The sequence below is a fragment of the Rhinolophus hipposideros genome (genome assembly GCF_964194185.1).
Source record: "Rhinolophus hipposideros genome assembly, chromosome: 17".
Taxonomy (NCBI): Eukaryota; Metazoa; Chordata; class Mammalia; order Chiroptera; family Rhinolophidae; genus Rhinolophus; species Rhinolophus hipposideros.
In genome coordinates, this window is record NC_138063.1 from 387,916 (window position 1) to 509,811 (window position 121,896).

At 56.1% G+C, this 121,896-nt stretch overlaps 1 protein-coding gene across 4 annotated transcripts; it reads right to left on the reverse strand.

Moving 5' to 3' along the window:
• Nucleotides 1-14,275: 14,275 nt before the first annotated feature.
• On the reverse strand, nucleotides 14,276-120,530 carry NFATC1 (nuclear factor of activated T cells 1). Of its 4 annotated transcripts, none has more exons than XM_081078640.1 (10): nucleotides 120,031-120,530; nucleotides 105,349-106,438; nucleotides 92,618-92,777; nucleotides 80,244-80,446; nucleotides 78,480-78,652; nucleotides 77,446-77,586; nucleotides 67,865-67,920; nucleotides 62,714-62,846; nucleotides 46,663-47,352; nucleotides 14,276-16,075 (listed from the first exon to the last, which is right to left on the reverse strand). In XM_081078640.1, the coding sequence occupies exons 1-10, from the start codon at nucleotides 120,155-120,157 to the stop codon at nucleotides 16,026-16,028; spliced, it is 2,823 nt and encodes a 940-aa protein (XP_080934766.1). In that variant the 5' UTR covers nucleotides 120,158-120,530; the 3' UTR covers nucleotides 14,276-16,025. The 4 variants fall into 4 exon arrangements, with proteins under 4 accessions (XP_080934766.1, XP_080934768.1, XP_080934767.1 ...); XM_081078642.1 differs by having other exon boundaries at nucleotides 46,970-47,352; nucleotides 120,031-120,454; XM_081078641.1 differs by lacking the exon at nucleotides 120,031-120,530 and adding an exon at nucleotides 115,882-116,214 and having other exon boundaries at nucleotides 46,970-47,352.
• Nucleotides 120,531-121,896: the final 1,366 nt, after the last annotated feature.

The following is a 121,896-nucleotide window of genomic DNA, read 5'->3' on the forward strand; positions in this document are numbered from 1 at the left end:
CAAGAGCGGCACCATCTGTGAGCCAAGGGGGTGGGAGGTGACATTACCACACGATGGAATTCCAGAAAACAGTTGACAGGAATCAATCTTAAAAACATAGGACGACTGCTGTGAGTGGCTGACCGACAACCGGCGACTGACTGCCTCAGCGGCGGCGTGATACCAGCTCATAACACCCGCATGGGCCGGGGAGCTGTGTCCTACACAACCAGACTGAGAAACAACGGCTTGAACTGGAGTTGGGGGGAGCGGAGGCGGAAGAAGGGGGGAAAAACAACATAGTACGAGCGAAGAACTCCGGTTGCAGTTGAGACATGGAGCTCGGTTTCCTTTCCGTGAATTTAGAGAGCAGAGTGATGCCATCGTTGTCAGCGAGTATGGTCCGGTGTGACGGAGCTGGGGGTGTGGGCAGCAGGGACGGCAGGCTGCTGGCCTTCAGGCAGGACAGGCCCGCAGCGTGTTTTGCTCTCCCTGACCGACTGCTAACCGCGTCTGAGCAAACGCTAGCATTCGCTAAGCCTGGTTGGTCAATATGAGCCATGTCTTCCTACTTATGATGCCGTCTGCAGGTGTGGGACTCGGCTGGGCTGAGCTTCCAGGCTGGCCTCGCGGGTCCCCCACTGTCCTGGGAGGACCACATTGGGTGGCATACAGCCTCCCGCCGCCTTTTGGGAGGTGACCGACGAGGTTGGTCAGGACCAGGCCTGGGGCCTCAGACCGTCTGGTCAAGGGCCGCTTCCGATCCTCACATAGCCCCACTGTGTGGCCCAAAGTGCCCTGATCCTAGGTCCCGGCTTTCTCCACCTGTGGCTTCAGGTAAGTCTGGCGCCAACGCCAGCCCAAATGGACCCAAGGCCTAGCGGGATACTGCATCCCATGTTCAGTCTGCAGTGACGTTGGGTCAGCCCCTCTGACTCCTCCTGCGTCCTCTGGGAGCTGCAGGCCCCGGGCCAGGCCTCCAGGCCCAGCGCAGCGACACTTCCTTACCAAAGCGGGTGGAGGGCATCCTGCAGGGTGAGCAAAACCGGCTTCTCTCCTGGAGCCAAGGTGCTCTCCACACAAACACAGGTGTTTCCAAAGAGAATGCCCTTTGACCCCGGCTGAGGTCTGGGGCGCCAGTCTAAACTCTGGCTTTCCGCTCTGCTGACTGCTTTTCACTGCCCTGCTCACCTCCTGCCGCCACACTTTCTGCCTGGACCCCTCCTGATTGGCGGTGCTCCAGCATCACTTGTCCTGCCAGGCACCGCCCCCGGCCCCCAGCTCAGCCCCCCAGGTGGAGGGCCCAGGGCTCTCGGAAGAACAGGCCCCACCCCCACTAAAGAAACACAGGCCTATCCCATCATAAGCTAGAGAGGTTTGGTTAACAATGAGGAACTAAAGGGTCTGCTTGATGGTCTCCTAGTTAGTGGACTTCAAAGCTCTTTCATTGGAGGTTTTTCTCAAGTGCATGACTAAGCTTAAATGCTGACCGCCATTTTCCTCTCCTAAGTTCTTGAGTCTAACCTGGCCCCGAGGAGGACGTGGGCAGGCATTTCTCAGCCCTGAGACAAAGCTGCATGTTTTATTTCTGTTTTTGTATTTTTTAAAGATTTTATTGGGGAACAGTGTGTACTTCCAAGACTTTTCCAAGTCAAGTTGTTGTCCTTTCAGTCTTAGTTGTGGAGGGCACAGCTCAGCTCCAGGTCCAGTTGCCGTTGTTAAGTTGCAGGGGGCTCAGCCCACCACCCCTGCTGGAGTTGAGGAATTGAACCGGCAACCTTGTGGCCGAGAGCCCACTGGCCCATGTGGGAATCGAACCGGCAGCCTTTGGAGTTAGGAGCACGGAGCTCCCACCGCCTGAGCCACCGGGCCGGCCCAAGGCTGCATGTTTTGTTCTACAGCAGAGCTCAGGGCAGGGGCTCAGTCCTACGGGCTGCAGTTTGTTGGAGAACATCCCATTGATGGTACAAGTTTCCATGCGGGAGGCCGGAGTGTGCTTGGAGAGGGAAGGGTGCGCCTCTTCTCCAAGGCAGGGTTACCTGGGCTGCAGCTGGGGGCTCAGGAAAGGGCAGAACTCCAGCGCTCACAGAGCATCAGGGCCCAGGCAACTGGGGTGCCCTGTTCACCCGCCCTGTTGCACAAGAGAGACACTAGGGAGCAGGGAGATGCGTCTACATGGCCAGAGAGCCAGGGTGTTCACCCGAGGAGTCCTTTCCGCGTTGGTCACTGGGGCCGCCTCTTCTGTCTGCCATATCTGTCTGGATGCAGGGGAGGCGGGTGGCTGACCTCCACTGAGGTCAGCTGGGCTCCACCTGGACTCAGGGACAAGTGAGTCCAGTTACCTGAGTGGCTTGGTGTGGGGACAGAGTCCCGGAGAGCAGTTTCCAGGCTCTCGGCCTCACGTGGAAAGGTGCTGGCTCGGGTAGTAGATGGCCGTTAGCTGTGGCTAGTTGGCCGTCAGCTGTAACCACTTAGCCATTGGCCACTGATATAACTGCTGGAGCTGAGCTAGCAAGCGCGGATTGCAGCTAGCAAGTGGGGTCGGTTGACAGAGAAGCGGACGGCAGATTGTGGATCATGTGGCTCCTGCTCCCTGTGTCTCCAGCCCAGCCGCCAGCGAGACTGCAGTGGTGTGACTCCCCCATCTATGCCTCTGTGGGTGTTCCTTTTTGGCCTCGCCATGTCCTGCGTTCTTATGTGGGGAGCGGGAGCTGAGTCTCTGCATGACACGTGGGAAAGTAATAGAACAAGGTGTGTGGGGCCGGCTCCCGGAGCTGGGAGCTGCCTGTGGCCACTGTGAGGCCGGGTGTGCCCAGCTGGCTCCGGGCAGGGGCTGTGCTGTGTTCAAACCTGAGCTGCAGGCTGCCGTGGTGTCGGGACTGCCCTTGGGTCTGGATTCCTCACCCCCAAGTCAAGGGTAGACCCAGTGACTACTTGTTCACCACCTCCTCGCGGCTCGCCTGGCTGAGGCAGGGGGAGGATGAGAAGGGGACACCACACCCCCACCCACCGCACCGCAATCCTAGCCCTGGGAGGTGACGGGAGAAATCACAGGCCAACGACTCTAGAGAGACGTAAAAGGCACACGGGCAGAGGGTCAGTGCTGAGAACCCTCCCCAGGCCCCTCTAACGTGTCATACCACTGTCTGTCAGCTTTGAGATCCACACACACAGCTTCCAGGTCACTGTGATGTCAGGAGGGTAACACAGACAACTGAGAAAATAATTAAGGTGCCACAGCTGGTATCGCAGGCTAAAATGGCCAAGTGTAGATAACATGGGCTTTGACTTACTCAGTCCCCTTCCTTCTCACTCCCAGCCCCTGCAGTCCAGGTCCCCTGCACAAACAAAGCATGTGTCCTCTGTGTCCAGCTTGATGGAACCACCCAGTGACATGCCGTGTGCCCCTCCGCCCAGGCCCCGCCACCCGCCCACTCTGGTGGCACAGAAGTTCCAGGCAGGGGCGTGAGGCCACGGGACCCACAGGTGCTGCCTCCATTGTCTGCTTTGCTCTGACTCCAACAACAATTAGGAAATCCATGCCAAGGGGAATACCAGGCCATCCATCAGCTCATCCAGGATGGGAGGGGATGGCCTGGCGAGGAGTCCTGATGAAAGGAACATGGCCGAGGGACACGGGGGCAGAAATGGGTCCAGCCTGCGGCTCCCCTCCGTGAGGATTCACATTTGCCAGGAAACTACAACCAACAGATACAAGGAAAGCTGAATCCAGGCCCCACAAGAAGACAGAGGAGGGGACCCTGACCCCGGCAGAGGAGGCCATGGAGCCCAAGAGGCAGTGAGGTGTGTGTGTGGGGGGAGGTGAAGAGCGAACTCTGGGGGCCCTGCAGCCAGGCCAGCCTGTGGGGCCAGGGACAGGTAGGAGGGTTCCTGAGCTAGCCGAGCGCTGACCCTTCATCCTAGGCGGTCCTGGATCTCACTGCTCACACCGGCCCCACGTTCAGCGCTGCCAAAGCCTGGATGGGTCAAATGAATGGAGCTGTCAGGGCAGGCCTGAGCCCTGAGCAGAGCTGCTCTCGGGGCCCCGCCTGCCCAAACCCTGTGCACCGAGGGCTCACTGGGCCACACACTCTGCTGTACAATGGTGGCAGAATCACAGCACCAGCCATGTGGTGAAATGTGAGGGAATGTGTGCAAAACACGCCATCTTACTCGGGAGGATGGGTGGACAGATGATGGATGATGGATGGAGAGGTGGTTGATGGCTGCATTTCTGGGTGGGTGGGTGGATCAGTGAATGGATGTCAGGTTCTCTCTCAGCACGAACACAATGAGGAAACCCTGTAGCCCCACAAGTTAACCCTGAGACACCTGTGCCCCCAAAGACTAGTAATGTCACCTGCAGATCGGGGGTTTCATTTGCCTTGTTGCCCTCACAGGATTGCTTTGAGGACCAAATGAGGTAGAGCACATTTGAAGAACTCTTTGAAAACTGTAGTTGGGCTATGCACGTGAGCTACGTACTGTCCTTATCTGGATCGAGTAGAGCAGAAATTCATGAAAACTTTGGATTAGAGGGTATGCTTTTTAAAAATTGCTTTGTTCCTTTCAAGTATATGTAGTCACAGGACTAATTGCTAATAGTATCTTTTCCTGTTGAAAATATACTTTCCCACTGGGCCTACTTCAATAAGCAGGGAAAAAAATCTCATAAATAGCAGCCTTATTTGCATGCCAGTGATGAATGTTCCTAAGTGCTTAGAACTGTTCCTGCAAGATTAGGGCCACATTCTTGTGTTTGTTTGGCAAACCCCTTTCTCCCTACAAAGTCTAGAAGTTAACTTGAACCAGCCAAATATTAACGTCCAATCATTTCAAATTCCAAGTTAAGGTAGTCAAGTTAAGGTAAGTGATTAGTACGTATTTCCACATACAGTACATGAAACCACAAAAGGCAGAAACAGCCTCGAAATTCAGCTGTCTTCAGTTTTTGGGTACAAAACTAGATGTGCCACAGTCCACTGTTAGTGTCTGGGTCCGTGTCATCTGGGATGAGCTTGAGAGCGGCTGTCTGTGAAGCAGCCTGACCTGTGAGGGGCCATGGCCTGCCTCTCTGAGCCCGTTCCAGATGAGAACAGCTTGGTGGGTCAGCAGGGCAGAAGCCAGTGGACAATGCAGCCAGGAGCTCGGCACACATTTCCTGTCCCAGTGACAACGTGACACGATAGCCATGTGGGGAGGGTTCCCACACCACCTGAACAGACACATTTGTTGCTTCTCTGTTGCTTTAAAATAAAAAATAAAAAATAAATGAAAACCTCTGTCTCTTCCCCAGATTCTTTTGTTCTTCCTCCAGGTAAAAAAAGCATATTTGGCAGCTAAAGCTGTTTTTCAGCCTCTGTTTGACGCTTTCCCTTCCGATTAAAATTATATGGGGCCCCAAGGCATATCTAGTGATCACGAGCCACTCTCTTGGCTAGACATGTGGTTTTTCTGTGAATAGCATTATTGTTACATGATATAAAATGCAGGGAAAATGGAAGATTGACTACTGCTCTGACTAAAATTTGGCCTAGCAATGAAACTTTGAAAAATCTAGCACCAGAACTCCTGCTTTCAGCCAAAATGGACTAACAGGGACCAGATTTACCCTCCCACCAAAACAAGTAAAAAAATGTTAAAAATATATGAAACATGTGTTAGACATTAGACATCAGGCAACAAAGAACAGTGATTCCCCAGGAGGGAAACAAACAAGGTGAGCGCTGTGGCTGCCCCAGCTTCCAGCCTGGAGAGGGTTTCCAGGCCCTGGTACAGAGGGCCAGACCCCAGGCAGGGCCAAGCAGCGTTGAGGAGACGGCTAGGAGAGCAGGGCGACAGAGTCGGCAGGAAGTGTCAGGATCACTACAGATTACCGCAGGAGACAGCCGCCCAGAGGGCTTCTCCTGAGTCTTCTACTGAACAACAATCATCAATGTGTGCATAGGGGGAGTCCCTCAAGGCCAGCAAAGAACCACCAGAAAGGATTAGAAGGTGCAAGGCCCACCCAGAGTGGAAAGCCTCTGAGCTCACAGGCATCGGGAGCTTCCTTGGAAGGGCTGTCCTTAGCGGTGGGACGACGGTCTGAGACCAAGTGCTGCTGAGGTTCTCCCTCAGAAGCTCAAAGGTTGGGAAGACCCAAAGAATCCAACACTTTCCAAGTGAGTTAACTGCACTCCAGAACAATGCCCTAGCACGTATAAGAACACAAAACAAATCCAGCACTCAATGTTTGACATCTGATCAAAAGTTAACAGGCCTCCAAGGAGCAGGAGCACACGCCCCACAGCGATAACAACCAAAATTAAACGTGTGACAGAATAAGAACCATGGGTAGTAACAGTTACTATACTTTCCTTCCACCCATTTAAGAACTCAGAGGAAAGACTGAACAAAAGATTAAAAAAAAAATCCCCCAACCAAACTTCTAGAATTGAAAACTACAGTGTTGGAGCTAACTAGATTAACAGCAGATTATATGTTGCAGAAGAGAAAACTGTAAACTTGAATACACAGCACTAGAAACTACGTAAAATAAAACACAGAAAACCTGACAGGAAAAAACAGCATTAGCTGTCCACGCCGCAGCTTGGTCACTGAAGAAAAGACAGCAACACTGGGAGAGACAATGGCTGAAGTTTTCCACATTTGATGAAAACAGTAAATCCACAGATCCGTGAAGCTCAACAAGCCCCAACCACAAGAGACATGAAGAAAATGACACCAAATTACATAATCAAATTGCTTAAGACAAGTGATAAAGGGGAAGATCTTAAAAGCAGTCAGAAAAAGCACACATTATCTACAGCAGAACAAAGGTAAGGATGACAGCAGGATTCTTATCAAAAGTAATGCAAACCAGAAGATAGTGGAACATCTTTAAAGTACCTAAAAAAATGTGAACTGAGAATTCTATAGCCATGAAAGTATCTTTCAAAAATGAAAGTGAATATAAACCAGCGTATCAACAGGCTGAACAAGAAAAATCCTACCAATTTGTGGAGAAAAGCACTGACAAAACCTCTCACGTGTATATGAGAAAACCTCTCAGCAAAGTAGGACTAGAGGGGAGCTTCCTCAACTTGACAAAGAACAGCTACAGAATCTACAGCTCACATCACATTCACTGGGGACAGACTGAATGCTTTCCCCCTAAGATCGGGAACAAGACAAAGATACCCACACTCACCATTCGTATTCAACATAGTAATGAGGTTCTCACCAGTGCAATAAAGCAAGAAAAAGAAATAAAAGGCAGGCCTGCCCGGTGGCTCAGGTGGCTGGAGCGCCGTGCTCCTAACGCCGAGGTCGCCGGTTCGATTCCCACAGGGGCCAGTGAGCTGCGCCCTCTACAGCTAAGATTGTGAACAACGGCTCTCCCTGGAGCGGGGCTGCCAGGAGCAGCCGGAGGTCGGTGTGAGCTGCTGTGAGCGGCTGACCAATGACCGGCAACGGACTGCCTCAGCCGGGGGAGCGCAAGGCTCATAACACCAGCGTGGGCCAGGGAGCTGGGTCCTACACACTAGACTGAGAAACAACAGCCTGAACCAGAGTATGGGCTGGGGAGGAGGAAGAAAGGGGGAGAAAAAGGAATAAAAGGCAAATGTACTGACAAGGAAGAAGTAAAAACATCCCTATTTACACGGTTATCTACAGAGAAAATCCCAAGGAATCTACAACCAAAGTCCTAGAACTAACAAGTGAGATTGGCAAGGTGACAGGATAAAGGCTGACACACACACAACGGGTCACATCTCTGTGCACCAACAACAAACACACGGAAATCTAGATTACAGCCCAACGGCCTTCCTAATGGGTGCAGAGAACTGAATACTAAGGTATAAACCTAATAAAGCATGCACAGTATCTACAGGCTCACAAAAGTGCAGATGACAGAAATAAAAAAATCTTAATAAGAATTTAAAAAGACCTAAAAGACACACCATGTTTGTGGATTGATTGGAAGATTCAACATAATAAACATGTCAGTTCTCCCCAAATTGATCTACAGTTTCAACAGAATTCCTATAAACAGCCCAGCAAGCCTTCCTGTAGATGTACGCAGTTTATTCTAAATGTACATGGAAAGACACAGGACCTAGAACAGCTACCACAATTTTGGAAAAGATGGACACAGTGGGAGGAACACGAGAGGAGAGTTCCAGATTTCCAGCACAGCAGTGTGGACAGGGTGGACTGGCGGAAGGGCTGCGGCAGAGACCAAGGGATCGGAATGGAGGACCAGACAGAACCCCACCAATGTGTTCAAAAGCAGAAACGTGGCTCTCCAGCAGGCACAACTGGACATGCAAGGTGGGAAATGAAGGTAGACCTAAGTGTCACATCTCATAAAACAATGAAAACAAAATGGATCATGGCTTAAGTGTAAAACACAGAACTATAAAATATTTAGGAAAAACCATGGAAGGAACTCTTCAGGACTAGGGCTAGATAAAAACTTCTTAACCTTGACCCCCAAAGCACAACCTGTCAAAGGAAAAATGGACAAATTGGGCCTCACCAGTTTCTCTTTCCCAAACATCCTCTTAAGAGGAAGAAATATTTGCAAACCACACATCTGACAGAGAACTTCGAGAATATACAAAGAACTCTTGACTGTGAAAAAACAAGACAAAACAGTCCCATTAGAAAATGGGCAAAAGACAGGAGGAGGAAGCATTTCACCAAAGAGGATGAAAGGAGAGCAGACAACCTCATCAGAATGGTCAGCACCATTAGGCAGCGGGGGTGTGACTCCAGCCACTGCACCCCATCAGAGGCTAAAATAAAAGGTAACCACTCCTCCATTGTTAGCAGAAATGTAAAACGGTAGAGCAACTCAGGAAAATAGTTGACTATTTCAGAAAACGAAACATTCATTTGCTGTATGACCCAGCAATGCCTGCTTGGGTCATTATCCCAGACAAAAGGAAACTTGTTCGTCAGAACCCAAAATGCAAACTTATGTATAGCAATATTCACGGCAGCTTTATTTACAGTAGCCCAAAAACTGGGGGACCCCACCGATTCCTTCAGTGGGTGGACGGTAGGTTCCCATGGGGCACTACTGAGCCGTCAGCAGGGTTAGGCTGCGGGGCCCCCAACACCTGGGAGTCTTAAGAGAAACGCACTGCGGGAATGAAGCCCATCTCGGAGGCTGTGTGCCGCGGTTCCATTCATAAGGAACAATGAAACTGTAGGGAACAGATCGTGGCTGTGGGGGCTCCTCGTGATGGAACAGATGTGTCTCTGGATTTTGGTGGTAGTTCCATGAACCTACAATAGAACTACACACACACATGTGCACACGCGCCCACACGTGCATGTGGAGCTTGTAAAACCTGGGTAACACCGATACACCCTACCAATGTCCATTTCCTGTTTGGGGGAAATGTGGTGAAGGTCCACGGGGACTTCCTGCACATTTTGTTTGCAACTTCCTATGAATCTACAATTATTTTAAAACAAAAGGCAAAAAACACCCAGACAAGACAGAGGCTTTTCCATGCACACAGAAGCTGAAATAACTCACCACCACCAGACCCGCATTGCACCGGATGTTAAATAGAGTCGCGCAGGACGCCAGATGGAAATCTCGACCTGCGCACAGTGGGGCCACACAAGGAAGTATGACGTATTTTTAACGTGTTATCATTTAAATCTCTTAGAAGACACTTGCTCTTTAAAGCAAAGTCATGACCATGTGCTGTGGGGCTTGTAACACACTGGAAGGAAGATGTTTGACAGGCGGCCTGGAGGCGGCAGCAGAGGCGGAAGCGTGCCTGCCCTGGGCAGGGCCCGCTGTCACCTGTGATTTCCTGTCGCTGGAGGGCAGGCTCCAGATGTCACCTGTAGGCCCCAAGCGCCCACTAGTGACACAACGGAAACTGTAGCTAACAGGAGAAAAGGGAGATCACAACTAATACTCAATTTCGTTCCAAAGAAGACAGGAGAGGGGTGTGGGGGTAGATGGTCGAATAGAAAACAAATCACAAGACGGTGGATTCAAACCCAACCACACCAGAAATTCCATGAAATGTGATGGTCTGAGACACCCTGGTAAAGAAAGAGGCAGAGATGCCGCACTTGTAAAAAGCAAGCAGACCATACACCGACAAGACACCCAATTTCTATGTGGAGTCACGGCAGAGCTGAAGTTAGAGACTGAACAAATGCGTCCAGCGGATAGCTCACAGAGGTTAGTATCAGACGGGGTGGACTTCAGAGCAAAGGGCATTACAGGGTAAAGAAGGCGATTTCCTCATCAAGGGGCCCATTAATTTGGAGCATGTAGGAGTTCTCGATGACTAAACACATAACGGCTTCAAAATACATGAGGCAAAAGTGATGGAGTAAGCGGAGTGTGGTCTCCCCAGCGCAGCCGGCAGCACCCGGCCCTCCCCGTCACAGTGGCCACCCGCCTCCACCAGCCTGCTCAGCTGGCTGTTCACTTTCCTTGCGAGGAGGTCTCCGCTACTGCACACAAGCTTCTAGAACGCGCCTGGCACAAGGTGCGCCCAGGAAGTGCACGGAGGTTTGCTGACTCCACTGTATGGACCTCAATTTCTACACAGGTGGAAATGGAGGCTGGGAGACGGGGAGGGAGAAACTGCCCCGCAGCCAAGCAGGCACCCGCATCCAAGAGGAGGGCTGAGACTGGGCTGGGCCCGGCGCTCCCAAGGGGCTGCTGTCCACACTGGTCATTCTGGTGACATCAGCGCCCAGAGGCTGGTGAGGGATATGGCCTCGTGGGTCTCAGCTACTGTTTTCAGGGCAGTCCTGGCACCTTTCCTCCCTCAGAGGCTCCGAGCTCCCTCTGTCTCCCCAAAAGCCAGCTTTCAGGAAAACACAGGCATTCCCCTCACAGCAGGGCAGGCAGCCAAGGCCTAAGGGTCCTCGTGGTCATTTTCCTGCTCTGCAGCCCAGGGCATTCACTTTCAAATGCTGGGCAAGGTCACACCCCAGGAATGGGTCTGTGAGTCATTCTTAGCTGGGACCTAGGACTTCATGCAGCACTAAGCTGGGCTCAGGGCCGTGCTGTGCCTCAGGCAGGTCCTGCTTCTAACCTGGGCCTGCAGAGTGAGCAGAGATGCTTCCAGGAGGGAAAGACAACACTCGGCTCAGTGTGTGTGGGAGCACATCTGGAAAACGCAGCATTCCAGAGTGTCTAGCGGAGCAGTAGGGTGACAAGGAAGTGGGGACAGTCCCCATGCCAGGTCAGGCTCCAGAATAGGCCAGGCCAGAAGAGACTGAGGACAGGACAGCTGGACCCAGATACAGTCTCATTAGCATTTCCCTCCTTCTTTTTGGAGAAGGGAGGAGACGACCAGGGAGCTGCAGCCCCTCCTACAGCACTATGGGGGGAGGGGGGCAGGGAACTCGCTGTGCAGAAGTGGCACCACCATTGGGAAACCTGTCTTCCCACACAGGCTGGTCAAGTAAACCTGGCCACCGTCTGAGACTGCAGTGTGACTGCGGCTTCATTTGTAGAAGGGCCAGAGGCCGCAGTCTGCACCCTGAGCAGGGAGCTGTGGACACACGCATCCTGACCTGAGACTAAGAAGTCTGGCTTTCACCCAGTGCCTGCCTGTCACGCATCTACAACAAGGCTCTTTCCTCTGCTACTTGCATTTGTACGTGTGAAGCCAAAGTGTGCCACCTGGGCTCTGTGGCAGCACAGGAGTGAGGCAGGTCCTGGGGTCGAGGCCAGCATCCTGGCAGCAGCCCAGGGCAGGTGCCCCAGCAGGAGCAGGGGGGCGGCCGGCGGTGGGGCGGTGGGGTGGGGGAGGGGGCTTCTGTTTGGGCGAAAGTGAACATGTAGTCATCTCGTAGCTAACTTAATTTTTTTTGGCATAAAGGATTATAATATGATGTACTTCACATATGTGGTTCCAAATTAGGTTAGTGATCCAGTGTCTGTCTTGGGGGAAACTAATTTAAAGACTGAGCCGGGAAAACAGTTCTTCAAAAAGTAAAACACGTAATGGCTGTATCTCCCAGCAACTTCCACCTCAGATGTCACAAAGACTTGTACACAAGTGTTCACAGTAGCCCCAGTCACGAGAGCCGAGAGGGGACACAACGCAGAAGTGGACAAACTGGCCGATAACAGGAGGGGCTGAGCCGTAAGAAGGACTGAAATTCTGAGACATGCTGTCCAGTGGACGAACCTTGAAATCACGGTGCTCAGTGAAAGGAGCCAGTCACAAAGGCCACGTGTTGTAGGATTCCATGCGCACAAAACATGCAGAACAGACAAATCCGCAGACACACAATTAACAGTGGTCAGCAGGGGCGGGGGAGGGGCAGCGGGAGGCACTGCTAACCGTACAGGGTTTCCTTTCGGGGAATGTAAACAGTTTGGAACAAGATAGAGGCGGTGGTTACCCAACACTGTGAATGTCCTAAATGGACTGAATTGTCCACTTGAAAGTGGTTACTTTCATCTTCTGTGAGTTTTACCTCAATTCTAAAACAACCTGAGCAAGGACTCCTCTTCCACAGAGGAGTGTAATCTCAGCTTCAGCCTCTCTCCTCTTTCTTCCTGCAATATCTCCTCTCCAAACACACCAACCAAATGTATTTATTCTAACACGGAACTCACTTCTACAGAAATACTGGATTAGAGCTGCACAGACCCGTCTTTGTGACATCGTTGGCTGGGACACTGCAGGGAATGTCACAGGATTAGCAGAAGCAGCTGCTTATTATGGGGTACCTCCTGGAAGCAGGGTGGGGGCTGGGCGAAGTTGTCCAGCCAGCTGGGGACTTCAATGGCTCAGAAGAGACCCCCTTGAGATGGAGACGGATGCTGAGACTTTTGCTGAGTCCGCACTTGGTTACAAGGGAAAAGCTGGTGTTTATCAGAACGTTTTCATATCCCAAGTCTGTGACTTGTGAAAGGCTGGGATCAGGGGCACCAAGCAGTGAGGGTGGACTGGGATCAGCAGCTCAGACTTTCCCGGGCTCCCTGCTCAGTCTCAGGCAGTTCTGGGGGACAGACCTGTCCGCCAGGTTTCTGCGTGATCACAGGCCATGAGAGGCAAGTGACCCCAACGCTCCAGACATCTTTCTCGGCTTCCTGCCCACCCCCGCCCCCCAACGCAGTCTTAGTTCTGGTCCACATATGTGAGGGCAAACGCATTACCTCATTAGCAGAGCAGCTGGTAATTTGGGGGTACCTCCTGGAAGCAGGGGTGGGAGGCTGTGCAAAGTTGCTAGAAACACATTGCCGGAAACAAGCTCATGGTGTATTTCCTTATTACTCAAAGTCAACCTACAAAAAACAAAAACGAAGTAAACAGGGATATTCACAGAAGCCCAAACTCTTGCAGAAACCACCTACCATTTTGTAATTTATGTTTTATTTCTGGAGTATAAAATTGTATTGGGAATGGGGAAGTGGGTTTATAAAAAAGTCCAGTGTGTTCTTCAGTGACAAGCTTCGTTCTCCCAGCCCCGCCAGCCTGCTCTCAGGAGGGGCGGTGGGGGCTCCAGTCCCTCTGTGTGGGGGACTGTTTGGGGCCCAGCATTCCAAGTCTGTGACAGGCCCAAATGGGGACATCGCTGGGTCCTTTCTTCCACAGCCACCACCACACCGTCCCCTTTGTCCCCTTCATCCCCCTGGGGCTCCTTGTACCTGTGGTGGGATGGACGCTTGCTGGCTTAGGGGATCGGGTCTCCCTAGCACCAGACCACCGTCTGTAAACCGCTTAGCAAATAGGAGTGCTTGCATTTTAAGGGTCCCGAAGGAAAATATTGTTCCTGACAATTCACAATGATAATTACTGAAGTTCCAGGCTTCATACCTGACTCATGAATGACTAGATAACATTTTCCCACCTGAGCTGAAGTGGAAGGTTTGGGGCGGGGAGCAGTTTTCGGGAGCAGGCAGACCGAGATGGGGGGCAGCAGAGATGAGTTTATCCGTCACATCATCTCGCTAAACCGATGGTCAGATTGCGAGTATGAGTGTGGCAGAAGCCGTTTGGCTCGGTCTCCACACAGCCTGGATGAGCTCTGGAGAGCTCGTCTTTCTGTGCGAGCGCTGCCTCCTCACCCTCACGTTCTGGTCACAGCAGCTGGGACTCCATCCTGTCCACTCCCACGGCAGGTAACGTACAAGGAGGAGCGAGAAGAGCCCTCTGGCAAGACGTACCTTCCGGCTTACTGATCGTCTCAGCGCAGCTTTGCCCTCTGAGTGCTTGTCACAGCCGTGTGAGTCCCTGGAGCAGGACACACGCTGGGCAACGCAGCAAGATCCCCACACGTAAGGAATCACCCACAGACGCAGATTGTCCAGCAAAACATATCGCTTTATTGGGTCTGTTTTCTAACTACAAAGCTGACACAAACATCAAACGCTTCCTTTCCGTATGACTGTCTACCAAGAATGTTCCATGCAACGCTACGATGCTAGACGCTAAGGCCTGGGCTGACAGGCAGGAGTGACACCTGCGAGGAGCAGGTCACATACACACGGGGCCGTATCTTCAGTTCTTCACAGTTATGTGCAAATGTTACAAATATGGCTTTCGGACTTTTGTTTCTTTCTGTGAATTAAAAAAATAAGACATAATCGTACAGGAGAACATTTTAAAAATAGTTCTTTCTGTGGGAGAGCTCTCCCCCCACCATCACTTCATGTTTAATGACTTATAAGTTACAACCTGCCCCCGTGGGTTCCATGATGGGGAACCTGTGACTTCCTAAGGCACAATTATTAGGTTAAACATGTTTTAATTAATCCATGCTTTTTTGGTTATGTGAAATGACAGATCATTACTAGTAATAATGTGTAATAAGCCGTTCATTGTACAAAATGCTGTAAAGCTTACGCTAACCTATCCTTTAATAGTAACGCACCTGAAACCTACCATAGTCGCTGCTATTGAAACAGTGTTTTTGGTAATCGGGTTCTTAGATGAAGCAGAGTTATAAGGCTTCTGTGAAATAATAATCTTATAGCTGAACAAATATATTACACTCCCTTTGCAACGTTATTTACAGCTCCTTTCCAAGTTCGCCATTTGGTGACACAGGGTGTTCTGAGCGTACCCCCCCTGGCTGGGAAAGTGCTCTGTGAACTGCATAGCCTGCGGGGGGTGCCGGACCCCAGTGGAAGTAGCTGAGAAGCCAGGTGTGGAGTCAATGATGTCCCCAAATGCATCCGGGTTATTGCTGGTGCAGAAGCCTTTGCTGGACGAAGACTGTCACCACCTGTTGCTTATTATTTCTACACAAATACATGCCTATGAATGTGCACACATGCAAACGCGAGGCCTGCCCTGTGAGGGACGGGCCCCTTTCCTTGTCCAATACCCTACTTGTGCTGTGTTCAAAGCCAGATTAAAAACAAAACCCTAGCATGCTACAATTAACAATCCTATGGTTTTAGTAACACAGGGGAGGGAAGGGTAATACGGAAGAGCTGAGATGACAATTGGAATATTTCTAAAATGTACTGAATAAGGCAACAAAATTGTATATTACAGCCCAGGAAAGTTGAAAAAAAGTAGGAACTTTGTTAGGGTTTTCTCACAACGCCTAGCTTACCAGTATTCTCTTAATTTATACAAAGGATAAAGCCTCATGATGAAATGTTTTTATAGCTTTTCTCCTACAAATACTCTACTGCTAGCTTAATTGTACGATGCCCTGATGCTGTGGTCGGGTTTAAATAAGGCACGTCCAGTCCTGAAATCCAGGGGTGCCCAAGGGGACGGTGGGGTCAGGCTGGCAGAGGGGTCACTCCCACGTGGGTGCCAGCAGTCTGTCTCCTCCACTCGCCCCACCCCACCCCCTTTATTTTCTTCTGGAGATGACTTTTCCTTCAGCAGATGGAGTGGTCTTTCCTTCCTTCCTTCCTTCATTCCTTTGTGCTAAAGAGCTCCATCTTTTAAGAATAACAGATCTTCAGTAAGTTGGAACTTCTGAGTGGTACCAGGTGTGTGTTCAGTTGACTTAGTCAGAGTCTGTATGCTGACCTCCACTGTCACCCGCAAGTTGACACCGTGCAGCTTCTGAGTAAGCTCCGGTGTGGCCAGCTACGAGTGGACGTTGGTGCTGGAGAGGTCGTTTCGTATGATTTCATTTACTGCAAGAAAACAAAAACAGGGAAAGCGTTACGGAGACACTACTGCAAAGAGATGTATGAAAAGAACCAGAACCCCGTCAGCCATGCTTTCAGGACGGCCTGCAAAAGGATTGTGCTGGGGTAAAGGCTTCTTCCCGCCTCCCGCCATATCCTCGTGTCCCGAGCCAGCGCGCAGCCATCCAGAACTTGCAGTAGCTGCTCTAGGCCAGAAACACGGCTGGGAATCGGCTTCTGACACCCACAGAGCGCCAGGTGCACGCCCCGGGGTCCTGCATGCATCTTCTCCAGGCAGGAGACACGGCCAGGGGCGGGGTGGGAGGGGAGGTCATCGGCGTACAGAACCACCCAGTGGCACCCACAGTGCAAACAGCTTTGGGGAGTCCTCACTCAGTGACCAGCCCTGGCCTCATCATCATGTTGGATGGGGGCGATCACTGGGCGGTCCGAGCCCCCTCGGGGGGGTTCTTCCTTCATCTCTGTTTCCTTGTCCACAGCCACTATCAGCCTGTGATTTTTGGCAGCCAGAGAGGAAATGAGCAAAGGCCATTGTGACCGAGCTGCACAACACCCCCCTCCTCCACCCCCCGATGGGTACCCAGATAGGGGAAATGTCACCAGGGAGGCTGTCACCACGGTCACTTTCCTAACAGAATCTGGAGGTTGGGAACATGCGCTCACGTCATGGAACTGCCCGGGTTTCCCTTGGCTGCCCAGATAAACTCCATGTGTTTCTGCAAAGGCCCCGGCCTGTCCGAGGGTGGCTTCCTGAGCAATTAGTTGGCGCACAATTCATCACCCCCACTCCCTTCCCTAAATTCCCTTTCAACATACCCCCACGATTTTTCAGAATAACAATAATAAAACACAGTTGGGGGAACCAGGAATTGTGTCATGGGAACTGATAATGGAACGCCCTGGCAAGAGTTTAGTCAGGAGCCGGGAGAGTAAACCCCAACCCCTGGCGCTTCCCAAAGCGCTGCCTGGCCCTGGGCCCAGGGCAATGGCGTCCACCCTCTGCCTGATCCCACCTGCTGCCTGGGCGAGGCAGGTTCCAGCCAGCCTGCCTGCAGAGGACCCATATGCACATTGCCTGACACATGTGACGTAGGGCTACTTGATAGGCAGCCACGTGTCTCTGAAGATGGCAGAGTGGCTGAGAAACACTGGGGCACAGGGACTCGACCTCACCTAGCAACTCTCCACAGCCACCAAGGGGGCTATCGGGAGGTGCAGGGCTCAGTCTGGCTTGCAGGATGGCACCTGTCCCCTAGTGTGCCAGGCGGTTCTGTAGGCAGCTTTCCTAGGTTCTCCTGGGTACCGCTGAAAGCGGGAAGGCTCTCCTGTCTGTGTGGAGCACAGGTCGCTGTCCCCACCGGCCCCATGCTTTCACCGTCATTCTACCTTGCGTCTGCCCCAGGGACTCCAAGGCCTCCCACCATGCTCTGCTTCCTGGCAGCAGACAGGTGCAGGACATGAGAGGCAATGTCACCCTTCTTCCCATTCCACTGTTTACACACTTTCTTTCTTAAGAGGCACGTGTCTAATTTACATTCTGCAGAACACTGCCACATTAAAGAACACTTGGACAAAGAAAAATCACAAATTCTGAGTTTCTTCAGGGTATTGTCTTGGTAAGGAAAAAGCTTGCTGCAGAGAGGGTGGCTGACACCAAGCAAAGCATGTGGACACATAGAAAGACAGAGCTTGTGTGAAGAAAGCCTGGGTCCCTGGTGAGGTGACAGACACGTCGGAACAGCACCGACACTGCAGAGCACTGTGCCATTTACGTTTCACTCACATCAGTCACCATCTCATTCATTCTTAGAACGGATGGTGGGACGTGGGCACAGCGGGTCTTTCTTTGCCTTGTAATGTCTGAGCTATGGGGCAGCAGGGGCTGTTAAGAAGGTTAAACCAGGGTGCAAAATCAGCCATGTTGCCACCAAAGCAGAGGAGAGTTCTAGATAGGGACAGTTACGAACAGAATCCTACCTGAAGTGATGAAACCTTCAGTTATACTACACTAAGGCATGGGTTTTACTTCTCATTCTATTATAGAGAACAACTGAAGTCCCAGACTAGAAATCTGATCCTAGTAAGATCAGAGACTGGGTGATTGAAGAGTTTGAGAGGGAATAATGACGAAGAGTAAGAGGGAGGCCTGACAGGTAATGTAATGGAAGAGGGAGGTCTGAGGGGGAGTAATGATGGGGACTGAGTGGAGGCCTGAGGGTTTACATGATGGGCAGCGGTTGGGAGAGGCATTAAGCAAAGCAGCTGAGAATCTTCCAGTTCCTCAAGGTTATACAGACCACAGGAAAATAACATCTGTTTGACCAAGATAAAAGGGGAAGAAACTTCAGAAGTGGGCTTCCCCTGCTGCCTACAGGGGCACCTGAACCCTGCGGGAGTGCCTGCAGTGGGTGGGAGTGGGGAAATCACTCAGTGTGTCCTGAGTAATCCAGGGCCATGAGGTCCCACCACGTGGCTCCTTTGCAACTGGTGCCCAACTCTGCTTTCTGACCCCATCGGGGCTGCTGGGCCAGGAGAGCTGGAAGGGGCCACTGAGTGAGCTAAACCCCAGTCCATCATCGTGGTCTGGGATTTCTGATGAACAACTGGCCTTGCTTCTCTTCCAACAATGTGTAGACTAGAACTGCGGGGCCATCAGATTACACTAAGGTCCAAGCCCGGCAACGTCAAGGTGGGGTCACGACGTTTCAGAAATCTTGAGAACTCACTCAAGAACCATCACACATGCACAAACATCCTCTGGCATCTTCCCTAAGTGCTGTGGGATTGAGTGGGTCGGACGGCAGCTGACAGAAAGCCAAGATGTACAACACACAATGCAGAGTGCACAACGTCCCACACACCTGTTTCCACGACTCAGGCTGGACAGCCATAATGCTACACTCTCTTCCATAAACGTAGTCTGTGCTGCAGTCCAGTAATGAAAGCAAAGATTGTTCCCATTTCACAGATGGATGAACACATCACGGAAGGGCTGACTAAGGTCAAGTATTTCTTTAATGGCTTGGCTGAGAGCGAAAGCATCGCACCCTCCTGCCCTGCTCCTCTCCTCGCCACGACTTCCTATCTGTCTTCCATGAGGTCATGGTTCCGGGTCCGTACCAGTCCACAGCCAGTGTGTGTGTGTGTGGGGGGGCTACACGGGTTATTTTGGGGATGGCTTTCTCTCTTTGATACGGTCATGTCGATGACACCTACGCTTTCCCACAATAACTTCTCTGTGCAGATAGTTTCCATTTCTTATTCAGCTTTTCCACCGACACCAAGGTTTTTCTCTTTATAGAAGTATTTTGAACTGCAGGTAACATGTGACCCTCCCGGCTCGTCAGAGACCTGAAAGAGGAACCTTTGCTTTGCTTCACGTCAGATGTCCCTGTAACAGGATGTGGTGGGCTGTTATACCGCAATTTAATTTAATAAGAAGGGTTTTTTCCCTTATATTTAATTTTTCTCTAAAATGCTCCTAAGGTGGAAACTATTGTTTTTTTCTAAAACTCATGTGGCAATTTGAACTCCTGCTCTAATCTGGGACGTGTATCTCATACACACCCCCAAATCCACCTCTATCTACATGTCTGGAATTGAGTGAAAGGGAAATTAGCATTTTTTAAAATACAAAAACTAAAATGTAGCATTTTTTAAAATACAAAAACTAAAATGTACAAAGAACAGGCATAGCTTTCCCGCTGTGCTTACCTCACCTGTAAATATTAACTATATTCTTCCTAACTCAACAGGAAGCTCTCTCGGCTATTCATAAATCGCTGTGCAAATTGAGGTGAAGCATGCTGTTTAAAGTAACATGTTTGGCCTTTCAGATGATGAGCTACTTCTTTGGATCCCTATTTTGAAGACCTGACATTAAAGCCTCGGCCTCCCGCCCCCCTCCTGGGTTCCCTCAGGGGCTGTGTGTGACTGTTTAGGACAGCGCCACCCAGAAAGGCCTTGGGGTCTCAATACTGTGTCACACAGTCGCCCTCTCAGGGCCGGCTTGCAGGCAAAGTCCCGCATTTCTGCGGACACCTAAGGATGTGAGCTCCAGTCCTAAGGGATGGCCGAGCCCCTTATTCTCCCAATGCCCATGCGACCCGCCTGGCGTCTCGGCACTTTCACAGATGGACTTTGCCTCCTGGCGCTGGCCCTGTGAGGAAGGAAAGGCAGGTATCGTCATCCTGATGGTGGAACATGGCGAGGCCTTGGAAGGCTCAGGCAGTGGAAATGCGGGCCTTGGCCCTATGGCGGACAGGTGAGGCCCACAGCACCTCAGCCACCACCTGTGAACTTCCAGATTGCGCCTGCTAGCTGCGCCGGCAGATCCAAGGGACTCGTGCCTTGTTGTGTTCTCGAGCTTACTAGGACGGCCGTGAGGGACCCAGATGCTGAGCTGGGGTCCCCTGGCTGGTGCTGTGATGGTGGGCGGGCGGCCGCAGGCCTTCCGGGCTCATTCCACCACCACTGTCCCTTAGTCTGTTCTCACCGGCACCCCTGCTCAGCACTCAGACGTGGGGTCTCCAAGGTGAGGAAGGCTGAGGGGCATAGCTAGTGCTTCCTTTTCTGACGCAGCTTCTCTCAAAAAACACTAAATATCACACACCCACCTGCCTCCACCACGCACACAAAGTATTCTGTTGGAGCTAAAAAACATTTTTTTAGTCATTCTCCTGCACTAGCTTTTATGTGCTTTATCTTTTGTTAAAAAGAAAAAGAAGGAAGCGACCAAAGGCACCTCACAGGGTCTGTGCTGTCACCTATTTTCCGCTGCACTGTAAGAACGTACACAACGTGTCAGCATTTCCTTTGCTCTGAAACAAACAGCCAAGTGACCGACCTCCTCACAGATCCTTGTGTGGACATCGGTGCCCAGAGACCGCTGACATGCTACCAGAACCTTCATTCAGAAATATCAGCAGCTTGGCTCCCAACTCACACTGTTTCACATGAAACAGGCCTGACGCGGGTCAGGTGGATTTCCACCAGTGTTGGCTCGTTTTTCAGAGTCAACCCCTGACTGGCAGCCGCCTTCCGAGCAGGCCTCTCCGGGCTTGTTGGGATCGCACTACACTCGGCCTCCCGGCAGCTGGCAGCATCTGGATAGGGTTCTGCCAGTGCCATTTATCTCACCAGTTCCGAGGCTTTATTACCCACTCTCTGCCCCGCTTCCTACTCTAGGTGAAGAAGTGAGCATGCATGTGACTTGAATGAAGTGATAACAGTATCGCCTTAAACTACAAGAGGAAAGAACGGCCATGGAGGAAACGCAGTGTCCTGACATTTGTGGGTGTGGCCCGTGGGTCCTCAGGAGCGAAAGATGCTATGTGATCAGAGTCCAAATATAGATAAACCCCGAGGAAAAGCAACCCCTAAAAAGTGACCAAGTACAAAGGGAACACCCAGGCGGTATTTGTCCTTGAAGATGGCCCGACCTTCTCTTGTCCGGGGGTGCCTGGGCCATGTGACGCTGTCTCCAGTGGCGGTGATCCAACTTCGAGAGCAAGCACTTCCAAGGACCTTGGGGCCTTTAGAAGACCTGGCATGAGCTCTATGCGTCCTGAGCTTGTGCTGTCAGAATGGGCTGCCTGCATGGTGGGGGCCGTGGGGTCTCAGCTTTGCAAACAGGAGGCCTGGCTAAGGTCCTTTCTGCTCTATGAATCGGGATTTCTTCGGTCATTGCACACGGAGAAACAGGTGAGAGTTCTGTGTGCCAGGAAATACAAAGCGCAGGTCCCTCGTGGCCTCTTTCCCAGCTCTCTGGGATGGGAGTCTTGTTCGTATTTTGAAGACAGGACCAGAGAGGGTAGGAGATAGCCAGTCTTCCCACAGCAGGTAGTCAGGAGTGGGAGGGGCCTCCTGTTGGTGGAATTCCAGGAATGTGGGCAGAGGAGGGGGCAGCAGGCTCCACCCTCACACAGCACAAAGGCCTCCAGCTTGTTTTCTAAGTGGCACAAATGCTCCAATGCCCCGTCAGAGGCTCTAACCATCTGCTTTGATGAAAGATAGATGTGAGCACGTACTAGCACTTTCTGGTGAACTTTCAGTTTACTGATTGTCAAAAAAAAAAGAAAATTATCGTGCAAGTGAGTGAAAGTCACAGTGATCTGAAGTTAATGCAGTCTGAGTTCAACCACAAGACACATATTCTCGCAAAGACACAAATGGTGAACAAGATGGGGTTCACACTGCCACACTTCCGGTTTCCATATTTCTTACATGCACATGCACCCCTTTCATTGTCAGAACAGTGTAGGTTTTAGGTTAATGCAAACAGGAGCTGTGTCTTCGTTTCTGTCACAGAATCAACAGCACGGTTGGTCCCTCCTTGGCCGCATCTGTGAGTGGCAACCAGGCAAAACCAGGGCCCTACACCCAGCCCTGCGGTGTTGGGAACCCACCTGAGTTGCGGGCCCTGCGTGTGAGCTCTGGAAAAGGGAGAGCTAGGAGAAGCAGGTGTTTGCACAGACAAGGCTCCTCGTTCCTTAGGAATGGGAGTTGGGCTTAGAGAATAAGAAATCCAGTTCAGCAATGTTAACCCAGCCACAGTGTTTAATTCTCACTTTTTTAAAAAAAGGTGAAGAAGGATAAGGACCATACTTTGCGAAATGTATTTGTTGCTCTAGATACAGATTAGCTTAACTACATAAAATATTTTTTAAAGCACGTTCCTCATTTTCAATAGTGATATTAGTTCCAATAAGGAAACCAACTGTACTAGGAAGTTTAAAAAATCAAGAGTGTTTATTATATCTACTGCTACTTAGCAAGCTAACAACTTGCTAAGTGCCCAGAAGGGTCACTGTCATTTTTCCTGTTCTTGGTGTTATAACAGGCTAAAATGTTGCTTTTCATGAAAAGAACTTTTCTTTAAAGCCATCATTGCCCCTTAAACAAAAGCCACGTAGGAAACAAGGATGTGCTTAATCACCCCACTGTGGGGTCCACGCAGGCGTGAGCCTCCTCCCCCCCCAGGCCGGTTCCTACGGTAACAACCCATATGGCATTTACTCCACCAAAGCTCACAATCAAATCAAACACTGCACATAAGTAAACTGAAAGCACAAAAGCAACTGTTACTTCTTACTCCATTTTCCTCCAAGGGTCAGAAAAATGCTAATCTTTGCAGGGGACGAGACACCAAAAAGATTTTTATTTTTAAGGGAAAGCCAAAATAGCTTTCTGAAGAGTTAAACAAAACAGGAAGGACATTCTTTTCCATTCCTATAACTAGAAGATAATTTTGAAAAGCATCCAGTAACTTTCCCAGAAAGTACACTTTAGCTAAAGTTAGGACTGTAACCTAGGAGCATATCATTTAGGTGGACACGAGTAAACCAGAAATATCTCAGGCCGCTGTGTCCTGGAAGCAACAGCTCCTAGGAAGTGTTCAGACGGCTTGCTGTCTCACACTTTACAGCACCTGCCGATTCCTGGACAAGGAAGCCACTTGCTGGCGCTTCACAGCCCACCGAGCGGACAGATTTTCATTGCTGTGACTTTCCCTGCAAGGGGATGTGGGAGCCACGCTCCCCACATGTGTGGTTTCAGTGGGTTCTGAATGCGCAGCACTCCGTTTTCCACTGGCCGTGTACAATAGACATGCTGGTGCTTAGTAAGGAATTACAGTACCTGGAAAGAGCATGACTGAAGCCATGATTTAGAGATGAGAAAGTAGGACGCAGAGAACACGCTTTTGCCCCGCCGTGAGGGCTTATCTGGTCCTGCTAGGACAGGACCTCGGTGGGGCCTGAGGAAAGTCAAGTGCTGTCTCTCTTGTGGGTTTTTAAATTTCTTGAGACAAGGCGACCTCTTAGAAAGTCTGCCATAAATACTCACTCCTTCGCAGGAGGGCACTGGGCCAGTGCCCTCCTACGGACCTGCTGTGCCCACAGCGGCTCCGGGCCTCTGTGAGACTGGGGGGTAGAACCAGGGTCTTCGCCAGGAGACCATCACAGCCACTGCCATTCGGAAAGTGCAGAGTTGCAACATCACTCAACTCCTGTTTTACTTTCGGATTTTTTTCAAAGATGCTTTGTGAAGCAGTGGAAAATAATACAGTTTCTCAAGTTTCATTAAAAAGTAAGTTCTCGTGTTACCTCTGGTGTCCGGGTCCTATTTCAGCCTTCACTTATTTTTATCTTTTTAACCCTAATCAGCCACTGCCACGGGGCCTGCTATTTTTGGAAGGAGAGAATGGGACAGCGGTGGGATTGACTGACAACAAGTCACGGTTTTAATAAAACATGACCCTTCCAATTGGATGTGGGGCTGGCTGATGGACACTGTTGTTACGTGGCACTGCCAGCCATTAAAACAGAATAATTTTCCTACCTTCGTTATTTAGCCTGAATCTCCAAATAATGCAAACGCCCCGTGTGGAAATTCCAGGACCCGTGGGGACCGGCAGCCACGTGACCGGGAGGGTCCACTGGCTCATCCTCCTTGCCTCCTGTTCCTGGATGGCAGGGCGCGCTTTCCACACCACCTGCCCCGGCTCTATCTGTGCCAAACCCTCACTCACTGGGGTCATTAAACTCCAACAAGCACTTGTCCAGGGCTTTCTTTGTGACACTAGAAAACACATTCCCCCCCAATTCCTATTTGAACAGAGGTAACAGAATTGAAAATAATAACAATTTCACAAGCTCCTTTTCATTAAAATAAATAAACAAATGGGCCCAGAGAGTGGCTGCTGCGGGTTTGCTCAGGTTCGCCTCCCCCAGTCACTCTGCTGTGGAAATGCCCAATTCTCTCTCTGGCTGTGTGTGCATGAGACTAGGGGACTCAAAGTCAGAGGAATGAACAAAGCGGGGCAAAATGGGCCTTCTTTGTGGGGCAACAGAGGAGACGGTCCAAGTCTGGGGTGTGAGATGGCCAAAATGGCCCATCAGCCTGAAGCCAGCCTCGGCACTGACCAGGCCGCAGCCTGGCCCCCTGGGAACCACCCACCAGCTGCCAGGTGTTGGTCAGAAGATCCTGCTCGTCGAGGAAGCACAGGAGACGGCTCAAGCCCACCGTTCCTGGGTTCACGGGAAGTGAAACCATACTTTGTAGTCGTTAAACGTGGCTTAGAACAAAATCCTCACTTTACCAAAGAATTACCAGTCATTTTGTTAGGGGTGGTCATCGCACTGTGATCACGGAAGAAAGAGACCGCTTAGGACACGTATGCACACAGGGACACAAGGGACGCAGGATGTCACAGCAGCAACAGCTAAAGCTCAGGCCCCACGTCCGGCCTGCTCTCCGGGCACCCACTGGGAGGGGCGCGGCGGGGATGCCGGGGGCCCACACGCTATGCGGGCCGTGCGGGACCTGGCCCCACGCCACCCCCGTGAGCACACGGGGCCGGCCCCTGTTCCTTCAGCCTCTGGGAACCCGCGGTCGTGTCGCCTGGACTTGGGAAGGACGCAGGTTCTTGGGCCCCACCAGAACCACTGAATGGGAACCTTTTACAAGATCCCAGGACTCCACTCGTCCCCACATGAATGTCTGAGATGCCGGGCGCGGGCGGGAGGGCCCAGGAGATGCAGAGAAGAGAATTTTGGTGCCTCAGGAGAAATCTGCCCTTAAAGATCCTGCTCTAGGGCGGGTCTCCCTCAAAACATCCCAAACCTTTAAGAAGAAATTCTGTGCTAGGTGTTTAAAAACTGAAAAATAACACTACAAGTGACATTTTGCTTGAGCTTTGAGGATCGTCTGAAAGTTCTGAGGAGTGCAGTGGAGGATGACATGGGTACTGGGACAGAAGTGGCACGTGGCTGCGGTGCTCACGGAAAGGCAGGCAGGGAAGTGCCCGCTGAGAGCCTCACTTGGAGAAGCTGGGCCCTCACCTGCACGTCTGGGGCCACCTGCAGCTCTGAGGCCGTCCGCTGGGTCGTTACCTGGTGGCTCTCCTGTGGCAGCTGGCGCAGCAGGGCTGAGACAGGGTGACAGCTACGCCCAGCTGCTCGGAGCCAACGGGCATCTACATGGCAGCCAGGGATTTGGGTTTGAGAAAGGAATTAAGATGATTTGCACAGATTTTCACTTTCATCGTTAAAGAGTTTACAAGTAACACTGTTTTTAAAGTGCTTTTTAAAGTTATTGATGCAACTTCACGCTTGTGATACTGAATTCCTGTGAGGCCACCTCTGTTCCCAGGCGCGGAAACTAAGCAGGGACAGGTTCACGATGCGGGCGGCCCCGTCTGTACCAGCAAGTCCGTTATGTCAGTGGCTGTGTCCTGGTCTGTCCCCTCAGCACACTGGCCTCTATCTCAGCTGCTCCTGTCCCCGTGATGAGGAAGTCAGCAAGCCAGGGGGTGGTTCTCACGTCTGCCCACCACGGCCTCACCCTGCCCCCACTACCACCTGCCGTCACCTGCCGTCACCTGCCACCACCATCCACCGCCTGCCATCACAGAGCTCCAGGTACTGCTGCAGCCACAGCCCAGAGGCAGAGAACACCAGTGTCACTTGTCACAGCAAAGGGCACACAGCAGGATTCTACTCCCGCCAGCTGGTCCTCCAGCCCAACCAGGGGCAGTGCTGCTCTGGACATGCAGCGCCGGTCTGGGGGCTCGCAGACACGCGGCCACCCAGTCCCAGCACCAAGGGCAGTTTTCCTCCTTGGCTGGCCGTTGAGAAAATTCTGGGAGTAAACTGGGAGCTCAGGGCATGGCTGGGACGCGTGTGGGGGTCTGGGCTGGCTCTGTCTCATTCGCGGGTGGTGGGGAACACAGGACTGGCCGCACAGACGTCCTTCTGTCACCTCACAGTAGTGCCTGTCACCCTGTCACCATGGCTTCTTGGGCCGTGCTATTGTCCTGTCACGCCAAGCTCTGGCTTCTTCAGTGTACTGTCACATAGCACTGAGGGTGGCGTCCTCTCGACTCAGTTTCCAGCCGCAGCCCAGTCTTGGGCGGCCTGAGCTGAAGGAGCCAAGCTATGTCACCTCCCCACAGCCCTTAAGTCCTCAGTGCAGGCCTCCCTGCCACAGACTCGGCCACAGCTGCTAAAGCTCAGGCAAGAGTCCCAGCTACACCTTCTCTTGGCTCCACACCCCCAGCCCCAGCACCGACTGCCCGAGGCCGCCTTTCCAACCTCCCACACCAGGGCCCACGTCATGCTGTCCCCATGTGGGTCCTGAATACAGCCACGTCCATCCACGTTTCCCCAGCTGTCACTGGACCACGAAAGCACGCTCTACCATAGACAGAGGGGCATTTCCAAGATGGAAATCAGGCTTTAAGAGATCTGCTGTGCGCCCACAGGAGGCCCATCTCTTCACGCCCCTCCTGGCTGTGTCCCGGTGCACGGCAACCCTCTCCCACGAGCCTGGCCGTGACGCTGCCGCCAGGACACCCATCCTGCTCTCGGCCTCTCCCGGCCACCCTAGCAAAGGCCACCTGGTACCCCCTCTATGTCCAGAGGCGTCTTTGAGGCCCCACTCTTGCAACACGATTCTTCAAATGTCTCGTGTGCTCCCCCCACTAGACTGGGCCCACCTTGAGTGTAAAAACCACACCTATGGGTGTTGAGCCTATTTCTTTATTCTGTAAAGATATGAACAGAAAAATCAGAGAAGGCGTGAAGAAAAATGTGTGCAATAAACACGCTTAAAAATTCCTAATTGGAAAACAGTCGGAAAGAGGGAGAAGCAAAAAGTCCGAAAAACATGGGCAAATGAGACAGGTCCATGATCTTTAGGACATATTGACCCTGGAGTGGAAAAAAACACCCACGATTGGATTTTTGTATTGATTATCCAATTATTAATCTTTCTAGACGCTGCTGTAGCTCTGCACATAATGAGCGATTCATCAAAACATATTAGGTGCCATGGAAGTTGCCGTCAGTACAAAGGGCCATTACGTTTCTTGTAATTGCACATTGCTGGAGCTTTCGCTGTTTTAATCAAATCAGCGGGACCGGCATGCACGCCCTAATTGACTATGTAATAAGGATATGCCCTGCTGGTCACCAAAATGAGCAGCCTCCTCAAGCCTGTGGTCCCCAAGGCCACGTCTCAGCCCGGGTGGAGGAACAGCGTTGCTAAGGCACTGGCGGGAGGCAGAACTCCCCTGCACTCCGCCCTGAGCCCAGGCAACAGGCATGGCCAGGACCCGGCCGGGATGCGCGGGGCACACCTCCCACAGCAAGGTCCGAGGCCTTCTCACAAGTCGCTTTCTGGGGGAATTCTCGCCCAGGGCTCCCAGACGGGACAGCCGTGGAACTCTCACTAGTTACCCACCTGAACAGGGCCACCAGTTCAGGTACAGAGCGGACAGCCCTTAGGCCTTCGCGATCTGTTTTTCTTCTAGCCCCTCCTGACGCCATCTCTGCGCCCTCAGGGTCACTGGAACCATCGCCCTGTAATTCCCTGCACCCACCAGGCACCGTTTGGTGGCACCAGGCTGTCATCATGAATTGTTATCTAAATTACAAACATTGTTTAGTGCCTAAGCTGCTCTGTTTCAAGGGGTCGGTCCTCTGACTACTGTGTCCTCACAGCCCTGCCAGGCCAGAACTAAGTGCAAATACAGGCTGCTTCCTGTCCACCCGAGAAAAGTGAACTGATCCCTTCCATGCGTTTCCAGAAGCCCTGCCTGAGCAGACCCGGGAAGCTGCCTGCAAGGCTGCGGGCTCCCGGTCCTCACTGCGCTGACAGTGCTGGCTCGACAGCGCTGTAACTCGCATAGTGTGTTTGCTGCATTTCTTTCTTTCCACGGGGCTACGAGCTGTCTGCTTGGAAAATTTAGTTTTAATTCCTTCTCTGTTTGTCACTGAAGCAGAGCAGGCCTGACGGGGGTCTCCCCGAACCCCTGGACATGGCTGTGGCCCTCTTCTGTAACAAAGTCACACCACCCCGAGGGCATGGAAGTGGTCCCCAAGCGCAGCTCGGGTTGGGGCTGAAGGACAGCACCGTCCGACACGCCTCCGCAAGCTGTGGGTCATTTGTAATCCCTCCACACACAGAGCACAGGGCACATTTACCACAACACACTGACCACAAACCCTGGTCAAAAGCAGCTCGCTGACCTAATCAAAGTGACCAGAACTGCTTTAAGGAGTCCCCAGTGTCTGTGAAGACCCCAGGGAGAGGGTGCAAGTACGTCGGCACCCAGCACTCCTCTAACAGGCGAGTGACACTGAGGGGTCACCAGATGGTCATGATGTTAGGTCCTCCTCCGCCCACCTTCTTGCCGCTTAGTAAGCACTTGGGATGCCGTCTGCTGCGTGAGGCGCTGTCTGCTGCTTGCACCAGAGCCTGCTCCCCACTGGTCCGGCCACCTGCCTCTCAGCCACTCTCACCACCCCCAGGAGGCCTGTGTGCACCCACGCCCGGCTCTGAAGACTCAGAGACAACATGGGCAGCTCTGGTCCCTTAGGGGCATAGTGGACACCAGCGTGTCATGAAGCCTGTGGCTGGCCTGGCCCTAAACTCAGAGGCCGCAGCACGCAGGAGGACGTGGCAGGCGGGTGAGGCCGGGTGACTCTGGCGAGAGGTTCCGACAGAGCCCAGGTCGAGACAGAGCTCCCGGGGCCTGCCATGCGCGCCTGCCTCCAGAGAGGAGAGCGCGGCCGGTGCACCTGGCACCCACTTTCCACGTTTGCTCCTCAGTGCTTTCTGCTCCGTGATCACAACAGGAAACTGCACGCAGGGTGGAAAGCTGGCATTCATTCAGTCCAGTGGAAACCCCCATTTCCACCTTAGGGAGTGGGAGTGGTTGTGAAGACCACTGAACATCACAGTTACTGTGCCAAGAAGATAAGGTGGAGAATGGGGCAGGGCGGGGTCCCTGGGTGGGGGCGGGGCAGCGTGGGGAGGGGCCAGACTCGGACTTGTCATTCTTGTCATCCGGCAGAGTCACCCAATTAACAGGCAGACTTGGACAAACATTTTGGGAGCTTTTTTCTTAACCTGAGATGCGTAAAAATACCTACACATGGCTCCCCGCCCCCAACACGGCTAGCTGTCCTGTTGCTGCTTTTTCAACTGTGCCGCAGACGCTCCTGCTGAGGCCAGAGCAAACACTCAGGTGACGGAGGGCCAGCTCCCTCCAGCCAGCCCTGCGGCCGCCTCACTCCATCCATCCAGCACCTTCTCTCTCCAGCCATCTGCCAACAGGAAATAACTGTGCTGTGCTGAGAGTCTGGGAATCCCAGAAAATAATCTTAAATCCACAAAAATAATTGAAGTTCGCTCCTACTGAGCTGCTCAGTTCCATTCTGATTTTTATTACAATGTCAACAAGAGTTTAATTTGTTTTAAAGTTTAGGTTCTTAAATCTGAGTGATATACGGTAGTTTACAGCTTGCTGGCAATAGCTACTGTGGAAAAAAAAGGAAAGTGCGTATAAAGGCGATTCTGAGTTTGACACCGTGACAGCGGGGACCTGAGCCAAGAGCAGCAAACAGCAAGGCTTTCCCCACCAGGCCGGCGGCGCCCCGACACGTGACTCTCGGTACATTTCCCTCCCTGACCAATCTCATCTGGGGCCTTAATTAAGAGGAAATGTCCTCAAATGTAATTTCTTGCACTAAACACTCGCAGATGCCAGCAAGGCCACTAATGCAGCAACTGTCATATCTGTGCCCCTTTCTAGAACCAGATCCAAGCAAATGCTCAGCGGGCAGGTCCAGGCGGCAGGCAGCCCCTCGCCTGGGAACAGGGCAGCCCAGAGCACGTCTCCCAGACACACTGAACTGAGCACGAGAGGCGCTGCACGCGTCCTCACAGACCTGCTACAACCTCAGACGCATCTTGATGCAGAACATCAGCCCTGGGTTTCCCGAACGCACTTCTGCTGGGGCAAACAAAGCCCAGCCCATTAACATCACGTGCAGGCACCCACAGGATGAAAGTGCAAACCCACCCTTTATGGGCAGATGCATGGAGGAGGCCGCCAAACGGAGACTAAAGGGTGCGCGCTGACCAGTGTGGGTCCCACCTCAAGCGCAGCAAGGAGGCTGCTGGCTTACACAGCGGTGGTGGTGGTGGTGTGACGGCGAGGCCAGACACTGTCTCTGCTGTGCTCTTTCCCTTCCCCCTTCCACCCGGCTGGACTGCAGCCAGGGCCTCGGGTAAATCACAGCCGCTTGGAGATGTTGCTGAGGGCTGAGCTCCCTGCCCTCCAGGCCCTGCTTCCTGCCATATCTAAAATTCTACAAACAGCAGCTGTGAGGGCCTGATAGGGCCTGTGTCCTGGGCAAGGACAAGCCTTCACTGTTGGGTGGGAGAGAGGATGGGCTGGGGGCTGATAACGCCCCCCAGGCCCCATGACGCATCCTGCACTGTCTGCCCTGTTTGGAACAAAAGAAAAGTAGCCCCTGGGCTCTGGGAGCCAGTGCTGTGCAGGCTGGAGGGAGTGGCCTGGCCCACTTGGCCTATTGTCCCAAGTATCAGGCTTTGATTAGTTGGGGTCCCAGGGCCTGATAAGGGCGGATGTTTTAGAAGGGGACAGGCTGTCTTTGTTCTTTACTATGTATAAGTGTCCACCTTATAATCTGCAAGGAAGGAAGAACCTGATTTCAAAATTCAAACTGAAAAAGGTAAACGGACTCAAAATTCCTTGTGCCCCCCCCTGCTTTAATGTGACAAAGAACCCCCACGGCCACAGTCATGACAGATGGTGCCCTCCCTGCCCGGTGGCAACAGTGGCCACGTTCATCTCCCTGCTGTCCATGCCTTAAAGATGGCCTGAATTTAGCTAAACAAGAAGTAAAGAGGACACAGTTTTTCACTTCCTAAGAGAACGGCTATCACTGGCGCGGTGTTTGTGTCACACAAAAACAGAATTAGAATTTTCTCCTGACACTCACTAAGAATGGACCCCAAGGACCGCAAGCAGAGGACACTGTACATGCCACACAAGGGCCCCCAGCTTTCCAGGTGCCATCTGTCCACTGGCATGGAGCATGTGCACAGGTCATCGAGTGCACAACCCTCGGCACTCCTGAGCGGGATTTCCTCAGCTGCACTGCAGACACAGGCCCAGGCCGTCCTCGGAAATGTCCCCATGCCAGGCCAGTCACTGCCTCTGCAGATTGGCCTTTCCTGGACATTTTCATAGAAATGGAACCATATACTGTGTGGCCTTCTGTGTCTGGCTCTTTTGACTTAGAGAAACGTTTTCAAGGTTTGTCCCTGTTGTAGCAAGACTTAAGAGTGTCACTCCTTCCTGTGACATAAACAGGTCACAGTTTTCCTATCTGATCGCCAGCTGCTGGATGTTAAGGTTGTTTCGAATGTTTGGCTATTGTGAATAACGCTGCTGAGCACATCTGCATGCCAGTTTTCGTGTGGACACGTGTTCATTTCTCTTGGTTAGACACCTAAGAGTGGAACGACGGGTCCTATGGTAAATTTTTGTTCAACTTTTGAGACATTGCCAAAGTGGCTGCACCATTTTACATCCCCACTAGTAATGTGTAAGGGTCCCAATTTCTCCACATCCTCTCCGAAATCTGCTATTGACTTACTCTCATAATCACTATAATGGGTACGGAATGTTATCTCATTTGCATTGGTGTTTCATTTGCATTTCCTATGACTAACAATGTTGAGTATCTTTTCACGTACTTACCTGACATTCATATTTCTTCCTTGGAGAAAGGTCTCCTTAAATCCTTGACCAATTTCTGACTAGGCTGCGCCGTTATTGTTGATCTGTAACATTCTTTGTATATTCTGGATACAAGCCCTTCATCAGATAGGAGTTTTGCAAATACATCCATCTGGTCTCTTGCTTGTCTTTTTGTTTTCTTAATGGTATCTTCTGAAGCATAACAACTTTGAATTTTGATGTGGTCTAACTTACCAATTTTTTAATTTTATGGACTGTGTTTCTGGTGTCCCATCTAAAAAAATCTTTGCCTAATCCAAGGTTTTGAGGATTTTCTCATATATTATCTTCTAACTTTTACTGTTTTAACTCTTACATTTAACTCCATGATCAAATTTCAGTTAATTTTTTTTTGTATGGTGTGAGGTAAGGATCTAAGTTCATTTTTTTTTTTTTTTTTGCACGGGGATATCCAATCGTTCCAGTACCATTTATTAAAAAGGCTATCTGTCCTTTGTCTCAATTAAATGACTTGTCACTTTTGTTAACAATCACTTGACCATAAACATAGGGATTTACCTCTGGGCTCTCCATTCTGTTCCATGGACCTGCGTGTCTTACATCAGTACCACGCTGTCTTATTACTGCAGCTTTGCATAAGTTTCGAAATCGAGAAGTAGGAGTCTCCCAACTTTGTTCTTTGTTTTCAAAATTGTTTTGGCTCTTCTGGATCTTTGAAATTCCACATAAATTTTTGGATCATTTTGTCAGTTTTGGGGAAAAAAAAAATCTGAACTTTCTGGATGTGAAGAATAATTTTGGTAGGGTTTGTGCTGATTCTATAGGTTAATTCCAAATGTGACCAGAATTAATCTTTCGAAATTTATCCAGGCTCATTTCATGGCCTGGCAGGAAGTCTGTCCTGGAGAGCGTCCCATACACACGCAACTTGTGGAGTCTTTTACAGACACCTTTGAAGTCAAGCTGGCTTACGGTGTTGCTGAATTGTTTCATATCCTTGCTGATATTCTGTTAGTTGTCCTAACCATTACTGAGAGTGGGATATTGAAGTCTCCAGCTCTAATTTTTTAATTGTTTTTCAATTTATCACTTTAATTCTGCCAGTTTTTGTTTCATGTATTATGGGGCTTTGTTGTTAGGTGCAAATATATTTATAATTGTTATATCTTCCTGCTCAATTTGTTCTACTCATTATAAAATGTCGTCTGTCTCTAGTAACATTTTTTCAGGGGGTGGGGGATCCTAAAACTATTTTGTCTGATATTAGTATAGCTACCCAGATCTATTTTGGTCACTATTTGCAATGACATATTTTTTCCATCCTTTTACTTTCAACCTATTTGTGTTTTTAAATCTAAAGTATGTCTTTTGTAGACAGCATAGACTTGGATCCTATGGGTTCCTGCCCCCCCAATCTAGTCTCACAAACTCCACCTTTTTATTGGAGTGTTTAGTTCATTTACATTTAATGTAATTTGACTGGTACGATTTACATTTGCCATTTTGCTATTTGTTTTGACTTTGTTGTTGTTGTGGTTGGTCCTATGAACTTTCATTACCACCTTCTTTTGTGTTAAATATATATTTTTCTGGCATTATCATTTAAATGCCTTCTTGGTCTTGTTTTATTTACTATATGTATTCTAGTTATTTTCTTAGTGGTTCCTCTAGAGATTACAATATGCATTTTAACTTAAAATAATTTCAGATTAATACTAACTTATTTCTAATAATATATAGAAACTTTGTTCTGCTATAGCTTTCTTTTGTGCTATTATTGTGCTATTATTGTCATATTATTGTCATACAAATGACATATTTATATATCATAAATATATATCATAAGCCCATCAGCACAGTTTTGTAATTATTGTCTTATATATTTTCTTTTACATCAATTAGAAGAAGAAACATACTTATGCTCTCTTTGTATTTACCTATGTAATTCTTGTTACCAGTGCTTTTTATTTCTTCAGGGGGATCTGAGTTACCATCAGCTTGAAGGACTCTCTTTAGTTCTTATTGGTCAGGTCTGCTGGCAACAAGTTCTCTGCATCTTTGCTTTTCTGGGAATGGTTTTATGTCTCCTTATTCTTAAGGCCAGTTTTGCTACATGTGGACTTCTTGGTCAGCAGTCTTTTTCTTTCAGCACTTTGAAAACATTATCCCACTGCCTTCTGGCCTCCAAGATTGCTCGGAAGTCAGCTGTTAATCTTACTGAGGTATCCATGTACCTGGTGACTTGTTTTTCTCTTGCTGCTTTCAGAACTGTCCCATTTTCTTTGACTTTTGACAGTTCGGTTATGGTGTGTCTAGGGGTGAATCTTTCCTACTTGGAATTTGTTAACTTTTTGGATGTGTAGAATAATGTTTTTCATCTAATTGGGAAGACTTCAGCCATTACTTTTTCAAATATTTTTTTCTGCCCTTTTCTCTCTTTTCTCTTTCTGGATTCCCGTTATATATGTTTGTGTACTTTATGATGCCCCGTGTTCATTTTCCCTTTTCTTTTCCTTTCTACTCTCAGACTGGATAATCTATTGATCTTCCTTCAAGCTATTTATTTTTTTTCCTGTTGATTCTTTTAATTTGTTGCTCACACCCTCTAATGAATTTTTCATTTCAGTTACTGTACTTTTCAACTTTAGAATTTCTACTTGGCTCATTAAAAAAAAATAAATTTCTATCTTATTACTGAAATTCTCTATTTGGTGAGACATAGTTGTCATACTTTCCTTTAATTCTTTGAACATGGTTTCCTTTAGTTCTTTGAAAGTATCTATACTAGCTGATGTGAAGCCTTTGCTACTAAGTCTAATACCTGAGCCCTCTTGGGACATTGTTGCCTGTGGGTTGGTTTTTGTCCTGATGTATGGGGCATATTTTCATGTTTCTCTGCATGTCTGATGATTTTTTGGTTGAAACTGGACATGATAGATAATACATTATAGCAGAATAAGCCCCCTCACCCCATGATTTGCTGTTATTGTGGTCTCTTTTTTTCCTCCCTGTTGCTGCTTATTTGATGAGCGACTTTCCTGGACTAATTTTGAAGATTCTGTATTCTCTGTGGTGTGTGGCCACTAAGTTCTAAGTCTCCCATTAAAATAAATTCATGTTTATATTCTTACGCCTGGCTTCCTAGGGATTGTCCTCAGGTTAGCGTAGTTTACCAGTCAGCCAACTACTAGTTGGGAGGTTTCTTTAAGTGCCTTGAGCCATTAAGTCTTCTACCTTTCGTCAAGGAGACCCGAGTACGCAGGCAATTCACAAACCAGCCTTAGCTCCCCCTTTTGCTCATGCAGGGTCTCAAGGGAGCCAGAGCTGAATGACTGGGACCCTCCCTTTCTACAGGTCTTTCCGGAGCGCATCTTCTAGACCCCCAGGCACATGTCAGTGTGTTTCAAACTCTGCTGTGCTCATCTAGTTGTGTGGTCAGTTTGCTTCAGTGGACACCACAGTGTTGGGCAGCTCCAAAGAGCGTGATCCCAGCATCTGTCATTTTTGATGAAGCCACGGAATGTGGCTTTTCCAGGGAGCTTCATGACCAGTCAAAATTCTGACTGTGCTGTGGGAGGGGGTTTGAACGGAGCCCCAGAGAGGCCCGTCTTTCACTGTCTGTGAAGCTGCTGGCTTTGCACACTATGCTCCATGGATCTGTCGGGGTGAGGGCGGGGGAGGGGAAGCAACAGGATGGGTCCCAGGTTAAAACACCACAGATCCCGCTCTTCTTACCAAGGTCCATTTTTCGTGAATAAATGCTTTTCATTTGTTGCGCCTCTTTGGTTAATTTCCAGATTGTGAAATCATTGATTTGATAGTTTTGTCAGTATCTTTACTACAAGGTTCTCTCGCCAGCATTCTGGAAGTCCTACCTACCTCTAGCCCTTCTTATCAGAAAGTGCCTCAGTTAGTAACCAGACATCCTCTGACAAAGTAAAAGTATATACTACATCCCTCCGGAGATTATAAGGCCACCTCATGCTTGAAAGCTAGACTTGTGAGGAGTCTTTGCTCATCTTGTCTCTAGGGGGGAAAACATTCGAAACAACTGAACCCAGTAGAGCAGACAGACTGTGAAGTCAAGGTCGTGTTCCTGCTCCTGTCGCTCACTAACTGTGATTCTGAGCGAGGCAGGGCACATCGCTCTAAGTCTCAGTTCCTTTTCTGGCGGGTGGGGTTCACACTGGCCGTCTGCCCCACAGCACTGTTCTATGTGAACTGAGAGACTATGTTTGAAAAGTCACCTTGGGAAGAACCGACGGTCACGTATCCAGCACCAACGACTCTTCCTGCCGTCTGCGTTTTCTGTTTGTTGGCAACGATATGTCATGTTGGACGGGGACCTTCTCCATGTCCAGTGGGAGGAGACAGTGTCTGTGCACACAGGTGCTCATGCTCTTCTCTGCGGGACCTGATGGCCTTGGTGGCCCGTCACTCACTGCTCCTCAGGCACCCGTGTGCGCATCCACTCTGTGTGGGGAACCCACTCAGCAGTGTCAGTGCCTGGCTGGCTCTCTGCCCGGAGCTCCGGGGGCACGGAGCCAAGGGCCTGGCTTGAGTTACAGGGCCCTGGCTGCTCTTGTGCAAACACAGTCGTCCGACAGATGTCGACAGAGCCCTCCATGCCCTGGTCACCACTCTCCCCAAAGAGACGCCAAGCCCTGACGGCCTATCAACAGTTGAGCTCTGTGACGGCAGCTATTATGCTTCTAAATACCTGCTCTATGGCTTCACGCTCTGGTGGCACAGCACAGCAGTATGCTGCTTGCTGGCTCACAGACATGAAAGTGTCTGTGAAGAGAAGTCACTCTGGAGTAAGAAAAGTGAAACGAACAAGCGTCAAAGAAAGAAAGAACACGCAGGGCGAGGGCCAGCACTGTGCACTGGTCTCAAACGAGGACAAAGCTGCTCGGAACTCCTGGGACGGCGTTCTCCTCTTTGCAGGAGGAAAGCAGCGCGTCTGCACGGAAAGCCCCGCGTCGCAATCATGAAATGCTCACACACCAGCACCTTCCTGTTCAGAGCTTGCCTGTGACCAGGGATGGCATGTCACAGACATGCCCCACGTTGCCTACACGTGCACTCATATCTGAACATCAGCTCTCACTCCCTCTTGCCTCTCGGTGACAAGTGTTTCTCAGCACTAAGTAGCTCTAACTGGCGCTGGCTGTTCAAGTTCCACAAAACCTCTGGCCCTCCCCTTTTGCTTTCTTTCTGTTCCGCCCCCGTTTCTTTCCTTCAAATGAAGAATGTCAAACAAGTCTCCATCTGAAGAAGGAAATAAATTAAGACACATGATTAAGGGAGAAAGGCAGAAGGTTAATATTCGCTGAAAGCAACACTAGCAAATTCCCTTTCAAGTGCACAGAAAATAATTGTGCTGTAGAACGAGACTTTGATTAGAAACTCAGGGTAATTCAAAGCATTCCTCACTTATAGTTAATGCCCACACCAGGCACCTGAGAAAAGTGCCAGAACCTCACAGATGCCCAAGCTGCAGTGTCCTATGAGCAGAAGCAGCCCCCACCTCAAGGGAGGGACAGGGGATCCTCTCACGTCACAGCATGACAAGCTACAGAGCCCGGCCAGCACCCGCTGGGTCCACCGTGGTGTTGCAGCACCCTATTTACAGAGAAGCCGCCTCAGCGGGCACCCAGAGCCATCCTGCCACCCACCTCCTCCTTCACGCAGGGGCAGATACCCAGCTGCTGCCACCTGGACTTCAGAGGAAAGCACAGGCCGTAGAGACACACAGAAACCTGCTGCCTGTCACTGCCTCCAGCAACTCACAGGACACCGCTCACACTCATCAACTGCCCCAGTGGCTGCCAGCTGACAATCGGGTTCATCAAGACAAAGGCTAAGACATAGAGGCTGATGTCCACACGTCTGTCTGACCCATGGGAGGCACAGAGTCCCCGGAAGCTTGGCTCCGTGTCCGGTGTCGATGCTGGCGTTCCAGTGGGGCACAGCCTGTGGAAAGGCTGCTGCAGCCCCTAGAGGTCCCAGCGCGGGAGGCAGTGGTTAGAGGGCAGCAGCTGCTGGCCTGGCCTGCACCCGCACGAGCTCGCGTCTGCCTCCAGCAGACCCCCGCAGAGTGTGGGACAACCTGCATGTAAACCGCGGGTCCAGACACTCACGCAGTCCCCACGCTGGGTGGCGTGGTGTCATGCCGCGACACCGCCATGCAGATGTCCACGTGCATGGACTATTTCATGGCTGCATTACCCTACGCCTCACGTGGGAGCCTCAGTCCACAGTATTAACGAGGCCGGGTGTTTGAGCGCCGTCATACAGACCCTTTCAATCAGCGCTGGGCTGGGGAAGGCCTCAGACTTGGGCGTGTGCCAGGTTCGTAAAACTTTCCATGAGGAAAGCCTTTTGTTGTCTCCCCAAGCAGCTTAAGCTCAGGAAAAACGGGGAGGGGAGAGGGGGGCTCGGCCCAGACTGGGGCAGACGGGATCCTGGCTGCCTGGTCCACCTGCTTGTTGTTTTAATGACATCTAGAGTTCTGGAAACCCGAGACCTCCTGGAGGGACCTGAAAGGGCCGATTGTGGCGGAGGCCTCAGGGAGGTCGAGGTGACAGGGTGGGGGGAGGCCACAGCGGCAGACAAGCCAAGGCCTTGGGGGCGAGGGCTTCAGCTGCAAGCTCGAAGGAGGCGCTCAGTGTCAGAACAGCTGGGTTGGTGCGGGTCCCCTTCACACTCACTGGAGCACACTTTGTGGGTTCAGCGATACTCCAAACACACTCCCAGCAAATGCGTGTAAGTGGGAGTGCGTCCCCTGACATATAAACAGTTATGCATGTGCGTGGCGGGTAAGCTGCCTACATTTACACATCCTCAGCCAAAGGACAGTCCCCTCCCAGAGAAGTGTGGCCGCACAGACAGCTCTCTACAGGGCAGTTCGCAGAAGGCCTATCAGAGACATGTCTCATGAACAGCCTTTGTGAGTGTTTTATAAAATCTACATTTAAAATAACATGAGCTTCGTAAAACTAATCTTTGAAAAAGGTACTCTTGTGGTGTACCATGACTGAGGTCTAAATCGATGGCCTAAATCTTATGAATATTGTTGAACCAAGAATAGACTATAATTGAAATTTACTTGTGGGCCAAGTATCATTGAAACAAAACCTGAGAAACAACCAAAACACAAAGAAATCCTAAACATGCTGGGATTCCCTTTGGGGCCAGTTCACAGCGGGAAATGTGGAAAGTGCCTTAATCTTTCAGGTCCTGGAGTATCACCCCGCAGGCAGAAACCCCCTTGTTGATCTCTAAATCATGCAGGTAATGATAGTTTATGTCCGCCAAATGCCCCAGATCACTGGCACGTGCCCTAGTATCTGATTATCATCTTCTTAATTCCCCCTTCCTAGAAACGGAAACAAAGTCCAAATACTGTGTTTCCCCGAAAATAAGACCTAATGGAAAATTAGCCCTAGCATGATTTCTCAGGATGACACTCCCTGAACATAAACCCTAATGTGTCTTTTGGAGCAAAACTTAATATAAGATCCGCTCTTATTTTTGGGGAAACACGGTAACACACCGGTTCGCATATGAAATGAGCTTCTTGTAATTCCTCCCTCAGCGTCAGGAGCAGCTGTGAGGACCCCACACGGCGCTGCTGGCTTCCTGGTGGTTGAGAAACACAGTTGGAGGGTCAGGCCAGGGGGACATGACTGGGCTTCCTGACTTATCTGTGGGAAGGGCCCACCCCACACTCAACTGTCTCTGCACTCCCCTAAGTGACATGCGGTTGGGTTCAGTGCTATAAATCGCAGCACTTGGACCGGCTTCTCCCACCTGGAGGACGGTGAGGGCCTGGCCATGGGCATAAGGGAGGGAAACACGCCAGGAGAAGAAAGCAGGGGACACCTGGAGCGCAGACCCCGCCAAAGACAGTCAGGAAGCAGAGATGCCGACCCCGAGATGTGACGGAGGGAACACGACCCCACAGACCCCACTGTCTAACGCGCTCCCCTTGATGAGCCAGTCCAGCTGCCCCATCTCCGTCTGTGAAGCAGTGACGATTCAGTGTCTGTCTCTTAACGCAAGGCCTCCTGCAACGAATGGCATTTAATTGTCTGACTTAGTTTTCTTGCTGTTGTTTCCATTTTCTCTGCCATGCACCTTCCTGGGTTTGTCTGCACATTCCAACTGTCACGCAGGGGACCCTGCTTGCTGCGCCATTTGTCATGCGGGGCGTCCGGCGGGGTGTAAGGTGGGGTCTCTTCTCCCACTCCCCACATAAGAACGCAGGACATGGTGAGGCCAAACAGGAACACCCACGGAGCCATAGGTAGGGGAGTCATATCACTATATTCTCGCTGGCGGCATCCGCCTCTCTGCAATCCACTCTTGCTAGCCCCCATTCTTTCTGCTAGTGTAGCCACGGCCGTTATATTAGTGACCAATGGCTCACTGGTTACAGCTGATGGCCAACTAGCCACAGCTGCTGGCCATCTGATCACAGTTGATGGCCATTTACTACCCGAGCCAGCACCTTTCTATGTGAGGCCGAGAGCCTGGAAACTGCTTTTTGGGGCTTTGTCCCCACACTCCACCCCTACAGAGTCTCGCCTCACAATCTATGTGACAAGCGTCTTCCGTGAGGGTCCCTGTGCGAGGAGCCTGGAGGTGAATGCAATATCCTGGACACAGCCAGGCTCTCTGAGCACAGCCAGGGTTTCTCAGGGCACCACCAGTACTTCTGGGCATAGCCAGACTTCCTGGGCTTCTTAGGGTACCACCAGTTTCCTCGGGCACAGCCCGGGCTCTCAGGGCACTGCCACTCTCTCTGGACACAGCCAGACTTCCTGGACACAGCCAGGGCCTCAGGGCACTGCCACTCTCTCTGGACACAGCCAGACTTCCTGGACACAGCCAGGGCCTCAGGGCACTGCCACTCTCTCTCTGGGCCTCTCGGGGTACTGTGCTGGACCAACAGCGGCTCACATCAAGGTGCTTACATATTATCAATGGTGGCCAGTCAAGACACAAAAGCAAACATCCTCTAGTCCCACTACATGGTGGTATGTTCCCAAACAGTCAAAGCGTCCAATAAATCAGTGATAGAAGGCAATTCCCCATAGTCCATAGTCATTTGCCAGGGCTGTCCTGGGGGTGAGGGACGACCTTGACCTCACCCTCATCTCCCACGGAGGACTCAGAAGTGTTTCTTCCTGGGAAAAGTCCCGCATCCAAGTTGCCTCAGCAAGCAGTTCCCAGCCCACAGGGCAGCAACAACCTCCGCTTTCTCCGCTTTCTCCGGCCTCTGCTGGTTGGGGAACCATCCACGTCTTCCCACCCCTCCACGGGAATCGAGCTCTCCGGCAGCTGCTCCTCCTGGTCTTCCTCAGACTGAGCTTTCATATGCACAAACTGCTCCACTGCCCTTCGGAAAGCTTTGGCCGGCACCGTATCCTGCCGACTATGCCATGTGTCGCGCAGGGGACCCTGCTCTGCGCCATGTGTCGTGCGGGGCGTCCGGCGGGGTGTAAGGTGGGGTCTCTTCTCCCACTCCCCACATAAGAACGCAGAACATGGTGAGGCCAAAAAGGAACACCCACGGAGCCATAATTAGGGGAGTCATACCACTATATTCTCACCGGCGGCATCCACCTCTCTGCAATCCGCTCTTGCTAGCCCCCATTTTTTCTGCTAGCGTAGCCACAGCCGTTATATCAGTGGCCAATGGCTTACAGGTTACAGCTGACGGCCAACTAACCACAGCTGGTGGCCATTTACTACCCGAGCCAGCACCTTTCTATGTGAGGCCGAGAGCCTGGAAACTGCTTTTTGGGGCTTTGTCCCCACACCAACCCAGATACGCATTGGCCTGGAGGCCCTGGAGCGAGTCCTGACCACCACCTCACACCACCAGGGCCCGGGTCCAAACCTGTGACCCTGCAGAGGCCGGGAATTCTGCACTGCCTCGCACTGTGGTAAGAGACACGGTGACATGAAGCAAATGCATACTGAAACAAAACTCCTGTCAGCTCACTTAATTAAAACTAAGCTGGGTGAGGGTGAGGGAAGATGGAATATAACTGGGTTGAGAAATCAGAGCACAGTAAGGTGTTACAACTCCAGAGGTTACGTAAGCACTGTTCTCCCAGGTGCCCACAAGTCCATGGGCAGCAGCTCCAGCAGGAGCTCTGCTTCAGATACCGTCCTGGCAAAGGCGGCCATGCTGTCCGCGTCCCCTCAGCGCCCGAGCTCAGCCCCACCAAGGCAGCTCCCCGCCCGGCCCGGGGCTGAGCTCCAACACACCAGGCACACAGCAGGGGACGGACGTTCTCCACAACCTTCCTCTGCCCACAACAGGGAGTTGTGACGGTGCCCGTCAGACAAATTCCTCTGCAAAACTTCAGTTATGTCGGGTATTGAAACGGGGGCAGCAAAGTGTCAGGTTTCGTGTGCTGACTGGTCCTGCAAGCGTTATGGAAGCATCTGAGTGAGGCCCACACCCACCTAGCTCTCTCCCTCGCTCCCCGCCAAGGAGGCACGGGTGCACAGCTGCCCCTAAACACCCTGGGGACTCGGAATGGAGGCTGGGGGCTCCGTGCTTGGGACGCGGCCTGGATTCTGCACAGCAGTGGGGGTGGGGGTGTGAGCAGCACGGACGTGGCTGCTCTTACGAGAGGGGTTCAGGCTCTGAGGACTCGAGTTGGTACAAAGACCCTTCCTGCACCCGACTCCCGGCGGACGGTTCGCCTGCACTCGCGCAAGACACAGGTGATTTGCCCTCATGCCCACCACACAGCCGTGAGCATCCCGAGACTTCTGGGACAAGCCGGGCCCATCCCATAACCCAAGTGCCTGTGGACTCTGGGAGACATCAGCCTCCAGACAGAGCAATAAACACTCCACGGGCTTTCCTGACAGAGATGGGTGCCCGGACCGGGCAGAACCCACGGCCTCACCGTCGGCAGCTATACCTCTGACAGGTCACAGGCCTGTGTGTGGGGACACGCTCCAGCCCTCTGCCGGGCGCCCAGGTGGGGTCAGCTCTGGAAGGGCCCAGGGGGCAGGTGAGGGTGTGTGTGGGAGGGGCCCGAGTCCATCGCTCGTAAGGAGCTCCAGGCTTTCCCAGTGTAGTTTTAACTGAGGACCAGCAACCAAGTGTCACGTATGGGGGTGGGTGTATGAAAAATGTGCATATTTATACAAATGCACTGAATGCTTTCTAGGGAGGCCTCTGGCACACTTAAATGACCCCCAAAATGAACATCGGTTTGTTCTCATGGTGGAAACTGAATAGCTGTGACCGGCCTGGGTCCGTGGAGACTTAGTGGGAATAAGGCCCCTAAATGTGGCCTAGGACGGAGCCACCTGGGCTGGGCCACAGGACCATGGGTAGAACCTGGACGCAAATGACAGACAGCTGCTGCCAGGGGAGGGCATGTCGAAGCCAGGGCAGGGGGATTAGGACAGAAAGTGATGCAATTACTTCCGTGTTTAGCAGAGAAAACTCTGGTCACAGGGAGGCCGAGGCAGAATATTCTGGGGGAAACATGAAGAAGTGACGTCCTGTCAGAAAGCAACCTTACGATGTAGGTGAGAGACGTGGGGACCCCAAAGTAGAGGACACGGGTGCTTTGAGGTAGGACCTCCAGGACTGGAGTCTGGTGTCGGCTGGGGCGTGACGGGGAGGGGCAGGGCCGTGCACCTGTCGGAGGTGCCAGGAGGGTGTGGGCACCCAGAGGAGCAGGACGGCCGGCACTGCCTCGCAGGGAGATAGTCCAGAGCCTTGGCTCTTCGGGGCGCCCGCCAGGCTGATGGGGCAGGGACGGTCGGCAGAGGCTGCGCCGTGGGGGCTTGGCTATGTGCTCAGCACATGTGACAACCCCCTCCGCCCCCTACACAAGAGGCCTCAGCATGGACCGTCTTACTCAACTTTGACCTGAGTGAACCAAGTCCACAGGGGCCCAGACACTGGCACGGAACCAGGCACTGAGTGTCCCCACAGCCCCACACTGGCACCTCTCGAGGGGCAACAGCAGCACTCGAGTCCACTGGGAGCACACTCCCTGCACACCCTCCACACCCAACAGGCCACACTGAGCACGGGACACACTGCCCACTCGTCCACCCAGCCTGGAAGCAGGGAGGCTTGGGCAGGATGCGGAGGAGGTGTGTGGCCGTCTGTCTCCCAGCCTCCAGCTGGGCTGCACCAGAACGTATGAGACAAGTGAGGGGCAGACAGCAGGAGCGTCCAGCCTCGGCCGGAAGCTGGGACGGAGGCATGGTCCACTGGCTCCACGTGCACCCAGCAGGCGCCCAGAAACATGGCCTCCTCATCCTGACCGTGGCCGAGGACCTAAGGTGAGCTCAGGGGAACAGGTTCGATGAAACGTGACTCTACAGTGGAATGTCCACAGGAACCTGGCACCACCTCCTGGGTCGTGACACCCTCCTCAGGTGCCGAAGGCAGCTGTGGACACAGTGTGGCCCTGAGGGAAGAGGCCCTGAATCCTGGAATTGGCCTTGGGGCCTGTGCTCCGAGGGTGGGAGGAAGGCAAGCCCACAGCCACACTACAGAGGGGCCACCGGCCCGAAGCGCTCAATATCTATGGAGCAGAATTACCTGAAAGCTCAAAGCTGGCACGAGGAATGAGCAGGAGCGTTTGGGGCCGTTCTTGCCCGAGCAGATGGGAATCTGTGAAACCCCGAACCTCGGGACATTTGTCCAGCCTAGGGTGACGCTGGTGTTCAGTGGCTGCGGCTGGGATTTTGGCCCTAAAGGCACCTGTTTCCAGGCTGGCCCCCACCCCCACCTGGAGTGCACAGGGTCATGTCCCCCACTGTGGGACAGCAGCTGCAGAAGTGACTGCTTTCTGAAAGGATCCCTGGGACCAAAAGGAAGGGCCGCTGAGAAACTCACGGACACAAAGGTGGAGAAACCATCACATTTACTAACACACCTGTCGTGGGAGAAAACGGCCTGCGACCTTCGGCTGTTATTTTTGGGGAAAACAGCTAACAGAGGCTCCGAGGCCTCTACCTGGAGGTCCAGGGTCTTGGGCCCCTGAGTCCGGTGGCATCTGCTCCCAGCATGTTTGTTCCTTGGTCTGGGAAACAAGTCACACGTGGGGAAGGCGGTCTGGCTCCCACACCAACAGTCCACACGTGGCCCAGGAAGCGCCCACTGTGAGCAGGTGCCACCGAGTCCAGTGATCCAGGTCCAGGCAGCAGCCAGCTGTCACTCAGGGGAGCCACACCTCGTCCCCAGGGAAAGAGTGACTCGTCACTATAAACACGCTGAGAGTAACAACAGGCGTCTGTGTTCTCATTTTACAGAAAGACCTTGGTATTCAAATCTTTACACCCCTTCGCCTGCGGCTGACAGGTGCCCCTTCCCAATCACACTACACGTGCCATGTCCAGTGACGTCTCTGCACAGAGTGCCCATGTGCTGTGCGGGGAGAAGACACCACACATGGGCTGCAGAAGCCACCCCGTTCCTGTCTTTTCATCGAGTTCCTGACAAGACTGTTACAGCACTTAAGGATGTTCACACAGCTGTACAGGCAAAACGTTCACCACTATCAGCTAAGCCGTTTTATTTAGAATTGTTCACTCAACCAAGGGAGCTCTCAACACGCTGGACTGAAGCCAGGCTCCCAGGCGGCTCGTCTCCTAAGGGGACTTCTCCGCTCGCGCTAGGCCGCGCTTAGTGGGGTCTGGCCCGCACAGCTGGGCATCCTGAGGCCTTAGCCGGTGTGGCCGGGACAATGTTCCCTGAAGGTCTACAGCCACAGGCACCGCTGGGACCGGTGGCCGAGGTGACGGAGCAGAGAGAGCCACGCGGAGTGTGGCTGACACTGCCCACCGTGCAGGGGCCGCCGACAGCAGCAGGTGGCGACCCTGCAGACAGCACAGGGTGCTCTCCTCCGCCTGGCGGGAGCTCGCACACCCCTCCTTCGCGCACTCCACACGGCGCCAGGCTGAGCACACACCTGCGGCCGCGGGCACTTACCGTCGTCCAGGTACAGCTGGTCCAAGTCTTGAGGCTCTCGCTTGACCGACACGGGTGTGGGGGCCAGACTATGATTACTGTCCTCACGCGCCGCGGGCAGCGGCAGAGGCCCGGTGGCTGCAGACTCTTTTTCCGGAACCTTCGGCAGTTGGTGCTGCTGGTGGCCCACCCCGGGTGGGCGGGTTGGGCTGCAGGACTGCAAACAGGTCGGCTCTTGGGTACCGGACGGTCGTGGAGAGGAGGGGCTGTTGGGACAGACTGCTGGCTGGCGACCCGGGGAACAGCTACTGCTCAGCTGTGGACTCACCTGTGGCTGCAGCAGAGCAGGGGGCGGTTGCTGGGGGGAGCCGGGGTGCACGCCCACGGGTCTTGGCGCCTCCTGACCGGCGAGGACCCCTCCGGCTGGCCGCTGAAGTCCGAGGGGACTGAGGCTGGGGCTGGCCATGCCCTTGCTGTGGGGGGCGGAAGAAAGGTTGTGGAGCTTCGGGCTGGCACTGGGTGGCGGCGACATCATGACGCTTCTCTGCGGACAGGGCGGGAAGCCAGCCACGAGGCAGGACCCCGGGTCGGGCGGCATGGTGAGCTGCTGGCCGTAGCATGGCTTGGGGAGCGGGCTCAGGCCCTGGCTCATTGGTCCACAGGTCAGGGCAGGCTCGTAGTCATCAGTGGGCTCTGTTTTTATGATTGGAACTGTGAGAAGGAAAAAAAGTTAAATAAACACAGGCTGCCGATGGGTGCGACGGGCGGGCTGTGGCAGGACACCCTCCGAAAACAAACAGCGTCCTGACTGAGTCCCTGTGTCTCCAGCCTGGTCCTCCCACCCAATTAAAGAAAAGGGCGTGAGTCATGGGCTCCGGAAAACTGCAGCTGGTTCTAATACTGAGAGACTATTTTCCTTGGACTCTCCCCCAGCACTAATGTGCTATAAAAATCCATTTGCAAACTGCAGTGGAAGCTCTGGACCCAAGGGCCCATGGATTTGTAGTAATCAAAGCGAAAATTTTAAGTTGGATGTACCAGTGCATTTCTGCCGCTACTGACACCCGTCTGATAAACGTCTGCACATTCGGGGCGGCTGAACACACAGTAAGATGGCGTTGGGGGGTCGGTAAACCGCCAATGGAAACGTAAGGGGCTGTGCTGCCGGAGAGAACCCTTTCACCACGAAGAACGGAAACCGCTTTCCCGCGGGCGAGATGCCTCCTCCCCGTCCCGCCCCCCGGTTTCCGCTCCCGAAGGAGGAGTTGTGTGGAAGCAGCAGCAGCCAGGGAGCAGGGGGCTCCAGCTTCTGAAACGTCCCGTCTGCCCTCGCGGGGACGGGGACGCTGCCACAGCAGGCGGAGTCGGCCGCTCGGGAGGCCAGGCAGATGGAGAACGCTGCGGTGGGCGCGGGCACTTCCGTGCCTGCAGGGAGCGTGGGGAACACAGCGGCTGTCGGCCTCAGCCGGCTCCATCTCGACCCTGGGCCCACTGGCCCTCGCTCACCTCCTGTGGCCCCGTTTCCTCTCGGGGTTCAGGCCTCGTGCGCCCATCACAGACAAGACCTCTCGGTGGCCACTGCTGAGAGTGACAGGAGCAGCAGCACACTTAAATCCACACAGATGCCCACTCTGCTTCTGGTGAATGCAGCGTGGACGAGCTGTCACCAGGCCCTGCTAATCCTGTCTGCGGCTCCTCCCGCGTGCTGGGGGGCAGGGTGCTGGCGGCGGGGACGCCCCTGCAGTCATGGCCTTCGGGCCTGCATGTGGCCCCCACACAGACACGACACCGCAGCCCAGGCCCAGCCTCCTCCTTAAGTAAACAAAAGCCTGTCTACGTTTGGGGAGAAAACGTTTAAGGAAGGTCTTGAGCAGCATGTGTGCTCGCTGGCTCTCCAGTAAGGCAGGTGTCTGGGTCCCCCAGCGGCTGGGTGAAGACGGCTCTGCGTGGCCACTGCTCTGGGCCGAGTGCCTCGTCTCTCACTTGAAGACGACACCGGGCTCGATGGTGAGAACGGTTCCGGGCGTGTAATTCAGAATCTCCAGCCTGAGCTTTCCGTTGTGGGGATTCCCAGCAGGACTGTGCTCTCTTGGCTTGCTGGTTGCTCCCGGCCAGTACTCTCATGGCTCAGCCCATCTCTGAGGTGTTCTTGTGCACCAAGTAGGGGGTGCGTGTTTCAGGGTGACTGGATCCTGGGAGGTGGTGACCGTGGAAGTAATTACGAGGCCTCCACCCTGACCTGCAGGCAGAACCACGGAGGGTCTGTGAGGTCTTCAGACTGCAAGGAGGACACACGGCTTCTGCCCTGGCGGCCCGGCGGCCCCAGCATTCTGGGACAGCTGAGTCCAGGGCCTCTGACCTGGCAGTGCTGGTGGGGGTGGGCGTGCCCAGGGGAGAGCAGCAAGTAGCGGCAGCCTTCCCACCGGCGGGCCGTGGGGAGCTGGGCAGCTTCTCATCAGCCACACTGACTCCCTGTAGGGCCCTGCTCGCTGCCAAGAGGGGCCGGGCGCCTGGCCTGCCCCGTGCCACAGTCACGCTCGCTGTTGGGGAAGGGCTCTCTCTGTTTCGAGTGAGCATTGCTGGTCAGGGTGCAGGACAAGGGGCTGGAGTCCCGGTGGAATCGTGGTCCAGAGAAAAGTGCCACTGGGGGCAGAAGAGTCACGAGCTGGCTGTTCCCAGGGGTGGATTTTCTGTCCCATGTCGGTCACATGGGGGTCCAGGTCAGCGGTTGTGCTTCCCCGGGAGGAGCACACAGCTCTAGAGGGCACTACTGTGTCTGGCAGAGCCCATGTCCCCCGTGGTGGGTGTGTAGATTCTCCATGTGCTCGTCCCTTGGCACAGAGGCCCAGGACCCTGGGGGTGGCACACACTTGGCTCGGGCACCCAGGACTGCTGCACGTCCCAGGCTGGGCGTGCCCAAGGCTCCGCGTGTCTGTGGGCCCTACGTCTGCGAGCGTATGGAAAAGCACTTGGCTTCGTCAGGTGGCACCTGGGAAAGGCTTCGCCCCAGGATCGTTCCATGAACTTCCGAATAGGCACCCCAGTGACAGGGCCCCTGCCGGGGAGCAGCCCCAGCCGGAATCGCACGCCTGTTCCCAGAACGGTGTAAACCCAGAAATGGCAAATGGCCAAAGTCAGCCCCTGAGACCCTGGGCCTGGGGGGGGGGGGCACAACGGTCACTAAACACAACCCAACGAACAACGGTGGTCCAGGCGAAACAACATCCTCCCCATCCGAAAGACGCCCGTGTAAAATGCAGGCGCCCAGAGCAGCAGAGGTTAAATTCTGAATGAGTTTAGTAATTTTCAGAGATGGTGATTGTCTGGCAGATTAAATTAAGGCCGTGGTGGGTTCTGGCTACGTGCAGTGCTGGATTCTCAGCCAGGCACAAGGGCCAACTCCTCTCTTTCATAACGTGTTCTCTTACGCTGTCTGCTCCTCGCGACACTAAAGGGGCAGCCCAAACAAGCAGCGTTATCTACCTGCCATGCGGCCCTGGCCAGAGCCAGCGGCTCCCAGCGGCTCCCAGAGGCTGGTCAGAGGCCCAGCAGACGCCATCGGTGGGCAAGAAGAGCTGCCGTCAGCCTGCTCGGCCATCGGTGTCTGTCATCGATGGCCTGTCTAAGCCCCTGGCACTGGCATTAGCTCCCACATGAGTCTGCTCCCTAGGGCTCCTTCTGGGAAAGTGTCTGCATAGCCCCACCTGTGCTGGGGGCACCAGGGGTGCACACAGGAAACACGATATCTGACACCTAATGACAGCATCAGGACCCACATTCTCACCATGAGGGGGTGGAGAGTGGACGCAGCCTGAAGCCATCGGGCTGGGCCCTACTCCTGCCAGTCTCTCCTGTGACACAGACATTTGACAGACATAACCCCTTATGTCCGCAGCTGCTCCACACGTAATCCTTCCTAGCAACGTGCTGCCCTTTCTTACAACATGGCTGGGGTCTGCACAGCCCAACACGAAGCCACCCTAACAGGCTCCCTTGGGACATAACACATGTGCACTTAACCGAGGTGAGCCCCCCTGCCGGCGCGGGGTGCTCCGTGCAAGCCCAGGGACACACAGTAGCAGGGAAGTGGCCGGGACAGAGCCGGACCACGTGGCCGCAGGCTCAGAGACAGACATGCGTTCTCTGCCAGCCCGGCCCTGGGGGTGTGCCAGCACGGAAAATAAACGTGACCCTTCAGAGACTGAAGCCACAGTACCTGCTGCTCCCGTTGCACCCACAGAAGTTAAAGGTACCAACACACTGCAACTGTGCTCGCATGTAAACACAGTTCTGGTGTGGGTTTCTACGGAAACAAGCCCCTGTGTAAATCTGAGCCACCCAGGAGCTATCTTCTGTGTCCGCGAGTGAGGGAGGGAAGAGGGTACACGGCACTGGGGCCACCTGGTCGCCACGCTGCAGACAGCAGTTTCCTTCGGGGCTTCACACGCGCTGAGTGTCCAGTTCCCTTCTCTGCGTCCACCACACTGGTCTGGGTGGCAGGGACGCTAACTGCCCAGCGGGGCCGCATTATTGGAGCTGCGTTTACAAGCTGCGCTTGTTACAGCCGGCTGCCGCGTGGAGGGTCGGCTGTGCTGGAGGCGGCTGCGGCCGCCGCGAGTGGCTCCTGCTCGGCATGGAGACAGCCGGCACCGATGAGGCAGGGAAGACACCACCTCAGCTCCTGCCGTGTCTCACTGAGGAGCTTCAGTGTCTGCCCGGGAACTATGACATCAGGGACGTCCTCCAGGCCTGCGGAGGGTCCATCACAGCACTGGGACTCGTGGTTCCACAAGCCAGGCTGTGGCGTCTTCCCGCCCTGGCACATGCAGACGACGGTTTTGGAGTAAACACAGACCATGAGAGTGGCCAGGCTCTCCCCTGCGACCCCCACCCCACCTACAGCCCCTGCAATGGCACTCTGTGGGCCAAAGGGCACTCCGGAACTTTCTTGGCCTCCCTTGGAGAAGCCCCAAGTGTGGCAAAAGGGCTGCTGTCCCCACGTGGCCATGGCAGGTGGGAGGCACCTTCCGCTGTGAGCACAGGCCTGTTTGCTGCCCATGGCCCCTCTGGCTGTGCCGGCCACACTTCTTCTTCGCCCGCTGGACTCCCCTGCCTTGCTCGGGTCGGTGCCTCGTGTGCATGAGCTCTGGCTCCGTCCTGCGGTCCAGACAGGGCTCTGCCACTGAGCCTCACACAGGTGGTCAGCGCTCAGTGTGCTCATGTCGCTGTGGAGGCTCGGCCACCCGTCCCACCCAGCCACACGCCCTTCTGAAACCTCGGAACTTGTCCCTTACGGTGGAGCAGCACATACCCAGACAAGCCTTGGGTCCCCCCGCCCGGATGTCCAGGTCTGCAGGTGAAGAGCTGATTTTCACCCTGCCTGTCGCCCAGGGGTTTGGTGCATTTGCAAATGGCCACCACTGGCTGTTTTAATTGGCGAACAGAACAGAAGCAGCCAGCAAGCTAAGCTGACGCTGGCTGACTCGGCCGAGATCAAAGGTCAATATCAAATTTGGTCGCATTTGGCCTTGAACCCCAGGCTTCCACTTGGATGAACAGACAGTGGGCAGGCCCAGCTCCACGATGGGGGTGGGGGCAACGTGATATGATTCCTGCCAGGCAGTGGCGTTCAGACCATCCCAAGGCTTGTGGGCCATTACAGAGAGCTCATTTGTCTTTCGCTGTCACGTTGAACGCACTGACCACTTCGCTAGGCAGCAGGTGGCACACGCAGGTGACGCCTTCTCAGCCCGTCACACCTGTCCGTCTGGGGCTCGTGCACAGCCTGGGACCCAAACACCGGAAGCAGGAACCAGTGCGCTGTTCTGTCCCCTCGACTCAAAGGCAACCCCAATAATCCAGTTGTGAGACTGAGGCTGGGCCCATCTTCTAACCCAGGGGCAGCCTGAGGCCGAGGTAGGTGACGACAGGTCAGTGTTCTCTCCATTTGTGAGGGGTCGTTTGGGGACTGGGCCCCACTAAGTAACAGCACCTTGTGAATCTAGCTGTTTTATTCAGAAAAGTGCGATGGGACTTTAAGTAAATATGGAATGCCAACCTGCTGTCTGCGTTCTCCGAGTTCAGATTTTCCTGACCTCTGCTGCCCCGTCCCCAGGGCGGCACCTGGTCCCGGTGAACGAAGGAGTGAATGACCCGACCCAACCCTGCATGACACTTCAGCTGTGTGTTTTCTGCAAGCACTCCCTCTGAGCAGCCTCTGCCGTTTCTCTCGCATGCGTGCACTGACTGAGCGTATCCGGGAATGACACACAATGTCCACACCTCGCTCAGAGGCCGACCCAGGATTGGCTGCCCAGGTCTGTGCCCTCAGCTTCCCACTGGACAAGCCTGGGTTGGAGTGAGTCCTACAGTCACCCGCCAGCTGATGGCCTTGGGGCTGGTCATGTCACTCCCTCGGGCCCGAGTTTCCCAGCTGTAACGCAGAGATAACATCTACCAACAAGACGAGAGGGAGACACTGCACCCCAGGAACAAAGCAGCTTGCGCAGAGTCGCCTGCACACCTGTGTCCTACAGCCGCTCTGGCCAGCTCTAGGCGGCAGGGCCAGGACTCGGGGCCTGGGAGCAGCGCTTGGAGCTCGCACAAGCCCCGGACGCTGCTGTGGGCTGATGCATGTCCCTCAACCTCACGGGTTGAGCCCTGACCCCCGATACCGTGGTATCTAGAGACGGGGCCTTTGGAAGGTGGTTGGGGCTTAATGAGGTCACACGGGGCCGCTGAGCCCATGGGGAGTGGCCTCCACAGGAAGAGGGAGATCTCGCTCTGTCCAGTGTGAGTGCACAGTGAGAAGGTGGCATCTGCAACCAGGAGGGCGTCTTTGCCAGGACCTGGCCATGCCGGCACTTCCAGCCTCCAGAACAGAGAGCGGTGAATGTGCTGTGAGGCCCCAGTCTGTGTGACGGGGGCGCGATGCTGTCACAGATTCCTTTCTTCATCTGCAGTAACATCTGGTCACCAGGCAGCAACGGGACCAAGTGACATGACGTATGCTAAAATGACCCAAATGTGGAAGGAACACAGGCAGCGATTCCTCCTTCATGATGTCCCCTCACTGTAGAAGCACGTTTTTAACTGAGCTCAACTGTTTCAGCTGGAATTACTCTACCAGGTACCGTCTAAGTCCTGGACAAAGAGCTTTTGTTCTAAACCCTAAAAAACAAAGATCACATTGTCTTTTGTTTGTTGCAAGACATTAAAGCCCCAGTTTTACCATCAACATAAACACCAGCAATGTTAACTTCAGGGCATGACTTTTTTAAATACCGAGAGCAAAAGCAGTGACTGGAACCACCTGAATTGCCAGCTCCCAGGAACAGGACCCGCCATTTTTCCAGGTCCAGAGCCAACAGTGAGGGCTGGGCAGGCCGGGGACGGATGGATCACTGGGTGCATAGATCACAGGCCCGTGACCGTGTGATGGAGGGCACGGGGTGTTTCAGCTCGAACGCACCGCCTTCCTTCGGGAGCCTGCTCAGTGTCCCCATGCAGCTTACCCAGCCTGGGTGGCCCTAGGTTCCTAGGAAGGCCTGGTCTCAGCCCACGGCGGGGGCCGCCGCTACCTCCTGAGGTCCTCACATCACCCTCGGGGGGACTGGCCTCAGCCCGTTTGTGGCAGTGTAAAGCAGCGGGCACAGAGACGCCGAGAGGCCCAGGCTCACAGGTGGTGAGCACATCACTGGCTGTGGGGCCAGCTCTATGGCTACAGGTGTGCACCAGCCCGTCTTTCTGGGTTCCGTGACGTGGGGACCTGCCTGCTACCCAATTAGGCTGATGGCAGACTATGGTCAAAACAGAGCATACAAGCCAAAAAATACATCGATCGGGTTTCACCCAATAATTGCCAGAACTGCGCTGGAAAGAAGCGTGATTCATCCGCCACGGGCCGCTTCCAAGCAGCTGTGCCGCCAGGGCCGAGATTCTGCTCCGAGGCCCCGGGAGCGGCCCCTGCAGCCGTGCTGTGCGCCCGTGGGAGAGCTGTCCTGGGCGCAGGCCGCCGTCTGGAGCTGTACGGGGCCTCGTCAAGTCTTCCGCACGGTGTCTGTACCCAGCTTAGTGGGTGTCGGCCTGCCTCCTGACTCACTCGTCCCTTTGTTTTTGGTGGCCTGTGGCTCTTGAGTTTCTAAAGCAGACCACCCTCCCTCCTGGATTCTGTGAAGGAGCTGCCCGCAGGTGCCTGGTCCCCAAAGGCCGTCACCGAGTCCCACCCTCTGAGGGAATGGGCCTCCTGACATGCTTCCTGAACAGGCACGTCATGTTCTTCCCGCAGGTTCCGAACCCCGCCTCCCATCCGCCACCTGTCCCGCATCTCCTCAGGCGCAATCCACCCCGACTTCCAGTGTGCTCCCTGTGGTTGGAATGCAGGTCAGAGGGGTCAAGGTGGGTGCTGGTCCCCAAGCTGGGCTGTACGGCCCAGATTAGCCCTCAGGGTACACGCATCTCAAGACTCCTCCAATTGGAGCCCTCTTCTAATATCCAGGGAGCCCCCCCAAATCAGACCACCCGATGGGAGGTCAGCGACGTGCAGGCCAGACCCATGTTCTGGCAGCCAAGCCCACGAAGCCAAGACGCATGGAGGGGTGCGTGAGAAAGCAGCTTCCCGCCACAGGAACGGCCTCCAAGCCCCGCCCACGTTCCTGTCACACCCTGAGCAACTCCGCCACCTCACTCCTCCCGGGGGGCCTGGCGTGGGGGACGCACACCCCTCCCAGGACAGCATCTGGTCCATGGGCTGGGGAGGGCCGGCACCCTGCCACACGTGGGCGGCTGACTCACTGCACCTCCATCACAGCGCGTTTAAAATTCGGAAAGAGAAATTGAAGCACTGGTCCCTCATCCTCTGGCTTGAGTAGCAAGAGAGCCAGTAAAACGGGGTTCCAATAAGAACGGCCGTCCTCGGTTATGTGAGCGCTAATGAGACGGGACATCAAAGGGTGTGCACGGTGCCCATACTCACAGCTGGCCACTGGCCTCACTCCCAACACCACCTCCCTCCCTCGGCCACTGGTCAGTACACAACTGAGCTGACTCAGAAGGTTCCAGAACGTGCTCAGGAGCAGCTATCTACTGAACACAGCGGCCTGCCAGCGGGCGACCCGAGTTCTCAGGGACCCTGCCCCTCTCTGGCGGCCAGATGTGCTCTTCTCCTCCTCGCCCCACGCCCTCCTGCTTCCCATTGTCCCTCCTTGGTTTCATTTGCTGAGAAGGGAGCTCCCAGAACAGACACTGTAGGTTAGAAGCATCCGCATAACCTGCTTTATGTGGAAGCAGGCAGTCTGCTATGGGCACAGGTCCTGGGAGATCCCCGTGGGTGGAGCTGAGGCCCCTTTGCCTGTGTCCCCTGCTCCTGCCAGATGGAGGAGGTGAGAACACTCACCCGCAGGGATGGAGGTCGACGACCATGGGCTGATGGGGCCAGAAATCCCACCCCCGGCAGGTGCTGAGCACACAAGGCAGATGTTTCTGAAAATTGATGGGCCAATTTATTGTGAGAACAGAGCTGCAGCCCTCACACGTCGGGGACTGGGAAGGGACGACGTCGTTTCAAAGACTAGGATGGGCCAGGGCAACCTGGAAGAACAGCCCCCAGCGGTTCTGGAAAAGACGTGTGCTCAGACACCTCTCCCCACTGCAGGCCCGCGGCTCAAGCTCCTGGAGCCTCATTTCTTTGTCTATAAAATGAGACACGGTCAGGCGTGGAGGCCCAGGTGGGGCCCCAGGTGTGGGGCTGCGGGTGGGAGTGCAACGGGAGACCCAAAGGCCAGGTTCACGAAGTCTTACGTCCAACCAGCCATTAAGCCATGCAGCCACCCAATGCCACCATTCAGACGTATACTGATTCCGCAAAGGTAATTTCTCTAGTATTAAATGTTAAAGCAGTGGACTTGGGAAAAGATGAGTCAAAACGCTTGGTGGAGAAGGTGGACCCAGAGCTCGCTGCGAGGATGAGGACGCTGGTGGGTGCAGGCTGCTTTTCCCAGGTTCTGCGGACAGACTCCCGCCACCAGAGGCCTGGGTCCAGCCCAAGGGCATCAGGACCCAGAGCCCTCGGGGCCACGTCTGCAGGGTGTGTGGGGCGGGGCCCTCACGTCAGCAGCCACAGTTCTGGGACCTGAAAAGACCTGAGCGAGTGTGGCCACAGAGCCCCGACTGGCTGGCTGCTGAAGAGGCTTCCTGGCTGACCAGCCCCGCCGGCCACACAGGCCCCCTCCCGGCTCTGCTCCTGCCATTTCCGCCTCTCTCGCACTGTACTGAACCTACTCTTGACAATGCAAATGAGAAAACATAATCTATTTCCCCTTTCTCCCTCTTGAAGTGGAAAGTGTTTCCACTCAGGGCCTCACCCTCCAAGGGTTACCCCGGGGTGTCTCTCGAATGGTGGACAGGAGGAGAGGTCCCCCTCTGGCTGGAGTCCCTTCTCCGTCTTGCTGACGTCTGGCCCACAGACCCTCCTCCCCACCAGGTAGGGCGAGAGCCCGGGCGGGCAGGGGCTGCCACCGGGGGCTCCTTTGTCCTGCTCAGTGGCCCTTCCCAGGGTCCAAGCTGTTTCTCCCACAGTCGTGAGCAAGTTTTGTCGGGGACGTGCCTGAAGCTGAACGGCTGTCACCACATGGCCTCTGGGACTGTACGTGAAGGACAAGCAGGTCCCCAAGCAGGGAGTCCTGGCTGCCCACGGACCCCTGATGAAGGGGGGGTCTGGGCTTTCCTGGTAAAGTGCCGGGACCCTCACCCACACCGCCATGAGTGACGGGGCGGAGGGTCCAGGTGCCATCACAGGCATTTCTAGAAAACCAACTAAAAACATCTCATGAAAAGACACACTCCCCAAGACCCGATAATCTGTCATGATTTTCTCATTTTATGTGATTTTGAGGTCACAACTTGGAATTCTTTTTATCACTGAACTCCCGCCGCTGCTGCCTGTCCCCAGGGTGGGGGCAGCCAATGAGAACATGAGCTGGTGGACCTTCACCTCCCCCCAAACCCCACAGGCCAGGCCCTTTGCTACCTTTAATTTCAACCAACATTTTTGAACTCGCAGAACCGTCACCCCTTCTGGCAACATCTCTCATGATGGGTGCCATGGCCCTTCAGCCCACACAGCACGGCCAGAGAGGGCGGTTTGCTTCTAGAAGACTGTGTTTGTGCCAGTTAAACAAAACAGTGACAGACAAGATACTTGAGAACACCTCTCTGGCTGTGATACGAGCGTGTGCAGCCCTTCCAGCTTCACAGCAAATGCTCTTCCCATCCTGCCCTTGACTGCGTTCCCACGATGGCAGAGGGGTGAGGCAAGGGGTTTCCAATGGGCCGTGCACGCTTTCCACGGCCCTCCGTTCAGTGGGAAGCCTTCCCCCATGCAATACTCAGCCCCCAGTGAGGGGTGAGGGAGACACTGTCCTGGGCCCATGCCGACCAGGAGCCAAAGACAACAGCCTCATCAGAACCAAGAGGCCCGCTTCTGTCTGCCCCGCGACTCCTCCAGTCTGACCACTACTTGGCACATGACCAGGCCGCCTGCAGACGACGGGGTTTGGGGATAGAGGGCCGAGGTGGGTGCTCCCCCCCGGGAGCTGCCGTCTGTGGGTTTATCTGCTGTCCAGTCATCAGAAGGTAACGCTGAGATGGGAAGTGGGGAAGGAGACAAGAGATGACAAAGGTGTAGGCCTCTCCCGAGAAATGAACGCATTTTTCCATCACTTCCGACACCTGAAACCACCTCCCCATCCTGCTCTAGGGCAGTGAGGGTGCCGGCCTGGGTGTGGGCAGTTCTGTGTGAGAGCGCGGCCCTTCCCAAGGGCACCGAGTCACGTTCTGAGAGACGAGGCACCTGCCCCACTGAAAAGCAGGCGCCATGCTATCATCCTGCTCCCCCTAATTTTGAAGGAAAACCTAAACCGAGACATGTGTGCCCATGAAAATGAATTTCACGGGCAGAATTTAAATGGATTTATTTCCATTGTCCTTTACATTTCAACAGCACATTTTATGAGCTTGAAAAGAATCTGCCCGCCTCCATAAGCAAAACAACCATCCGGGCAGGTTTCAGCGGTGACCATGTGGCCACAAGCACGCTGTGAGTGGACACGTACCCAATTCCTAGAGGGCGTTAGCAACCTCACAACTAAGGCCTCAGAAGAAGGAAGCAAACCAAAGTGACTTAAAACTGGCCAGTGTTTCTGATTAACATGTCATGCGCTGCCCGATCCACACAGCCATCGACACGTGTCTCTGGAACTCAGGGCTGGAGTCGTGTCTCGCTGGGGGTGCTGGCCTACGAAGTTGGATGCAGACGCACTAGCCGTCCTCACAGGCGCAATGACCGGCTGTGGGCACACAGGCCCTGGGGCCCTCTCATGCCCGTGTAGTCCCATCAGCAGACGCAGCCCAAAGCCAGGAGGCAGGCACAACCGGCGAGGAAAACACCAAACCGAAACGGCTGCTCGAGCTCTCCAACATTCGTTCATTTATTTAACTTGAAAACCACGTAAGCACAGGCCCACATTCAGGCACGGAGTTGATGCCGGCCGAGGTCCCTGCTCTCAGGGAGCTCACACACTACGGGCATGCTCAGGGATCACAACCCCACAGGGCGTGGGAGATCACCCGGGAGGGCGGGGGGACACGGCCACTCCAGGGTCTGGCAGTTTGGGCGCCTTGGGCTCCATGGACTGGACCAATTTCAAGGACACAAGTGATGAGGGAGACAAGGGCCGGAAAAAGCAGGCCTCACACACCCTGAAACACATGGGAAGTACAGGCCATACTGAGCCTGAGGAGTCAGTGTTCTGATGGGATGGATGAGGGTGAACTCAGGCGCCAGTTAAACAAGAAGGTACAGGTGGGATGTCACATAAAGCATGGTGAGGGAGGACCGAGGCAGACGTGCAAGGTGGTGAGGGAGGACCGGGGCAGACGTGCAAGGTGGTGACGGAGGACCGGGGCAGACGTGCAAGGTGGTGACGGAGGACCCGGGCAGACGTGCAAGGTGGTGAGGGAGGACCCGGGCAGACGTGCAAGGTGGTGAGGGAGGACCGGGGCAGACGCGCAAGGTGGTGAGGGAGGACCCGGGCAGACGTGCAAGTTGGTGAGGGAGGACCCGGGCAGACGTGCAAGGTGGTGAGGGAGGACCCGGGCAGACGTGCAAGGTGGTGAGGGAGGACCGGGGCAGACGTGCAAGGTGGTGAGGGAGGACCCGGGCAGACGTGCAAGGTGGTGAGGGAGGACCGGGGCAGACGTGCAAGGTGGTGACGGAGGACCGGGGCAGACGTGCAAGGTGGTGACGGAGGACCCGGGCAGACGTGCAAGGTGGTGACGGAGGACCCGGGCAGACGTGCAAGGTGGTGAGGGAGGACACGGGCAGACGTGCAAGGTGGTGAGGGAGGACCGGGGCAGACGCGCAAGGTGGTGAGGGAGGACCCGGGCAGACGTGCAAGTTGGTGAGGGAGGACCCGGGCAGACGTGCAAGGTGGTGAGGGAGGACCCGGGCAGATGTGCAAGGTGGTGAGGGAGGACCCGGGCAGATGTGCAAGGTGGTGAGGGAGGACCGGGGCAGACGTGCAAGGTGGTGAGGGAGGACCGGGGCAGACGTGCAAGGTGGTGACGGAGGACCGGGGCAGACGTGCAAGGTGGTGACGGAGGACCCGGGCAGACGTGCAAGGTGGTGAGGGAGGACCCGGGCAGACGCGCAAGGTGGTGAGGGAGGACCGGGGCAGACGCGCAAGGTGGTGAGGGAGGACCGGGGCAGACGCGCAAGGTGGTGACGGAGGACCCGGGCAGACGTGCAAGGTGGTGACGGAGGACCGGGGCAGACGTGCAAGGTGGTGACGGAGGACCCGGGCAGACGTGCAAGGTGGTGAGGGAGGACCCGGGCAGACGTGCAAGTTGGTGAGGGAGGACCCGGGCAGACGTGCAAGGTGGTGAGGGAGGACCCGGGCAGACGTGCAAGGTGGTGAGGGAGGACCCGGGCAGACGTGCAAGGTGGTGAGGGAGGACCCGGGCAGACGTGCAAGGTGGTGAGGGAGGACCCGGGCAGACGTGCAAGGTGGTGAGGGAGGACCGGGGCAGACGTGCAAGGTGGTGAGGGAGGACCTGGGCAGACGTGCAAGGTGGTGAGGGAGGACCCGGGCAGACGTGCAAGGTGGTGCGGGAGGACCCGGGCAGACGTGCAAGGTGGTGAGGGAGGACCGGGGCAGACGTGCAAGGTGGTGAGGGAGGACCCGGGCAGACGTGCAAGGTGGTGAGGGAGGACCGGGGCAGACGTGCAAGGTGGTGAGGGAGGACCCGGGCAGATGTGCAAGGTGGTGAGGGAGGACCTGGGCAGACGTGCAAGGTGGTGAGGGAGGACCCGGGGAAATGTAGGGACAGTGTCGTCCTTGTCCAGCAGCGGGCAGCCCCGATGCCGTGGGAGTGAGACTGACGGGCTGAGTGACTCTGCAGGGAGGGTGACATGGAATGGCACATGGCCACCCTGCAGCAGTCCGTGCCCTGGCATGCCTCGGTCACCCATCCGTATGTGCAGGTGACACACAGGCCCCTTGCCCCTCGGACACTGGTGAGTGTGTTAACACTTGGCGCTCTGAACTTGGGAGAAATCTTGCTGAGACATCAATATTAGGGAAACTTTCTGAACTGTTTTAGGAAGAAATTTGTAAGACCTAAGTTTTCTTCAAAACATTCAATGTCTGGTCAACCACCATGCTTGATGTTTAATTAGGACATAATTAATCATTACATTTTCAAAAAGAGACTCAGTATTTTCTTTTGTACGATACATTGTACCTTCTTCAAGAACCATGAAGTAAGTGCAATACAGATCACAGAAGCCCAGAAGAAGCCTCAGATTACAAACACGTGTGTCCTGGAGCTGCTCAGTGAGCTGGGGACAGGCTCACGCACCGCCGCCACCGCTCCACTCCGTGTACACGCTCACGATGTGGTAATTTGACAACAAAACCTTAGTTTTCAAATCTTCAAAGGTGTAGCTACTATTTGCTTGAAAAACAGTTCATTCTAACTGTTTAATATCAGCACAGATATTCTAGAGCTTTCTATTACCTAGTCTATTGTAAATGACATTTCACATTTACAGAAACATAAAAGCCTTCAAAAACATCTGCATTTCACTAAGGTAACAACATGGCTACTTTTGCAATTGTTTTTAGAGTACGATCTCCCTCTTACATGACAGGAATTTCACGTGTTTAGAACAAAGGCTACAGGACAAAAGGTTGTTGGCCTAGCAGGGCACAGCGAGACAGTTAAGTCTAGGACAACTCCTGCTGTCCTCTGCACACACCCTGGCTGCCAGGAGAGGGCGGGACACGGCAAACTCAGCGGCTGTGAGCTCTCGCTGTGCCAAAACCCTCGGGGTGGGGGCACGGTATTCCGTTCAAGAAAATATCCTAAAAAAATCACAAATGTAAACAGGTTTTTTAAGTGATAAGAAGTCTTCTTTCAAATGTATAGACAATCTGAACCAGAAGACTTCTTGGCTGAGTAACGGTACTTGGGCCTGAAGGCCTCATGGTCACAGGGAGACGCAATTATTCAAGTTAGGACGCCATGTGGGATACGCGCACGAGTGCGAAAACCGATGTCTGTTAACGACCACAACGGCAGGGGCCTTTAGGCTTAGTAGCAAGGGTTTACTTCTAAAGGCACCTGCACAATTATTACAGCTGTTTGCTTGCCGCCTTACGCATCCATAGAAGTGGAACCACACCGAGCGCACTCAGCTTTGAGAACAGCCGCACTTTTTCTCCCCCTGGGTGTCACCTATTTGCAAGCAGCTGGCATCATGATCAGTAATTACCCCAATACACTGCCCCACCCCCCACATTAATGAAGGAAAATACACCCAAAGCTCTGCTTTCTTTTTTTTTTTTAAAGGAACTGATGACACGGTCTTGCTAACAGCATAACAACACAACACAGCTTAAAGACACAATGGAACCGTGCTTTGCAGCGACAGCAGCCCACCGTGTCTGCTTCTTTTAGAAAAAGCTCCCCACTGGTTCATTTGCAACGCTTAAGTTTAGAAAGACAGCGTTACCATTGGCAGGAAGGTAGGTGAAGTGCTGGTACTGGCTTCTCTTCCTCTTCCCGTTGCAGACGTAGAAACTGACTTGGACGGGGCTGGTTATTCTCTGATTGCGAAACGGGGGGATCTCGACCACCAAGGAATTCTGGTGAGAAAGTGCAGACGGGAGGAACAGTTAGTGTGCGGCACATGCAGAGCGCTCTGCACGACGGCAGCCGCCCACAGGCCCCGAGTTCCTGGCGGAGGACAGCTCCCGACTGTCCAGGCTGCACTGAAGCTGCCCAGAGTCTGCACGTGACGTGGTACATGCGTGTGCAGGCCGGGCCTGCCAGTCACGTGTGGGCTAACAGGGAAGAGGGTCCTTGATGTCGTTCACACCCAGAGCTGAGAGGTGGTCTGAGGTTCTGTGTGAGGGGGACGCAGGCGGGGACTTCAGCTAAGATGCCTCCAGCTCAGACAGAAGCCGCGAGTGCACATGGTGGGAGCAGAGCAGCTACTGGGCAGGAGAGGCCTTCGGAAGACCCCAAGCTTCTGTCTACCCTAAAGAAAGCATCAATGTGCTTTGAAAATGAAAAAAAGACCCTCCATTCACTGACTCGTGGATGGTGCAGGGAGCACCTGCTCAGGTAAGTGGTTATGAAGACGCAGGGCAGGTACTTCCTGGAGACATGTGTGGGGACAGAGCCCCAGAGAGCAGTTTCCAGACTCTCAGCCTCATGTGGAGAGGTGCTGGCTCGGGTAGTAGACGGCCATCGCTGTGACTGGTTGGCCATCAGCTGCTACCGGTTAGCCATTGGCCACTGCTATAACTGTTACGGCCAAGCTAGCAAGTGCGGAGTGTGGAGGGGGGACTGCAGCTAGCAAGTGGGGTTGGTTGGCAGACAAGTGGACGTCAGGTTGCGGATCGTGTGGCTCCTGCTTCCTGTGTCTCCAGCCCAGCCGCCAGCGAGACTGTGGTGGTCTGACTCCCCTCTCTATGGCTCCGTGGGTGTGCCTTTTTGGCCTCACCATGTCCTGCGTTCTTGTGCGGGGAGCGGGACCAGAGACCTCGCATGACACCCTGCGTGACAACATGTCTCTGGGGACAGGTTCTGTGACAATGGCCCAAAGCCCAAGTCATGGACTCCCAGATTGGAGAAGCTGGGAGAGCTGGACCCTCAATGGATTCGGGAGGTGACGGGCACCTAGAGCATGAAGCTCGGATAGAACAGGACGGATCACGGATTACGGTAGTCGGGATTACGGTGGTAGTCGCTGTACTTTGCTTTAAAATAAAAACCAGCAACAGTGTTACAACGTCACATTCTTCCAAGTCGGTAAGGAAGCAGTTGCTGTGGGCAACACGGCTTCATGGGAGAAGGAAACAGGGTGGGGTGGGACCCCTGAATCTCAGGGGGCCGCTCAGGGTGCAGCGCTGGGCTGTGTGGACGTCCTCATGTGTCAGTGACACGTCTGCCCTTGAGCCAGGACCTCAGGAGGAGGCAGAGTAGCATTTGATTTGGGGGGGGGGGGGCGAAGGGGGTAGAAGGTTACATCTAAAAGGTTTCTTCAATTTTTCTGTCATGATTTCACTTAAGAAGTAGGGACAATGTATAAGAAAAATCCATTTTATCACTTTTTTTGTTCAAGTAATTGTTACCCAGATTGATAGTAAAATTGATTGGATCATGTTAATAATGAAATCTTAAGAATGTTAAAGCATAAAACTGATGAGCACTTCAGGCCAAACCTCTTCCTTTTACAGGAGAAACTGAGGCACAGCGGGGGCTGCTGAGGGCACACGGATGGCAGGGCCTGAGGGGCTCATCCCCTGCGACCACACGTTTCTTGTTTTAATAACTTCATTTCACTTAGACAAGCAACAAGCACACACATCTCCTGCTGCCTGCACGTTGTCTCCTTATCAAAAATAACCCCGGCGAGAGGGGCGGGTGGGCATGGGAGTGAGCACTCCTCACCCCCCCGCGGTGCCGCGCTCTGCTGGGGGGCTTCCGCTGCAGCGAGGGGGTCACAGGTCTGGGTGTCTCCATGGCTCTGACACTAAGTCTCAGTTTCCCATTTGTACAGGGAAGAGAAAGAGAAAAATGCCACCTCAGGGGTTCACGTAGATGGAAGGAGACACTGCAGGTGACGCTGGGGCCTGGCGCACAGCTGACATGCAATGACAGAAAGCCATTAACTCAATAGTTAAAGAAGTGTCATCTCTACAGAAGAAATGCAGAGCAGGGACAGAAAGGAAGAAGTCTTGCTTAGGCGGAGATCAGAAATAAGAACGGGTTCAGTGAATCAGCACGAGGACGGTGATGGAGCTGCGGGGTCGGCGTCCGTAAGTCCTAAGTGACCGAGGGTCGAGTTGGGGTGTGGGTGCAGCCTGACAGGCTTCAGCTCCCTGAAGAGATACAGCACGTGACACAATACCGGCCCATGAAAGCACTAGTGCTGAACTGCAGCGCCCAGGAGAAGCTAAGACAGAAGACGCGGTTACAGGCACAGGATGACAAGCAATTGTCGAAATTGTTCGTGAAAGTAAATAAACCATACGTACAGAACAGTCTGGTTTTGCTTAAAAAACATATACAACGTAATGCTACCCTCAAGCTGCTTTTTGGGATTTAAGCTGTTTATTAAGAACCAAGACTCAGAAAGAACTTTTGCCCCTGCCCCCCTTTCTGCCGGAGATGCAGGCAGAAACACCTGCTTCAGGCGGGGAGCCTGGGCTTTACCACCTTAAAAATCGTCCGCCCAGCGTTAGCCAGAAGACTGCAGGCCTGCTCGCGAGACGAGACGCCTGTGTCCCACTCTGGGCCGCCAGCAGGAATGTTCCCACCGTGTCCCGTCTGCTCTGCCTCAACTCCCTGTAAACCGCCATCTCACTTCCGAGATCTAAGACCCTGTCCAGCCCTTTCTCTTTTGTCCAGAATGTCACAAACCAATGTCACCTCAGCGGTGGGAACTGTCAAGCCTGTGTGAATACCTCATGTGCACATATTAAAATCTGACTTTCTCCCGCAAACCTGTCTCTGTTAATTTGCTCATTAGCCCAGCTGGAAGCACTTAGAAGGTGGGAGGCAAAGGAGTCATTTTTCAGCCCCCACACCCACACCCGAAAAGACTGGAAGGAAAGGCGCCCACATGTTAACAGCGGTCACAGCTAAGTGGTGAAATTACCCTGGGTGTTTGTTTTCTTTTTTTATACTTTGTTACAGTTTCCAAATGACCACAACAAATGTGACATTCCTTTTATAATGAGGAAAAAATATAAAAGTAAACCTCACTTAAAAGATAAGAATGATGAAGTTATAAACTTGAAGTAGATCAGTATTCACACAACTGTTATGTTTCTTTTAAAACATACAACTGTTACGCTTCCTTTAGAACGTGCAACTATTTGAAGTAAAAAAGAAAACTCAATGACAAAACATAACCTGAATCTGTAAACTTGGCAGGAGTTACTGCAGAAAAAGGCCTCGTTTCTGCAGGCCGCTTGCTCCTGCCCAGGGGTGGTGTCGACGCCGCGGCCACGGCTGAGAGCGGGGAGGCCGGCCTGCCCGGTCCAGGTGCTGGAACCAGGAGTCGGGTGGCCAGTGTGGGAAGGAGCAGGGGGCATGCTGAGGTGAGCGGGGAAATGCTGTCTGCCTGCCAGGACTCGGACGGGGCACGTGCTGGGCGGCCGCCGCCAGGTGCCAGGTGTGTGTATGACGAGCCCTTGCGCTTTGATGCCCCTGCACCTTGTGGAGTGCCCAGGCCGCCACACTCCCGCGGGGCTTCTCAGGGAGTGAGGCCAAGAGGGGATCAGACGGCAATTCCAAGCGGCAGGGGCCTGGGCACCACACCTGAATATGGGGTCACCCAGGCCAGGGACGGCTCTTTTCCATGGGACACCATCTGGAATAGCTTCTGCTAAATGGAGTAGAGCTTAAGTCACAGGCTCTTCCTGACGCCAGCGACAGTTGTCCTCTAAGCATGAAGAGCAGGCCAGGCCTGGGCTGGCAGCCGGGGAGCCCCTGGCATGACACGGGGTCCTACTAGCTACAGGGCAGACAGGGTTCCCCAGGTTGCTGCGGCCAAGCGCATCGCCACGGCGCCCTGCTCCCACGCCCCCAACCATCTGGACCCACGGGACCCCCCGAAACGAGGGGCTTGGCCTGACAGCCGTGTGTCCCTGCACTTCCAGGCATCAGCGGGGTGAGCAATGGGGTGGGGAGAACTGTGGCTGTCTCGCACGCGTATTTCATGTCCCCGTGGCTTTTCCAGGACCAGGCAGACTGCCAGGGGCCTGTGTGAGCACCGGTGGTCTAGTTATGTCAGCTGGACGACACAGACCATCAGAGCGGTGAAGACCTAGCTATTGTGCAAGAAGTCACTTCAGACACAAAGACACGAGTCACAGCGGGGGAGGGTACAGCAGGCTGGCGCTGACTGAAGGGAAGCTGGGTGGCCAGGGGATCTCAGACAAGTGACATTCTCCTTTAACCACCCATCAAAGAAACAGCAATTATTGCTTAGGCACCAAGCCAGCTGGGAGAGCGAGGGGCATACCCGCAGCCCACCTGTGGGACCAGGACGGTGAGAACCCATCGGGGTGGGTGTCCCCAGATGCTGGCCCGACCCGTCCACCAGCTGATTGGCAAACGGAATGAGGGAGCCTGGGAGGCACAGTGACACCTGACCTCACACCTAGTTCATGTTCAAAACAAGAATCTGCTGAGCAATGGGTGTTCTCGGAGAAAGACGGGTAATAAGTCACTGCCAAGGGCGCTGGTGGGGTTGTGCCACCCAGCAGGCTCAGAGCAGCGGTCTTCCTGGGGGGCAGCAGGCTGTGTGGGCACCCTGGTGACAATGACAGCCGGAGGGCAACAGAAAGGCCTTGTGCCACAAGCATGAGTAAGCAGCCACGTCCTGGCCCATGTGGCAGGGGCTTTTCCCGGGTGAGGCCTGCACCCTGCAGCTTGCACCCTGCCGCCCAACGTCTCATCTTCTCTGCCTCCTAAGAGCATAGCTTCCAAAAGTGCTTTCGATCATTTCTATTCTTGACTCTTTCTGTCGTTTTTTTATAAGTCGTTCATCTTAACAAACCAGGAGCCACGTGCCTTTGGCGGGCACCCCACTCTGGCCAGGCGAGCCCGCAGAACAGTCATGGCTGGACGTCTGAGCGACACTTACCGGCTTGCACAGGTCGCGGTCAGTTTTCGCCTCCATCTCCCAGATGTGGTGGCCATCTGGAAGAAAGGCAGCGAGACGGCTGTTACTCATGGGCCTGAGTGTGCACCCCGAAAACACAGCCTGGTGCAGGCAAATGTGCCCCAGCGACAGTTGTCCTCTAAGCAGAGGTGCCACCCCTTGCCGGCTTGGCCATCCTGGCTATTAACTTGTGAGGGCACAAAATCACCACAGTGTTTCTGCCTGGGGAGCAGACGCTGGGCCTGGAGGGGAGGTGTACACAAACTGGGGCTCAGGGACTCTGGCAGAGCCCAAAGACCCCTGGCTCTAGAGACGGCCATGGCAGCGGGCACCCACAGAAACTGTGCTCTGCCCAGCGCCAGCAGCCCCCATCAGCTGGGGAGGGATGCTGTGTGCCCATCCCCACGGGAGCTGAGGCCCAGGAGGAGCACAGGTGACCCCAGGAAGTGTGCCGTCCTCGGCCTGGAAGCAGGCTTCCGTCCTGGCCCTCACGCCCGCCAGCTCCGGCCGCGGGAGCAGTGGACGCACTCACCGCCCGCCTGCCTGGTGGCCGGAGCCCTTTGTGTGTTTGGGCAGAGTTCTCCTAAGGAGTGAGGGCCCGGGAGCGGGTGGGCTGTGCTCAGAGGAGCCGCAGGGCAAGAAGAAAGTCCGTTCTCTGACTCCTGCTCCCACATCAGGACCAGAAATGCAAAGCACAAGGTATTTTTAACCTTACCCCAGTGGCCATTTGCATGTTTAAAAAAAAATAAAAAGGCTCGGAAGGGGCCTATGAAAGGGCTTTTGTCCCTCAAGCAAGGCCCTGGGGAGGGAGGTTGAGGCCCCCTCTCACCCAGCGCCCCGACCCAGAGTCCTGCTGTCTGGACGCCCCACTCCGGAGGACACACCGTTTGGGGACTGACTTGGTAGTAATTCTGTTCACAGACGTCAGCCCCCCCCAGAGGCTCTTTCCTCTGATCTTTTCAGAAGCTGCTCCCCAAATGAACAAATAGATCTAGACAGACTTAGTTCTTGCTTATGCTCTATGTTCACAGAAATGTGTATGCGTTACAAATCCTAAATTATAAATAAATTACACAAACTCTCCTTTTTCTCCCTCAAAGTGCCTGCCGGGCAGGGGTGGAGGGTGGAGACAGAGAGAGGAAATGTGGATGAGTCACGGGGAGGCCACACCAGCCAGCCTCTGGGGCGCCGAAGCCCCCCGGGAAGGAGCAGCCACGTCTCCTCCTGGAAAAAAATGACAGGAAACGGACTACAGGCCTAGGGAGCCTTCGCAGCAGCACACTTTCCAGGGTTCTGCAAGCTCAGGACGCAGGTGTAAGCAGCAGCCTTCACTCCAACGACACATGCTGAGACACGACGGGTCTTCCAAGTGACCACCAGGGGACTCGGAACGCGGGGTCCTCCAGACCTCGGGGCCTGGACTCGCTGTGGGGGCCCCGCCCCACCCACCCTACTTATTTAAGGAAATAAGAATCACTCTTTAGATAACCCAACCGGTCTCCCACACTCTTGGGGCCTTTTAAAAACAACTTTTAAAATTTTCTATGACAAAGCCCAATTTTGCCCCCCAAGAAAATCAGCGTTAGGTCTTATAACCTGAACTGCTGGGGACAAATCTCACTGCTGCTCAGTCTCTGCCCATGCACACAAGGTAACAGTCGCTGTTCGCATCTCACACATGCAGTCGCCCCCAGTTGAAGTGGGCTCTGGAACCCCCAAGACTGTTCAAAGGTCAGGCCCCTGCGCCCGCCTGGGCGGGGACTGAAGCAACGTGTGGCTCTGGCCCTGTTTCCCTAGGTCTCTACACCTGGGCTCAGCCACAGCCCCACGGCAGGTGCTTAGCTCGTCAGCTTCTGCCTGGGATACTCAGCAAGTTTACAAAGGCCAGGGTGTGCACAGTCGGAACAGCTGTGTACAGCCGAGGTGGGACAGAGGCAGCGTAAAGGTGCCTGACGATGGCAGACTCGTGGGAAACTGCAAACACGGCTGGGTTCCCACTTACGCCGGCACCAGCAGGGCACTGACTGCTGCTCCCAGCACACAGCCCCTCTGTGCAGCTTCCGTGCCGTTTCGGGCAGAGCGCGGGTGGAGGCGGCCTGGGTGTTTGCGGGCCTTCGGCCTCCACTGGGAAGGGAAACGGTCGGCTGAATGGGCCTTTGTGTTCCTGCCTTATCAGGGCCTCGCTGGGCTGCTCAGTAGGAAACTGCACAAGCCCAGAAGTGAAAACATTCCCAATCATTAGGGAATTCCCTGCAGCGTGAGTCATCGGAAAGGCTCCTGCCACGCCCGAGGAGAGGAGGCTCCCCCGCACAGGGTCCTGGGACACGGGTGTGATCGGAGTCTCTGAAGCGTCTGGGCGTTGACTCACAGCTGTGCCGGCCACACAGCCCAAGGGCAGAACCAGCAAGGAAATAACGAAGCGCCTGGTCAGAAAGCCCGCAGCTGAAGTGTTACGATGCCTGCCCCTGGGACCAGGTGCTCAGGCCTCCGTCTGCTCGGCCGCAGGAGCAGGCTGTGCACTTCTCAGGCTGGACACCCCACGAGCAGCAAGCCTGCTGGCCGAGAGCAAAACGCCCTGTCATCGGGCTGCTGGCTGTCAGGGAAGGTGGTCAACAGGTGGCCACTTCCACAGAGACACACCAGTCACCTTGTGTGGTCCTGGCCGAGGGGAGGGTCACGGAGCGGAATCCGGATGCTGTCCCCAGTCTTCATTTGCCACCTTTGTCCTGGTAACCCTCCCAGGCTGCACACGGCAGTGGCCCCACAGAGCCACGTGGCACAGCAGAGACTAGAGTGGGAAGGAAGTGACTCCCTGCTGAGGGACGCAGCCTAGCGGGTCAGCACAGGATCCACTCTTAGGTATGTGCCCCGTGGAAGGCCAGTCGTCCCCACAGAGCCCTGGACGCGACGCTCATCGGAGCGTGTGCACACCAGACAGTGAGGGCACAGCCCACAGCCCACCCCCGAGTGGGCAAGCAGCGTGCGGCCCAGCCACACGGTATCACCGCCTCGGAGGGACGGACCTGTGACACAGGTTCCTGCACAGACAAGCCCTGAAGAGGCTGTGTGGAGGGAAAGCACAAACACTACCTGTCCAGCCTCACCCAGGACAGGCTGATCCAGGCCCACAGACGCGGGTTCCAGAGGGCCGGGCCGGGGGAGGGGCACGGGAGGATGGGGTGACGGCCAATGGGTGGTGTCTTCCAGGGGTGACAGAACGTTCTAGAATTAGAGCTGATGGTAGCACAGCTCTAAATACACCCAACCACTGAACTTGCACGGGAGCTGTGCAGTCTGACTTAGTTATACCTCAAAGGTGACATGGAAACACCATCCCGACACAACCACGTGTGGGTCACCGTGTCGTGACAACACAAGGGAGTGGGGAGCCGAAGGTGGGGGTGCTCCCACACCCGTCCCACCAGGCACATGAACAGCGGGATCTGGGCTGGGAGGCCCCAGGGCCCACCTGCTGGCAGCTGCCTTGGGGCGGAGCCTGGAGAGCTGTGTGGGTGTGGACAAATCAGAGCAAGGACTGGCCACTCCGCCCAGGGAGGGCACTTTGGTGCCAGGCGTGTGAGGAAAGGGACAGGGTGTCTGGTCTGGCTCTCAGAACCCTGCGGGCACCTGTGGAGAGGTTTCCTGCCCACACCCGGGCCGGCAGCACAAGCACGCGTGTGCCCTTCCACCACCCGACACCATACCCCACGGGGGAGGCACAGGCCCCATGAAGGGCCCAGAAGGACACAGAGGCACAGCTGACCCCCGCCCCGGCTTCCCGTGCCCTTCGAATGCTGATCTCGGAGGTCAGCCTGGGACCCCACCGGGCAGCACTTGGGGTGAAGCCCCCGACTGCGGCCTCAGAAGCCTGCAGGTCACTTCCCCTGAGACCACTCAGAAGGTTGTGTCATTCAGAACTGGGGGGTCACCTTTCAATCTGAGGTCAAAAAAGAAGTCTTCCTAGGACACAGTGGCCTGGCCCACTGCTTCTCTTCCACTCACTGGACGTCAGTGTGACTTCCAGAACAACGCGTTCTGGGGTGGTCACAGGGCGAAGCCATTTGAGGGGTCAGCTGTTCCTGCTCCAGACACTGCCTCCTGTGAGCCACCCCAAGTCTGCAGGCCGCTGGCGGCAGAGGTCGGCCGACTGCACGGGGTGACGTGGGTGAGCGCGGTGACGATTGCAGTCGAGTGTGGACGAACGTCGTCGTCACACCCCCTCGCCCATGTCAGTGCCAGGAAAATCTGAACAGAGAGGCCTTTTCCTCTGTGCCAAGTCATGACTTCCGGGTGTGTGAGCTGCACCACAAGCCTGTGGTGTCCGATTCTGGGCAATTTCCCGAAATCCCTACAGACCAGCACCACGAGGGCACAAACCAGGGCCCTACAGGGTCACAGCCCAGGGACCAGACCAGGAGAGGAGGTGCAGGCCACTGGCTGGTGCCACCACTGCGTCACTGCGGCGTAAGCGCCAGGTGGATGACCTGGCGAGTGAAATACAACCCACGTGGGACCTGTGCCAGCTGTCCTGTCAGTGCGTGGGGCACCCAGGCCACCAGGTGTCACTGCCCATACACAACACAGCCAGGGTTGCAGGGCTGCTGCCCCTAAGGCAGCGAGGGTGGGGGTCCTCACACACACCTGCTCACGCTCACGACATACACACCTCGTCACATTCACACTGTGACACACACCTGCTCACGCTCACACACCCTGATACACACCTCCTCATGCTCACACCCTGACATACACACCTGCTCACACTCACACCCTGACACACACACCTGCTCACGCTCACACCCTGACACACACACCTGCTCACGCTCACACCCTGACACACACCTGCTCACGCTCACACCGACACACACACCTGCTCACACTCACACCCTGACACACACACCTGTTCACGCTCACACCCTGACACACACACCTGCTCACGCTCACACCCTGACACACACCTGCTCACGCTCACACCGACACACACACCTGCTCACGCTCACACCCTGACACACACACCTGCTCACGCTCACACCGACACACACACCTGCTCACGCTCACACCCTCACACACACACCTGCTCACGCTCACACCCTGACACACACCTGCTCACGCTCACACCGACACACACACCTGCTCACGCTCACACCCTGACACACACCTGCTCACGCTCACACCCTGACACACACCTGTTCACGCTCACACCCTGACACACACACCTGCTCACGCTCACACCCTGACACACACACCTGCTCACGCTCACACCCTGACACACACCTGTTCACGCTCACACCCTGACACACACACCTGCTCACGCTCACACCCTGACACACACACCTGCTCATGCTCACACCGACACACACACCTGCTCACGCTCACACCGACACACACACTTGCTCACGCTCACACCCTGACACACACACCTGCTCACACACCCTGACACACACACACATTCACATACACACACTACACTGGCCCTCAGGGCCTCGCCTGCCTCATAACCACATCCTCCATGGTGGGGACACCACACTTGATGTCTGCGCTGGGAACAAGTTCATACGTAACAAAAAAAAGCGTCTCATTCACCCCTGGGCTTGGTGAGTGCTACGCTGGATTCAGGTCACTTTAGTTTCTTACATTTCAAGGGTTTTGAAAGTGCGCACCCAGCAGCCAGTCACTGTGGGGGCTGCCAGTGGGGCCTGGAAACCCCTGGTAAAGACTGAACCAAAGGACAGCGAGGCCCCGAGGGCCAGGAACCAGGACCACTGCTTCACCCCCTTGCATTTGGGTCAGTCTGGACACCGGCTCTCTGGACGGCGGCGTAGGAAGCCACGTTGGAAGGAAACAACACTGCCTGCCATTTCCAGGGATTTAGGGGACTGTGGATGCACTTTTCTCCCTGTGTGGAGATGCCCTCATGTTTTCACTTTCACGGGAATGACTGCATTCCTTCTCTCATTCACGGAGTGTTTGCCGAGCACTGCCCACGGATGTGTCATGGTCTGAGACAGGTGAGTGCCATCCACACAGGCAAACGCGGTGTGGTGAATACGGGGCCCTGGGGACAGGGTGGGCTGGGGCTGCCTCTGAGGCACAGCATTAGTGAGGGCAAGGAACCCGCCATGCCAGGACACGGGGGAGGGCTGGCAGAAAGGGATGAGCTGTACAGACCCAAAGACAGAGCCAAGGGGAGGGGAGGGCCCCACGGGGGAGACACAGGAAAGGTGGCGTCCGGGTGTGCTGGGCTTGGCATCTGCTTGTGTGAGGTTTGGAGCTGGGGTCTGGCCATGTTGGGGTTGGGACTTTGGTAAGGAGTTTGGGCACCTACTGAAGAGCTTTTGGAAAGGACGTGATCTGGTTTTGTGGTGGGCGGTCACTGGGGCTCTGATGAACTGTGCCCCCATACGTATAGGTCGGTGGCCTCACCCCGAATCTGGCAGGCTGCGACCTGGCTGCTCTCGGGCCTGGTGGGCAGCACTGATTCTGTTCTGGGTGTAAGAAGGTGTGGCAGCACGACGATGGCAAGGAGACCTGAGGGGAGGCCGTGAGCCTGCACTCAGAGAGAAGGCCACTGTCCGGCCCCTAGCTGACCTGCCAGCTTGCGGTGGCCACACAAATGACCACAGGCCGAGACCAGCACACACACAACTGCCAGTGCATGACATGATTGTTGCTTGAACACCTCTCTGTTTTGGTGAAGTTCGTTATGCAGCAAAAGAGGCCAAAACAGGCTTCATTCATTGTGTCCAATAACTGCAACAGAATAGACAGGAGACTTTACAAAAAGGAGCTATTTTTAGCTTGAGCAGCAAGAACTCGATGTTTACTGCTGCTAAACCGGTGAAATCTCTGCCTCATCTTCTCTCTCAGGCCCATCTCTAAAAGAAGAGTGAGTTCACGGTCTGCAGAGGTATCTTCTCGGTGTTTTCAGGTACACTGGCCTTGCGTGTGCCCCCGGGCTATTTCAAATTTTCATGCAAATGTGCAAACATGTCCTTAGTTCACAGATCTGAAAAGACAGCTGTGGTGACCTTCAGTGGCTGGGGGTGGAAGGGGGTTAATATTTTACTTCTCGCAAGTGGACATCTGCGGGGTCTGAGCTGGAGGTCCCAGGATGCTGGGCGTCCTGCACCTGACCCTTTTGGTCTCCACACATGGACTTTCACCCTGGGAAATGTCGTCTGAGTCCATGAAGGAAAGGCTGTTTCCACACTTGGGCCTTTTGCACAACTCAGCAAAAGACCTGAGAAAATCACACAACTCTTCCAGCAGCTGTGACAGCAGCTGTGTCACATGCCGTCTACCCCCTTCGTGACACTTGTCTCGCTCGCGGTCCCTGTGGCCCCTCACTGACCGGGAGGGCCTGGCTGGTGTCCACTGGCGGGCTGTCGAGGACGCCTTGGTCCCATTTGCCAATCACTGCAGTCCTCCACCAGGGCCCGTGTCATCACGGGGAGAGGCACAGCCTTCTCAGAACAACTCCTGAGTGGCCAGGCGCCAGGCAGCCCCGTCACTCCCTGAAGCACAAAAGGCTGAGCCCTGAGGGCTTCCCCACAGGGCGTGGAGGGCGGCCACTCCCACAACAGCTGGAAGAACCCTGCGGCGAGGTCCCACAGCCACATCTGCCTGCTGGCACGCGGCCTGGGTGCCACCAGCAGCACTTACACAGAACTGGAAAGCAGACCCTTGGCCTCACTGGAAGCCCAGAGGCTAATCGTGTTCTTGATCTAAACTGACTCCAGCAGTTTCTCCAAACAGCCAACGGGGGAAAGCCCAGTTTGTCACAGCGCACGTCAGCTTGCAGGAGGAAGGGCGAGCGCCCTCTGCCAAGGAGGCAGCGCCAGGGAAGAGAGCGTGTGGACAGTGCTCCCTCCCGGAAACACACGACGTGCACGCACAGACGAACTAGCTGCCGTACACAAGTGGCACAACCAGCGGTGTCACTGTCGCAGGGGCAGGGTGTGTCTACGTCCCTTATCTGTGTCTCGCCTTCTGTGCACCAGATGCTGAGCTGCTGCAGGACACACTGGGGTGAGGACAGCCTCTCTGAGACCACGAGGGACAGCCTGGCACTCGGCCTGCCTGTGGGCCGGGGAAGACTCCGGGGACCCTGGGAGGACGATGGTGGACACCCCAGACCGAGGGCGGGTGGCCGACCTCCACATGGCGCCCATGAGACCACAAAGCAAAGACGCAGTGACTGAGGGGACAGAGCCGGCTGTGGGGGGCCTTCCCACAGCAGGAGCCTCTCGTGCCCATGAAAGGCTGACGCCCCCCCAGTCCCACCCTGGTGGCAAAACAATGACTGTCAAGGAATCAGTGAGGAAAGCTGCAGGACCCCTCCTTTGTGAAACAGCTCCGGTCAGAGTCTGACCGCGCGGCAAGCGAGCAGAGCCGTGTCCCATGTTCCTCCCTAACACGCACATACACACTCATTTAAAGCTCAAAGCTTCAATTATTTCAAAATTAATGGCCTGCAAAGAAGGGCGTTCCAGTAATGCAAATTCTCCTCCTTATCATTACACTTAGTTGGGTTTTCTCCATAATTTCAGACATATTTTCCAATTATGTGCATGATTACATGGGCAGAACACGTTACACGGGAAGGACCTTTAAGCTCACTCTGATTGAAGCACTTCACTCTCCTGCAAACTGCACAAAATCAAGTCCCATTATGGAGGCTGAATGCCCCCGCGGTTTTCAGTGATTAGCACACGTCCTGCCCTGCGCTCTCAAGAAAATGCCAACTGGAAAATGTGCAGAAAAGCGGTCCAGCGACGGCCCCCGGAAGATGCCCATGGCCCCGTGGCAGGGCACAGGCTGCCCCACGGACCACAGAGCGCCCGGGGGCGCCAGAGAGGCGCCCCCCCCCCTCGGACGCGCCCAGTGGCTTTTCCACCGGCAGAAGCAGTGCCACCCGCCGCACCTGTCCTGCCGCATCCAGGGCTCACTGTCCAGTTCCCCAAACACCAGAGGAAAGAGGCTCTGCACCTTCCCCCCACAGCTCCCTCGCCAAGCCTCCACACAGAGGGCCACACTCACCCCCACAGATGAGGTCTGCACACAGCCACACAGAGGTCTACACTCCCTCACACAGAACGGCTGGAGCCCGAGAGGCTTCCAGTCACGAAAGGAACAGAAACTGTGTGGGCATCAGGGGTGGGCAGCAACACCGAGGACGACAGGGCCTGAAAGTTCTCTGAGCCCGAGTGGGGCCCACTGGCTACTGTGGCCTGGACGCCTGCCTCCGAGAGTGTGAGTCTGAGAAGGGGAAGCCCCCGTCTACACTGAAGGTACCCCGCACAGTGCGGGCAAAAGGCCACCACACGGCCCAGAGGGACAGCGTGCCGGTCCTCGAGGCGGCCCCACTGCAGCCCTGTAACACCAACAGCGACGTAGCCAAGGGAGGGTGCTCGAGGGCTCCAGAAATAAACCTCCTGTCGGCACTCTCATCGCTGTCACAGCCAGCTCCGAGCCCAGGACACGCGAGCGACAGCCTCCAGGAACAACCCCCACCAGCACCCCAGACAGAACACACTGCGACGGGCTGCTTCTAAGGAAAATACCTGGTGCTTTCTCCACGAAAATGACTTTGGAGTCTTGCAGGAAGTTATGGCCAGACAGCACCATCCTCTTCCCGCCAAGGACCGGGCAGCTGGCTGCGCTCTGCTTCTCCACGAGGGGCAGCTCCTGGGCCGACCGCTGGGCTGCGCGGGGTCAGGAAAGCACACATGAGTGAGACGCCCCGCATCGCTCCCAAGAGGGCTCCTCCGGTGGACCAAGTGCACACACGTCACCCAACGCTGGGAGAGGGTGCACTGACCCAGAAGGCAGGAGGGCAGAGAGGATGAGGAGCCCCCATCACTGGTCAACCTCCATTCAGGTAAGAAGCAAAGGAACCAAACAGAGCAGCTTCCACTGAGACAAGTGGGCAGGTGAGGTTCCTGAAACAGCCCCCACACCTGGGGCTCATTCAGAGGGGAGGGGCGGAGGAGGAACTGCTGGGAAGGCATGCAGTGGATAAGGGGCTCTTCTGAGGGGGCCAGTGGGTACGGCCAAGCCGGCCATGCTTCCTCGAGAGACCCTCCCTGGGATCCCGCACAATGCTCCACACAGAGCTTCGTCAGTGACCCAGTTTGGTACCAAAAATTAGCAAAGTCATCGCAAGAGGGAGTGGACCCCCCCACTGTGGCCATCAAGGCCCTGCTGCAGCCAGGGGAAGGAGGTCCACATGGCTGACAAGCAGGCTTGTCCCACCCTGGGGGCCGTGAGGCCAATCGCCACCTTCCCAAGTTTTCTGAAATGGGAGGGGATTGGCGCAGATGTGATCCGCGTGAAGATCTGTGTTCTGGGACAAACTCTGTCCTTGTCATTACCCCACCCCAGGTGCTGGGACTCAGGGCCAGGCCCTGCGCCGAGGCAGCTAACTGAACCTGAGTTCCTCGCAGCCACTGAAAGTGGGGCCGTCCTGCGGAAGGAGCGGCTGCGTTCCAAGGCAAATGTGAGTGTTTCATAGGGAAGCACAGCTCACACGCGACACAAACGAAAAGGAAGGGAAGTGCCCGGCACACGCTGGCTGGCGTCACCGGAGGCCACTTACAGCACTCGATGGGATTGGAGGCGACCTGCAGCGACAGCGTGCGGCCACCGGGCTGCGGAACGTGCACCCGGAAGACCAGCCGCACGCGCGTGTTCTTCCTGCCGATGTCCGTCTCCCCCTTCCGCAGCTCTATGTCCGAATTGCGCAGCTTCAGGATCCCGGCGCAGTCAATGCTGCCCAAAACAAGGCCCACACGTCAGTCCCCGGCGCGGCCCCGCACACCCACTGGGGGCGTGCACCCAGGGCGGCCCCACCACCGTCTGCACGGGAGTGTGAGGTGGGGGCGGGGGCAGCCGCCAGACCACCCGCCCGTGCCTGTGTCCCTCGTCCTCCACCCAGACGCCAGCAGGCGCCAGGGTGGCCTCTGCAAGGCGCGGGCACTGGAGCAGGAAGCCCAGAGCCAGGCCCCGCTGCTCCCCGCTCCCCGCCACCCGGTGCAGTGCCCTGGCCCCCCATTTATTTAAGGTTCTGGCAGCAGCCCCACCACTCAGCTTGAGATCCCAGCTTTTCTACAGCTTATGTGATTTTATCTAACTTCACTTATTTCGTTCGCCACTAGACTCCAGCAAAACAGCCCATGTGGAAGTTGTCGGGTGGAGACCGACACTGTCCTCTCAGGAAGCCGCTGTGATCTGCTGTGCCGCCCCACCCCAATGCTTGCTGGGCCCCTGCTGCTACCTGGCTGCTCTCAGACTCAAGTGTGTTTTGTTGGCGTAAATGCAGCGGTCACTGAAACCGCAGCTGCTCCTGCTGACAAAACCCATGCGTTCTCCCCAACACCTGACTGTCCCAGTCCTTGGAAAATTGTGATTACAGCTCCTGAAGCTAACCCAAGGACTGAGAAAGGATTCTGACGTGCACAGATTCCCCCAAATCCATGGAACACCAACATGGAGAGAAAGCTTTGCCTTTGTTTTCAACTTAAGAGGGTTTAACAGTCACAAAACTTATCAAGATCCCACTTACCCCATCTCCCACCGTTTCTCCCTAAGTCTGGACACCCCAAACTCTCTGCTGCCCCAGGAGCTTCACACCGGTGGCCTCCCTCCACCTCCTCAGGGATGGCCCCCCCGCACACTCAGCTCGCCACCTGCACAGCTCCCCAGAGACACCATCCTGAGCTCCCGTGGTCCCTGAGCACCCTGACACACACCCCTACATTGTCTCCCAGCCCCCAGGGCCCCAGCACAATGTTAATCCCGTGGGACCACCTTGCTCTCCTTCTCTGCAGCCTCCACAGCTTGGGAGTGACGTGCGTGGCACACGACATTCACTCATTAGCAGGATTCAGTAAAGAGGTGGGTGCAGGCCCCATTTGGACATGAGAAGATTAAGACTCAGCTGATTAAGGAGTTCACCTCCAAGCTAATGAGTCAGAGCCGACCCTGCACAACAGGCCCTCGTTCTGCACTGTCAGAGGCCCGTGAGAACGCCGTGCAGAGAGACACGCTGTTCTCTTTACTGGTTCAGTGTCTGCATTTTAACCGTCCCTCTAATTTGCACCACTGTATCCAGAAATAAATGCTGTCACGTTTAGGATGCAGGCACAGGGAAGGTGCTGACAGCTGTGCCACTGCTTTAAGTGGCAATGTGCACAGCGGCTAAAACCCCAGGAAGAAAAAACGTGTTGTCACAAACATTTGGAAAGTTTATTTGCACGCTGGGCCACTGAGCTGTGGGGCTGTAGGGGCGCCTAGGCCTGCGGAGAACGCACAGCCGAGGGCCCCGGCCGCCCTGAGGCCACGAGGCTGGGCAGTGGCTTACATTGCGCGCATGTTATTCTCCGGCAGCAGCGGAATTTCCAGGACCTTGGTGTTGGAGAGGATGGCCTCGTGGCTGGTGGTGGACACGGTCTTGCCCGTGATGCGATGGACCTGGTAGAAGGCGTGTGGCCGCAGCAGGCGGTCGTCTGCCGTCCCAATGAACAGCTGCAGCGTGAGCGGCTCGTTCTCCAAGTAGCCATGGAGCTGGCGGGAGAACAAAACGCCCTGAGCGCCTGCGCACAGCCCGCTGGGAATCAATTAAACTTTTACAAGCAGAGGCTAATTCAAAAGGAACGCCTGTGACAGGTGCTAAGTGTTAGTCCCCTCCCGGCCCCTCTGTTTCTCTGTAATACAATCAAACGAACCTACAAAAGGCCTCATTATCCCAGCGTCCTGGGGCACTTGGGTAGGTGTTGGCTTTGAACTCGGGCTGCCTACATGTGCACACACACAACACACACATGCATACGTGTGCCCACCGGCATACATGTGCATGTGTGTGCAGGAGCACAGACGCACATGCGTACATGCACACACATGTACATGCACATACATGTACTTGCCATGCCCTCCGCTGGGACCGGCATCCAGGACCATGACAGTGACAACATGCAAGGCTGTGCTCTTTTCCGCAGGACAAGCAGCTGGGAAGGGGAGGCATGGACCGTCCTGGCACAGCTGGAGGCTGCCTGTTCTTCAGCCCCGGCCCTCCCACACGTGTGTCACAGCGTGTGAAGACACTCTGCATGCCTGGGCAAGGGACTGCTGCGACGACCATGTGTGGCTGGGCAACCCCATCGGAAAGGTCGGGCAACGCCAAGACAAAGCCGTCTGCCGAAACCCCTTCCCCAGGTAGATTCAGGCGTGTGCCCCACAGGACAGGATCAGCTTCTCGGATGCAGAGCAACCTTCATCCACAAACAGACATGAATGAAACTGGCCTTTTCTGCCTGGCTCGGGCTGCCCTCTTCAGAGGCTGGTGGCAGCTCAGTGCTGCCCGGTACACACTGGCACGTGCCCCACACCCGTTGGGGGACGCTCCAGGTGTTAGGTCTGTGTCACACAGCACTGGCATGTGCACTGGGCAGCCAAGCCCATGTGGGTGAAAAGACACTGTGTGTCAGCCACGCACCTTGCAGAACTTGTGACACGGGACGTGGCAGCTGCCTCCCCGGGGGGCCATGGCCACGCCCCTGCATTCCAGGACACACTGCGGCCCCGTGTGCACCACAGACGGGACACCCTCAGACACGTAAGTAGAGTCAGGAGGTGGAAAGGGCCCCAGCTCCGTCTGGACCCCCGTCTCCGCATCACGCACCGGGACCTCACCAGAGACAAGTCCCTCTTAACCGCAGTGTGGTTTCCCTGTAACACGGCCGTCTGGATCACGGCGAAGATGCCGTGTGTAGGAGGCAAACGCCACCAGGAACAGGAGCCGTTAATCCTCAAGAGCACACAGGCCCCCGTCCCACCTGCTGAGGAACGGCCCCTTGGAGCTTGGGGCGGTCCCACAGCCATCCTGGAAAGGCTCGGTGGCGCTCGGAGGCTCAGGAAGTGCAGCCTGGCCGCCCCTCCATTCAGACGGGCACTCTTTTCTTGCTGGACTAATTTTAACAGCTTTGACACAAGACCATCTGAGGAGCCAAACTTCCTCTTGCAGTTGAGTGGTAGTTGTGTAAGAATGCTTATCTAGCATTTCAAATACACAGTGAAGCCAGGAGAGCCTGGCCAGGCTGGGGGCCGGTGGGCAGCAAGGAGCCCCACGGTCAGCCAGTCACTTCCCTGACACCACTCGGGGCTCTGAGGTGGGTCTGGGCCCCAGAACCATGCAGGGCTCTCAGAAAACAGAGTGAAGGGGCGATGAGCAGAAGCTGTGGGAAGAATCCGCCCTGCAGTGGAGACCTCATGGGTCCATCCACTGACAAAGTCATGACACTGAACGTCCCATGGTCCATAGCTTGGTGAGTGCCCGTGAGGGGGTCAGTCCCCACTGGGGCCAGGTCACAAAGACCCTCACAGCAGTGCTGGTGGGGATGGAGGGAGCTGGAATGGAACACAACACACAGCCAGCAGGGGAGGTGGCACCGGGTGCAGGCTGGTTTTAGGAACACAAAGCAGGGGCTGATGGTCAGACTCCAGGAGACCGCTGGGAATGCCACTGCTCGTCTGTTAACTGAGTGTGCTGGAGAGAAACGAGACTCCAGCCATGAATTCTCCAGTAGGAAATGATGTAGAAGGAAGCTTACGGCACCGGCCGAGCCCAAGTCTCTGCAGCCACCGAACAGGCAGCCTTCAAGCACGATTCCAATTAGCATGTACAGATTTTAACTTTCATTTTAACATGCCAATTTGAGAAAAATGAACCTCAGAAACGGGAAGCAGACGCTGGGACACAGCCGTCAGTTGCAGCTGATCTCCACAGGAAGACGTGGGTCTTCCTGCCGGCTGGCCCCTCACACTGTCCCGGGTGCAGATGTGGCCTGGGGCCGGGTTGGATGCAGCGGGTCCCTCATTATAAGGAGGCGAAAATACCTGATTTGCATTAACTCTCTGGACCCCACAGCTCACACATTAGAAGATAAAAGGCCCAGCAGGCCTAGCGAGCACTCACTTCAAACAGGCACCAGCCTGTGTCCTCCCTCAATCACTACCGGCCACCCAGAGGGAAAATTGTGCCCTGCACCACTCAGAGGCAAGCCAGTAAAGGCTACACGTTTGCTGCCTTGAAAAGCTGAGAAGGGCTGTTCCGGGAACTGTGGGTGGGAGGCGTGAGCTAAAGGGTTTCCTGGGGGCTCCCATGTCCATGTGAGGGGCAGTGCGTGCAACCCCCCGTGTGGGGTAGGAGGCCTGGACCAGCCGGTGGCGGAGTCGGCACCTGAGGGCGACCACCAGCTCATCCCAGGAGCAGGACAGCCGAGGGCGGCAGACGAGCATTTTGCTCAGAAGTTTGTTCCCTCCTCGTCCAGCTCCATCTGGAGCAGTGGGAGACAGCTGTCGGAACAGTAACGTCTTCTCCTCAACATAAACACTTACAATGTCATGTTTACAGTGAAAAGATGGGGGCGCGCACACAGAGAAGCTAGTGCCTGCGGTCTGACAACACGCAGCTTCAAACAGCAGCCAAGTGTCCACCAGACGGTGTTGGCAAAAGCTCATTCACTGTTTCGACTTCATTTAATTAAGAGATCAAGTCACTTGTAAACCTTGAGTCCTCAGGAAAGAATCCCACACAGACGTTGTCACGAGAGGTCCACACGCAGTCCGCATGCCCAGTGCCTGCCCGCCAGGCTCTCGTGCCAGCAGAAGGGCCCACACAGCTGCGCGGCCGGCGGGACCCATGGAAATAGCAGCATCTTTCAATATCGGTCCCAGCCAACACCGTCTACAATGTCACCATTATGGATGCAAGAAACGATGCGGCAAAGACCAGCCTGAGACGAATGACTTCCTGGGTTTCCAGCGGCCAGCACCTGGCCCTCTGGGGGGCTCTGGCTGGCGCGTAATCTGCAGGAGGACACGCCTGAGCTGTCTGCACTGAACACGTTTCTCCCTCATGAATACCGAGCGTCTCCACACCAACAGGGTTCAGTGAGGACGCGGACCCAGACCCACCTGTCCATCAGCCTCTCCTTCCCTTGCTGGGGAACAAGATTCCTGTCTTCTGCCAATTTAATGAACTTTACTAAGAGACCTTACTTCAGGCTGCACTCAAACCCACATTTCTATAATGGGAAATGTAAAAAATGAAATCAGAGATTAAGAGGCAAATTTTGCCACTCAGTGTTCCCTTTTGTGAAATTTAATGTGAGAATACATGAATGAGTCTTCATCCCATGTGGGCTGCGGCATGTCTCACGCTGTCAGGAGGCAGCCCCATCGGCCCCACACACGGCCGGGCTGCGGACAGACAACTTGAAAACGTCAATTTAAAATTCCCCCAGGATTCATGCTGTGGTACTTATCTGGTGGTAAGCAGAATGCAACGGATTGTGGGTATAACTTTATGCTTTTAAAAACACACCATTTCAGTGAAAATGGGAATATTTAAAGTTTAACCTGGGAGGTAAACATCTATTATTTAAAACATGAAGTTCATTTTAAGAAAAGTAATTTAAATACTTCACACGTTCCACTGCCTGGTTTCCTGCCTCTGGGACATTACAGTATCTGTCAAAATAATACTTATAAAAATACCTGTCATAACAGTGACCTCGCTTTGCTAAACAAAATGCATTATTCCATTTCAAGGTATAAGAACTACGAGTTTTCTACACTTAAATTTGTTTTTAGCTCCTGTGCTTACCTCAGCACTTACACGGCAAGATGACAGGTGAGTGGAGTGACTGAGGCCAAATGTATTCAATGCTGAAATTCAAGCAGCACTCACATGTGCCCACACGTGCATGCACACGCTCACACATGCACATACACATACTCACGCTCACATGTACACACGTGCCCACATGCACACTCACACATGCACACTAGGGCCCAAACGTGCTCAAATGCATTCATGCACGCACAGACGTGCACACACATATACTCACATGTGCCCACATGTGCTCACATGCTCACATACACGTGCACATGTGCTCACATGCTGAAATGCATTCATACAGGCTCATATGCACACATGCGCTCACATTCACACAAAGGGGAAGGCAATGACGTACGAACAAAGAACCCGTTCCTTTACAGCTAGCCATTTTGAGTTGGTTTGCACATAACCTAAGAAAGGAAATCCTCGTGCCCTACAAACCGCAGGCGTATTGCAGGCATCCAGCAGACTGCGTGTCTGTTTAAGGGCCGAGGCCGCTGCCCTGAGGGGGCAGCACAGGAGGCTGGAGCTCACGGTACCCATGGCCCCGCTCACATGGTCCCCTCATTTGGAGGAAGGTGGCCCAAGGCACCCTGGAAGAGTTGGTGGGTGTCAGTCACCTCCACCTGCGTCCCCTCCACCAGGGTTGGAGGTCAGCCCCGCTGTGCTCCTGATCCCCTCAGACGGCCAGGGTCCTGGTAGGGTGGGACTGGGCCAATTTATTAATAACTGTAAATTACCTACTGCATGTCGAGGGGCTAGTGGGCCACTCCCTGAGTGTCTACAGGGGATGGACAAAGCTAAACCCTCTGGAAGCCATGCCCGGCCCTTGGTGTTTGCCATTCGTCACCCAAAGGACAGCCGAGGGCAGGGCCTGGCCCTGGGGACCTCACAAAGGTTCTCGGCATTGGCACGTGGGCAATGCCGGCCAGATGCCCAGACGCCCACAGGACAGGCCGTAGCCTGCCCCCCTCCCTGGCACAAGTGCTGCTGAAGGGACGGCCACCACATAATCGGTCAAGGGGTGACTGTGTACCCCGCCTCGGCACAGCTGGGCCCATGCAGGGCCGAGCAGGCCATCTGCTGACACAGAGCCAAGTGCCCCGGCCACAGACAAGAGACCAGTGTTGTCCGGCAGCAGCCCCATGGGACAGGGACACCGCGCCCACCCGACCGGGAGGGAGCGGCCATGGGCGCTCCAGGCGCCCAGCCCACAGCTGGGCCTGGGCAGGGCCGTTCAGGAGACAGTTATGCAACAGCAATTCAGGAGGTCACGTCCCACCCATCCAGAGCCTTCTCTCTCAAACGCAGAACAGTCTTAAAACACCCCACAGACAAAGGCAGAAAACCAGGAGCACCTGGGTAATGGTTGCTGCCCAGCGCTGGTCGCCCTGACTCCTTACGGGTGCAATCGTGGCCGTTACAGGCCAGCACCACTGCCCCGCCCACAACGTGCAGTGGAGAGGCTCCTGCTCACACCCACAGCCTCCGGGGCTTTGCTGGAGGGCGGAGGACGACGAGCAAATCCTCGCTCCTCAGAAAAGCTGACGACACATTTCAGGGCTCCAAGCAAGCGCACTTTTGTGGGTGCCACCTATGTCGGTGGGACACCGGGAAAGGTATACTGATGACACCTGCACAGCTCACGAATGCGGGAGGCCAGGGACTGCCTGGACCCCGCGAAACAGCAGAGGGCAGGCGTCTGCTGCCGAGGCCGCCATGAAAAATTAATCTGAGCCTGGTGCAGGTCGGCCGTGCGCAGCGGTGGGGTCAGACCTGCATTTTACATCTCACTGGTGGCGTGTGGCTCTGTGTGTGGGGCCCTGGGCACAGCTGCTGCTCTGTGGTTCCTGGATGCTCGGCTCCTACTCGGGCCTAAGGGTTGGCACCAAATACGATTTGTTTCAGTGACATCTTTTTCTCTGGCTTTTGTGAAAACCCGGGCTTTCCAGGTTAATAATCCTGTCCCGAGTGTAGGAAGGAGATAACAATGGGAAATGAAACAAGAAAAAGCGGAACAAAGCTTCATATAACATAAAATATGCTGTGGACACCGGATAACGGGGGACACCGGATAATGGGGGACACTGGATAACGGGGGGCACCAGATAATGGGGGACACTGGATAACGGGGGCACCAGATAATGGGGGCACTGGATAATGGGGAGCCGCTATTTATCCACAGTATTCAAACTCCTCCCAGAGCCTGCTGCTCGCAAAACCGAGGACGGTGCCAGCCCCTCCATGCCCTCGGGAAGGCCCTACATAAAATGAGAGCTGTAACCGCTTGACTTGGAATGTCAGTTTTAACCACCTGAAAAAAACAAGTTGTTTCCTGTGTGTTCATTTCATGGTTTCAGCTCTCAAATGTCTTGAATGATAGAAAAATATTTGTCATGGTCTAGGGGTGGCAAAGTTAAGCCTTCAAGCCAAGCACTCTAATTAAAGAGAGTCCCTTGGAACCAGTGGGTCACAGGCTGCCCTGCCTGCCCTGCCTGAGCCTGAAGCCGAAACTTCCCCCGTCCCCACTGCCTGGGCCAGGGTGGTCCCCGAGTCCTGGGCCAGCGTCACCTGGCCCTCAGCTCCGGACTCAGCTCCTTCATCGGCCAGACAGGGGTTCCACTGGTCAACCATAACTGACCAGAAAACAAGTTACAAACCTAAAATGCTGTTTAGGAATTGACAAAGTCATTGCTGTGTTTCATGTTTCAGGGACCTATTAATTATTCACACAAACCCGGCGGCCTCCTGTGTGATGGGCTAGATACTATCGAGAAACTTATTTTCATGCCTTAGTAAACAGAGCTTAAGCCTTTGACCCCTGGATCAGAGACTCAAACGTCCCCAGGTGGCTCCTCACGCCCCCTTGGGAGTGGGGACACAGGACACTGCAGACGGGCCTCTGGACTCTCACCCACCACACGCTCACGTGGGCACGGCTGTGGGGATGGGCACGCATGCCGACAGCAGAGAAGAGGGATGAGCGTGGCCTTGGACAGAGGCCACGAGGATGATGGGAGAGGGGCGCCCGGAGAACAGGAGACCAAGATGAGCAGTGGGGACGTAGGCACCCCTCAGCCTCCTGGAGCCTCCGTACTATTGTCTGAAGAAGGTGGTGGCTGCTCAGAGACAGAATTCTCTAGTTTATCAGTAAAAATGTCAGAAGAGGACCAGCCCTCACGCATCTCCCTGGAAAGGCATCTTCCACGCGGGCTGGTGGCCCCTCTGTATTCCTGTCGCAGGGAAGGGGGCAGAAGCCGTCCCTCCCCTGAGCCACTGCCAGGACCTCAGTACCAGCCTGCTGTCCCACACTGGGTGACAGCGAGCAGCCCCCAGGCTCCCAGAATGCCCAGCCCAACCCACACCGAGGTGCTGGCCTGTCACTGGTTCATGAACTTGCCGTCAGGGGTAGAGAAGTTGCCTGAGCCTGGAGACCCTCGACCTTGAGCACGTCCAGGAGGGCTCGGTGCTGCCGTCTTCCAAGATGGTTGAGTGAACTCAGGGCTCAGGAGAAACAGAACCACGACGTAAAATACCAGCTGCTGTCCTTTCTGTCCCCTCTGCTCTGCCAGCACCACTGGCAGCACTGTCACGGGCACCGACGGGCACAGAAAGGATGCTGTATCTTCTTTGGAGGTGACATTCCTGGGCCTCTCTTGCCTCTGCAGCAGTGGCCACAGATGTGGACAGACACCCTGAGAACTGGGGGTGCCCACGGCAGATGCCACCGTGTGTGCGTGCCCGCGTCATTCATCGACAGGGGAGAAGTCCAGGCCGGTAGCGTTCTCTGCCGGACTCATCTCACATAACAAGACGGCGGAGGCCAGCGGCGGGGCTCTGGGCAGACCGGGGCTGAGCCACTCAGCTGCCCGGTGGAGCAGGCGCTTGCTCAGGATGCTCGTCATGCTACCCAACCTCAGCCAAGCAGGGGAGTAGAGCGAGGGTACGGAGGGGGTCCCAGACAGAACCTGCCAGACACCCCCCCCAGGGCCATCGAATCCAGGAAGGACCCTAAGCGGCAGGAGGCTTCCTAAACCTTCCGAGATATAGCCGGGCAATGCCACATGCACATGTCCCCAAATAAAAATGGGGAAGACCACGTGATGCTGAAGTGTCCCCTAATCTCAAATGTTTGTCTATTCCTGTTAAAAAGTGACACGTTTCAGCTCATCAGCATCTTCAGATGCAGAGCTTGTGGCTGCTAGGCAGCTCCTGAGTCATTGGTGCTGGGGGAATGGCCATGTCCCCACGCCAGGCACTATGGGCATTTCCTGTCTGCAGGAGATCAAGGGCTCTGGCTTCTTGGACAAACTTTTGGAAACAGAGACGAAGTCTGACGAGCTGGATGTATGTGAGGACAGCACGTTTCCATCCAGCGGAAGTGCCTTGGTTCCGCCAACACGGCGACTCTTCAACACTCCACGGGAGAGGCGGTTCGGGACGGTGCTGCCGGTCAGTCTGTGTCCTGCCTGAGGCACTGTGGCCACAGCCTTTGGTGAAGAGGAAGGTGAGGGTACAGACATCAGGCCGCTGGCGTCAGCGGCTGTCCTAAAATAACTCACCGCAGAGTAAGACTTTGTGGTCACCAAGCTTCCACGGCGACGAAGCGAGCTTTCTATTTTCATTTGTTTTATAATTATGTGCAAATTCTATTTGTATCCAATTTGTGGTCCTCCAACCAAAAGGGAAAACAACCCCCCAAATCCCCTCTTTTTAACTGCTTACCTCACACTTGCATAGACATAAGGTCACTTTGCCACAGATGGATGAGAAAACCCTAAATTACTAATTTCTCACAAATGAAGACTTTCAATAGAGGCAGCCTGACATTTTGTGTTTAGGGCACTTTTCCTTTTTGGTTTCAGTTGTAAGAGGGCAGCGGGGGGGAGGGGAGGGCAGGTGTTCATTCTGTTTAAACTCATAACTAGCCTTTTCCATTTTGCCATCATTTAATTTGAAGTAATTTCTGAGGATACCGTTTTAAGGTATTTTTAAATACTGTTCTAAGTTCCCTACTTCCTCCAAAAGATCTCAGTGTTCTAAGCATTGTCTACACTGGGGAACACCACCGAGTGCCCAGGACACTTGGCCGGTAGAATGGACACAGCGCGGTGCAGGCTTGGGGGCACGGCAGCGAGTGCCACTCTGCATGCAGGGGACAGTGCCTCCCCGGGGGCCACAGCCGAGCTGGGAGCAGCCACGCTGACGCCCACAACTCTCCCCCCACCTTCCAATCACCCTCCACCGGGGACAATTCTCAGTCACACGTGCGGAGGTACAGCCACCACCAGCCCTGCACTTTGTATTTCAAGGACAAACTCCGTCCTCCAGGACCAGGGCCCCTGACCGGTGTAATGTACAAGCAACGGGGGCCCTTGGCCATTATTTCTATGCTGCTTTCTTTTCATTTCTCCTTTATTTCCTCGCTGCTGTAATATGTCTCCCATTCAGCAACCACGCACTTTTGTTCCGTGGAAACCGTAGCAAGAAAGGGAGTTAAATGCCTGTAGTTATGGAGCTTGGCTAAACGCAGGCATTAGCTGACCTTTCTCCACCTGGGAAGGCGGCAACTTAAAATGTCAGCCGGCCTCTGCACAGAGTCAAGCCGCTAACTAAGCAGGTATTAACTGGCCCCAGCAACGCCCCGGAGTCTGGCCGGCCGCTGCCCCCCCAGCACCTTCCCACTGCGCTGATTGTTGCGTTGGCAGACAGCCACTTGTCTCCGTGCCCGCTTTCCCTCGCAAGCTTTTTATTTATCTAAATTGAAAGAAATAAAGCTACCGCTGAGCACCCCTCCCAGTGGGCATCTTTCCCCAGACAGCAGGGTCGGGGCGCCCCGTCTGTGGTGGGCATAGACTGGGGAGAAACGTTCTTTGTCAGTGCTCACGGCGTGGAGCTCCAGGGCAAGGCTGGAGTGTGTGTGACGGTCACAAGGTCTCCTTGGGGAGACTTCCAGCTGATTAGGTACCAAGTGACCTAAGGAAACACTGACACCCGCCAAACAGCCCATGTGGGAGTTCACATCCTGGGTGGAGAAGGGTGACGAGTGTGGGAAGGTGGACCACACCTGTCCCTATCCTGATGACAGAGACACCGCCTGGCCACCAGCCGACGAATGCTCTAAGTCTGAAGCCGAGTAAACCATGTTTCACCCCACAGTGTTGTGAGGTGGGGCGGGCACCCAGGCGCCACTAGCAGAGGGACTCCTGGCATGGCCACACTGCGTGTCAGCCTCCCACTGGGAGCCAGAGCACCGCCGCCCACGGCCTGACACCTCACGGCAGTCCTCCATGTGGAGGGGCCGGCAGGGCCCCCGCCCGCCCCGAGCTGGGGCCTCACTCAGTGGTCTGGGATGGGCCAGACAGTCTGCAGCTCACGTATTCCCAGTGAGGCTGGTGAGGCAGGTGCGGGGCCACCCTTTACAACCATGGCCTTAAAGCACGTGAGGCCCTCAAGACGAAAGATGAGATCTTTAAAACCATCCACTGAAAATGCGCAAACCAAAGGCAGCCTCTGTGTCCACGGAATTTGTTTTGGGCCAAGGACCCCTCTGAGGGCTGTGTTAGCAGATACGGTTGGAGGTTAGCCATCTGCAGAGTCTGGAAACAGTGCCAGGAAATGAACGGTTAAAGGGCAAACAGCCACAGAAAGAGACAGAGTGAGGGCTCTCCCTGCTGACCTCACTTGGGAGCTGGCAGGGCTGGGGGTGGTCCTGAGCCACAGCGGGGCAGAGACGGCTGTGACCCCCACGCCGCTGGGCTCTGCCCGTGAGGTGAGGCTGGTGGGAGGCTTCCCCCAGGACACCCCGTAGCCCAGGCCCGCAGCGCCTGGCCACCCCTTGGTTTCAGTTCTTTATGTGGCCCTGACCACGGAACTGGACACTCGCGTGCCCATCGTCTGTCTGTCGCTGAGTGGTGGTGACCACACGAGCAGGCCGGCGTCCACCGGCATGGACGTGATATCTGCGGCTGCACTGAAACGGGAGGCAAGGCTGTCGGTAGCCTCCAACTTTCTCACTGCAACTTCTGGAAAGGAAACGATGCGACAAGCTCTCCCCGCGGTTCTGAGAAATCTTTCTGCAGATTGGTTACAGAAAAGGTCTTTGAAATAAAAATGCTTATTTCAAGGTTATACAGTGGTACCTCGGTTTTCTAACGTAATCCGTTCCGGAAGACTGTTCGAGTTCTGAAAAGTTTGAAAACAGCCGACAGCTAGGCCTCAGGATCTTGCACTCAGCAGAAACCATGTGACACGTTCGACTTCTGAGACGTGTTCGAAAACCGAAGCATTTACTTCCAGGTTTATGGCGTTCGTAAATCGAAATGTTCGTCTACGAAGACTTTCAAAAACTGAGGTATTACTGTTCTTATTTTGTTTTAAATTTTGCATTCTAGGACCTTGAAAATCAAATAGCACCCAGGGTCAAGTCTCCCACGTAGCACAGAAGACACCCAGCCCACCCTGCCCACCCGCTGCCATCCAGGAAGTGAGTCGCGTCCTTGCAGTGGCCCAGGTGATTTCTTGGCCAAGATGTCTCTCCCTGATTTATAGTTTCTGTCTTTCCTATCTTTTCTGACCAAAATATGCCCACTCAGGAAACCATGGGGATGGACAGCATCCATCTAGACGGAGAACAATGAGGCTGTTGGCTGACGTCACTGAGTGACCCACCCCCTACAAACTGTAAGCCATGGCCATGGGGACATGAGCCATCAGTCCCCAACCACAGCCAGGCTCCTGGGTGCCCACCACCTGTGCCCCAGAGCAGAACCGCACTGAAGAGAAGCTCCCACTTCCACATGGGGCCCAAGGACTGCCACTGCCACTGAGCCCGAGTGTGTGGGAGTGGGAGCGTCTCTGAGCGCAGCAGTGGGGCCTGTGTGGGTCCCACACTGGCCACGATGTGTCCTCAGGAGACCAGGACCTACCTGTGAAAACAAGCCACCCGCCTGCTCAGGACATCACAGTAGGTTTAAAAAGGGAGACACAGGAGAGTGTTAGGTGTCACCACAGAGGCACTGGGTGCGCGTGCCTGGTGTGGGAGCAGAGCGCGGTACCTGCACGCTGGGGTGTCCTCCTGCTGACGCCTTCACGGCCCCCCGGCTCCCCTCCGTCTCGTAGTGAGCTCTGTGGTGGGATTTCGGCTGCACCTCGATCCTCAGCTCGTAGGGCCCCGAGTGTGACGGCAGCTGCCAGTCGAGGGCAGGCAGGGATGGGCTGCAAGGGAACAGCAGAGGTCAGAGTGCCGCGTGTCACTGTGGGGGAGGGGCGGCTCCGCGTCCCTCACCATCTGACTGACGGTTCACCTTCCCATTGAAAAGGACTCTGTCCCGACACAAGGAAGTTAAGTGTCTGCGAAGCCAGTGCCCGCGTGACCTCGGCGAGGGGTGGGCCCATCCGCTACTCACCACACGGTCCCTAAGTAAGACGGACACACTTTGCTGCAACGGCTTCACCGTGTTTCCCTTCCTCCTCGACAGGCCCCTGTGACTTATTCAACCTCCCCCATCAGGCAGGTTCCAGAACTCTTTCTAGAATCAAAGCTCTTTCTAGAATCAAGAGGGGTGCGCCTGGGATTGAGACCCTGCAGGCCTGGCCCTGCGCTCCCTCCTACCACTCTCTGGGACTTGGTGACCCCAGCCTGTCACTCATGCAGACAAGCAGGACAGCCCTCGCAGCCAACAGGGAAGAGTGGGGAGCCAGCGAGGGGGCAGGGGAGCTGTGCCACACGTCCTCACAGCCCAAGGCACTGGACATGGGCGCGAACAGCCCGTTCCACGGATGAGGAGATGGAGGTTTTGAAGGGGGAGGCAACTTGCCACGTGCAACCAGACCTGCTCACGCCAAAGCCCTTCTACTCCCCACACAACACGCGTCGGATCCTGGCCATGGAGGGGGAAAGGCCCCGCCTGGCTGCGCCGACACCGCTGGGCCTCTCCTTCTCCTGGCAAATCCCACTCGTGCAGCACGAGAGGAGCCATGTGTGTCCAGTCTGTGTAGATGTGGCCAGATGCCCTCAGTGAATCCCCGCAAACAGGGCGAACGTCGGCCTGCAGCACCCAGCAGTCAGGCAGGGGACAGCCCTGGGGACGCTGGCCCTCGGCCACTTTGCTCTTAGGGCTGTGTGTGTCTACTGGGGGCTGCTGGAAGTCCCCTATGCCACTGCCACTTGCAAACCGGACTCTGCAGAGGACGTGAGGGTGACGGAGATGACACAGCTTGAGCCCACCCTCTGCGCCTGTCGGCTCCTACATTCAACAAGACGCTGGGGGCCAGCACATGTTTCTCACCTGCACAACCTGAGCCATCCCCAATTTGACCAGTAAGCATGGGATAAGCACGCGTGAGCACAGGAATGAGAAAATGCAAAGTCACGGGGCTGGGCGCGGTGGAACTTCCATCAAGCACAGTGTCACCTCTGAGTGGCATTACAGAGCAGCCCAGTGACAGCTTTCCTGGTCGGGAGGCGCCATGGTGCACGTGGCAGTTTCAGGGGCTGTGGCCGGCAGAGGCATTTCCTGGATGAGGTTATCAGCAGCACCACTCCGTTTCCGGCACCTCTGCCAGGAGAAGGGGAGGCCACTGAGCGCAGGGCTTCCTGCTCTGCGTGAGGGGGGCCTGGGGCCGGGGACGCTGTGTGGCCGGCCAGAGTGCACAGGGTCCGGATCCATAATGACAGTTTTACAGTGGGTCCCCCGCCCCACCCGGCTCCCAGACAGACAGACACTGTGCGGGCAGTGCCATCGAGAGCCCCAGGCACCGCGGCCCACATGGCAGCCCCTCTATGGAGAGAACCCAGTGTGCCACTCACACCACGTCATCTTCCCTAAGCTGTGGGCCTGAGTTACAAGGCTACCTGTTACTATAAACAGAAAAAGAAACAAAAAGTCAGGTCCCTCTGACTCCCAGGAAATTAGAGAGAGGGTGGGAGGGCGGGAGAGGGCGAAAGGGGGGGAGAGAGAGACAGAAGGAGGAGGAGGAGGAAGGAATGTGCCCCCCTCACAGCCGGGCTAAGGGCAGATGGACCATCTAAACCACTTTGCCGTTCAATGTCACAAAACAAACAGTGTAAATAATTTGCTCTTGAATCGCTGCTAGTCTCAGCCACACACTGTAGTCAGGCTGGCTCACGGCACAACATTGTAATAGAGACAATTAAAATGATTGTTTTTGGTTGGAAATTTTCAGCATGGATTTGGCAGCTCCACAAAAAACGAGAATTTGTCTGATTCAGAAGGAAGACCTACGACTGGGGCAAAGTGCTGACGACGGCCCTGCCCGTCCCGAGCTCCGGCCAGCCCCGCCGCTGCGGGTGGAGTTCAGTCTTTTTATATAAAAAGGGATACGTGTTAACAAAATAAAAAATACATGTGATGTGCTGGCTGTTTTGAATTTAAAGATCACATTTTGAGCATTCTGGCATATTCAGAGCGGTTCAACCACAGCTGCAGGCCTCATGGCTTTATGAATACCAGAGACGTGAGCGTCCAGGCATGAGACCCGGGCTCCTTTGTGCTTGTTTCCTTGGCACAGTCACAGGCACAGCAAAGAGCGGCACTGTTTGACGCTGGGACACACCTCCGACACCCCCAGCTGCTGGGGGGACCACGTGCCATGCTCCGCGCACCAAGGAGGCCTGAGCTGCGTTGTCACGTGACTCTATCACACGAAGTACAACCACCCATCACGTATTAATGACAAATATAAACACGTCCACACCGGTTGTGGTGACACCTCTGAGACTCTCCAGGCCTCTACGTGTCCCGATGTCTTACGCGCACTTTTCGAACACAGTGTGGCCCCCAGGCCCCAGCCCCCATCACAACACAGACCTGCTTCTCCGGGGCCTGCACAGGCCGCTGTGGACAGACGCAGGGACGATCCCTGTCATTAATTAACATCCAACTATGGCCAACAGTGCCAACGGCTCCCTGGGCCTGTGAGGGCCACCAGAAACCGTGGGACGTGGCCTTGCGAACGTCACGTGAAGGGTAAATTCACAGAACACAAGACAGTCACACGCAGGAGACGTGCTCCAGCAGTCTTGGGCGCAGCGCTGGCGAAAGCTGCCTTTAGTCCGAAGAGCCTCGGACGCAGCCCTGCCCACAGACCGCATGGCAGTGTCGGCACCAGGCGTGTGGGGCCCAGACACGCGCCTCCCTGAGCCCTCGACACGCTCGCTCTCCTCCTGCGGCCCAGGGCTGGCAGTGGCCACCTCGGAACGTGTCACTGTTGGGGACTCTGGCTGACAGGGACGGATCTCTCTGTAACCTTCTGCGAATCCGGAATTCTTATAAAATACAAAGTTTTTAAATGCTTGTCGTCGTGCCTGGTATATAAGAACCCAGGTCACGTCACCCATTAATATTATCATCACCTCCTAGAAAAGGCCAGGAAGCTGCTATCACACGTGGCCCCGTATCTCCCATACCTCACTGCTGAGCGCCTGCTGTTTCCATCACGTGACTGCTGTCACTGCCGCGCAGCGGGGCACAGGTGGCACTAGGTGAAGATGGCGCCACGCCCACAGCCCCCAGCCACCGGGAGCTCGGACGGCGTGGTCACACAGCAGCGTGGCTCCGGCGTGGGGCTCCCGGTGATTCCCTAACCATGTCGTCCTCGCTGGGGGACACCTCGGGTGACAACACCCGGAAAGCGAGTCGTGCCGTCCCAGCTGGTTGTGCTGTGTGGACGCGGCTCCCCGTGGGCAACAAGCACCCCCGCATTCCCAGTCTGAGTCACCCCACTGTCGGAGCCACTGTGGCCGCCCGTTTCCCACGAGAAAGCCTTTCATTTTTCATTGAGCTTTTGTTTCCTTCACACAGAAAAAGTGTGAAGGAATTTTTTAAACGCTTATTTCACAGCCTCAGGCCACCTACACACTGTGACCCAAAATCGGGGACTCTTTTTAAAAGATTCACAAAGAGCTGCTTCCTTCCTGCAGCCACGCAGAAGGTCCGCAGTGAGGCGCCCGTCATCACAGCTGTCCCCTCTGTCATCACAGCTGTCCCCTCTGTCATCACAGCTGTCCCCTCTGTGTGAATGGACACCTCGACTCAGACCAAGTGCGGCCTCGAGGGTCTCTGTGCGTGAAGACCGTCACCATTCCCTGCGACGCCCCTCATCCCTGTGGACGCACCGCTGACCACAGGGAGCCGCACGGAGACCCAGACGGCCCACCGCACAATCCACGCCCCGCTGCTCTGGACGGTGGTTCCCTGCGGACAATGGTGCTTCAGGCTCACGGGGCCATCCCATCTCCTCTCGGCCCACAGGCAGGCGGTGACCCCACCGCCCATGAGATCCCAGCACTAATGGGGGCAGAACAGGCGCAGGACTGACCTTCAACCCTAGTCTCTCCATTTGAACCTGAAAGCCACTTTTAGACTCTTTCATCAGTGACCTCAGAGAGAGGTCTGCCTCCCGAGGGACACGCACACGCCACTTCCAAAACACGAAGCCACAACCCCAGCAATTTCCCCAGATTCAGCACTGATGTGAGAAAAACACAAGGAACACTGGGGACAGAGGAGCACGCCAGGTGACACCGCAGAGGAGGTCTGTGCCATCAGGGCTGGGGAAGCTGAACGCTGGGGAGGGAGAAAGCAGGACAGGAAAAGTGGCAGCCAGTCGGAGACTGAGGGACGGAGCCTGAAGACGGCACATGGCAGGCGGGTCGCTCGCGCCAGAAGGGTGATTCCAAATTGCTTATGAGCATCTCCTACGACAGCGGATGGGTCCCAGTTCTAAAAACGAGTCCCTGTCCTGGCAGTACAAGCCAATGTGACGTCTGGGACATGCTGCTCACTGGCCGGGTGGGGGGTGGGGGCGAGACCAGCTGACCGTGAGCCACTTGGCACCAGCGTCAGGGGACCCACAGGACCCGGGGCTATGTCTACAACCCCCCAGTGTGCACAGTTTTCTGTAACACCGAGCAAACGGCCACAGGAGACGTGTGCTTACCGACCACCACGGCACGGCGGTGGGAGGACTGTCAGCGACCCCTTTGTCTTTTCGTTTATCTGCATTTTAAAAAAATTCGACAGTGGAAGGCCGTCCTTGTGGAACCCCAGCTGACAACTTTGTTCAAGTTCCAGCCCCCGTCGCCCCTCGCCCGCTGGGACAGCACTGAACAAAAGCCACCGCTTCGCCCACGTGTGTGAGGGCCCTTCAGAAACCTGCCTGGCCCTAAAGGCCGTGTCCGCTCATCATCCGAGGGTCAATCTTGCTGTGGACCCACCGCCCACATCGCTGAGTGCAGGAGTCTCAGAATCAGTGTTTCGGGTAAGTTCCTAATGGTTTGGGCGAAACCCTTTCAATTCTGAGTTTTCTAAAAGTCAGAGCCCATGTGTACCTACCACTTAGAAGAAAACGGTAAAGGCTTTTTAGGACGCCAATACTCCTCAAGTAGCTGAAGCTACAGACTGTGGACCTGGCAGGACTCAAATCCGCCAAAGCAAAGACAATCTCCGCTGAAGGACGATGGAACCCAACCTTTCTCACTTTCTCAGGCTCTGCGGCCAGAGGCCTCCTAATTGTTTCTTGTTTTGTTTTTTTCTAACTGAAAAGGTTAAAAGGTGACCAGCACAGCTCTCGGGCTGTGAGCGGGTGTGCTCAGGACCACCCAGCTCGGCCGTCCCACTGGGGAGCCCTGCCTTCCCGCTGCGCGGGCGGGAGAAGCCTGTCCGGCCGCCTCGGACACCCCTGCAACTCGGGGCGCTCCATGAGACAGGAAGCCGTCTTCTCCAGAAACCCGCCCACGCGGAAAAGGAGGTGCTCACAGCCTGCCCTCCGTCCCTCCTCGTCTGTCCTCTGTCCCTCCAGGCCACACTGTCCAGCCCCAGGAGGGCGCTGATTCTCTCGGTATTTACGCTGAGACAGAGCAGCCAAGGCTCAGGGGGCCGTCCCCGTCGGACAGATGGACGGATCGGTGGGAGGGATGTTCTGCCTGGGCGAGAACCCCACAGGCAGCCGCCCTGTTTCTCCACTACGCCTGCGCTAACCAGTCCGCACGCAGGTGAGGCTTTGGGACCAGTGTCCAGCCTGTGCCTTCCAGCCGTCACTCATACGAAGACTCCACTCAGACTCACCCGCTGAGTGGAGGACGGGCACGAACAAACCGTGAAGCAGATACGCCCGCTGGTGGGACGTCACCGTACAGTGACGCTGGGTGTCACCGCTGCCCCAGGTCATGGTGAGTCCACTTAGCTCCAGACAGTCACGGAAACGCGATCATTCTTTTTGAAACGCGAAGTTTGAGCAAACCCCTGTGGTTCGGGGTGTGATGCACTCCCCTCGGGTCACCTCAGGGCCCTGGGCACGGCTGACAGACGGGGCGCGTCCGACACCCGGTGTTCGGAGCGGAGCCCGTGTCCCCAGGCGACAGATGCTGTGCCCCCAGGCAGGGCCCCACTGGGCGCCGCCACCTCACCACGTGTCTCCAATACGGCCAGTGAGTGCCCGTCATGCCCCCGTGACACTCCACACACGTCTGCCTGACCCACTACTCGTGCTAATGCTGACTTGCTAGCTCGTGTCACCTCCTCTTCTGGCCCCTGCACACCTGCAGGGTGGCACCACAAGCCCTTCTGTGGGTCAGGAGCTCAAGGCCATCAGTGGAGCGAGAGGCCAGGTCTCAGGGCCTGAGCTGCGGGGAACACACCCCACACCCCACATGGCCAGGACAGGGGCCTGGAGACCGTGCGGCTCTTGGCCTTTCATGGGTGGGGAGCGCTTTCCGTGTGCTGTTTCCCCCTCTGTAAAGTGAGATTTGTCCGTGCACTGCCTCCCACAGCAATGAGCTGCTCGGCCCCGTGCAGGCCCCTGGGGAGGGACGCATGAGGCTTGCAGGCCACAGTGCTCGTCCCCAACAGCTCTGCAGAGCTCCGGGTTCAGGGGACCGGGCCTGGCCCCTGGCACAGGGTGCCTGCCCCACAGGTGCCGCAGTCACCTATGGACACTGACTCGAGAGGAAATCGGGCACCAGGCACACGGCTTGAGGACCTTCCAACGCAGGTCACCTGGGTGAGTCACGAGATCTGAACAGCCACTCAGACCTACAAGCAGCCTGCGCACAGGAGCAGCCGGACTGTCCACCTCAGCCTCACACTACGTGGCTGGGGCGCTGAGCCCACGCCCAGGGCCGGGACGGCTGCCCTCGGGGCGCTGCCTCTGAACCCCTGCGGGCCCCGCTTCCCAGGCACAAGAGTCCCTTGCTCGCTACAACCCAGAGCCCGTGGCTCCACCAGGCTGGCGGGTCCCTGGCTGTCATCAGCCACATCTGCAGGTGGCCTCAGGGTTTGCGCGCCCTGACCTGAGCCCTGTGGCACTAAGTCAGACGCAGCCACGCGGCCGCTTGGCCCTTCCCCACCGTGGACAGGTCTGTCCCACGTGTAGGTGGCACTCAAAGCACAGACCAGCCTGTACTGGATGGGAAATCTCACACAAGTTGCTTCTTTATTGGAAACCAACCAACTTAATGCTGTGTGTCACCCAGCCTCCAGAAAACGCTTTGGACACACTGAAAAAAGCAAACCCCATCGTGATCTATAAAAGCATTTTTGCTCAGGAACCCAAGAACACTGGAAATAAGTCCCATTAATTGCACGGAAGGTCTAGTTTTAATGTGGACAACCACGGTCTCCAGATTAAATTTTTACCCCCCAGGCAGACCCTCTGTCTGGCTCCCGAGGTGGCCCAGCCCAGGTCTGCCGCAGGCGCCGCTCCGGGGGCACTTTCCACGCGCTGTCCCGAGAAAAAGGTCTGAGCAGAAATGGCCTCTTTGTCTGCGGTCACTGACACACATTGTCCCTGGATGTGCCCTCCCAGCCAGCACTCTCAGCAGTCTGGGAAATCTCAGGATTGGAGACACGTGAGGCTGCCCGGGACGTGAGGCCGTAGTGCTGTCACAGCCCCAGCACACGCGGCGTGGACACAAGCAGGGCCAGACCAGGGGCTGCTCAGTCCCATGGCTGCGACTCCTCTAGCATTTGCACTATTCTAGGAAATCAGCCAGCACTTCAGGCCTCGATGGTTCGATTTAAGAATCTGAGTGTAAAGCCACAGAAATTCAAATTCTTCTGTCCTGTCCAGGAATAGTACTTCCTCTTTCCCTGGTAACAGACGTTCACAGAATCACATCAGCGAGAGGAGGGGGCCCCACACCCTGCACACTGATCTTGGGACGCGCCTGAGGCTGCAGGAGAGCACCCAGCCCAGCCTCTGCTGCCCTGTCACTGTCTGGGAAATCTCAGGCTAAGCTCACGAGTTAGAAGTCAGGTCGGCAAAGCACTTTTCGAGCGTCAGCTGTGAACTCTGGAGCCGGAAAGAAACTGCACAAGCAGAAGCGAGCCGTTGGGTCTGAAAGGCTGTTCCGAGCTCTGCGCAGCTGGCACCACACACGCCCAGAAGACGACACCTGCCGAGCCCTCCACGGGCAGGTTCTCGTGCAGAAGCGGACACGTCGCTTTGTGAATGAGCCATTCCCAGACAACAGCCATTCCTGACCCCTGAACACTGGCTTTACCTGCAGACGCTTCTAGAAGGGGCTGTGCCTCAGGCTAGTCTCGGGGCTTCATGGAGACCTGTGTCTGTGGGGTTCCCACCTGCCCCAGAGGTGTGCTTCGCGTCCTGGTAACAGGACGTGTGTTTTTGTCAGGTTCTAGGCATCGCCTGATGCCATCCCACAGCCTCAGAAAATCAGACGGGTCTCCTGGTGGCAGGGAGCCAGTGAGGGGCAGCTCTGGGGCCAGGTACTCACCAGCTTCAGTGCCAGCTGCCCATCAGTAACGAGGGCCTGAGCAAGCGTCCCCGCCTCTGAGCCAGGCCCTGTCGGTGCTCGGGCTGTGCGGACAGTGACAGTGGCCCCTACATCTCCCCGCACTGTTGTCTGTTGTAAGGCTCACTGTGAGCGAGTGTCCTCTCGTGAGGTGCAGGTGGCAGCCCTCCCATAGTCGGGAAAAGACCCCAGGGGAGCTGGCCCCAGCCAGGGCACCTGGCAGAGCGGAGTGCTGGTGACCCCCGTGGAATGGCACGTGGCCAGTAGGTGTTTAATCTTACTCCAAATTAGGATAAACTCAAATATTCAGATCATTTATGTAATGCAGTTGGGGTCAGCAGGAGCTCTTTCAGATTTTGGAAGCTGACACTTCTGCATAGCACAAAAGTTACGGATATTACTAAAATCATCAATTTCATAGCCAAAAACCTAAAATACACAGATATGGACTTGTAGCTCGTTGCTTGGGTCACTGAACCCATTGTCCCTAAGTAAAAACTGTTCGTTAGGCCCATCTTTCCCCTTATAAAATCCACTTCTCTGTAAGGATACAAATCCAAAGCCAAGCTTCACGTACAGGAATTGCACTGGAGCGCACGGGAATTGTAAGAGTGTCGCTGAAAACGCTCCCACCAAAAGCTCCTGCCTTTCTCAACCCACTGTTTCTAAGTCTATATTCCTCATGTGTCTCCGCGAATTCAGAGATGACACTGGGCGCAGACAGCTGAAGATCGTGAAGCGTCAAACGCTGGAAGTTTCCACGAGTCTATTGCGAAAGAAAAATGGTGCAGGGGCCGGGGGGGGGTGGGGTGGGGGGGTGGGGGGGGGCAGCCACGGCACCGCCCAGGACGACCGCTCCTGTGAAGGACCAGGTGACACACATGCTCCCCTGCACACCTCGCTTCCTGGGGGTTCAGGTGAAGCCCTTTAAGCCACCATCTGAAAACTACCATCTAGAAATGAAGACATGCCGGTCAATGTCCTCTAAACGCTCTCGCCGCCCTGCAGCCCGCCGGCCTCTGGAAGCTGCTGTCTCATCTGCACCCCACCCAGGAAGGACACCCTCCTGGGAGGCTCGTGGCCTGACCTGGACCTAGAACCAGATTTCTGCACATCTCCAAGCTTTAAGAAGAGAAGCGTCATTCCGTTAAACTGTAAAGGAAGTCTGAACTCTGAATCAACAAAATCCCGACACTGCTGTGAGCTTCACAAACAGCTTCCTTAGTTGCAGCAAGAAATCAGCGCTGCTCTTGGACCTGCCAGACACCCTGCACTGAGGGGGGTCCATGAACACTGCAGATGAGAAAGCCCCCCAAGGGAAGCGAGCCCCAGCACGCAAATTCCTTGGGAAAAGACCAGCACAGCACACTTTTCGCTGAAGCTCCTTTTCCTGGTGGGACAGAATTAGAAGTGCACACAGGCACTGCGCGCCGGGATGGGGTGGCTTTGCTGTGACAAGTTCTCTGTCCCGGATTCTGGAGGTCCCTGCACACAGTGTGCGCGTCGGCCGCGTAGCCAGGACCTGCTGACGTCCACCTGCTCTGGCAGCGCTGCCCGGGCCGGAAGGCTGGTCACCCTCTCCTGCGGGCAAAACAGCCTCACCTCTGACCTCCACACAGCCCCCAGCTGCCCCTGCGCGCCAGCTGACGGGATCACATGCAAACACATGGCAGGACCAGGAAACACATCTGGGTGTGGAACCAGGACAGTGGGGAAGGTCAGCGTCAAACCCTTGGGGAGCAGTTTGGGGCCGTCCACACGGTTGGTTGGTTTGCACTATTCACGGGGGCGTACGGCTCACTCGGCCTCTGTGCCCAAGAGATAACGAGCAGCCGTGTGTCACCGAATGGCTGCTGCACTGCCTGCAAAGACAACAGCTCAAACGCAGGACGGGTCACACAGACGGCCACCACCCTCCCACCAGAAACACCCAAGTCAGCCTCGCAGGGAGGGACGACGGGGTCACCAGCACAGGCACCTGCCACTGTCCCCAGGACGCGTGGTTGGGCGTTTTGGGATGGACTGTGTGCCTCCAAAATTCACAGGGTGGCATTCTGACCCCAGGACCTCAGTGTGTGACCACGTGTGGACACAGGGTCTCCCCGGGCGATCGAGTTAGATGAAGTCTCTGGCTGGGCCGCGAGTCAACACACCCGTGTCCTTGTCACCCAGAGAACTCTGGGCACAGAGACAGGCCCCGAATGGAGACAGCAGAGGGGACACAGGCGGGAGCCACCTACACACCGGGGGGCCTCACAGCGGCCCGGGGCTCGGATGTCCTCCCGACGGCTGTTTTGTCACAACAGCCCCTTGCAAACAAACACACAGGCTTTGCCTAAATTTAAAGCTTCTTTAAAAACCCTGAACTATAGTCATCTGCATGCCCCTGACGGTGCCGTGTGGATGACGTCACTTGGCGTGGAGACTGAAGTCCCACTGTGAGTGACGATGACCTTCGTGGTCCATGGAAACGCAGAAGGTCATCGGCTCATAGGTGTGTGAGTCTGGGATTGAGGGGGTGAGCTTCTAAATAGTCTTGCTTTATTTACATAAAATTGTAAAGATTGCACAGCAGGCACAAACGGTGCTTAAATGTTTTAAGTGCCTCCAAATGGATTTTTAAAATTCCCATGTTGATGTATTAAATCCAGGCTCTGAGATACGTTCGTTTTCATGGTAACTTTGAAAATACCGGCTTTTTCAACTTAATCGTATTGAAAGCAGACGTTGGGATAGAAATGTGGGCACGTCCCGAAGCAAGTCGACAGAAATCAAGTGGGCCTGCTTGCTTTCTCTCTGAACCTTAACTGATGCCTCTGACCATCCGATGGCTTTAAAACTGTCAACCCTCATGCTGTCTCTTCACCACAAACTTTCCAAAGGGCACAGAGGTGTCGCTGGCTTCATTCAGCGCCTGGAACTAAATTGCCCACTTGCAGCTCGAACATCAGCTGTGGGCAGAGAGAGGCTGGGACAGAGCAGAACCAGCTCCCGGACTCACGCCGTCTCAGCGGCGCACAGCGGGAACTGTGGGCTCGCCTCCTTCTAACCAAACAAGGACCAGGAGCAACCAACACTCGGCCTCCAGGCCCAGACAACTACACGCCTGCAGCCCTTCCCGGGAGGCGGCCACAGCTCTGGAGGCCTGTGGACGCTTCCACACCTGATCAGAGCCCTGCAGCGGGAAGCCCTCTGCCAGGGGTCGTTAGTGCCCCTCCTGTTGGGAGAGCTGTTTAGTTAAAAATAAAAACACGGGGCTGAGTAAGTGGGCCCTGCGGAGCACAGCAGCCCCACACACCATGAACAGGAAAAGCCACCAACCCGAGAAGCGGTGATGGGAACAGCCTTGAGCTCTGTCACCAGACTGCAGGGACCTGAGTCTCCGGGGAGGAGACGGCTGTGTTGTTCTCCAAACCCTGGCAGGGCCGCGGTGGGAGCGGAGCGGGGCTGCTGCTCCAGGGAACTAACTGCTGAGCTGAGTCCCATCTGCAGCAACGCGGCAACGGCAATTAGGCGAGAGAAGGGACGTGGGTGAGCAGGGAGACGAAACACCAACAGGAGAGGGACTGTTTGGTTTCATGAAAACAAAACGAATGCTCAGTGTACGTGTTTGCAAACACTCGTCCCGGGCGGACTTGTGTCCCCAGCACTCACAGGACAGGGTAAAACCCCAGCGCCTCAGAATCTGACCTCACTCGGACACGGGCTCTTTAAAGACATAATTAAGTGAGGACGAGGTCTTGAGGGTGGATCCTCATGCAACAAGGCTGTACCCTCATAACAAGGGAAACGTATCACAGAGACACGCACGGCAGCACCACATGACCCTCAGGGCAGAGATGGCGTGACGTTTCTAAACACACGAGAGCCAAACACTGGCAGCAGACCCCTGAAGTTGGAGAGGCCGGGGGACCGCGATGGGACCCGCAGACGGGAGCCCTGAGCCACCAGGCCCTGCCCTCTGCCTGGGGGAGAAGCCGACCTGCCTGCCCGCCCCAGCTTCTGGCTCACCTGGCGTAGGACGTCGGGGACCGGGGACGGGCCCACTGGTACGGGTGCTGTGGCACCGACAGGTACTGGTCGCAGAAGGCACCCTTCCGGATGTGCTGGAAGGAGGGGAACTCCTCTGGCGGGAAATCAGACGAGGGCGGCGTGGTCCCCAGGTCCTCGCCCGCCGGCTCCACCTTGAGCGCCACAGAGGGCGAGTGGTCCAGGGCGGTCTTGCGGGCCTTGATGGGGACGCCGTCGCCCAGGTCCAGGGTGCTGTCCGTGCTCAGGGCGTTGATGGCAGCCACGATGGCCGAGCTGGTGTACTGCGTGGTGTTGCCCAGCCACGTGTCGTCGGTGACACTGACCCGCGGCGAGCTGTGCGGGGACGGCGTGGGCGAGTGGTGAGGGGAGCAGGACAGCTGCCGGCCGTTAAGGCCGTACTTCCTCTTGTTGCAAGGGGACGACGGCCTGGAGGTGCGAGCCCCCAGCCAGGTCTCCTCCGTGACGCTTGTGCGGGGCGAGGTGGAGGGCGAGTGTCGCGGGGAGCCCAGCAGGCTGCAGGCCCCCAGGCCACGGGGAAAGCCCTCCTCGGCGTCCGTGGTCTTGGGGGACACGCAGGGGGACTGCCACGGGGACGTCTGTGGGGACGCGTACGGGTACGAGTAGTTGGACTCATAGGACGAGGCCTCGGAGTTGCAGCTGCGTGAAGACAGGCTGCTGGCCGGGCTCAGGCAGGAGGGGTCGCGGTAAGCCTCCAGGTTGGGCAGGCTCAAGGTGGCTGTGGACGGGGACCGTTTGGAGTTGGGAAGGACGCCTTCCACCTCCACGTCATGGAAAAACTGGCTGCTGCCGTGCTGCAGCCCCAAGTATGACGTGATCTCAATGCGCGGGCTCTCCAAGGCTGGGGCCGCGCTGGGCCTCACGTGGCTGGAAGACAGAAAGTAGCCCGAGGGTCCACCGTCCACAGCGGCTCCGTACCCCGAGGGGTGGCCCGCTGCCACCACGGCCGGGGCCGACGTCTGCAGGTCGTGGCATGGAGTGGGCAGGGATGGGTGTGCCGTGGAGAGGGGCAGGCCAGCACTGATGTTGGAGGACCCGTAAGTGTAGTGCTCTGGAAGGCAAAATAAAAAGGAGGACGCGTGAGGCGTGGTCATCAAACATACAGACCCACGGCCTCGAGGCGCCCAGGATCTGGGGCCGTCACCCCCGCCTCCCAAACGGCTCAGAGCACCAGCGCAGCCCGGCCTGGCGGCGAGGTCCCCGCGGCCCCTCCCACCCTCGCCCTTCTCTCCACTGCAGCACACTGCCCCTCGCGCCCACACTCGCGCGCCCACCTGCAGCTGCCCCTTTGGCTGCCCTCTGCCCAACACGCCTCCTCCGAGAGCTGTGTGCTGGTCGCCTTGCTCTCTTCTGCTCTCTACTCAAACGCTGTCTCCCCAAACACCCGGTCAAAATGGCAATCCCTCAGCCCACTTCTTATGTCACTGTACCCAGCTCTTTTTTTTTTTTTAAGGAGGGTGCAGCTCACAGTGGCCCATGCGGGGATCGAACGGGCCACCTTGGTGCTACCAGCACCGCGCTCCGACCAACCGAGCTATCCAGCCACCCCAGTTCATTTTTATTCCTTAACATTTATCATCAGCGCATGCACCATCTTTTTCTCCAGTAGAAACTACGTTCCCTGAGGACAGAGCCTTCACCTGCCTTAGACCACTTTGGTTTCCTGCTGTCTTCAGAGCCTAGGACTGAGCCTGGCACAGACAAGGTGCTCGATTTGTTTAGCAGATGAGTGGACGGGTGGGTGGACGGGTGGGTAGGTGAGTTTCAGATACACAGGCCGGGACATTCCAACAGCCTTCAATAGGCGAATCACTGCCCAAATCACCAGCTACACAGAAACCACCTCAGGATTGAATGGAAACACAGATTCTGGGGTTTCTCTTGTAAACTGCGATGGTGGCTCATGGCCTAGGAATCCCTTAAAAACAAGCAGGTGACGCTGAGGCATAGCTAGGTTTAAGTATCGTCATTTGTTAATTATAAAACAAAATAATTTTACAACTCATCACTAGTGTACTTAATAATTCTTGTCAGGAAAGCCACACTCGTGGATGTCCACTGTGCACTCCTCTGACGTCTCGGCTCCTCGCTGCCGTACATGTAGAGATGATACCCCGGGCCTCTGAATAATGGAAACGTGCACATGGAAACTCGACCCAGATCCAGGCACAGGCACTGGCTGGGAGACGCTCATTTGGTGTCAGGGCTGTGGTTTGGACCCCCCGTGGGCCAACACCAGGACACCCAGGGTCTCCAGACGTGGTTCACACCCCACGGCACTCACCGATGGAAACGGTTGTAGCGCCCCACGCAGGCGAGACCTACTTCTGCTGTAACTTCCAGGAGCAGCCATCAGCCCCGTACGGTAACCCAGCCTTTCACAAACCTTGCTATCAAGCAGCTCTTGCTCTCTCGCTTTTATGGCTCTAAATCCCCCTGATAAAACTGCGGTTTGCTGTTCCCAAGACACAGGCCAGGCCCCTCCGGGTAGCCTGGGGACAGCGCACAGCCCCCTCCAAGCCGGCTGTCGCAGGAGGCCTTGTCGAGAGAGAGCAACAGCGTTCCAGATGCTCAAAATCGGTGCCAGCTTCCAAAAAGCCCCCAGGAGACACAGAGCCGTGACAAGGAAATGAAACTGCGACTGAGAAAGTTCAGATGCGGCAGGGGCAGGATGGTCCCACTCCGGCTCCTCCAGCCAAGCGTCCACGGTCCCACTGTCCTGAAAACCTCTGCCCCACCATCTCTGGGCCTGCCCGCATGCACCCTGAAATCAACAGGACACTGGGGACACACGTGAGGACAGCAGAGGCCTTCACGTCCAAGGGCAGGAGGCAGAGACCAGGGCACGGCCTGACCCCAGCGCCAGGCCCCGCTGGGCCTCCCACACCTGTCCATGGGGGTGGGACGGCCATGCCCGTGTCACCAACATTCACTGGGATGCCGGCTCACACCAACACCCTCACTGATACTTTACACAAAAACTGAAATCAGATATTAAAAACTTGATTACGATTTTTGTAAAACTCAAACCAGAAGCTAATAACCCTGGAAAGGCACGTCCTGGAGGAGGAGGTGGCATGGGGGCCGCCAAGCACTGCAGTGACCTCTCAGGACAAGTGTGGACATCAATGCCGCAGCCCTTCCCCCGCCTGGCGTGTGGGTGCCAGGCCCTCCTCCCACAGCCTGAGCCGTGACAAACCGCCACAGAAGGCGCCTGAGCTGGACACAGAGGAGGCTGGGCCGCTGTCCAGGGGGAGCGGGCAGGGACAGGAAGAGTTCCACAGAAGGCAGGCCAGGGCCTGCAGACAGGAAACCGCTGCCCTGTGAGGGTCACCCAGCACGGCAGGACCACCGAGGGGGCTGCGGCACCCGGGAAACTAAACACTACTATGTTTTTCTTCTAAAAGATTCACCTTGGCAAAAACCTTTCTTTGTACCCACGTACAAGGTAGTGTGTACCACTGTGCACTGTTACATACACCTATCTACCTATGTCCCTCTCAGACGTCCTCCCCCCAAGCTGGCCCTACACCTCCCAAACCTTTCCAACCAGAACCGCTGCTTAGAAAAAACACCAGTGATCCCGAGGCTGGCAGGTGTGGGCAGTGCCCACGAGACTGCAGGTAAGTCAGCCATCAGCCAGTCCGAACAGAAGCAGGGCCGAGGTGGGTGGGCGTGCAAAGCACCACCGGGAACTGTGTGATTCTGATGATGATTCCAGGTGAATGAACACACACACCAGTAACAAAGCAAGAAACCGTATTCCACGTTTGGTTTACAGGGCAGGAATTTCAGTGATGAGACTTCAATAGCTTCATTACGTGGGACTTGTTCCAAAACTAGGTGCTAAGTCAGAGAGGTGTTTGCCCGCCTTCTCCCCTGGCGTTGTTTTCACGAGTGACCAGGACTGCCTCCTGGTCCCCCTTTTGTGCATTTCTTCAACACAACTGTCCTGGCCGCACACCCCTTTCCGGCTGTCCCGCTTGTCCTCAGTGAGTGTGGCTCTTCCGATGTCCCAGTGACTCGCCCCCAGGCCCTTCCACAGCCCCACACACCTGGCGGTGCCTCCGCCAGCCCTGCAGCCACACTTGCACTGGCTGGTCACCCACAGGAGCTCGCTGGTCTTTCCCTAGTGCTGACACGCGCTCTCCTGGCCCACTGAGGCAGACTCCGGGGCCGCTTCCTGGGGCTTCTGCTCCCCTTCTGCTTCTGGGGTGGAAGAAATACCCCAGGCCCCCCCCCCACAGAACCCCCAGCAACAGGCACCAGGGGCCCTGCCCTCGCTGGCGGGGCTTTCCAGACAGCTGCTACAAAGCCTGCACAGGTCAAAATGTCCCCTGGTGTCTGTCCTCAAGGTGGCACCGTCCCCATGACAGGGACAAGTACCCCACACCCCCAGATGGAAGAGCGTGCCAGGCCTGGCCGCCCGAGTCTGAGTGAATGGCTCCCGCACTCACACCCTCACCTCCTGTGAGCCTACTGTGTGTCCTGAGTCCTGTGGCCCGTGCCGAGTGCACGCATGATCTCACAGTCTATAAAAAGGGAACTTTCACTTTAGAGAGAAATCATCAACTGCAGCAGACGCAGCACCAGACACGAGGTTGATGTAAAACTGGGGTGTGGGTGTGAGCAGCAGACACGAAGCGCGATCTGTGCCTCCTTCTGCTGCCCTCCCTGCCCCCGAGAGCCCAGGGCCCTGGAGAGGACCCCCCCACCAGCACCAGCCCGAGGTGCTCGGGACCTTCAGGAGGTTTGGGGCGGATCCCACACTTCCTGCCCCAGGTACTGTGTTTCCCCCAAAATAAGACCTAGCCACACAATCAGCTCTTGTGGAGCAAAAATTAATTTAAGACCTGGTCTTATTTTACTATAAGACCTGGTCTAATACAATATAATGTAATATAATAAAATACCGGGTTTTATATTAATTTTTGCTCCAAACAACATATTGGAGCTGATTGTCCGGCCAGGCCTTATTTTTGGGGAAACAGGGTATGAAAACACCATGCGTGTGTACGACTCATTTGAAGAGAGAGCCACATTTGAACCACTCTTTGTTGGCAGGAAGGTAATTCTGAGAATTTAAAAAAATGCCAGGAATTAGCAGAGCAGGTCTGGGGCCCCCCACCTAATGCCCACAGGACTCTCCCATGGAAGGTTCTGGAGGAAATGCCAGGTGGGGAAGGGGTGGGCAGAGTGAGGGGTCTGACACGAGTCTTCCTGGAGCAGCTGTGGACAAGGCCTGGCTGTGGGAGGGGACGAAGGGGAGCAGCCACCACCCTGGTGGAGCAGGGCGTCCGCTGACAACCAGAACATTCCAAGAAGAGGCCTTTATTTAAACGAAAGTCTGTCAATACCCAAGATTCAATGAAGAAGAGACAGAACACAAAGCCTTCATTAGGAAACAAGACTCACCTAAGCACGGCTTCGCCTTAATTAGACAAATTACGAAATGAAGGCCTCAGAAGCCCGAACCTCACTGTGATCATGCCGCCGAGCTGATGATGGATTCTCTTTAGAACAAAAACACAACGAGCAGCGGCCCCAGCCTGCGGGGCCAAGTCCCCCAGGCCGGCAGGCACCTGCCCCCTCCCACCACCGCTTCCCGCCATTTGGTTTTATTACCAACCTAAACCGTATTCAAATCTGAATTATTTAACTATTCAAAGGGATCACATTTACATGGAATGAAACTATTCCCAGTCACCTTCTTGACAATCCTGAGGTGTCATGTCAGGACCCACTACACTGCTCGCTCGTCACCCATTACAGTCCTTTTTTGCTGGTGCTTTTGGCACCTGGCCACCTGCCAAGGCCGCCCATTAATAAAATTGTGACAGGGCAGGTGAGCTCAAAGAAACGGCAGGCGTTTAAGCAAATATTATGGAGAGCCTATTCAAAATGGTTCATGTAACAGAACATTACTGTGATAGAACAGTGGCTCTGGAGATGGCACTGCCCTCCTTCCTCTCTTAATTCTCGCTGCCGTGTGGGCTGCTCTGGGTGCATGGGCAGCAGCAAGCGTGCAGGCGGGAGCGCGGGAGCCAGCAGGGTGCCCCCGGCTCCTAGGCTGGTCAGCGCCCACTGTGAACGCCGTGCTCAGCAAATTCAGCAGGTCAGCGTTGTCAGACTTGCCTCGTCTCATTCTGAGAAATAATTACTTTCAAACCATACAACTGTATTATTTCTGAAGAACCACCAGAAAAGTACATCCATGTGCTTTCTGCTGGGCCCAGAGCGTGTGGCCATCCTGCAGACCCCCAGGCCAGCGCTCCTACGTCAGGGCCGCTGCCCTCGGCAGCCGTGCACGGTGCAGGCCCAGACCACCGGCAGCACTCGCATTCGGCCGGCAGGGAGGCCCTGTGTCCGCGAAGTGGCCGTCTGGAACAGAACCACCACCTCTGCCCGCTGTCCGTCCTCTGATCTCTCACAAACTCTGCAAGATGCACTGACTTCGAGTTTTCATTTTAAGGAACGTCCCCCTTAGCGTTTGCTGGGTTGAAACGCATGCAGGATGTGAAGCTAGAAATAGAGCTGGAAAGAATCTGACCGCCAGGTCCCGTCCTTGCAAATGCCTGGCCAGACCCCTGTGCACCGAACAATGGGGCCGGCACCCACACGGCAAGATTATAATTTTGCAGGTCGTGGGAACTATGGCAAAGCAAAGCAAGACACGCTCAGCGCCTACACCCCACTGTTGGCAGCTCTGTAGGTGACAGAGAGCTTCCAAGGGCACAGTCCGTCCAACAACCTGCCGGGAGAACGGTGCACATTGATGCCAAGAGGCCTTGCTGCCACAGCCGACACGGGGACCAGGCCGTGACCGAGCACAGCAGCCCTGCCGAGGGACTCGGGCACCGACCTGCCCGCCTGGGCCGCACACCTCTCCTCTCAGGCCTCCACGTCTCACTCTGATTTTAGGGGATCAGAAAGGATGTGAGGTGTCATGACTCGCCCCAGTCTTCCTCTGACAAGCCGGACACAGGGTTCAAATACCCCCTGCGCACCTAACTGTCCTTGATGGAAACATCTCTGCAACTTTGGGCAAACAGACGACGGTGGGGGCCCGTATATTAAACATACGGGGATTCTCCTAAAATGTCCAAGGCTCCTGCTCCACAGCTGTGTTCAGAGGTCCGGAGGCAACCCTGCTGGGTGGCAACGGTCCCAGGGCAGGACTGACCGGCAGAAGGGCAGGGCCCCGTCCTCATGTCACCCTCACCAGGCTGAGACCAGACCTGAGAATCAAAATGCCCCAAAAGACATCCCTTTCAACATGAGTGATGCCCGTGGAGGGGCCGTGAGGTGGCCCGACTGCTGGGGAGACTCCAGCGGACTCAGAGGCTGGCCAAGTTGCTCCCTGGTTGCCAGGGTGACAGTCCTGGCAGCGTGGGGCTGGCCAAAATAACTGAGCAAACAGGAGCCCGCCCCACGGGAAGCAGGGCCACACCAGCCTCCCAGCTGACAGCGCAGCAGCTACTTCCTGAGGGGAACAGGAGGCCTCTTCCCCGGCCTCCCTCCCTCCCGGAGGGAAGCCCAGCACCCAGCCTTCTGCCCCGGGGGTGGGGGGCAGTGGAGACATGAAGACCATTGCAAATAACACGCCTGCCCAGCCCAGGACAAGTTATTTTTACAATTCTCTTTTCTTTCTCCCAACAAATGGTCACTGACTGTCTACTTGCACCTGCTGGGCACTCAGAATAAAGAACCCAAGACCCAGTCACTCCCTTGAAGGAACAGGTAAGACAGGAGCCCCACCGGTGCAGCAGCCAGAGCAGGAGGTGGCCTGAGTGACGGGGGACAGAGGGCCAGCCCACCCACTGGCCCCGGGAGGCCAGCACTCTGAGGACACCACTCTCAAGTCAGAAGGAACCGTGACAGACGAGCGACAGTGCCATCGGCGGTCAGGGCTGGCCTGTCCTTTGGACAAAGCACCCGCTTCTGAGTTCCTCACCGTCTGCGAAGCCCTGTAGTGAGCTTCACAACCGATCTCCGTGTTCCTCATTCATTCACTTATTTATATCCAGGCTCAGTCCAGAACTCACGTGAAGCCATTTCTATCACTCATTAAGAGTTGGAGAATTTAATGTAACAACTTAATGTAATAATGTAATATATATAACGTAATGTAAAAAGTAGTAAGAACAAGAAAAAAGGACTTTGTTCATAATCCCCCAAACCTGCAAGCACCCAAGATGCCCTTCGGTAGGTAAATGGGTAAACTGTGTTCATCCAGACAACGGGGTCGTATTAAGCACTGAAAAGAAATGAGCTCCAAGACACGGAGAGATGTGGAGGAACCTTAAATGCACATCACTAAGAGAAACCAAACTGAAAAGTTACATACTGTCTGATTCCAACTACGTGACATTCCAGAAAAGGCAAAACTATGAAGACAGTAACAGGATCAGTGGTTGCCTTGAGTTGGGGGAGGCGGAAAAGGGGGGACACAGATTTTTAGGGTACTGAAACCCGTGTGTGACACTATGATGGCAAATATGTGTCATTATCAATTTGACCCAAACCCACAGATTGTACACCACCAAGAGTTAGCCTATGGACCCAGAGGGGTGACAGTGACAAATGTCCAGCTCTGGTGGGGAATGTAGATGGTGGGGGGGGGCCCCCGGTGGTGTGTGGGGCAGGGGGTGTATGGGAAATCTGTACCTTCCCTCAATTTTGTTATGACCCTAAAACTGCTCTAAATGTAAAAAAGCTGCTCTTAATAAAAAAGAAGGAAAAAAGCATGAGTGTCTCTCCCAAAAATATTTGAAAAAGGAATGTTTTCCAGCAACTCCTTTCCAACACGGTGACACAGGAAGGGAGCTCTCTGCGTCTGCTCCTGGCCTGCTCTGCCCAGAGCTCAGCCCAGCTGCCTGAGGCCTCCCCTCCCCCAAAGCCTGGTGCCTGCTGGGCCCCGGGGCCGGTACCTGCAGGCCTCCCCTCAGGAGGCCCTAACTGTAATCCTTGGGAGATGGGGGCGGGGCACCTACTCAGCAAAGGTGCTTAGAAGCAGCCCTGAGACCCTGCACAGCCCTGGTGAGTTACTGGTGCAGGGCAGATGTGCAGAGGCCCAGGAGGCGGGCGCCACGAGGGCCTGTGCCAGCTGTGGCCGCCCACCTCCCTAGATGGACCCCTGAGGACACCCAAGACTGCCCAGGGGAGCAGTGCAGTGCAGCCAGAGAGGTCGGGAGGGGGTCCACACTGCACTTTGGGCCTCGTTTGTGGTATTTGCTAAATGAACTGAAAAGGGGTTGAACACCGAGGGAGACCATCTTCTGAAGGAGAGAACCCAGGAGCACCCAGAAAGGCCATGCGCAGCAACACCCGCAGCCAGACGACACAGCAGGAAAGGAAAGGCCCGCGGGACACTCGCTTCCAGCCCCAAACCTCTCCCAGACCACGGCTGGCCGGGCTCGCACCACCCCAAGGGCCTGGAAACCCCCAGCCAAGGGAGACGACATGAGGGGCCCCTCAGGGAGGGCCGGTAACTAGGGTCAGGCAAGCTCTGCCCGGTCAGAACATTTATGCTTAAAAACGAACTGGGCGTTACAGGTTTTAAAAGAGGGGCGGTGAATGGTATGGAAAATGTTATACAATCATTGCAGAACAGCCGCTGTGCGCGCCAAGCCTGCAGCTTCACAGCCCCACTGCCACGTGGGCAGGGACAGAGCCTCCCGCAGCCGCCACAGGAGGAGAGGGGACAGCAGGGACAGGTGGGAGAGGCACTGCCCGGAGGCTGCTGGGCCCCTCCGCCCAGCGGCACACTCTGCCTCCCACGCCCACGGTGGATTTTCAATAGCCTTATTTGTACTCAAGAGCCCCGTTCTGGGGGCTGAGGGAACCTTTATTTCGACAAAGAGAAAATGAAAGGAAGCAAGCCCCCGCCCCCAGCGGCTGGGCGGCTTCCACCGTAACTTTCTTCTGGGAGGGGCTGGGAGTCCGGAGGGCGGACGGGGGCTCTGCGCCCGGTGCTCGGCGCGGCCGCTCAGCACCGTCCCCGCGCGGTGGCCAAGTCGGGGCCTCGGACGAGCAGCCGCCGGGAGCAGGAGGCGCCCCCGCCCACGAAGACCCGCGGCAGTGGGGCCCGGACGCCAGAACCCGCCGGGTGGCACTGAGCCCGGCGCGCTGCGCACCGGACGCGAGTGGCCTCCCAGGGGCCTCCCTGCACACCCCCCGCCATTAAACTTGACCTGCTTTCTGCCCGCTCCGTGGATCGGGGCACTGGACGCGGGAGTGGGGACACCGTGGGCGCTGCCCTGGCCTGGGCGGGACGGGGCAGGGCAGGCGGAGAGGTGGGGGCCGGAGGGGGTCCCGCCCGCGCGGAGGGGAGGGGCGGGGAGGGGCGGGGAGGGGAGGGGAGGGGCGGGGAGGGGCGGGGAGGGGAGGGGCGGCCCCCCGACCTCGGCCCGCGCCCGACGCTGCACCCCCACCCCCACCCCGCACCCCCGACGCCGACGCCCCTGGCCTCGCCTCGGCCCCGCGCGGACCCACCTGGGGCGGCCGCAGCGGCGCCCTCGTCGCTCTGGTTAAACTCGAAGAGAAAATCAAAGTCGAACTCCTGGTCCTCCAGCCCCGTCATGTCGGGCCGGGCCGGGCCGGGCCGGGCCGGGGTCAGAGGCCGGGGTCGGGGGTCACTGCCAGGGGCCGGGGTCAGGGGCCGGGCCGGGGTTCGAGGTGCCGAGTCAGGCCAGGGGCCGGGGTCCAGTTCGGGGCCACGTCGGGCCTGGGCGAGGGTCGCGGGCCCGGGTCGGGGTCAGGTCCCGGCCGCGGGCACCTGTGGTCGCCGCCCCGGCTCGGCTGCGCCCGGCGCTCGGCGCGCGTCCCCGGGTAACGTGACTCCGGCCCGCCCCTCCCCCGCGCGCCTCCCCCGCGGCGCCCCTCCCCCGCCGTTTCCGGGTTTACATAAACAAGCGCGAGCCGGCCGGGCTTCCGAGTTTTAAATAAACTCCCGGTGAGCCCGCCTCTCGCGCGTGTCCCCCAGCGCCCCACCCGCGGGCGGGACCCCAAAGTGCCCCCTGGGGTCCGGCCCGGGTCCCCGTGGGCCGGTGGGGGGGCCCCGAGCCCCGCGGGCCCCTCGGACTGTCCCCGACCGGGCGCGGCGGGAGGAGGGCGCAGCGCGCACCGCGACGTCTCCGCGGGTCCAAGTGGCACAAAAATTAGTGACTGCTTCCCAAAGCGACGGCGACACTGCACCCAGGCCGACCGACTTGTCTGGAAGTCAGTGTGGTCTTTCTGAGCTGCACGAGGCTCGTGCTCTGTCCCGGGACGGAGGGTTACGCGTGTCTGCCGCTGTCCCAGCCCACGACGGGCGCGTCCCGCCGCAGGCCCCAGCCTCCGGGAGGGAGCCCACTGGACGGCGCGGGCGCCGCGGAGCAGCCAGCTCCTCTCCAGCCTGCGGAGGCCACGCCACTGCCAGCCCCACAGCTCGAGACGCCACCTTCGTGCCGGGAAAGGGGGGCTTTCCGTGGGGCCGCGAGCGCGCCCCCTGCTTGAGGCGCGGGGCTGCTGCGCCCACACCCGCCACGTCTGCGCGCGCCGGCCCGCGGCCCCGCGTCGCCTCCCGCTCTCCTGGCAGCCAATGCCTCCCTGGCGACCCTCGCTTTTCCGTAACCCCTGCCCGTTAGCCCCCGACTTCCTACAACTCGCGTGCACTCTCCTGTGCGTGCGCGAGTGGGCTCGCAGTCGGCCAAGGGCAGCTCGAAGCTCGGAGAGCTGGACGAGCGGCGCGCACCGGGCTTGGGCCCAGGCCAGGCGTGGGGCCGCGGGCCCGCAGCACGCGTGACACGGCGAGCTAGGCCCGTGAGCGTGACACGGCGAGCTAGGCCCGTGAGCTCTCCCCCAGCCGTCAGTGCTCGCCGTCCTCGGGCTCTCGGCACCACGTAAACCAACACGTGGAACAGGAGGGAGGGCCGCGAGGCGCCTGCGGGAGGCCGGGAGTCACACGTGCGGGCGCGGGCCCCGAGGAGGGCAGTGAGGCGCCCCCTTTCCGCCCCGCGGGCCCTGCTTTCTCCGGAAACCGAGACCCTGCTCACCACGTGACCCTGCCCCCAGCCCGGCTTCTCTCCCGTGACCCTTTGCAAAGGGCTGGTTTTCTCCAGCGATAAACTATAGTTCACTTTGGCCTGATTTAGTTTCTAATAATAGTTCTCACTTTGAGATGTATGTTGGAGGGTTGTTTTGTTTTAGTTTGCTTTTTTTGCTGACCTTCAGGCAAATGGAAGTTCTGTTTTCTGTCGAGAAGCCACAACATCTCATTTTCTCTCTTTTCAGTTTTTTGTTTTTTAACTTCAGTCACCTCCTCAACCCTGTGAAAAACTGACACTCGAGTAACAGCCCTTATCATCCGTTTAGCCTAAAACTTTTTGTTCCCCTGTCCCGGGGAGGTGGCTGCACCCTCGGTGTGCCCCTCGGCCCTGCGGTGCGGGACCCGGGGCTGCTTTCCTGCGGCAGAGTTGGTCCCCAGCCAGTTTCAGACCCCCCCCCCAAGGTGACCAGGGGTGGCAGGTTTCTTTACTGGTCCTCTTCCCAGCGCCCAGTACTTGCATCTTGTAAGTGGCGCCCAGCTCTTTGCCAATTCAGCAGACGCCCGTCAGGATGGAAATGTTTAGCTTGGCGCTTCCTCTGGGAGGCTGCGGGTGTTCCCGGGTGCAGCAGTCCAGCCCTGGGTGTGACAGAGCAGGGCGCCAGCACCTTTTCTAATCTGCATTGGGAAGTGAAGTGTTGGGAGAACAGGGCGAGCTTTGTTCTGTCCCGGGAGCCTGGGGACATTCTGTGTGGAGCAACCTCTGAATGGGTGGTGGGTGGCTACCTGCAGGCCTGCATTGCTCTGCATTCCGCTGGGAAAACAGGCAGGGCCTCCGTGGGGACTGAGCTTCCTCCAGATGCTCGTTAGAGGCGGGGGCCGCAGCACCCAGGCTCTCACCGGGGCTCTCAGGCCTCAGCGGGGCCTGCGCCAGGACCCCCAGGCCTCGGCGGCCGGGATGGGCTGCAGGAGCGACCCTGCCTCACACCTCGCAGAGACCACACCTTCTGCTGGGCCTCCTTTTGTCGTCCTTACAGAACACCCCAGTATTCGTCTAGTCAAAGGGCAGCGCTGCATCTGGTGCTGCCGTTTAGCAGAGGCATTGGAAGCGTCTTTTCTCAGGTAGGAAACAGGAACTCTGCCCGCCCCCATACGTGGTTTTTCCTGGGGTCCGAGAAAAAAAAAGAGTCTCTACTGCAGGACTGACCCTTGACTATGCCAGTAAAAAAATCTAAACTTTGGAAGGCCTGCGTGTCTGCCCTAAAGCAGTGATGAGAAATACGTGGGTGAACTTTGACACAAGTGTCTAAGGCTTTACAATCAAAACCTCCACAAAAGAAGATGTTTCAACTTTTTAAATAGCTAGTCCTGGAAGCGTTACCTGATGTTCGCATTTAAACATTTTCTAAGGGTGAAAGGGTGAAACACAAGACCCTTCTCCCTTCCTTGACACGAAACGCGCCGGAAGTAACAAGGCAGCGGACCGACCACCGATGCCCTGGACCCGGGCGGGGCTGGAGCCCACGCTGCAGGGAGGCGGGTCCCCGCGGCCTCGGGAGACTGCTGCTCGGCGGCCAGGCGGCCGCGCGCCCCCGCGCCCCTGCCGGCGCCCCTCGCTAGGCCTGCCCTTGCCACAGGGAGCTCCTTTCCGACGGCGGCCCGGCCAGCTTTCTTAGTCATTTCAATACACTGCCTCACCGCCACGAAGGCGTTTGGAACGGTGTCGCCAGCCGTCCCCGCCCTGGCCACCGTACCCCCTCCCGGCCTGTCTCCAGACACCCGCGGGCGCGTCCCCGGTAGGAGGGCCGGGTTCTTTGAAGGGCGGGACCCGCGGCGGGGCTGCCCTGCGGAGGGTCGCGCTCACCGCCAGCAGCGGACGCGCCGTCGCCAGGCTTCAGGGCAGCCACGCACGCGGTCCTGGGACCAAGCGGCTGGAAACTTGCCGGCCCCTCTTCGAACTGCCCTAAACGTTTCCTGCGGCCCAGACGGTCCCGTCTAGAGGGCTGCACAGTGGCTTGAATTAGAGGGTGTATTCGGACAGCGCCTTTGGTCGCTTTCCGTCCCGCGCGTGCAGCCTCCAACCTGCCGGCGCCGCGCGCGGAGCGGGCGCAGGAGCCTGGAGGCGGCTTGCGGCGCTCGGAAAGCGCGCGGGTGGAGGGGCGCCCACGCCTCGCGCCGTGGACTGGCCTTCGAGCCGCAGGGTGGCGCCGCCCCACTGGGCAGAAACCGGGCCACGCCTCGGCGCCCCGACAACTTGACCTCATCGCGAAGTTGGTCGTTCTGACGGCCCGAGCCTCGCCCCGTCCCCGCAGCTCCCACGCGGGGCTGCGCCGCGAGGCTGCTCCCGCCCGGCCGGGTGCGCGCACTCAGCGCTGGAGGAGAGGAGACACCTATCGGCGAGACGGCGCCGGAGGCCAGGGCTGCTCCGGGGAAACACCAGGGGGACACCGCTGCCCAATCTGCGCCGCGCGCCGGCGCCCCTCCCGGCACGCACACGCCGGCCTGCGCTCCCCTCCCCCGCCGGGACCCCCGGAGGCGCGCGGGCGCGGGCGGGCGCGGGCGGGCGGGCAGGGGGGCGCCGGCCGGGGCCGCGAGGGGGAGCGGCGGCGCGGGCTTACCTTCCTCCGCCGACTTCATGGTGCCGCGGGCGGGCGGCGCGGGCCCCAAAGTTTCTCCGCTCCCGCAGACCGCAGCCGGAGGGCCGAGTGGAAACTTGGAAGGGACTGGAAAACTGGTACTTGGCATCCACGCGGCGGCGGCGCGGAGCAGGAGGAGGAGCGGGACGAGCGGGCGCAGCCGCCCGGGTCGGGCTCCGGGGCGAGCAGACTATCCCCGGCGGACGCGCGCTGCCCGGGCTCCGCGCCGCGCGCCCCGGACAAATGTCATCGAGGGGCGTGTGCGCGAGTGGCGGGGCCGGCGGACGCCGGGACCCGAGTGGGGAGGCGCGTGGCGGGGCTCGGAGGAGTGCGCCCGCGCCCGCCGCCGGATCCCGCGCGCCGACTGTGCCGGCGAGTCCGGAGTCTCGAAGTCTCGCTCTGACGCAGGGCCGCGCTCTGCCTCCGGCCTTTTTAAAGCTGGAAAACACCTCCCCCGCCTCCCGCCGCCCGGCCGCTCCCGCGCCCCCCCCGCCGTGACATCACGCCCCCGCCCGCCCGCCGGAGCGGCGCGGGGCCCGGGGGACGAGTCGCCGAGCGCCCGCCCCTTCCCGCGCCCGCCGCCCCGCGCTCGGCCCGCGGCGCGCAGGGGGCGGCGGACGAACGGGCCGGCCCGGACGCGGGGGTCCCGCGGGGGCCGGGGGCCACATTCGGCCCTAACGAGGGGCGGCGGGGGGGCCGGCGGCGGGGGCGCGAGAGCGCGGCATGCTGAAGTCATTATGTAAAATCGCAGGCTTCCCCGCTGTGGAAATTTGGAAAAGCGCTCCCACTGGCAGGCCCGAGAAAGGAAATTCCCACCCCGCCAAATTACTAACAGATTGCACGGCAGTCCCGGGACCTCGGCCTATTGTCATTCACGCTGTGAAACGCGAGCCACCGCTCGCCGGTGGCGGGAGCTGGGGCGGGGGCGACGGCCGCGGGGGCAGCCCCGCCGGACCGGGACGCGGGCGTTTCCCGGCGCGACGGCGGGTGCCGACCCGCGGGGCCGCTGCCGGAGCCCGAGCGCCGCCGCCGTCCCCGCGGCGCTTTCCTCTCCCAAAGCCTCGGCCTCCCGCGCAGCGCAGCTGCCGAGCCGGACCCGGACCGTATTTTGTCGTTGGCTCGGAGGGTCAGGGCGGGGAGCCGTCGGCCGTGTGAAATCATGAGTCTGTTGCTCGACCCCCTCACGGGCTTTACAATACGCCCCAAAGCAACAGCCGTGCCCGCCGCGAGGCCCCAGGAGGCCCGCGGGACGCCGGTGGGTCCCCCAGCTGAGTCCGGGGTCGGGGCTCAGAAGCGACGCGGGGGGACGGCACGCGGCCCACACGGGGACTCGCCAGCTAGTGGAGGGTGATGCTAAGCAGGCAGGTGCCCGGCGGCGTCCACGCCATGCAACTGAGACCTGTCTGTGTCAGGTGCCCCACTGGTGGCCTCGGCCCCGGGTGTCCTGGTGGGTGTCACAGCACTCTCAAGGACTCACTACCTGTACTCGTGCTCCCACGCTGACAGCCGGGCCTGGCACGCACGCCTCGGTACCGCAGGCGCGTGCAGGGCAGGGACCCGCGTGGATACCGTAGGGGTGGGGGCCCCGCGAGGCCACTGGGGCGGGAGGCGGGGCGCGCCTCCCGCGTGGAGCCGCCAGGGGGCGCCAGGGCCGCGCCGCCCCCACCCCTCCGTTTCACGAGACCTTTCCGCGGAAAGTCGCGGTGTCGCAGACCTGCGTGCCAGGGCTTTGCCCGCGGGGGGTCCGTCCTCCGGCTCTTCCCCCCCCAGGCGCTGCGGGAGGAGGGGGCCGAGTCGTTGCGGGGGCGTGTTAGCGCGGACCGACCCGCGCCCATCCGCCCTCCCGCG

Bases quoted from the DNA above. Each gene is read 5' to 3' on its own strand.
- NFATC1 (XM_081078640.1), bottom strand. From the start codon at position 120,157: ATGCCAAGTACCAGTTTTCCAGTCCCTTCCAAGTTTCCACTCGGCCCT. The intron at 106,439-120,030 runs GTAAGCCCGCGC...TTTGCCTTCCAG, and splicing joins CATGAAGTCGGCGGAGGAAG to AGCACTACACTTACGGGTCC. The intron at 92,778-105,348 runs GTGAGCCAGAAG...GTTCCCTTGCAG, and splicing joins TCCCCGACGTCCTACGCCAG to CCCATCCCTGCCTGCCCTCG.